General features: G+C 39.4%; 1 protein-coding gene across 11 annotated transcripts; it reads right to left on the bottom strand.

Moving 5' to 3' along the window:
• Positions 1 to 37,365: 37,365 nt before the first annotated feature.
• Positions 37,366 to 124,634, bottom strand: ZMYM2 (zinc finger MYM-type containing 2). 11 transcript variants are annotated; one of them, XM_068670997.1, is made up of 26 exons: positions 124,342 to 124,625; positions 123,347 to 123,405; positions 104,752 to 104,873; positions 102,964 to 103,465; positions 102,606 to 102,699; positions 96,597 to 96,882; positions 92,792 to 92,957; positions 91,774 to 91,986; positions 79,969 to 80,119; positions 79,071 to 79,186; positions 73,153 to 73,269; positions 72,631 to 72,781; positions 61,169 to 61,341; positions 55,173 to 55,338; positions 54,169 to 54,203; positions 52,329 to 52,458; positions 52,056 to 52,171; positions 51,037 to 51,208; positions 49,788 to 49,895; positions 48,867 to 48,961; positions 47,538 to 47,706; positions 46,454 to 46,605; positions 42,126 to 42,240; positions 40,806 to 41,057; positions 40,305 to 40,425; positions 37,366 to 38,368 (listed from the first exon to the last, which is right to left on the bottom strand). In XM_068670997.1, the coding sequence occupies exons 4-26, from the start codon at positions 103,453 to 103,455 to the stop codon at positions 38,176 to 38,178; spliced, it is 3,783 nt and encodes a 1,260-aa protein (XP_068527098.1). In that variant the 5' UTR covers positions 103,456 to 103,465; positions 104,752 to 104,873; positions 123,347 to 123,405; positions 124,342 to 124,625; the 3' UTR covers positions 37,366 to 38,175. The 11 variants fall into 11 exon arrangements, 9 of the variants coding, with proteins under 9 accessions (XP_068527098.1, XP_068527088.1, XP_068527074.1 ...); XM_068670987.1 differs by having other exon boundaries at positions 102,606 to 103,465; positions 104,782 to 104,873; positions 124,342 to 124,631; XM_068670973.1 differs by having other exon boundaries at positions 102,606 to 103,462; positions 104,782 to 104,873; positions 124,342 to 124,631.
• Between the last annotated feature and the right edge of the window lie 638 nt (positions 124,635 to 125,272).

Genomic DNA, 125,272 nt, shown 5'->3' with positions numbered 1-125,272 from the left:
ACTATAAATGCACAGTGGATTTTAGTGTCCTTACTACGTAAGGGGTAGTAGTGTCCTTACTACATAAGGATACCCACCATGTTTGAGATTTGCCCCTTGTAGGCAAAGTTCACAGTTTAGCACACAGGAGTGTAACTCAATTTGGTACCGAAAACATATGATGTACTTGAGTCCAGGTCCAAGTTTCCAAAAAGTTTGGTTTGTGAAGAGCAGCAATGTGGGCTACATTAAGTGACCCTTGTAGAAATGTTAAAATTAGCATAGGGGTTTTGTAAAGATTACTTTCATGTGCATCATTTATATAGTTTCTGTTTCTGTTAGTCCAGTCTAGTGTATTTTTGATGCCTCCTGTGCTCAGGCACTGTGTTTGCTCTACCTGATGCATCCATATGGTAAAGCAGATTTATCCCCGTCTTTGAAGAATGGGCAAAGGTGAAACAAACTGACAAGACTCTAATATAGATAGTTCTAAGATAATGCCTAGCAGTGGGAAGAAGCCAAGGAAGAATGTGAATGAAGTGATAATAGTGATATGAGCTGCATGGGTAAAGAGAACTTCCTTGTCCCTGACCAAGAGCACTTTTTCCTACAAATATACGTGGCCAGAATATGTTGCATTCTTTTTATTTAGATGCAGATTTCACTGCAAAGTTCCATGACCATGCAGTCTGAAGGACGGGCAGAGTACTCCCGAAAGAGCCGAGAGCCCCAGCTGGTACAGAGCGTGGCTGTGCACTGGGCTCTCCCTCCCTTGGGAGGCAGCCACGCTGCCTTCACGGGGCAGCCAGGCTCCTAAAGAACTGCTGGCAGAAGCACGAAGCATGAATGTTGCTGCTTTTAACCTCCCAAGGCCTGTGTGATGGTGGGGATATTGTTTGCTCCTGGGGCTGCCTTGCCACATTGAGCAAGGCGGCTTGATGAGAACTTGTGGAGGAATAACCAAAAACACCTTTGTTTGTAGGAACAAAAATCTCTATTTGGAAATGGCAAAAAAAAAAAACAACCAACCAACCAACTCCCCTCCAAAAACAAAACACAGAAATAACCACAGAAATTTAATGTTCCCACTGAGCCTCCCAGAGTTTAAAAATGAAGTAACATTGTGCAATTCTCTACCTCCATGCAGGGTTTTATAACAAAGACGTGAAAATCTCTTCAGAAATATCTGTCCTTATTGTCCCTCAGCGGCATCTGTGTGAAACGATGTAGATTCAGTCTGCTTCCAAAGCCCCGAATTTGACCCGAGTCCAATTTGGGCTGTGTTCTCACCTCTGGTGCATCAGTCCTGATGCTAACTACAAGATTCAATCAAGGTGAAAGCCGCACAACAGTACAGTTTCTTCCCCAAAACTGTGGCTGGGCAAAGCAAAGCTTGTGGCAATGAGTGGAGGAGGTGTGTTGGGGGCAGCTCTCCAACCTTCTCCTGTGACCCTGCACCGTACAGCTGTGCTGGAAGCCAAATGAGGAGTGGCATTTTTGGCAACTGGATGTGTCTCAGGTCTAACCATCTTTGTGTCTATTTTCAGTTGACGATGAAATAAGCAGATGTTTATCCAAAATTATGAAACTGAAGAGAAGCCCTTCTCATAGAGATCTTCTAGGAAGAATTCACTATTCCTGAAGAGTCCTAGTCCAGGAAAACAGAGTGTTTGAGGAAGTGCACATTTTAGAGCTTACAGGTATGTGCAAGAATTTACTGTGCCAGAATTACTGGTAATTTAAAGTTCTGCTACTGCATTAGTAGAGCACTTGGTTTGCACCACCTGCCCTTCATTGTGTAAGTGTGGTGGTTGGTTGTTGTTTTGTTCCTTCATAGAAAGGAATTAGTGATAGATAGCAACAAAATGCTGCCTGTCATAGTAGTTACCTCCCTTTTTCTCAAAGTAGCTGATCTGCATATCTCTGTGTCACTACTGGTAGTATAAGGTCTACCAGAACTTTTTTCAGGATCAAGAAGAGGGTCTTCAATGAGAGGAACTTTTGCCATACCCCATTTTCAAGGGTGACACTCAGGTCTTATGACAATAGCTACAATTGTTGAGGCACCTGGTGCTGCAGAGAGCAGGGACAAGTACATTAACACCAAAATCATGAGATCATGCACAGCTGCAGAGGAGAAAAATAAAATAAAATACCTGCAATTCTTCATCCTTAGTCCTATTTATTTGTACTGTGAAAGCATGATAAAACAAATAAAAATGTCCAGGCTTTTGCTGTTCTGCGTAATGTGAGACATGGCTTTTTAAAGAGTTCCTGTACTATTTAGAGACCATTTCTAAAAATACAAAGTGCTTAACAAATTCCTGTTCTCTATTCTGTGGTACAGATTTCTCCTGTGTTTACACAAGATCCACCATAGCCAGTGAGTAGCTGGTGGGAAAGTGAAATAAAAACCTTATTTTCCACACTAAAATATGTCTTGTATTTCTGTACTCCTAAATTGAGAACTGAACAGGAGGAGAAAGCAGTTAGCAGCCAGTGTATGTTCTCACTTCCAATTTGGCAAGATGAAACTTTCTAAAGACTTTGGCTGTAAGGAATGTTGTGGTCTTCTGAGCAGATATTAAGGGATAAATATGGTTGGGTTATCCAGCCCCACAGGGGAACCTACTGTTTGCTTTGCATGGCTTATCCAGTGCGGTCTGTTATGAAAATTCAGCACAAAATGCAGAAGTAAGCAGCTGAGAATGGTTTGCCTAAGCAAACTTGTTCTTGTTTGAATTAGTCACAGATAATCTGAGAAAGCAGCTTCTTCATTATGAGCAGTGGAAGATGAGGGAAGGCAAAATCACAGAGTAGAGTAGTCACATTTCTTCCTAGTTCTTTGTTAAGGGGAGTTTTATGCTGAATATAAATACATTGTACCAGGTCTCTAAAACAGAGGTAGTTTTCATACCCCCATTCACCATCCCTCCTTTCTGTCTCTCTGCTCTCTAGCAGGGATTTATTTTTTTTTTCTTTTTTCTTCAATCATGAAGTTCCTTCTGTCTTTCAGACTGCCTGTACCCGCTGTAGGGCCTGGTACGTATCTTTAAACAGTCCTGTGACTGAGATTGGAATACAGTAAAAACAACAAAATCAGACAATGGAATGAGCCGTAAGGACTGACAGCATCAGTTAAAGTTATTTAAATTAACCACGGTTTAGTGTGGCTGAAGTTTTGTCACAAATACCTATCACAATGCTGAGCGTGATTTGTCCTAATGTACATATAGCCGTGAAGCAATACTCAGCACTGTCACAGTTAGCAGAATTGCTTGTGTGTGGTTTGTTCAAACAGAACAGTGATTATTTTGTAAACCAAACCATCTATTTTCTTGACAAGACGGGCAACACTGGCATGACCTGGACAGGATGGAGAAAATCCTGCAGCAAACCCAGCCTGGCTGGGATACCAGAAACACGCACCACTAACTGTCCTGCTTCACAGCGTCCTGGAGTCTTACTAACTCTCTGCTCCACGTAGTAAAGCTCAATGCTTTGAGAGAGAAATTCTTGGCCAAGAGTCTACCAAATGATCCCTGCATTACATTTGCCTGCTCACACGGACTGGCCCTGCCAGCAGTGCCAGGCAAACATCAGGGATCTGCCCTAAGGCCACGGGCTGCCTGTCACTTCCCTGCTATGGAAACCCAAATGTCCAGAGGTCCCAGTTAGCACAGGATCCTCTGCAGTGTGCTGCAACCACAGCTTCTGGCCACAGCATGACCAACATTTCTTCAAAGGAAAAATACCTGAGCAGTCCACAGAATGCTAGCAATTTCCTAGAGTTTTGGACTTCTGGGGCTGAAGAGTAACAAACAAGATTGCTGCCCACCAATCACACTGCTTTTATTAAGTAGCATCTAAAACATACCTTGTTTGTCATTTATATGTGTATAGGACAAATAAAATACCCAGCATATCTTTCCAAGCCTGTAAAACTTCAGGTACCGATATGGCAATTCCTGTAGTGTGTTTGAATAAATTCGTTTTGAACCCAGAAAAACCTTTGTGCAGTTCACTCAGCTCACTAGATGAGTTCTCTTTCATTTGGAGCATAAGTGTCGGGATGATGTGAGAGAGAAATTCTTGGCCAAGAGTCTACCAAATGATCCCTGCATTACATTTGCCTGCTCACACGGACTGGCCCTGCCAGCAGTGCCAGGCAAACATCAGGGATCTGCCCTAAGGCCACGGGCTGCCTGTCACTTCCCTGCTATGGAAACCCAAATGTCCAGAGGTCCCAGTTAGCACAGGATCCTCTGCAGTGTGCTGCAACCACAGCTTCTGGCCACAGCATGACCAACATTTCTTCAAAGGAAAAATACCTGAGCAGTCCACAGAATGCTAGCAATTTCCTAGAGTTTTGGACTTCTGGGGCTGAAGAGTAACAAACAAGATTGCTGCCCACCAATCACACTGCTTTTATTAAGTAGCATCTAAAACATACCTTGTTTGTCATTTATATGTGTATAGGACAAATAAAATACCCAGCATATCTTTCCAAGCCTGTAAAACTTCAGGTACCGATATGGCAATTCCTGTAGTGTGTTTGAATAAATTCGTTTTGAACCCAGAAAAACCTTTGTGCAGTTCACTCAGCTCACTAGATGAGTTCTCTTTCATTTGGAGCATAAGTGTCGGGATGATGTGAGAGGAGGCAAGCTGGAGACAAAACCAGTTGTGAGAAGACAGTAGAGACAAGCTCCAGGCATATTTTAGGGCTAAAGATCTAGCGCTGAAACCACTCAATGGCCATTTGGGATTTTTTCACCTTCCAGCACAGACCACCCATTACTTTTTAAAAGCTTCTTTCTCTTACAGAAAGTTTCTAATCAACAGAAAAAAAAAAAAAAAAGCTTTCAGGAGAGGACTGTGGCCACTTCTGTTGGCTTAGTCTGTGAAAGAGGAGCTCATCACTGCAAGATGTAAGTTGTAACTACAGCCAGTTAACATTCAGAATTTGTATTTCATAAGAAAGCCTGAGATTTCAAATCAAGAAGCAATATGTTTTCATATATGTTTGTGAATGAAACTCTAAGAAATTCTCTCTAGAGAAGAAGAAATGATCTCTTTTGGTATTAGGGAAAAATTCAGATGATCGTTTTGGAAGCAAAGCATGATTCCGGAATTCATCTCTCTTCTTTTTTTTTTTTTTTCTTTTTTCTTTTTTCTTTTTTTCTTTTTTCCCTGTTTTGTATTATTTTAAGGTTATTTTGCAACATGTGAAGGGTAACTGTACCTCATGTAGTGTCAAGCCAAACAAAGCAGAGGTGGTGATGACGGGGTGATTTCTGAGCTCTTCCCTGAAGGCACCTCAATTCCATCTATAGTTATTTTAGACACCTAGTTGTTTTGAATCTTATTCCTTCATCCTTGAGTTCAAAACTTTCATATCCAGAATACTGTAGAGCCATCTCCATAGAGGATACAGATGGGATAATAATCCCATTGCTGCTGAATAAACTGGAGAGAAGATGGACTGCTCGTCATCCATGTGTAATGGGAAAGCCTAAATGTATTTGCTTAGGTGTGAAAATCTGTTACAAATAAAGCCATGACCCAACTTTCTAACAGTTTTGTGTACCCCTCTGAATTCCTTTTCCCTACGGCTGCTATAGCAAGTCATGCATGACACTGAAATGTGCATTACAAGTTTTTTGGTGTATAGGAGAAGTGCAGTGATCTGCATGTAATGTGGGTAGCTGTCTTTATTTTCAGCTGAAAGAATTCTCTCAGTTGCAACAACGTAAATCCAGTATAACTCCATCACACTGGTGAAACACAGATAAGACTTCCTTTGTGTTTAAATGACTGCCATGGACAAGATCAATTGCAGAAAGAATAGTTCTTTTTAAAGAAAGATCTGCAAGTTTAGTACATAATGGGCCAAATTAATCTCTGCTGTAAGTACACTCATTGGTGTTGCAGCAGGAATGAATTTAGCTCAAAGCAACTTTACAATAACTCATATATAACCATGCACAACTAGAAGTGTAATCACTTTGAACAAACTCAGCATTGTCTGGAGCATAGTTGGTCTGCTGAACCTCTGAGGCTAGGGACTGGCCATTGTGTGTTGAGTTTGTTTAGACAGTACCATTTTTGTTCAATTGGCTACGTCTGTGGTATTTTAGTGACAGCAGAAATGTTCACCTTCACTACAGAGTGACATTATAGCTGCTGGACAGGATTTTTTTTTTTTTTCTAGAACATGTATGCTGTAAGTCATTTGTACACTTTGAAAGAAAATTATAACCAAATATAGAGAAACAGTGTGTTTGTTTCACCAGTTCTAAAATGTATGACTCTTTGAGTTACATCCTTAATTCAGAAGGGGTTGACATATTCTTATAGAATAGCCTTCAAAAGTGATAAAAGCAGCTGAAGAGAGTGAAGACTGAAACAAATCAGAATGTAAAAAACCAGAATGTATTAATTCAGCTTTAGAGAAGATAATGTAACATTTTTTCTCTGGTTTCAGGCTTGATTTCTGTGTAGTTTTCAGTTCCAAATGCTGTGTTATAAGTGATACAGCCACTGCTATACCCACGGAGTTCCTCAGCCTTCAGCAATGTGGCTCTTTTAGAGATCACCAGCTGTACAGACCCCATCAGAGGAACACATGGGCTGTGCATGTTAGGCCATCAGTATCAGTGTCAGAAATCTCCAAGGATGGCAATCCCACAAGCTATATCCTCTGTTTTTCTAAATGTCCACCATGAGCATCCCAAACTGCAACCTCTGGCTGTTGCCACTTTTTTACACCATCTGCCACGAGCAAGAAACATCAGACTCTGTTGTGTTTTTAACTTCCTTCCAAGTGTGTTAGGCTCCTGTTACATTCTCATTTAACCTTCTATTTGCCAGATAAGCCCATCTCCCACAATATCCCCTTGGGGCTCCAGGCCCCCGGCCATCCTGACTGACCCTTGCTGGATCCTCTCCAGCTTCTCCACATCCCTCTTGAACTGAAACTGGACACACTACCCCAGGTGAGGCCTCACAGGCGCTGAGTCAAACCAAGCAAGTTGCCCTCATTTTCCTCCTTGAGAGGATGACTCCCAGGACTGCCACGGTGTGACAGTGAGCAGTCAGAGAGGTACGCAGCTAGCTGGGCAGGAGTGAGGTTTCTGATCTGCAGGTAAGTTTGCAATAGCTCTTTTAAAAACTTCAGCAACAAGAAGAGATCAAACAGAGTTGAACAAAGAAGGGAGTAAACTGAAAGCATTTTGAAATGTATTTTGGAAGAACTAGGCAAGAAATTCTCCTGTGCAAGGTGAAGTTAGGATTTTGTTGTGTTTTTTGTTTGTTTGTTCATTTAATCTTTGGTATGACCAGATCTGAAGATATTTGACCTATTCCTAGCAAGAATCTTTGCAGTTAGAAGAATATCTTCTACATTGTATAACATCTATTTTCTTGCTTTGTCTACCAAATGTCCTGTGTCTCCTGTTGGGTTTATTAGCTCTGTGGTGGTCAAACGCCCAGCTGTCACCTCATCAGATACAGAGATCCAGATCTGGCTGGTGATGTGAGGTCAGGTCCAGCCCTGACAATTTTGTTGTTGTATTGATGGGGTGGGGTGGGAACAGAGGAGGTGGATGAGGAAGTTTCATCAGGACAAAAGTGATTTCCCTTTTTTCTTAGTTGGCCACTGTCGGAGGAATAAGGGCACGCTTATCACTCAGGATATTTATAGAGTTTCCTACAAGAAGATGGTTTATAAATAACTACAGATCTCAGGGCAACTTTCAATTTCTTTATGGAATAGAGGCCTTAGCAGAGAGTAGGAAAGTTTAGTTTTACTGAGAGTATAAAAAGCTGCTGCTTGTGATGCTTACAATTAGAGCTCCAGCCAGTGTCTGTGGTTCAGAAGAGCTGTCCAGGCAACTCACTTATGCTCTCCCCCCTGCTTTTTTTTTTTTTGTTGTTGTTGTTATTATTGACTTTCCAGCACTCCAAGGCAATCTTACAGAATCATAGAATCACAGAATCGCTTAGGTCTGAGTAGACCTCTAAGATCATCAAGACCAACCATTAACCTAGCACTACCAAGTCTATCACTAAACCATGCCTCTAAGCACCACATCTACACATCTTCTGAATCCCTCCAGGGATGGTGACTCAACCACTTCCCTGGGCGGCCTGTTCCAATGCCTCACAACTCTTTCAGTGAATAAATGCTTCCTAATACCCAACCTGAACCTCCCCTGGCACAACTTGAGGCCATTCCCTCTGGTCCTATCACCGGTTACCTGTGAGCAGAGGCCGACCCCCAGCTCCCCACAGCTTCCTTTCAAGTAGCTGCAGGTCTCCCCTGAGCCTCCTCTTCCCCAGCCCAAACCCCCCCAGCTCCCTCAGCCGCTCCTCACAGGCCTTGTGCTCCAGGCCCTTCACCAGCTCCGTAGCCCTGCTCTGGACATGCTCCAGGGCCTCGATGTCCTTCTTGTGCTGAGGGGCCCAAAGTTGAACACAGCACTCAAGATGCGGCCTCACCAGAGCCGAGTACAGGGGGACGATCACCTCCCTGCTCCTGCTGGCCACACCATTTCTGATACCAGCCAGGCTGCCATTGTCCTTCTTGGCCACCTGAGCACACAGCTGGCGCACATTCAGTTGGCCAGCAACCAATACCCCAAGATCCCTTTCTGCCGGGCAGCTTTCCAGCCACTCTTCCCCCACCCTATAGTGCAGCACCAGGATTTTCATGCCCCAAGTGCCCCCGGCACTTAGCCCTTTTCATCATCATACAGTTGGCCTTGGCCCATCAGTCCAGCCCGTCCAGATCCCTTTGTAAGCCTTCCTGTACCCAAGCAGACCAACATTCCTGCCCAACCTGATGTTGTCTGTGACAATCTTGCTCATCCTTGCAACATCAGGCAGTATTGCCTTGCAATTTTCAGCCCCTGCTTGCAGCGAGGCTCATGGCCCCACTGACCTGACCTGTTTTAGATGAACTGCCTCCAGCCTGTGACACATCTGCAGCTTGGCAGACTTCCTCCCATACGGCTGCTGTGACAGCCTGGAGTTCAGGCAGGAATTAAAGTGCTGATGATTCTTGGGAGCTTGGCTGGGTGATGGGGTTGCTAAAGAGCACTGGTATTTTGGGGACACTCTCTTCAATGGAAAGGACCCTGCTGGCAGGGACGGAGGCAACATGCCATTAGAGCCTGGGGCACTGGTCTTCGTGACTGTGATCCTGGCAGCCATGGGAGTCAGGGTTAGTTGGTCTTTCACCTCTGGAAGTGGAAGAGCCTTCTGGAGACTGTGTCGACTCTTTTGTCTTGGTCTTATCTCTGGGTGCTGGCATTAGCAGTCTAGGCAGTGAGGTCATTGGGAAAGCACAAAGGCCTCACTGCCAGTATCAGAGCTCCTCAGGATCTCTGGACAGCAAGAAATCTCTTGATTGGATTCCTCAGTGGATTTCTTTCTACCTAACTTGAAATCACAGTGACAGATGTGACAATTTGGGTGATAAAGCACTGGAACAGGCTGCCCAAAGAAGATATGGAGTCTCCTTCTTTGGAGATATTCAGAACCTGCCTGGATGTCATCCTGTGTAACATGCTCTTGAGCAGGGGGGTTGGACTAAATGATCTCTGGAGGCCCCTTCCAACCTCAACCATTCTGTGATTCTGTGATTTGGGGATAACTTCTTATGAGTTTACCTGTCATCTCCTTGAGGCTATCACACATTTCCAGAAGAATTTCCAAGCTACAATTGTGCTTCATCTGACACTTCATCTCGAAGATGTTTATCAGTTCCAGCCCAACACAGACAAGAGACAGTCCATACCCTTCATTTCCAAACATTTTTTGCTTACTAAATGCTACCATCCTGTTGGTCACTCATGGTCATCATCTTGATGTCATTTCCTACGGATGTCTCTTCACACATTCTTACAGCTAGGCTCTGTCTACACCATGGGATATTCAATGACTGCTTAGAGTCTTTCATGTATTTCTAATGCATGAGCTGTGTGGAGTGGCAGTGCATTAGTGCTGATTCTCAGGTCTTTCTGTGCCACCATGTAGGATACTGTTAATGGTACTTCCCCTTTCCTCAGAGTCTGCTTGAATGTTGTGCCTGCAGCTGACACTGTTGAGCCATGTCAGCTCCTGGCACCAGCCAGCCCATGTCCCCTGCAGGCCTGGGCACCTCCCCAGGCACTGTCAGATGGTGTGTAGAGCAGATTAACCAGCTGGAGAAGACAGAACCAAATCCCAAGAGTATCTCACCAGGGATGGTCTTCTCAGGACCTCGGGGCCCAGCAGCAGGAGGTACCTAAGCTTCAGAAAGGACTCTGGAAATCACTACCTGTGCCAGATGCTGGTGCCTGTATGTCACGAACATTGTACCTACCTGACAGGCAGGAGAACAGTGCCAATTCCTGGGGCTTGCTCACATAGGCAGGTTGGCAGCATTAACCCTGTAAAAGAGGTTAAGCAACCTCTTCCACAGACTTCATTTTTTTAAGGAGTTTATAGGATAATAAGGAATTACAGGCTCTGGTGAAAGTCAGTGTTAATTTGTGCTTATGAATCATCTACAGTTGAAATCCCTGTTTTTAAATCTGCTCATCGACACCTAAAAACTGTTTACTTACAAAATTCAGAGACCAGTTTCACTTAGGATCAGGTACTACTCAGAATTTTCCTGAAAATAACCCTAATGTGAATGTGCCTATATATTGATTTAGCTTAACTCTGTTATGAAACTTCCCTTTGCTTAATTCTAAGCAGATTCGTAAGTGATTTCTTGAGACAGACTTAAAAGATAGCTTAAAAGATAACAGTCTTTAAAGAAACAAAGTTGGAAGGTACATGGGTTTGCTGTAAAGTTGGTCATGAAAAATTAAACAGGCTCATGCAAATTAAATATCTCACAGATAAATACACATGAAGAGAGCCAGACATAGAAATCTGCCTAGTTCTGGGAAAAGTTCCAAGGACAAACAGAGAGTCCTGCCCATTATTTATCATTTTTTTATTATTATTATATATTTTTTTCTGATAGGTTGGCTACTGTCACCTAGAAATGACAGGCTGAAAGTGTATTTTCCCTTCTTCACAGTTCAGAAATATACATACTTTTTTCCTTTTATGAACAGTTCTATCAACCTCTTGGTCCTTGGTTTGACTCTTATTGTGGTTCTGGACCCCAGATTATTCATTTTAATGCTCTCAGGCATCTCTGCACTGTGCTGCAGTCAACAGCATTGACATATCTGCACACATTGGAATCTGCTCACTTCAGGATGCTTATCTGCCTGTGGCAGAAGCCCAGTTGCATGGAGACAGTCTCTGGTTTTGTTTTCTGCTGACCGTATAATGGGTCTTTCTGCATCTTCCCCCCAGAGCAGCCATCTGTGGAGTGGGTCAGCTGAGATCTTCCTGCCTCCCTGGAGCAAAAAGGGGCTGCTCGCAGAATATATCCAAGCTTGACTTATAAACATTTTGTCCTAGAAAAATAACAAATTAATATCTGTGATATGCAAAGGGAACTTGGTTGTGCTTACAGCTACTGGCCAAGAAAGATAACTTTTGGCTACAGGGAGTCCCAGCTGGGCTCCTTACAAGGAACTTTCCTCCTCAGCATTGCAGAGACTTTTGTTGTGCATTGTCACCAGCACCTCCACTGTCTGGCTGCTCTTTTGTCCAACAGTGGTCAAACAAAACTTTAGGCCTCTGCTTTTCAGGCTAAGATGCATAATATTTACATGTAAGCAACTAACATAAAATTCTGTCTACTGGTGTAAAAGCTGGATGGTCCTTAAGTAGACACCAGACATGGATAACCCTGATGAGTAAGGAGTTAAGTCCAAAATGTAGTGTAGTTACTAAGCAACTATTTTCCCTTCTGTATACAACACGGTGTTATCATTACAGTGCTCAGAGATAGGCATGACTGACACAGTGAAGTGGGCCCAGGAGGCGTAATCAGCTTCATGTCCCGTACCCCTGCAAGCTCGGCTGGTTTGTTTCGAAGAATAATTGCAAAGGGCAGGTCACCAAGCCTGAAAAGCACATACTGAGTTTTCAAAACACAAGTGATCTGTCAGCTTGACTGAACATTTTTCTGTATCTCTGAATTTATGTCAGAAAGGTGAGGAATTGCAAACCACATATGTCAGCCCAGCGTCTCTGAGGTGGGCTAGCTGGCTGGACTAAACTTTTATAAAAGTGACCTCCTGCCAAGACTGATTTACAGAGCAGGCAAGCTTTGGCACTCACTGCCCTTCTTGTGTAGTGGCTTACTTTTGTACTGACTCTTCTCCAAAATGTTCCCCCAGCATTTTAGAGCATACTCTTTTTGTTCACTGTTGGTCCAACAGCCAGGAAACCTCAAGTCTCTTAGCGGTGCCTTTGCATTAACCTTGAGAAAGTCCTGCAAGCTCCCAGTACCTCCCTTTCTCCACCTCCAAAAGGGGTACCCAACTTTCACCTGCTTTAAGAAGTGCTTTCACTTCTGCAGGTGAGAAGCTTTAAGTTGTACAGATATACTGTCAGTCACTGGAAGGAAGTTATGTTTTCAAGAACAGGCTATACTGATTTGTACAAACAATACACAATGATAGTTAAAATTCAGCAACCATGATTTAGAAGTTTGTGTACAATAGCCAAACTACGAGTGTTCCAGAAAACAACCTATTTAAAATTATTTATTTATAATTATAACACTGTTTATTCTGTATATCATTTTGTTCTTTACTACAGCTCTAAAAATCCCTGCCCTGTCTCAATAGCTTCACTAACTACCTAAGGACATTTCAAACCATCCCATACAGTTCCATGACATTTACCATGGTCTTCTTTCATCTGAATTATGTGCCACCAAAGCCCTAAAACACAAGGCAGCATAATTTTAGAGGGAAGCCCCAAAATGAGGAGGAATTTGAAGACCTGCCTCTGGTGATGGGGCTTCAGTGTTACATGGCAAGCTCTGATGCATGACTGATGGGGATGTAAACAGTGTCACATGAGGAAACGATCTGAGAGAGGTAAACCCTGTACATCTCCAGGCTCTTTTTTGTCTGTCATGAGAAGGCAACTGCACTGTGTTCACTGGTTTTACATGCACTGGACAACAACAAGAAACTTCCCAAATTTTGAGACATTACATTTTGTGGGATCCTTCAAGCAGCGATTTTATGTTTGAGGAAGCACAGTGTTAGTGGCTAAACCCAAATGCAATGTCTTCACAACACTGGGACAGATAACAGAGGCTGGAGGAGCTTAGAGTCTTGTCTCAGGAGGCAGCAACTGAAAGTATATTGTGGGATTTCTGCTGCACTAATTAGACAACCATTTTTATAATGCCAAGTAGATCTCAGGAAGTGAAGAGCATGTTTTGGAGTAGGCCTAGATGTGAACTAGACCTTGGCCTGGCGGTGGAGAGGAGCCTCTATGCTGTGGACGTGACTCCCTCCAGCTTGCAGGACGGAAATGGTGCCTGGCTCTTCATCTTCCCGTCCTGCGCTGATGTTTACACACTCAAAGCCACCGTCACAAGAGGCAACTTGCTGACAGGGCTAGTGATGGGGTCAAGCACAGACAGTGCACCAGCACTCAGTCCTTCACCCTTTCTCCTCTGGTACGCCAGCACTTGAGATCCCAGCTGGAAGTACTCAGGACTAGTGTGGAGGCAACAGGGTGTCTCTGATCTGTTGAAGAAGAGGATTTCAGCATTATCAAACTGATGTTTTCCAAAGACAGTAACTTTCATCTGTTACACAAAACTTGAGGTAAAATGGTTAATACAAAGAAAGAAATGCTTTTCAGTGTATTGTTAGGGAACTAATTTGGCATTGGATTCGGGTGACAAAAAAATCACATTTCCCTTGATGCTGTGCCACACAGAGGGGATTGGAGATGATTTCTGCTAGAATAGTCTTGCTGTAGATGCCACACAGGTATGACATTGGTGTGTTTCAGCTACACATCAATGTTAAAAATAAAATATGATAATATAAAGAGATTCTGGGAGATGCAAGGACTGATGATGCAAAGACTGAGAGATGCAAAGATTATCACAGATGCAATAATGACAGATGCAAAGACAGAGCCAATGACAAATTGAATGTCAGCACATGATGTTGGGAAGTTATGCTGTGGTTACTGCCCAGAAGAGAATATGCTGCTTTCAGTTTTATTTTGAGAGAAAGGGAAAAAAAATCTCATTGAGATAAATATAGGATGGATGCTGTAACATTTTGTCATTTCCTTACCTGAATCTCATTTAAAATTACTGTTTTACTGACATCACCATCATGCAGGCTGTGAAATATATGTTTAAATCTGATAGAGGCAGTGCAGGCAATGTAATTAGAGAATTTAGCTCAGGCTGCCTGTAGTATTTTGAACTGATTTACTTATGCATCAACACCACCATCTTTTTGTGACTTATCTAACACAGGATATTTACTTCCAGGAAGATACTAAGATGCTCTAAGATGGAACAAGTTACTCCAAAGGCACCTGCTGCTGGCCAGAGCTGAGCCAGTAAGTGATGTTGTTTGCACCTCTGTGAAATCAGATTGAGGAAAGGGGGAAAACCAATGCTGTGCTACAGCAGCTGGGAGAGCGAGGAGTGAGAAGCAGCCCTGCAGCACCCAAGGGGAGTGCAGCAGGAGGGCAGGAGGTGCTCCAGGCAGGCAGCACAAGTTCCCCTGCGGCCCGTGGAGAGGCCCCTGGTGGAGCAGGCTGTCCCCCTGCAGCCCATGGGTCCCACATGGAGCAGATCTCCACGCTGCAGCCCCCCCATGGGTGGAGGAGCCCCCGCTGGAGCAGGTGGATGTGGCCTGGAGGAGGCTGCGGCCCATGGAGAGCCCCTGCAGGAGCAGGCCCCGGGCCGGAGCTGCAGCCCGTGGAGAGGAGCCCACGCAGGAGCAGGGGGGCTGGGGGGAGCTGCCCCCACCCGTGGGGGACCCGTGCTGGAGCAGTTTGCTCCTGGGGGATGGACCCCGTGGGACGGAGCCGTGTGGGAGCAGTTCCTGAAGAGCTGCAGCCTGTGGGCATCCCCCGCAGGCTCAGTTCGGGAAGGAACGGCATCCATGGGAGGGACCCCACGGGGAGCAGGGGCAGAGAGGGACCCTGAGGGAGCGGCGGGGACGAAGCGCCAGGGACTGACCGCAGCCCCCATTGCCCCAAATTTAATTCTGAAAGGGCTTTGGCTTTCCTAACTTGATCCCTCTGGCTTTCCTAACTTGACCCCTGGCCGTTCAGACAGTTTCTGCATCTCTCCCAGGCTATCTGTACTTGCTTCCACTCTCTGTAGGCTACAGAAAATGGGCCTGTTTAAATAGGAAATAACTTACAGCTTAATGGTTTGATATAGAAGTCTCGAAACCTTTTCTTCCATTTTTATAAGCCTGGGCTCAAACCTAAAAGTGACATCCTAAAAGAATGAAACTCCTTTTAATATACAGCCAGAAGATGCTTTTCCACGCTCTGACTTCCACTACTATAGACACTGTTCTGATGCTTTGTATTTATTCATATCACTAGTTAAAAAAAAAATGATTCTTAATTTTGGAAGTGCCTACCTGCTGGAGAACTGAACAAGCCTTCCTCTGGTGGGAAAATAAGACAGTTCTGTCTGGTTTGATCCTACCTGACTATTTTGTATGCACATACTAGAAGTGTGTGTTGTTCATATTTTCAGACCTCAGAAATACGGTTATGAATTTTTTCAGTTTCTGTATGCCTGTATTCCCACATGGACTGCTTATGCTGCTGCTTTTCTCAGAAAATGGCAAGGAAAAACAATAGTCTTTTTCCTGGAAGTTTTTGTGCGCTCTGCTCCTCCCTTCCCCACATTGCTGATAACCCCTGCTGTGACTTCTGAAGGGCTCACTCAGCAGTCCAAGGGTACTTAATGGTAAAGCCTGGAGCAGCTCACCAAATGCAAAGACTGTCTGGATTAGGGAATGGAAATTCCCTTTCTAGATGGCCCAGCTATGATAGACAAAACAAGTGCTGCACAGTTGGTCCATCCCATCAATGCAAGCTCATCCAGTAGGCAATGGGGTGACAGTGGTGTCTCCGGGCAGTGATTAACTCTGTAATCCTCATGTGTTTTTCTCCTGGGAATATTTTCCATGGAGAAAGTCTGGTCTCTGCAGAGACAACCAAGGCAGCTACCTTAGATAGGTAGTCTTAGGCAGAGTGAATCCTACACATGATTACTTAGCTGGATCAGAGAATAAATGAAGGTATTCAGCTGTGTCCCATGGAGACAAAGTACTCCTCCATGTCCCAGTGGGATCGCCACACTCGTGTCTAGTGTTGGACTTTGCCATTAAACACCATGACCCTGGGAGGGATAGACTCAATCCAGCCAACTCGGGTTGAGTCCTGTTGTCCATCCTGTGGTTTCTGGGACCTGGAACAAATTAAGGCACATGAAAAATCAAGGAAAGACTGTCTGCAATGAGGAAGACAGGTGCAGAAACAAGAACAGTTGTCTCTGCTGACATAAATTATCACAGTGTCATACAATCATAGAATGGTTTGGATAGGAAGCGACCTTTTAAGATTATCTAGTCCAAACCCCCTGCCACAGGCAGGGACTTCTTTCATGAGACCAGGTTGCTCAAAGCCACATCCAACCTGGCCTTAAACACTTTCAGGGATGGGGCATCCACAACTTCAGGAGGAGGGGGCTCAGACCAGGGGCTGAGTAGGTTGCTTCAAGTCTGTGGCTGTGCATCTTTCCATGGGGAAAGACCTCTGACTTCTCAGTGCCTGACAAACTCTTTTTCTCCCATGTTTTATCCTGGTGAGTGCTTTTGTAAAAGCAGGGCAGAGGTGGGCAGGGAAGTCCTGGGGTTGGTGAGCCACAGGCAGGAAATTACCTTGCTTCCAGCACAAGGGTGTGGGATCTCAGCATCCTACAGGAGAAATAAAATGCTTTTCTAAGGTCAAATTTGTGTAACTAGAAAATTCACTTTTCTGATGTGCTTGTTTGCTTACAGTGACCCCTGTTTTAGTGCTTTGTTTTTTCACAAGTTTTTATGAAAAGGTGTTCTTCCTGCCATTTAAGCTGTTGATAAAGATTTTGTTAATTGCTGTTCTACAAATGTCAAGGTTGAAAAGACACTGAGGTCATGTAATGTCCACACCCAACATAAGCAAAACAGAGCTAACAGGAGAGATCTAGCTGGATGTGGAAACCATGGCCACCTTACAGACATACTTGTGAAGTTACCTATGGAAAAATGAGAGGTTTTTCTCTAAGAACAGCCAAGAAAATGCCAGTGTTAAATAACCAAGCCAGGCTCTACTGGTTTCCTAGGGAGGATCTGGGTATGTGAACTTCCGAATCCTGTGATTCTACTCACATGAAAAACATAACCCTGGAGAAGGTAGCAAGGATAAATAGCCAGGTGTCCTCTGACATTTCTCTTCCTGCAGCTTCAGAGGGCAACATCCTGCCTGGAACATTAATTCTTCTGGACAGTCTGAAGAAAGACAATGCACTGTGCTCATTACCTGGTGAAGAACAAACTGCTGCTGTGATCTGAATGAATTCTGAGTTGCTCAGGGATGTTTTTCTGTTGCTGACAAGTGGTCCTTCTAATGTTGTGCTGCAGTCCCAGCCTAAATCTTTTCCAGCATGCTTTTCCTTGACTGATCTTCCCTTTAGCAGACAGTCCTTTTTAACTTTGCATATTAAAACATAAAAAAATCCATGCTGATCATTTAGATGACGCACTATATTGCAATGTTCTAGCATTATTGTGTTAGTTCAGCAGTAAATCATGCAGCTCCAGGACATGGGAAATTTTGGACATGATTTCTGATAACACCCAGTGGCATTTCTTTCTTGTTGACCTTAATTTCCCTTTCCTTCCAGCAAAGCTGTGTGAAAGGGTTTCTGATCCAATGGCCACCTTTTGAACTCCTGTTACTTTCATCAGTAAAAGAAGACAGAAACCGAGCGAGCAGAGAAAGTACTGTGGCCACAGCAGTCAGCAGCTGCCTTCATCATTTCACCTGTGCTTTTTGCAGTGCCTTGTCCTGTTCCTTAAGCACAGAGCAGTTCGTTGGGCTCTTGCCAGATATTCAGGGACTGAAATAATGGTAGAAAAGGGTTCAAATCAAGAAAAAGTCTGTCTGACAAAGCAAATGATGCATAGCTGATGTGTGAATCTTACTTCCTTGCTGCAGTCACCCGGCTGGTGTCAGAACTACAGAAAAAATGGCTTTCTGACATACAGCCAAGTCTACGTCCATCTTCTCCAGTATTTAATTTATTATAAATTAAATTTAATATATATTTATATATAAATAATTATATATATTTATATATATATAAAAAATATATATTTAATATAAATTTCTGTTTCCCCATGGACATTAGCAACTCCCTGTCTCCGTGGAAGATAGTTTTTGCCTTGGGCTACAGAGGTTTCATATGCTAACCAAAGAGGTGATATAGTGATTTCTCTGTGAATTTTGGCACAAGTGAATTCTAATGAGATGCAAACTTTGTAAACATGTACTGTAACATATAGAGATAATTTGATTCTAATCAAATAACTTGAGTCTAATCAACATCAGAGACATCCTTTACCAAGAAATTAAGGGAGATCTTCCACATATATAAAAAAAAAAATAAGAATGATTTTATGGTTGAGGAACCAGAAAAAAAAAACTAAGACACAGCTTTATATTCCAACTCTGCTGCAGATTTCCTATCCAACCTGGGCTGAGCCATTCACTCTCTGCTTGTGGTTTGGAAATATGCAGTTTCTTTCCTTCCTTCCTTCCTTCCTTCCTTCCTTCCTTCCTTCCTTCCTTCCTTCCTTCCTTCCTTCCTTCCTTCCTTCCTTCCTTCCTTCCTTCCTTCCTTCCTTCCTTCCTTCCTTCCTTCCTTCCTTCCCTTCTTCCTTCCCTCCTTCCTTCCCTCCTTCCTTCCCTCCTTCCTTCCTCCCTCCCTCCCTTCCTTCCTTCCTTCCTTCCTTCCTTCCTTCCTTCCTTCCTTCCTTCCTTCCTTCCTTCCTTCCTTCCTTCCTTCCTTCCTTCCTTCCTTCCTTCCTTCCTTATCCTTTTGTAAGCCTTGAACATGACTGGACATGGGTGCAGCTGTGTTACTCGTAGTTACTTTGTCACCCTTACGCTTCATTTGAAGAGGAAGAGGTGCTGCAGAATGCCCAATTATACACTTGTTTAATTTGTTTTATTTATAACTCTTCACCAGTCCTGGAACAGAGTGATTCAGCAGCAGCATGCAGGCAATCTCTTTTTCTGAAGTTGTCAACCCATGCACCACGTCCAAAGGAGCGTGCCTGCTGCACTAAAAAGTTCTTAGTTTCAAGGGGAAGTCATGCTTCACCAACTTAATCTTCTGCGATGACATGACTGGCCTGGTAGGTGAGAGGAGAACAGTAGATATTGTCTGGGCTGCCACAGCTTTTAATACATGATGAGCAGTGGCTTAGTAACTACATCCGCCAGTTCTCTCAGGACCTGTGGGTGGATCTCATCGGGTCCCATGCACTTGTGCACATTGAGGTTCCTCAGCTGGTCATCCTGCTCAAGAAAGTTGAAGAATCAGAGTTGCCATGCAGCCTGGAGGGCAGCATGACAGCCTGTTTTGGGTTGGCAGAAGGCACCAGAAAGCCCAGCAGTACCTTCGTGCTTCTGACAGGGACTTACAAGCAATTTAAAAGGCCACTCAGAGAGATTGTGTCTCCAGTTTTAGGATCAAACAAGCTTACCTGGCTGCTGGCAGCTTAAGTGGCTGCTTCCCCCTGATAGTCTCAGTACACCCTGCCTGGATTTACTGCCCTGTCCTGGCTCTGTGAGTTAAACTAGATAAAGAATTAACTCAATTACTCATATATAGCAGAATATATTCAACAGGTCAACTCTAGGATCTGGAGCGACCAGGGATGTCTGCACAGGCTGGCTCCTAGGTCATAGAGGTCCCTGTTGTCCCTTCAGGTGCAACACCTCTTGATTGTCTTGAGCACTAGAAATATTTTGTGATATTTTTACCTAGAAGATTGGATGGAGAGTTGTTGATGTGTCAAAATGGATGGTATTAAGTTCAGAGTTTTTCTACATCTTGGCATGAACCAAAGTCTTAAGAAATGATAATAAAGCAAGAAATAAAAGTAATTTTAGAACAGAATTGCACTTGAACTTCTCGTATTTACATTTTTTAATAACACATCATGAATTCATTAAATATTTAATTAATATTTTTTCTTAATGACAAATTTTAATTTCCACTTGAGTTGAGAGAAGGAGGTGGATACTGGCTGCACATGAGAGTCATAAAGAGTACTGAATCCTCTTCCCCTGAAAAGATGCTTGTTCTAACTGAAACAGGCTGGAAATGCAATTACTTTAACTTCAGTTTTTCCTAGTTGCCTAAAAAGATCACATTGTACTTGCTTAAACAAAGCATTTAAAAATGCAGTTGTCATCCATTCTATTCCTCCTGTAGCTGGACACTTTGTTGTTTTATAATAAACGGTGACATTTGTTCATATCATGTGATTAAAAAGGATTCATCACACATTAGAGCCCATAATCGCAGCCTATAGTCTCATTTTAACATTTCTCACCGGCATATCCTACTTGACCCCGCTTACTGCAGCACTTCTATTATGCTGTCTAAAAGGACAAGAGGATTGAACAGAAACAAAAATGCAGGGGTGAAAATTGCTTTCACACTCACAGCTATGTGTTCAGTTCTGTTATAGCTCTAGATGAATAGAAGAAATCTGGAGTCTGGCCAACACCGCTTGATAGAAATCTCCATCTTCCAAAAAAAATGTCCTGATGCATTTAAAATAAATTGGAACAGCTAGAACAGTGAGCAAGAACCTTCTTTCACAGAAATACAGGACATCACTCAAGACAACCTGATTTAACACGATACCAGCTTCATACTTCATGCACTAACACTACTTTGTGGTGTTTTGTGTTTGTGTTTTTTGTTTTTTTTTCTTGGCATGCTGGCAATATATGATGAGGATTAATATCAAAAGGTTGAAGGATAGTGATTAGATAGGTTTATGATAGGTAGTGCAGTGTTGGCATATTCCTTACGAAATAAATCAAGTTATAACAGAGCAAAAGTATTTTATTCCAAAAAATTTGTGGTTGAAATTTGTTGCAGACTGCTTGCTGATAACACCATGTAAATAGCTTTCATGTTTCTAATGAGTGACAAAGCCAGCCCAAAATCTTGCTTTTCTGTTTCTTTCCCTTTCTCTTACTTTAAAGAGCTCTGCATATAAAAATGATGTGAAATTATAAGGTAGCGAGGCACTGCCTGAAGCTGAGCCAAAGAAGAGCACACTGTGCTTGAGCTGAGCAGCGGGTGGGAGGGAGGACATCCCTTCCAGCCCACAGGGATTGGGCACTTGGTGGTGCAGTGCCAGGGTAAGCTTGTCTTGTGTTTTGACCCTGGGCCAGGATTTGGTCTGGACCTTATTTTATTTAGCAGTTTAAGTAGTGCTGTGGAGAGCAGCAGGGCCAAATGAAAGCTCTTGGGCTGGTGCTTGGTGTCGTTGGGGTGAGGCTGGAAACATCCCTGTGCTTGTAACCCTGCTCCTGGGCCCCACACACATCCACCTGCACACTTCTAAGTTACACCCATAGCTAATCCATTTTACCTCATCTCCTAAACCAAATCTTCTCCAGCTTTGCTGAAACCCAGGTGTGGAATGAGGGGAGGTTTCCACCCAGTAGCAGCCCTTCCCTTCTGGGGGAAACAAACAGACAAACAAACAAAAACACATACACAAAAGCAATATGACTAAAGCAACCTGTTTCTCCATTTTAAAGCTCTCTTCCACAGTGCATATACCTCTTCTTTTGGTTTGTCATTGTCTTCTCAGAGACAATCTGTTCCAGTACACTCTTCTGTTCACAAAATAGCCTTAAGAAATATCTTCCCATGTCTCAGCTGTTCTATCTCCCCAGTACTCAACGGGCTATTGTGCATGTCATTAAATGAAGCTGATAAAACACTCTGAAGAGCTGCAGTGGTATATGTATATTCTAAGAGAAATCATTACGGTAGTGTTAGTACTATATGAAAGCTGAAACAAATCTGTGAACTACAGCATCAGTTACAATTCTTTAGAATAAACAATAAAGATATTAAGTGTCAGAAATAGTTGACTACTTAGAACATAGTTCTGTAAAAACTTTATTCAGGAACAATGCACCCCAACAAAGATGAAGTTGGGCTTGCATGGATGAACAACGTGCTCCTGGCCAAACTCAGAAAAGGGAGGCTGATAGAGGGTAGAAGCAAGGACAGACAGCCTGGGAGGGATACAGAGAAATTGTCCAAGCAGCCAGGGATCACATTAGGAAAGCCAAAGCCCATTTAGAATTAAATTTGGTCAGGGCAGATTGTGCTTGACAAATCTGCTATGATGAAGTTACGGCATTGGTGGATAGGGGAAGATCAACTGATATCATCTACTTGGACATGTGCAAAGCATTTGAATTTGTCATGCATGACATCCTTGTATCTAAACTGGAGAACCACATGAACCTCACAAAGCTGATGATCTTTTAGGTCCCTTCCAACCCAAAGCACTCTGTGTGTGATTCTGTGTGATCTTTCTTCTTCCAGTGTGACGTCCTGATCTTCATCAAGATCTTCTTGATGATGTCCTGTCTTTTCATATATTTCATGGTCTTGTTGCATCTCAGCTGTCCTCCTAGCTGGGTTCAGCCCTGTGGACACCAGTCTGCTGCTGTCCCTTCCTGTTTGCAGTCTTGCTGTACATCTCTAACGTGTGAACGGGGTCCAGTATGGAAACTGGTGTGACCGTTCCTGCAGCTGTTTGAGGCTATCTTCCCACAGGATGGGAGTATCCAGACCAGACCCTTTTGCTGGCTCCCACAGTCTTCCATTTCTTCCAGAATCCCCTGCATGATGGTGTTACTTTGACATTAAACCAGGATCTGCTCAGCAAAAAATAGTAGTTAAATAGCCAAATAACTATTTCAAGCAGTTTCTAAGCACGTATGTAGTGGTAGCATCCTACTACACTACCTCCTACCTCCTCATACTCTGTAGCAGCTGGGTGAGGAAGGGAAATTTCATCACTTGCTTTCCAGCTGTGGGTTTGCCCACAGCCAGCTCAGGGCTCCCAAGTGCATGCAGGCTATGAAAATACCCAGATGTAATATGGCTATTAACATGAAAATATTCCTCTAACAGCTCTCTGCCATAGCTTCTTGATTTTTGACGGGTCAGGATATTGCACCTTTACATCCAGAAAATTAGAGAATGTAAAAGACCCTGAGAGTTATTTGGGTTACTAATAGTATGTGGGATGTGATTTACCTCGTGCAAGTTTAGATGAGATTAAATTCGTGTTGCCTTAGAGGCAATGGTGGGAATCAGTCACGTGCAATGTGATTCTCCAGTTTTGCTTTATGTCACACTGGGATTTCCATGAAGAGTTGTGCCCTAAAGCTGCCTGTACTTGTACTGAATGTGGAGGTACCAAGGGGAGTTGTTCTAACAGGAAAACCTGCAATGATGTTTTTGTGTATCTTCAGGTCAAGGAAAATGTCTGTAGTCCCTGTATCTGACCACAGGACGCATGGAGCACATGAGGCAGAAAACAGTCTGGAGTTAGAGACGCTTTATAACCTCCTCCCATATAATTTTATTTTTTTTTTCTGGAAAGACCCAATTATGCTGGCTGTGGGGCTCAGAGCAGAAATGACCAAAGACACCGAACACCACACAGCTCCAGGAGGGATCCCAGCAGCAGGCATGTCATTTTTATTGTGATAAAGCTTCTTTTTCTTGATGAAAAGCATTCCCCAACAAGGCTTACTCTCCATAAAACATAGAAGGAAACATGGATAAGGCCTCTGTTGGCCTGCAAATGTTACCTGCTGTCAGCCCCAGGGCTGTGGACGTCCTTGGCATGGCTGGCTTAGGCCAGTGCTTTCTCTCAGCAAGAATCCAATAGCTTTCTATGTGAAGGAGGATGTGGTGACCTTGTGCACAGCTCATCCTGACTCACCTCCAAACATTTCCTAAAACTGCCACAAAAAACTGCAGCTGCATCTAAACCCAAGGAGTGTGATCTTCACTTACATGTGGCACGTGGCCCTCCTGCGTACATAGTGAATCATAGAATCATAGAATATCCTGAGTTGGAAGGGACCCTTAAGGATCATCAAGTCCAACTCTTGACACCGCACAGGTCTACCCAAGTTCAGACCATGTGACTAAGTGCACAGTCCAATCTCTTCTTAAATTCAGACAGGCTCGGTGCAGTGACCACTTCCCTGGGGAGCCTGTTCCAGTGTGCAACCACTCTCTCTGTGAAGAACCCCCTCCTGATGTCAAGCCTAAACTTCCCCTGCCTCAGCTTAACCCCGTTCCCGCGGGTCCTGTCGCTGGTGTTAATGGAGAAAAGGTCTCCTGCCTCTCGACACCCCCTTACGAGGAAGTTGTAGACTGCGATGAGGTCTCCCCTCAGCCTCCTCTTCTCCAGGCTGAACAGGCCCAGTGCCCTCAGCCGTTCCTCGTACGTCTTCCCCTCCAGGCCTTTCACCATCTTCGTAGCCCTCCTCTGGACACTCTCCAACAGTTTCATGTCCTTTTTATACTGTGGTGCCCAGAACTGCACACAGTACTCGAGGTGAGGCCGCACCAGCGCAGAGTAGAGCGGGACAATCACCTCCCTCGACCTACTAGCGATGCCCTGCTTGATGCACCCCAGGACACGGTTGGCCCTCCTGGCTGCCAGGGCACACTGCCGGCTCATATTCAACTTGCTGTCTACCACGACCCCCAGATCCCTCTCTTCTAGGCTGCTCTCCAGTGTCTCATCACCCAGTCTGTATGTGAAGCCAGGGTTTCCCCGTCCCAGGTGCAGGACCCGGCACTTGCTCTTATTGAACTTCCTGCGGTTGGTGATCGCCCAGCTCTCCAACCTATCCAGATCCCTCTGCAAGGCCTTTCCACCCTCATTCGAGTCCACAACTCCTCCAAGTTTGGTGTCATCAGCAAACTTGCTCAAAATGCCTTCTATTCCTACATCCAGATCGTTTATAAAAATATTGAAAAGTACCGGCCCTAAAATGGAGCCTTGAGGGACCCCACTGGTGACCGCCCGCCAGCCTGACGCAGCCCCATTCACCATAACCCTTTGGGCCCTGCCCGTTAGCCAATTGCTCACCCATCGTATGATGTTTTTATTTAGCTGTATGGTGGACATTTTGTCCAGTAGGATCGTATGGGAAACCGTGTCAAAAGCCTTGCTGAAGTCCAAAAAAATCACATCAGCTGGTTTCCCTTGGTCCACCATACGGTCCACCATAGTGCCTGGTCTTCACTGCAGTGCTCTGCTATACATGCTGCATGGTCCTCAGCGTGGTGCTCCTGCATACGTGGTGCATGGTCTTCAGTGCTGAGCTCCTGTGTGCATGGTGCGAGGTCTTCAGCACGATGCTGCTCACAAAGCAGGAGTCAGGAGAAGCGCAGGTCCTTTCACTGGAGGTGGGACAGGAGGACCCTGTGAGACTGCAGCCTTTCTCCTCTCAGACCCAGCCACCTCTCCCCAGCTGCCAGGTCACAGAGCTGTCTCCTAACACCTCTCCTTCCATACTGAGAGAATCAGATGTTAAATCATCGCTGTCTGGGGCAGCACTCCTCCAGGCCTTGTACCCATACACCCAGGGTTACATCTCCTCTCTGTCAGCCAAAGGGCCACAGGACCCCTCTATTGTCCTGGGAGAGTAAATCCCATCTGTCATCGTACCCTCAGGGAGGACCCATCACTGATGGTGTCTCTTGCACTGCCCTGAGCATCCAGGAGCCCAGAGGACTGTTCTTGTTGCATACTTGATGGTTGTGACTGGGCTGGATTTAAACCAGCACATCCCAAAGTTGCCAGGAAGGCAGTGGCTGATTTGATAGCCTTTCACTTCAAGAAAGACATCAAGGCCCTGGAACGTGTCCAGAGAAGGGCTATAAAGATGGTGAAGGGCCTGGAGCACAAGGCCTGTGAGGAGCAGCCACGTGAACTGGGGTTGTTGTGTCTGGGGAAGAAGAAGCTCAGAGAAGACCTCATTGCTCTCTACAATGACCTGAAAGGAAAATGTAGGGAGCTGGGGGTCAGCCTCTTCTCACAGGTAACTAATGATAGGACTAGAGGGAAAGGCCTCACGTTGCACCAGGGGAGGTTCAGGTTGGCAATGAGGAGACATTTCTGCTCAGAAAGAGCAGCCAGGCACTGGGACGGGTTGCCCAGGGAGGTGGTGGAGTCACTGTCCCTGGGGGTGTTCAAGGAGAGGTTGGACGTGGTACTTGGGGACATGGCTTAGTGGGTGACAGTGGTGGTAGGGGATGGTTGGACCAGATGATATTAGAGGGCTTTTCCAACCTTAATGATTCTATGATTGTATGCTTCTGTGACATCTATATCTTGCTTCCTCTTCCAAGAGCAGAAGATACCCTGAGGCAGCATTGGATCCGTTTTGCTGGCCAAGATGTCACAACCACAGCAGTGGCATTTTGCAGCAGGCAGCCCCCCAACGATGAATTAGAGCCAGCAAGAAAATGAGACTGCACAGAAGTCTGCTTTCCTCCATCTTTTCAGTCTTCAAGTACCATCTGTGGGTGGAAATCAAAAGACATCCCAGTCTGCCTGGCTGAAGAGAGTTTTGTGTGTGTGTTTTTGTTTTGTTTTGTTTTGTTTTGTTTTTCCTCAGACATGTTAAGATAAGCTTCCCTGCAGATGTTGATGTCTACCACAGACTTGATGCCTACTGGGCACTCACACTAGCAGTTGGCCAGTGTGTTCAGCATGTCCCAGAAATGGCGTGGTGTTCTTGTTTCTGTCATCCCAAAGTTTCACATGGCTGTGGTGCTCTCCTGAGGGGAACAAGGAGGACGGACTGTCCTAAAGACACCTGTGGGGATATTTTTGTCCTCCCCAGGAGGTGTCATCCTGGCTGGGCAGATGGCTAGATGCCATCTGGTTGTGTATGGAGTGAGTGAGATTGGCTCTGCAGGCACATTTGGGCTGGAAGGGTGGAAACATCTGCATTGAGGGGCTTGGGAGGTGTGGGTCTGCTGTTCTGCTCTGTGGCCTCACTTCATTTATCCCTGGTCTATCAAATAATGAAAAAATAATGTGCACTGTGAAATTTCTTCTGACTGGTTTTTAACTGTACATTTTTGTTTGAATGTTTCTGGTTAGCATTGGCTCTTTCTGCTTCGCTGTAGCACATCTTTCCCAGGTATGTAGCACATATTCCCCAAACCCAGCGGTAAGAGCACACTATTTACCATACAGCAGAAGCAAGCCAATGCTTCAGTCATGCCAGCTTGGGGCTGTTTAGACACATAGCACACTGTGATGGAAGCTCAGGAAAAAAAAAGAGAATTGAAACTAGATTACTGTTTTCCATATCATTCTTTAAAAAAAAAAAAAAGGAATTATGAAAATCCTTTTGCTTGTTAACAGTAATGTGTAATTAATGTGTTTCATTTCACCCTAACACGAAACCCTGTGAAACCCACATTGCTAATGTGCCTGATTTTTCACAGAGTTAACAGAAATGTGGTTACATCAACCTTTCATTGTATGTGGTGTCAGTTATGCACGGCACTCTTTGTTATGCATTGACTGCGCTCTCGCACACGTGATCATCTCAGAAACCCCGCACAATGGCATAAAAAGGCTCTCTTCTTGTCAGCAACACCAAATTTGGAGAAAAAAAAAAAAAAGAAAGAAAGAAAGAAAAAGATTTCAAATGATTACATCCTGTTGCAAGAGGACGTATTTTAGTAGAAATAGCTCTGATGTATCGTTTATCTTTGCTTGCCATTAATACAACAATAATTTATGGGCTGACATCATCAGGTACTATTTAAGGAACTGATTTTGATCACCTATTTTAAAATAAATTAATCACCAATTACCACACACTTCTGTAATTCTAAAATTTTTCCAATCTGCTCTTGATCGTACTTTTTTGCCCCATTGGGAAGTGTGCAATAGCTGCACTGTGGTCTGCCTTCACTTATGTATTTATATGTACATGAGTTGTTTTGCCCAGCACTGCTAGTGAGAATTCTGTTTAGCCAGAAACCTTTTTACAGCACCTACAAGACTGAACAGTTGAAAATTATATTGAAAATGAGTACAAGTAATGGATTAGGGTAATATATAAGGTACTTGCCTGCAGACACGTATTGTTCCTTCCATGAGGATGACCACTGAACTACTTCTGACCCAAACCATGTGGAAGTCAAACCTGGCAGGTATTACAGCAATATACAGTAAATGGAGTTAATGATCCCATTTACAGGAAAAAAAAAAAAAATCTAACTAATTTAAGTCTTATTGTAATTGAGAAATGTAATCACTGTAACATGTCCACTGATCTGTGTCCAAAGCTCCCTGAAACCAATGTCACCACTTTCATTTCCTGCAGCCACTGCTGGATCAGGCCCTACTAGCGGCAGGTAGTACAGCAGCTATGAGATGAGATTTTTGCAAAGGTTAAAATGCAAGTAGCATTTTTGTGTTAAGGAAATATTGCTTGATACTCGGGAAAAATAGCAGGAAAATGCTTAGTATTGAATTAACATGTCCTGTTAAAAGAAGTTATTTGTGTCCAGTGTCTTACATGTGCTCAGAGATCACTAATGAATGTAACCCCAGTGGGAGACACTGCTTGTACAGCGATTTCCTTTGTGCCTTTTGCTGGATTCATGTATGCAGTCATCACAAGCTCTTCTTGTAACTAGCAAATGATCAGCGTTGTGGCAAGAACAGACCTCTATTTCCTCTGTCTTGCAAATAATCCCTGCCTTGCCCAATAAGCAAAGGCAATTTGAGGAATTTGTACTGCTGTTCAAGCAAAAGCTCCCTGCTTCTCCCTTGTGAAATGTTTTCTTTTGCCAGGTTTCCACCACTTGTGTCACACATTTGGTAATCTGCAAAAGGGACCTGTTCCATATTCCCAATGTTCATAGCCATTACTATCAGGGGATTTTTTGTGCCGTCTTTTTTAATCAGACAGAGAAACAGATCTTTTACAGAGTCCAGTGACTTGTTATAGCCTGCACTGTGTCATGATACCAATTTATGAAACCATTAAAGCTGTTTCAAAGGCGTTCGCTACTGTGCGAAGTTACCTTCCTGAAACAACAGCTTGGCTCCATTGATTCCTCTAGCAACTGTTCAACAAAGTGATTGTCATGAACTAGAAATGTTGTGCTATAAAAGCTCACCTTCAAAATCTCTCCAAAGAAAAAGCTCTGCAAGGCAGTCCAAGTTTTTGGAAGATTCCTGACATTTTCCTTGGTACCTGCATTTTCTGTAAGGTGCAGTTTGGGCACCCAAGTGCTGATTTCCCATGGAACTTGAGAATCAAATAAAAATAGATTTTAGCAGAGCTTCAAACAAACCAGCTTACATCTAATTCCCTATCCCTCACATCACATCACAGAATGCTGGAGGTGGGAAGGCACCTCTGGGTCCAGCTGGTGCCAGCTCTGCTCAAGCAGGGACACCCAGAACAGGCTGCCCAGGACCACGTCCAGGTGGCTTTTGGAGATCCCCAAGGAGGAGACCCCCACAGCCTCTCTGGGCAGCCTGTGCCAGCGTTCGCATGCACCTCTATAGTCTACCAGGAACACCACAGCAGGGAAAGTTTATGTTGGAGATTTTAAAGATCAAAACAGGAGTTTTGGTGTGATACCAATCCACCATAAACCCTGCAAGATCTGTAGTGAGGTGAGTCTCCTGGTGGATGCTTCCACCACATGAACGCTGCAGGCAGGTTACAGCAGTCACACTGCAGCACCAGTGTGATATTAGACACCTTTTGCTCATAGTTTTTTTTCATCATCTGGTCACTTTTGCTTGGATCTTTAAATCCTAGCAGACATCCTCTTCTATTTCTATGAAATGTTACACACACTGAAAAATGTTTCTACAAAAACAAAAGACAAAACGACAAAAAACACACAAACAACTGAGTACATCCATCTCTCTCTCTTTTTTTTTTTTCTTTTTCCCACATATGTAATTTCATAACTTGTTCTAGTTTTGTAGGGAGGAGGTCTGTATTAGGAGAAAACATACATAGCTGATACTACCACATCTTCTGAAACATATATTCTAAAAATGTGAAAACATTTTTATGTTCTGCAGCAGAACTGCCCCACTGCTTTGCTCCTCGTGACTGAGCAACTTCAGCAGGTCAACTGAATTTCTCCATTAGTGAGAAGGAAAGGAGAGACAGGAGCAGCCAAACACAAGAGTGAACACAGGAGTGGGCTGGAGATGCTTTTCCCAGGAACAGCACCTCCATTGCCACCAGTACCTCCAGGCCTTACTCAGACCAAATGCATCCCACACCAGTACACCTCTGTCCTGCAGTGGCCATGGGCACATTGCTGGGACCAGGAAACCTTTTTCCTCCTGGTAATTCATCTCAGACGACAGTAGTATGAGGCAGCTCCCCGCTAACTCAGGAACCTCCTTCCTTGTGTTGGGAACTGCTGTGCCTCTGGGAAGGCAGGGCATAACACAGCCCATAGGTGGTCTTATTTCTCTGAGGCTTTTTTGCTCACCTGTTTCTCCCTGTACTGCAGCCATCTGTCCCAGGGTGCTGCTGAAGGAACAGGAGGAGCTAGGATACTTCCTTAAATATACAGGTGAGAGAATTCACGTTCTAATATTTGAAAAAAATAATATATATATATATAAAAAACTATAAACCGTTCTTGTGATTGCTCTCAAAAATACAAGTCTTGCTCTCAAAAAATAAGTCTTACCTGGGAGACTTAGCACTGCTCCCGCCCTGAGATCACAGTGGGTTTATGTGGACAAACAACATGCTGTGAAGGGGTGGCTCTTTTCATGTTAACTTTTAATTCCTTTGCTTGACGCTTTATATTGACATCCCATTATTCACTTCCTCGCTTCTGAGCTTAACCAGTCTGAATATTTTAGCCCTTCTCCCATAAAAATCATTTTTACATCGTTGCTAGGCTTCCCTTCCCCAGAAAGGTCAATGATTGCACCATAGATTCTGGTCCCTTGTTAAACTCTTGACCACATTGTTACTAAGGAATTTTATAGGATCCTCTTTTATTTTGGCAAAGTACCAAAACCTAACTAACCCAAGCTGTTCCTCATGGTTCAGGGGATTTAGCTGATGTGAAGAGTTAGCTTGCTGCTCTGTACCTCCTCTCCAGGGACTTTCCTTTATGGGATTCTCCAGTCAAGCTGGAGGAGAAATCACATTATTTTGCCATGATGATGACACAAACAAGAATGTCCTTCTTGGGGAGTTAGCAGACATTGTTTTTTTTTTTAAATGAATGTTGGACCTTGTCCTTGTGGATGAGGTGAGATTTTAGAATAAAAAACACTTATTGCCTGAGGGTCAGAGGAAATAATGGCTGCAGTGCAACATGGTCACTTCTCCAGGTGAACATACATACACATACATTAACAGACAGTGCAATCTATAGATATTTCTCTGAAGTATATCACTTCAAGAACATTGTCTATAGAAACTATTCAAGATATAAGAAGAAAATGTGTATGAACAAGTCTGTACATTGCAAGACACCTGGGTTTTTGTCCTCCAACAAACCTGAAGGACACACTCATAGAGAATTTATTTATTTTTTAGCTGCCTCAGCTGATGCTAAGCCCATCAAATAACGCTCTTCCTCCTGCTCTCTTTTAAAACTTTTTTTAAACAACTTTCACCTTCCGCTTTAAACTTAATAAATAAATAAATAAAATAAGGCTTTATTTTTTAAGTTAATGGAAATCAGACTGTAGATCTTTAGGTATCTATTCTTTTGATTACTATCATTGATTTGTTATGTACTAGCATGGATTTCCTTTCTGGCATTAGAGAAAAATCAAATAGAAGATGTTTTCAGATGTAATGAAGAGGGAAGTCTTTCCGGAATTCTTTTTGTCCAGGTTGATCATTTGGCAGTGGTGGTGGGTACCTTTGTTTGCCACGGTGATACAGCTTTGTCCTGAGCTGAAAAACTTCCTTTTAGCTTCAAGTAGGGTATTCCAACAATTCTTAATTAAAGACTAGAAATGCAAATACTACATTTACATCACCTGCATAATGTATGCTGAAAACAGAAAACACCATCTTGATGACAGTTGGAAGCATATTGCTTACTCAGCAAACATAACAAGAAATAAAATACGTCTTTTTTTTTTTTTTTTAAACCACAAAAGCACTTTTAGTGATTTGTCACAAAAGAAACATCAGCAGTTTAAATTATACAGATGACAAGGATGTTCCTGTTCATTTCTAAGACAGAACATGGGGGTTTAATATTTTATGAAACAAAATTTTAGTGCAATAGCAAAATAGAGGACTTAAAACTATCTAGGCACAGGCTTTCAAGACTTACCTGTACATGACACAACCAATAATGCCCTGAGCACTTCCCTCCCCTGTGACTGAACCAGGAGAACTTATAAAAAACGAAAAAGGGAAAACAAATGCTAACAAACCTAACCTCTCCTTGTACCTGGCAAAAGACCCATTCTTGAGGACCTCTTCTGAGAGAAACCAAACCAGCCTGCTTGTGCTGGGGAAACGGCAGGTCAGAATGAGCCACCAATTCATCATTTGCTTATTTTCCTCAAAGTAGTAAGGCAACAGCTGAAAAATGGAGGCAGTTCAATGCAAGGTCTTGTTCTCTGCAGACCTCTTTAACACGAACCGCTGGCTCCTCTTCCTGGCACACCTGGGCCTTGTTGTCAATAGCTTTCACTTCCTGCACAACCTGCACGCACCGCTAAAGGAGATTCATTTTCAGCATTTGCCCTCCAGTCACATTGCCATTTTCATAGTTTTGGGCCAAGATGGGTACAACCAGTAAAGACTTCAGCTTGGCACTCAGTTCTGGGAAGCTCTCAGCACTGATGTGACCGGCTTTGATAGTGCAAAACTGGATGGCAGGCAGGAGCAGGCCTCATCCAGGGCCACGTGCCACTGCTCCAAAAATCTCCACGCCACGGGGAAAGCAAAACTCAGGTCCTGTCCAAGTCCCACTTACACTCACATCCACAAAGCCTGAGAGTACACAAATCGCTTGAATTAGAAATGAAAGTTCAGATCCACCTTTTGTTTTCTTTCTGTATTTGTTTTTAGTTTGCAGAAATTTGCTTCCAGGACTGCCACTGGTTTGCCTGGATAATGCCGTGGTCCATGAGGGGAGCAGAGTCTGGGCTGCTTTTCCTAGCTGTGACAAACATGAGGACCACCTCAGCCAGCTCGCACATCTGCCAGCAGCAGAGGAAACCCAACTGATGCTGTCCTTAAGGGCTGATTCCAAGGACTCAACTTTCTTTACAGATTTTCTCAAAAGAAAAAAAAAATAAAGAGGCTAGAGATAGAAAAATATTTAACACTTAAAGTTTTGTGACTCCTTGCTGGTACCTGGTACACCATACAGTGATTTAACAGCATCCTTCCCTGCTTAAATTATGCAGAAGCAAATATGCCATGACTGCTATATCAATGGCTTTACTCTATGAAAACAAATGATTCTTAGCTGACAAAATACAAAAATTTTCCAGTTGTATTAAATTAATGCATTTGGAAACACCAAGATACTGATATCCTGAAAACAGAATTTTTTATGAAAAATGCTTTTAATTATCTACCTCGTTTCCATGCCCAGTAACAGCATAGAGCAGTAGCTGGGCGAAATACTTTGAGACAGGCTATGCAGCAAGTTTGAATAGGGATGGAAGCCTGGAAGGGACTGTGGGAACACAAATTAAGCTTACACTCCTAAATCCTGTAATCTGTTCAACACGGATACAACCAATCTTTTCTGTCCCTTCTCTGCATTTGCTCACTCCTCTCACCCACCAACACCAGCTTCTCCAGCCACCGCCACATAGCCCTGAAGATGCTCACCACACAAACGTCTCACTCAAATCCTTACTGGTATTCTGCCTGTCAGAATTGGCTTGGGGATGGTGAGGACTTTTGTAAAGCTAACAAGAGGTGATATTATGCCTTACTGAAGAATAAGGAAGAAGTGGAATTATCATTACAGCTCTCTCTCCGGCCATGGCCTAATTCGGGGCCACCCACAGCAAGCTGGGGCCCTGCCAAGGCAGCGCCACTCTCCCAAGGCTGCCAGCTCCGGATGGAGCGGTGCAAAAAACAGACACACAACCCCACATCATCTTTTTATGCCTGTGAGATGCTTGCTGTGCTTGTGGATGTCCAAAGAGACAGGCAATTACCACTACAAACGCTAGCATGAGCCTAGATGTTGAAGCACTTGCCCCATTACATTGTGGTTTCAAGCACCTGTGCTGTGGCTCATGTTCTAGGGCTTTCAGATTTCAACATTTCAAATTAAAAAGCTGCTACAGGAAAGATTTCTGACTTGACAAATCCCCAAGGCCACAGGTAGAGTACAGTCTATGCTGTTGGCCATGATCAGGCTCTTCAGGAGACACAATCAAACCCTATGGCTTCGATCAAGCCCTAAACGGAGGGTAAGTCAAACTTCAAGGTAAATTTCAAAACATTTCCAAAACATCATTAGCATTTGTTGTTGTAACCCAGACAGTCTTGTTTCACTTATGAGGGTCTCATACTATTTTAAATCTTGGTAACTCCTTGCCTTTAAAATATTCTGAATTTCAGTTTCACTGAAAGTCCTGGTGCCCTCGGTGCAAGAGGAAGTTGGAAAGCTCCCACTCAGCTTAGTCCAGGCCATACTCCCTTCTACTTGTAATGGAAAGAAAATACTTAATTGCCCTTCCTAACAGCAACAGACCAAAATGGGAAAGTGAGTATTAGAACAAGAAGGAACTTTTATACACCCTCCCCCAAAAGAACAAAGTCTGCTGAAATGGCAATACGGTGTGCATGCCCATTACCACTCCCATCTTTTCTCTTCTATCCCAAAGACATTTCTGCCAGATTTCAGGGCTGCCAGCTTTGTTGGCCACCTCACCTATTTTACACAGCCTCTCATTAGACAAAGTCGTAGATAATAAGAAAACAAATTTTGTTACATTGTAGATTCACACAGTGGCATTTTAAAGGCAAATAACATTGTACACTTTAAAATTACTCCACAATAACCACCTTTTTTCAGTAATTTATGCTTAGTTCAGTAATTACAAAAATACCTAGGCTGCGTTTTTCTCATACTCCCAAAATTACTGCACAATTATACACAGAAAAAATGTGACTGACAAAGCAAATTACTTTTCTGAAGATTGCATGAGTTTTTCAGTTTTTCATAATGAGGCTTATTTTCTATGTAATTTGCTTACAATTGCCTTCTCATTTTCCCAGTATCTTGAGGCTACAACTTCACCGATGAATTGTTCAAGACGAGATCTCCAGCTGAGAAGTAGAGCACTTCCCACATGCACTTTGCAGGTGAGCTGTGCCAGAGCTTACAGAGATGGCCAGAATATCCAGGTTACCACTTCACAATTCCTTCTCAAGGGGGAAAGAGAGGGCAGATGCATATCGTTAGGTTGGGAGCTCTGTGTAGGACAGAGCATTGCACATTTTGCTGTACAACAATCATTACCACTCAAATTTAGGAAAAGCACGTTTACATTGAGCCTTGATGCAATCTTGACCACAGTACCTCAGAAGTTTACAATGTTTGGCCTTGACACACTAAACCCATGAAAAACATTATGGTTGACGATGGAATAGCTCCATCTTCTGGAATAAAACTTACTTTTTTGTCAAACCTTTTTGTTTCTGATGTGGATCTGTACATAAAGTTATTTCAAATCCTAAGTTTAATATTTTTACTGATGAAAGGTGAATCCTGTGTAGTAAATGTGATGAATTCAGGATAATATGATTTCTGATAAAATTAAAGAGAGCATTCATTATTTTCTAATGACATTGAAAATGTACATGCATTGTTCAGTATACCATGTTACAAACCAACCTTATTATTTAATAGGCATAATCTGATTTTGATAATACCAATTCAGATTCTGTTTGAGACCAACACTCAGCATACACACACTTTAGTCCTGATTCAGGGTACTTCAGTTTCGTGATAAAAGCCTGTAGTTTTACAAAAGTGTGTTTGCAGTTAAATACTTGTCTGAAACTCAGTGAGACTGAAGCCCATGCTGAAGTAACTGAAGTCTGAAACTATACAGAAGGGTGATTCTTATTACCATTTTTCAAAGCATTTGAATGAATGTTTTAAAGAAATATTTCATGTTAAGCACAACACATTTTAGGTAGGTAAATAGCAGTGAAGGCTTAAAATTTAACACATAGTCAAGTCAGGTGTTCAACCAGAGTGTCCAGAATAAAACTACGGTTACAATTCCCAATTTCATCTTTCATATATCATGGACAAATTGTATTGCTGTTGCTTGAAAAACAAACAAAACAACAAAACACTATTAGGGAACTAGAGCACTGAAGCTATAAATTACCTACTGGGTGTTGCTGTGTATTATTTCTTGATTTCACGGGAAGGATAGAGCCACAAGAAAAAATATGAAAAAAATATATAAATATATACACTACATCTACTTTTGAAATAGTGATATCTAAAGTTAATATGTAATCATGGACACACAAGAATAGCAGAAATTTAAATAAACTTGCTTACCAAAACAAAGCAACTGAAGCTTTATTTCTCTATATAGAAAGATGAGTCCTTATGTGCATTCTTTTAATCTAAGGAAAATGAAAAAGCCATGCAGCCCTTGCAAGAAATGAGTCCTAAGGTGGTGTATATATATACGTACATACACACACAACGTTTCCCCTTTAACAGATGATTCCTCTCAACATATTTCAAGTCACTTAAGAAAGCAAAAGTCATGACTATTACTTTATAGTAGAATATTCTACTACAATTTTTTCAGTACAATAGCAAAATCATTGTATCAGCCACCATATTGCTCACATCAGTTAAACAAGAGCAAGGAACAAAACTTGAGCAGATAAACATGTATCTGGAAATCAGACTCCTTATGCAAAATACGCACAATGAAAAGATATAGAACACATGAAAGGAGTTTTCTTCAAAAAAATTATCTTTCACCTTTCTGCAACATCATGTGTCATATGGCTTTTGAATGGAGGCATTAGTTAAAAGAACTTTCCCACCCATAGTCAAGTATTCACTGTATTTAAGTACAGCAATGCAAGGACAAACAAGTTCAAATTTAGTAAACTGTATTACTTTATGTAATACAGCATTAAAATTCCTTTCTCTAAGGCTACAAAGACAGATTTACAGTAATATGAGGTACCAGCATTTATGGCAGGAAAAGTAATGGAAAAGAATTATACAGCATTGTCATCAGACATTTTTTTTTTTTAATCTTTCCCTTTTCTTTGTTTTTGCTTTTTTTGCTTTTTTTTTTTATTTAAACAAAATACATGTCTTGATGATCACATGCTTTAAGCTTATGCTCATTTATTTATTTATTTATATATATATATATATATTATTTGTAGGGGCAATTGAGAGAGAGTCACAAATAAGGAAAGGACACTAAGGTTTTAATAAGGGCAACAAAAAAAATGTTTTCACCAGAATAGATTCACATTACAGTACACCAATATTGACAGCATTCTCTTTTGTCTATTTTTGGTACATAAGATGGAATCTCTCTACATAACCTCATAAGGCTTCAGTAACTAAAAAGTAAAAAACCTATTAGTTTACAATTTATTTAAAAATTCCGAAAGACACAGCAAGTTCTAAACTTTAGTAGTGCTACCCATACACAACCATCCGGTTTAAGAACCCAGTAAAAGAGTGTCCTTTCAAGGGAGCTTGCAACAGCAGAGTTGTGCAATATGGATGTCTCTTACTACAAGAAAAAAAAATTACACATGGCACATTCTCATTCATATTTTTGCAATGTAAAAAGTTACAAACATACCTAATCAAATAAATAATAATAAAAAAAAAAGAATCTGAAATGTGTTTGTTATGTGTCCTAAAATCACTACGCAGAATAATGGAAACTTTCACTCACAGATTATTTACATGGTAATACCCAGGTGAGGGTACACACTGCTACAAAACTCATAAAACAAAGGGTAAACTTGAAATGTTCTCCATAATAAAGGTCTAGCAGCATGACTATATCTAATGCTGTTTGTTTTCGTGAATGTTTTTGGAAGTTTGTTTTAATCAATGTCCTCATCCAGTTCATAATTGTCTTTTTCATAAATATCTTTTACTAAAAGAACCCGTACAAGCATATTTTCCAAAGTGTTGCGGTCCAGTGAGGTGGAAGTGTACCAGATAGGACTATCCGAGGAGACAGAGCATTCTGGTTGCAAATAGAACATGTCCGTCCTCTGATTCAAATTCTGTGGGCTACAAGGTGGAAAACAAGGGGAGTTAGAATAACAGTTTCACAGAATGTATCAATACATTAGTATTTCTGACATTGTGTGAACGAAATCCTATGTGTATTTAGGCAAGTTATGAAATGAAGATTAATGTGGAAAAATACTAAAATTCCTTCTATTTTACTCAGAGGGTTGGTTACTAAGCCTTAAAATCCCTTAACACTTGACCTGATATATTTTGGAGTTCACATACATGCTTAATCCAACTCAGATACACCCTCTAAACCACTAGGAAATTCTAACGTTTTGTTCTTTTAAGCAAGTCTTCAAAAATAATTTTAAATCCTGCATATACAAGTGCTCATTCATGCTTCATAAATGGATGCCCCACTTCTACAGGCATTCAAGACCAGGCTGGATGGGGACTTGACCAACCTGATCTAGTGGGTGGCATCCCTGTCTATGGCAGGGGGTTGGACTTAGATGATCTTTAAGGCTTCCTACTTCTCCTTCCCACTTTTTGGAAAAGCCAGCATTTTTATAGGAACAAGCAATGGTATATTGTGCACAACTGTGAATGAGAGTATCCCTCAGGTATCAGTTGCAATTGTCAACTGTTTGGCAAGTATATTTCAACCACAGTTTGGCAAATATATTTCAAAAAGCTGACATTACCTTAAATTTTGCAATATTTCACATACAATAGATTTTAAAGTGTTAAATATGTTAATTACATGATTTCATCAAAGATGCAAAGTACATGTTGTTAGAATTGGAACCAAGAAAAGCAGTCTGCTGCTCTAGACGGCAGTGGTGACCAGTATCTCAATATCTGCAAGACAGTGGGACCCTAAACAATGTTCCAAATGGACGTATGTGAGTTCTTTTTCACAAACTTGAGAGTTTTCTACAGAAAAGTGATTTGATCCCCACTAACCCACTACTAGAAGTTGAGTATCAGGTTTTTGTTTTTGTTTTTTTTAAAAAAAAACAAAAAAACAAAAAACAAAAAACAAACACGTTTAACAGTGTAATAATACACCCTCTTCAGATCATGACAGTAGATAGAGGAAAGGTGAAAAAACCAACGATCCACCTCACAACACTCACAACTGAATTAATGAAAAATGAGGTGCTTGCATTAACAGACAACCACAAGTTTCTCTTTATAACATCATATACTTTACTTATGTCTACATCTTTCTTCAGTTTTAAGACTAAAACATTGTTTCCTAACACATCAAGTGTTATATTTCCTTTGATCTACTGTGTTCTTTTTCTTCTCCTGTATCACTTGCCTATTCCACTTACAGTTACATAAAAACTCTACTAAAATCCATTGCTGTGGTGGCTGGTCCAATTAATGAAAAACATTTTCCATGAAATCCTGTTTTCAAACACTTCCAAAACATTCAGCTACTATTTTTTTATTTTTTTTTAATTTTCCATATTTCTTTTAATGTATTAATTTCTGAGTGGACTGGAAGGAAACAAGCTATTTCTAAATAATGGGTCACTGTCAGTAATATTTTTTCTTCTACAAAAATACTTTAACTTACTTTAAGGCACCTCAGAAGTATCTACATTTCAAATTCCTGATGACTTAACATGAAGCAAATCTATTGTCTTGACCAGCTTCTTACTGAAGAGACACTGACCTCACAAACACCCTCAGCAGCAAAACCTACCAGATTCCTTGTTGAATCTGCAGAGATGCTTGATGTTGCTTGGCTAAGAAGACAATCATATTATCATTCCCAGATGGAGCCCTTAACAACCAATACTGAAGTACTCCACTGCTCTTTTGCAGGTATTGTCTGTTTACAGGAGTGGAAATTTCCATGCCTTCATTTCATATTTTTTAGAAGAATTCAATTCATTTATTTTGCTTGAGCATATTTCATCATCAAAAAGTATCCCTTTTCTATCAGGTCTACTCTGTATTACCATTTCATACATACCTTTTAGACAAATAGCACTCAAACATTTTCACAGGGCACCTAGCTGGATCAGACGTGTTTTCAATTTGTTCAAATATTGGTTCGTCGTCTTCATGTTTCCTTTTTCCAGTAGTAATTTTATCTTTAAGAAGAAAACAAAGAACATCTAAGCCATAACTTGAGGTTATTGCACATTTTTCAATAAAACCCACCAGGTACTGCAATTCAATCACCAGAGCTATGTATATCTGCACACTGGAAATGCAACCCATAGCCACAACAATGTCCCAGAGGTAGCATGTAGACCAGTGAGCTGAAAGGCATCATTTACTGCAGATTATTACTGTAGTCTCCACAGACAACACACTCCCATTGAAGATCCAGGAGCCAAGAGCTGCTAAACTCTATGCAATGGCAGACCTCTGGCTCCTGGCAAGGTGCCCAGATGTCCCTCAGATGAGTGAAACGTGGATGCAATACTTATATACTCCTACAATACTTATTCTGAAACTGTCATAGTACCTTCACTATCAGCTCTGCATAGGGAAGACACTTGATATCGAAGACAAGCTTTGCTTTCCATTGTTAAAGGATTTTTCTTCCACTGTCTGAAAACAGTGCCAAAAGAAAGTCTTAAGTGCTGCTCCACTGTTTTCAGACCAAAATACTTGGTGTTAAAGTAGAACAGTGTATTCAGAAGAGCAACTGGTGAATGTGATCCTAGCTGTTTAATCCTCCATAGATAATCTTCTTCAACTCGAGAGAATATCGACCCTTCAGGAAAAAAAATTATTAGAGAAAATGGATTAGCCCATAAACTGTCCAGATGTAAAAGAATAAAGTTCTTGCTTGATGTAAAATTTAATAAAATGCTCATGAGAGAAGCCTCTCATATTTCATTATACACCCAAGCCCACAAAAACCACCCAGTAAGCACACAAGCACCCATTGTTTCAGGAAGAGACAGTCAATAAGGAATATAAGTATATGCAATCTTATACAGAATACATTTCTTTAATTATTTCAACAGTATTTCTTACATGTGACTCCCTCACGTTATCATATAAAAGCAGATGTTCAAGGGGCTAATCTTAGTCCCTTCCAAAAAACATATTTTTTAGTTTTCTGTATTCTGCTCACACAAGGTTTCTGCATAGCTGCACCTTCATTCTTATTGCTCATGGATATCTCACTTGGAAATTACTTCCAGGGCATATGTTTGCATAGGGAGGGCCAGAAACAGAGCCCTCCAAATCTATACAGAAAAAGAAGACATGTCAAGTAGAGAGAGGAAAGGGGCTGGTAAGGAGGAGCCCTCACTCACAAGAAGATTGTGGCAGAGATAGAAGAATGGATTCTGCAGTTTAGCACCAAAATTGATCTGCCGGGAAAATTTTCCTAGAATACCACACTTCTGTTTCCTCCATGAACCAACAATCTTCCTGAGCAAAAGGCTCAAAACTGAGAGTTCTCCCAGTCTAGTTAAGCCTTAATATATAGCTCATTAGCCCAGTGCCCACCTGCCTGTTTCCCATTTGAGAACTCACTTGGGCAAAAATAAATCCAGCTCATATAAAAAGTCGAAAACAAGCTGCTTTTTCTGTTTTCTCTCTCCTGAAGATGGATAGCCAATTTAAAATTAACAGGTGGTGGCAAAATCAACTCTTGCAACATGGATTACCAAGAAAAAAGATAAGAATTACAGGTACAGTCTTAACTGAAATCTTAGATGAAATCTTGGTGATTTTTAATCAATGCACAGAATGTTTCTATGTAACTACATGCTTAAGAAAACAGAGCTATTAAGAGAGAAAAAACATACATGACCAAAAAGAAAATTACCATCTGGAAGTATGCTTGGTTGCCAACTTCTAAGGATTTTACTCAATTCCTGTTCAAACGTCTGGTAGACTGGATCAATAAATATGTTGTCTTTTCGATTACTTCCATATAAATACTACAGAGAAGAGAGTAACAGACAATATTTACAATGTCAGATTAGACCAAATCCTGTGCACTACAGGGTTATTTGTCAGTACAATATTTGCACTCTTAAAAAAAAAAAGTATCTGAAAATAAAACGAAAACCTACTAAATACTGGAAAAGTTTTAAACTCCAGTGCAACATACATTGTAAATTTTTAACTAGATATGAATCATAGATTAATTACAACTCTAACATTTTTCTCTAAAATGTTTTTGTATCCAACATTGTATCAGTGAATGGTGAGTCACTGAGTCACTGAAAAAATAATAATAATAATTTATCTTTTCCTCCAGCTATGTCTTCAAAGAAGAAACACATTTAGCAAGAAACTGCCATTTTATTCATGAAATCTGGTCAACCACAAAAGTATCTCCAACACAGACATCAGAGAAAAAAAAAAAAATCAGCAGTGCAAGAAAAATGATAGGTTGATGCAAGGCACCTGCCTATTCTGCTGTCTATCTTCACCCTCCTGACCTTACAAACAGAAACTCTTTTTGAACCTTTACCAAGAACTCATGGCTGAAGGCTATGCTAGTGTTTGACGTTATCCTCTCTGGAGACATTTCTAAGAAATAGAGGATTGGATTCTTAAAATTTCCACTCCAGTGTTATCTTTGTGTGAACAAGCCTGTTAGTGAACACAATAAACGTGACAGACAAAAAACGTACTCAGTTCTGGCAATGGCATCTATTTCTGTACACATACTTGAGATAATATTAAACAGCACTCATTTTTATTAAACAGTTCAGCATATCTTGATTTGCTTATCTTTGCACTTTACTTTTATAATAAGGAAAAATGAATTAACACACTTCTTAGAAGCTTCCAGCACATCTTCCTCCAGGTAGATATTCTTCAAAGTACAATATTCCCCAAAATGTGATTGTTTCTATACACATTGGTTTTGATTTTATAATGCAGTTCCAAAGCAGACAGTACTGCTTACTATAAGCATCACAGGGTTTGCTCCTCTCTCCCTTGAACGTTTTTCCTCCATGAGTTTCCCTTTTCTCTGTATTAAACACTCCCATAGGTCTCTATCAAACACTGGCAGCAATACTGAAATCAGAGCAAAAACTCATTTGAAACCAACTCCCACACAAACCCAGTGACAGTTCAACTAAAAACATTTCTGTTTTCTGATTCAGAATATGTTTGGCTAAACCCTGACGTCCCCTGTAAAAATCAGTGAGACCATTAATGCTGCAGAGTCTACGCAATAACGCCACATTAGGGTCTTCTCTGCTACACAACTACCAAATACACATCATCACACCTTCATTTCTATACCATAGTGCTGTGCTCTGCTACGCTGCAAGCTCTGGAGGGGACACGATTAGCATTAGCAGCTTCCAAGTGAGATGGTGGTAGGGTGATGGTTGGAACAGATGATCTTGAAGGTCTTTTCCAACCTTAGTGGTTCTATGAGCTCTAAGGAAACCAGAGCCACCAGGAAGGCACTATGGGGCATGCTGCTTTCTGCAATGGAAAACAGCCTGAATTACAGCCCAAAGCACATTCAAATACCTGCTTAGCAATATCAGCCTGAATTTTGCCCAAACTATCCCATTATTAGACTTACTATTAGATTATGGACTCTTGTTTCACTAGCATTTTGCTGAGAGTATGCAGACATAGATTTATTAAGGGGTGGAGGAAAAGGTGACCAACTGAACTGGCTTTAATTCCACCTCTCCCAGTGCACCAAGATCACTTTTTATGCAAAGATATCCCTGGAAGTCTTTAAAAGACGTTTAGATGTAGAGCTTAGGGATATGGTTTAGTGGGGACTGTTAGCGTTAGGTCAGAGGTTGGACTCGATGATCTTGAGGTCTCTTCCAACCTAGAAATTCTGTAATTCTGTGATCTGCTGCAAATACCACATTCTTCCCCTCAGTGCCACACGTGCAAAAAAACATCTTACACTGGGCAAAGAATGAGGGCCATGATGCAGCAGGAGTGCAAGGCAGGCTAACACCTTTTCCACAGGACTCCTTTCTGCTAGATAGATGCCCACCCCATCATGTGACAACCTTTACTTTGAAGTGTTGTATTTTTCAAGAACGGTACTTCAAAGATGCCAAAACCTCACTGAACCAATTCTGGCCAGAAGCAGAACAACTTCAGCTGCAAATGAACCAGAACTGAGAAAATGTACTGGTTTGATTCAAGGACTAGTACACTGTGACAGATTTTTCAAGTGCTTCCTTTAAGAAAATAAATAAATAAATTACACAGTCAGAAAGACAGCTGAAGACTTGAAGGACTCCTCAGCACTTCCACTGTGCTACAACCATGCCACTGCCAAGAGGAAAAGCTCCAGCCTGAGCCAGTGCCTCACCATAGTGAGTTTGGTAACTTTGATGGAGGAGGAGAGTGCTCTATTTCTGACTCACGTCTTCCCCATTCTCTTTCTTTGATGTATTACTCCAAGTTAGTAAACTGTTGCTGGTCTCTGGCATAATTTTATCCTTATCTGGCATCATTTAATGTTCTGAGCCCCTTCTGAGTTAAACAGAGCCAGTAACTTTTACACAGTAACAGGCAATTTATCCAGTCTTTCAGGGGTACCCATAAGGGGGTTGTCAGGTGGAAAGAAGGGGTAAGGACATACCAGAAGGCAATGTGTTTTGTGGTAACTACACTGTGTTTAGAGTACTACTAACTTGTTTAAACCTCTTTCTTCAAAAGTGGTTTAAACCATACATACAATTTGCATTTGTATTGGCACAATTGGGCCAGACAATGAAATGGGGCTGTTAACACCACCTATATTAAATACTGGATGCTAAATATAAGCAATAATTGCATAGTCGTATGAGTACTAGTTGTTCCTTTAATGTTTCTGCATTGTACATGTGTTAGAGCTCCTGATATTTGTATTGTACAACACAAGCAACTGGTTCTGATGAGCTAAAAAAAAAAAAACTTATTCTACGTATAATTAGCTTTCACAATAGGCAAAATAAACATTGTCAATGGCACAAAGACAAATTGAAAAAGAGAAAAGCTATTAGTCAAGTTCCATTTTATAAACACATCGCTCCTCTATGTTTATCAGCTCAATATGAGTATTTTCTATTCAACAGAAAGATACAGAGAGACAGTAGATCATGCAAGTGCAGTGGCAGAAAGCTAGCTGAATTTGAAACATGCTTTGTAGCAATATTGACTAAAATGCCAATGAAGGATCACTTCTGAAATTTCAACCATGAGGGAACGATATCAACTAACTCTTTAATTTTGTATATGGAAAAGTTACTGGAAGCACTAGTTCTTTTAAAAGATTTTGATTAAAATATTTGATTGAAAGATTTGTTGAATATTTGTTATTCAAGTACTTTGCTTTAAATGTAAAAAAGTTTAAACAGGATGACAAAGTTTGTGAACATCTTGCTTTCTACATCATATGCATTTTTATTGCTTTTTTAAATTAAATGAAATCTTCTGTGTTCTCAGCTCTGAACATGGTTTATTTTATCTATGATTTGACTTATATACCAAAAAAATAAGACATTCTCTGCTTAAAAGATAAGCTGTGGAATAGTTTTCTTTTCCATATCTAGTGATGTGTTATTGCCTTCACATAAAATACATCTAAACTGACTCCCTTTTTCTTTGAAATATGATGTAATTGCAATTTGGGGGTGGAAGGCAAAAAATACAGCACAGTTTCTTGCATTCCAGAAAAGAAAACTGCCTGCCCCCATCTTCAAAATTCAGTAAATTAGGCTCTCCCAGAACAACACTTCAAATAGCTTGTTTCCACTATCTGCTAAGTAACTGAATTAGTAAAACCTTTACAGTTCATTCCTAAATTTCATTCTTCTTTTACATTAAGCCATCTTTAGCAGTCAAATGAAGCACAGCATTTGGAAAAATTATGTCATTTTAGATTGCAAATTCCTTGCTTCACCCCAGCAAAAAGCTTAAAATTATAATATACCAGCTTACATTTGAGTTTTCTGCATGGGTCTGCAAACTCATTTTCTATACAGACAGCTTTCTATAATGTGATATATACGGCAGCCTCTCTGTGTTCCAGATCATAGCCATTATATTAAGAATAGCTCCTAGCCTCTTCTCAGCCAATAAATCCACATTATCTCCATTCTCCCACTGAAATGGATTAGAGTGAAATCAACAGCTCCATTTCCCATCTCTACAGCCTCTACTAACCTCCTGAATCCCAAGACACAGATAATAGATGCTGTCAGGTGCATAGTTCTCTCCATTTGGCCTTCGAATTTCATTGACAAAATGTGCCAACCCATAGTTTAACTCAGCTGAAGTATGTGATAATAGATCTTCCTTTAATTTCACAGACTTTGCTGTAAAATAAAGAAAAAACGCTACATTATACAACAGTATTATTACATGCTTGGGGTGGGATGGGGTATTTTTGGACTGAAGGGGGGAAAACTGGCTTGTTGTCCTCTACACTAGCCAATGAATGAGTCTGGATGTAACAAGTAGTTCAAGTGTTAGGTCTATATTGAAATAGGCAAGGCTACTAGAGTAAAGTCTAATTAACTAAGTGCAGCATCACCCACTGAAGAATTTACAGTCATGCACAGCTGAGGATGACACAGAAGCAGAAGTAGCCCAAGATGCTGAAGTGAACACAGTATTGTAGAGGGAGACCTTCAGGGGAAATGACAGTTTCCAAAGATCCAACAGCATAACACAACAGTGCTAAGATGCATGTGGGAACTGAAGAACAGCAAGAGTACCAGCAGTCCCTCTTTCTCCCCTCAATGTAAATAAATGTCCATACAGCAGAGCTTTGCAGAAAGAGAAGCAGCGCTCCACAGGAGTGAAGGCCACACCATGTCAGAACTCCAAAGCCTTGTAATGCCAGCCTCTGTTGAAGATCTCTTCATCCTACAAAAAGTAGGATGCCCCCCCCTTGCAACTCAGAAGAAGCACAGAAAAGGTACAAACTCTAAGGCGAGTTAGAATACAAGGAAAATCAGGATGCAAACAAAAAATCTAAATGGTCACAAAGAAAAGGTGAAAGGTTTTAGAAAGGTTCTGTCCCAGCTTGCACTAGAAGTGTAAGTCACAGAACATTGAGCCAAGTAGGGAAAATTTCTTTACTAAAAAGAGTGTGGCAACTCTGCGGTAAAATAATCCCAGTTATTGTAGGAACATTAGGGACATGTGAAAATTTCTAATAATAATTCCAGCTGAAAATCAGACATTATCAGCAGTTCTCACTACCACATTAAAATCTGGATGCCAGATTTTTGGAAATACTTACTTGATTTCAGTTCCTCTAATTCTGGCAGCTCTTCGTTTAAGTGCCGAGACTTCACCCAGTGCTTCCACGCGTTTACACCATATGCATATTTAAATGGAAAACTACACTCTGAGTTTTCAGAGCTATCATCATGAGACTGGTACTCTGACACCGCTTTCCTCTTCACTCCCTGCCATTGGAACAAAGTAGTTAATGCTACTAATAGCTTCCAACAGGAATAACAGAAGCTGGGCAGAATAAGCAAGCTGCAGGCCAAATTATAAACTAAAGGTTCAGTATAAAGGAACATACGTTTCCTTCAGCTAGAGCCAGCAGGTAGTTTCTGTGTTGAATATACTTCTAAGAGGAGTGTTTACTTAAGCTGACAGTCATTTCTAATTCACCTTTCAAACTGATTTCTAAAACAGACAAAAGATTTTTGATAATGGATTTGCTGCATTGGTTATATCATATTAAGCAACAAACATAAGGCACCCAATAATTCAGTGTGTTTTTAGGATTTCATTTTGTCAATGCATAGGATGTTAAAGATGCTATCAATCCATCAGGTCAACTTTTAGGCTTAGCTGAACTCATCAATGGGAAAGCCAACATGGGCCCAAAATTAAAGCATGCCTAGCAGTTAAAGCAATATACCATTAGTACAGACAGATACCATTAGTACAGACTCCAAATTTAAAACCAGATCCACTCATTCTTAGTAAGTTTTATTATCAGCTTTGTGCCAGGCATCAGAAACTCTATTGCCTGTTAATTTCCTTCTAAATAAAAGAATAGGGCTAATTTGTTTGCAATGTCTGAACTAGGATTTTAACTGAAAATAAAATCTAGGAAAATTACAAGCAAATAAAAAAGTAACTTCTTTTAACCATTTTATACAGTAGGTGCTATTGTCTCGGTATAAGCCATGGTAATGCCAACATTCTTCTATTTGACTATCAAATTAAATCATGAGAGTTTTGTTTAAATTCAAGGCAAAAAACCATTATTGAGAATACAGTAAGCATATAATACAACAGGTGAAGCTCTAACTATATCCACAGATCTATCAATGTGAATCCTTTATAGCAAAATTTAGAAAGCAATTCTAAATTCTTTACAGCAGAATATAGAAACTGCACCCCTATTAAATCTAACAGTTAACTGTAACAGTCGAGGACTAAAATAAAATGCTTACTTTAAGTATCAATTTACATCAAAAAGATAGGGTACTACATACCCTAGGTACATATGCAGTAAGAGCCTATGAGCAGTATGAAAATTGAAAAAATCACGGCATATTTTTGCCCACTAAAATTTTGTGCCTTTTTAATAGCATTATATGATTACCTTCTTTTTTGAGCGAGGCCTTGGCTGTTCCTCATATTCTTCCCCAAAAACGGGAGGCAGTAAAAATTCATTTTCTGTATCAAGCTCTTCAGTTGCTGAAAATATATTAACAGAAACTTAATTTTTAACTCCTTTTGGATAATACTGGTTTGAAAAGACAATGAACTACATCAGCATGCATTAACATATGGGGTCTACAAAAGGCCACATGAAACATGAACAAGGACAGGGTTTTACTAAGAAGGAATAAGCCTATTCTTACTTTAAAGGTAAGGCAAAACTACCAAAATGGTTTTTCTAAATAAATTGCAAAGTACACAATGCTGAACATTTTCAAAAACTATCTCACATCACTATGACAGCATTTCTTCTTATTCTGGTCTTTCACACAATTTTTCCTGCCTAGGCAGTCTTTGGTATTAAGAAGTTTAAGTTATGGTGAAAATGAGCAACTATGAATGGAAAAATACAAATTAACTTAATACAAGCACTATGTTCATTGACTGCTGTCTTTTGTATTCATGTTTTGTATTTTATATAGCTACTCTATGTGATTAAAAATGCATCAAGAATGTCAGTTCTTTCAGAGAAAAAGTTCTTTCAGAGACTGGTTTTAGTCTATATTTACAAGGTGGAGGCCTAGCTTGTGACGGATGATACTATAATACAGGTATACAGATAAAAATGCATTACAATAAAATACTATTTATTTAACAATTCTGGGTTAGGATGAAGGTCTATTACATCAGGCAACACAGCAGAATGAGAGAACATACAAATAGACTCAGCGGTGTAAGTTCCAAATTTATTTACTTTACTGAAGATGGTTCATCTCTCATGCAACTATCAAACAATGACTTCATTTGAAACAATGTTCTTCTGAAAATTTCACAATATATATTAAAATTACATTAAAAATACCTCTTGGAAAGTCTATTTCAATATCAAGGTCTCGTTCATATGGAACATCTGGCAAGCTTCTCTGTGCCTCTGTTTCTGAGTTTAGTAGATTTGACTCAACTATCATACCTGTAAATAAAATAAACAAAGAAAAAAAAACAAACAAACACATTTTAACTAATGTGCATTAGTCAAAACTGGACAGGTTTAGACTGTTATAACCTGATTGGTTCTAAAACTGCATTTCTGCTCATCACAATATCCTAGATTTTGTTGGTTTGGAGATCTCAGATTTATGTCTTCAATCTGATTTCCTTTAAACAGGAAAGATACTTATGATCCCATCTGTCCCTCTTCATTAAGATGAGTCTCAGTGTATAGAATACCAGATACTGGGGAATCTGGATCATATCAACCAATCACAGAACACAGATAGGCTTGAAATATGTAACTACTTTTCTACACACTTTGGCCAGCAAACAAAACAGACTTTCAAGTCTGTGAAAGATATCCTTCAAAAGCAAACGAGGAAGGGAGGCTGAGAGAAACAAAAGCTTGACACAGAAGTGCTGCCTGGTGCTGATGTGTTACTATCTTCAGAGAGATGATACTTGCATGTGAGGATCAATCAAGAGCCAAAGCATCATTAGGTAATCTGGTTTTGTTGACCACAGTTCCACCTCTGAAATGTATGTTTCTCTAAGTTTTAGCAGCCCCCTGCTTCCACACACACAACGTAAAACATGCCTAGTAAAGTATTACCACAAAGAGAATGGGCCCCTGCTGTATCCCACCATGTTCAGAGGCAGCTGTTCACACCCATGTGAGGTGTGAACCTCAAAGACACAGCTATGGAGAACACTTCCCCTAAAGCTTTGACTTGAGCGTGTCTGGAAGGAAGAGTGGTCTGGTTATGACTTGTTTTGAGTTACACTCAGAAGAAAACCTGTGAGTGCAAACATAGATGACTGCTTGCTATCAGCCCGGATGCTGGTATAAGCAAAGAGAACGTTTATATTTTTAAAGACAAAGGTAAGACAAATGACTTTGCCCACCAAAGTCATGCAAGAGACTTCAGAAAGTTTTTTGTACTTTAAATGTATAAATTGTTCTAAAGTATTTAAATAATTAAGATTTCAATTTAATATAAGAACTCAACAATAGCACCGTTGCAGTGAAAGAATATTCCCCTATCATCAAAAAAAAACCTCCTCTTCATTTATATATACCCCATCACTCCAAAGAGTCAAATACATGGTAACTAACTCACTGGCCATGTCAGGAACTTCTGGTTTTCCATCATGTTCAGGCAACATCCCCGACAAAGTCATTAGCTCAGATTCCAGAGGATTTGAGGGCACTTTTCCCCTCAGCTCTTCTATTGCTGCAAGGATTTTCTCTGTGCTATCCAGAGTAGTGGGCAAGAAAACTGGAACTGGCACCTGTGTAGACAGGAAGGAAGAGATGATTAGAAAAAAATTTCCCGCAACAAAGCAACAGCAGCAACCAGCACAGGAACGCCAACTCTACACCCTTCTAGAAGACCGAATTAAAGTGGATTAGAAAAATATCACTTCAGTGTGGGTTAAAAAAAAAATTGCTGACAGGTTAAAAAAATGAATACAAATGATTCAGAATGGAAGGGCGAACAGGAAAGGACACAAAAGTAGATACAACCAACTATAGTGTGTCAAAATCCGAACAGAAGGAATTTTGGAGCTCTACACCTTATTCTGACTGTAACTTCAGACTAACTGTTTGGACAAATCAACATCCTCTTTTCGTGACTTGTTTGTGAAAGATGGAATTTCAGGAATTCCTTTTTTTTTTTTTAATCACTGTTTGGATGAGATTTGGTACATAAATGATAACAAATTTAACTTAGAGTTATTTTCTTTTCCCAGTACAAGATTCTTTTTTTTTGTTTGTTTTCTTTCTTGCTTATCCTGCTCTGCCATCCCTCCCTAACGCAATCTTTCAGTTTCTCTATCACAAACAACAACAAATCTAGTTGTTTAATGGTTATTCAGCAAACAAAAACATCACTCGGAATTGTTTCTAAAATGTTCAGCAGTGCAAGATTTTTACACAAGCAGGCAGATGGGTCCTAAAGAACAATCAGGAAATTACATGCCACTTGCCAGATTTCTGATCCCAATTCAATAAATAGCGCAGCAATATCCTGCAGTCATTTAGATGGAGCAGAATGATAACAGTCAGCAGTACAAAGTGGTCCCTTGCATGCATGTGAATGGATGCCAATTTAAACATAAAGCTGGTCTGACTTACCGGAACAGGAACTGTTGTAGGAACAGGAACATTTTGACTATACATGTTCATAGGCACCGGAACATAGACAGGTACAGGAATAGGCACTGGGACATACTCTTTTTTCCAATCATCTTCTATTAAAAGAAAAAAGAAAAAGGCAAACACTGCCAGGTACTTAAATATATTTTACACCTGCAGGTTAGGGAAAAAAATCAAAATATTTGCCATATGTTCCAAGAGAGTAACATTTTTAAAAAAGCCTGTAACAAAGAAAAGAGGTTCAAGAGTTACCTGTCTGACAAGATTTTGTCTGCATATGAGGTTTACAGTATGTGGCTTTCGTCATTGTCAAAGGTTTGCAAAGAACTGCCTTGTTCTTCATTTCTCTGTTAGGAGTTGGAGAAGGTGGTGGCGCTGAGCCCTACAGGCAAGCAAATACAAGAAAACATATTGAAGTCAACGTAGTGCAACAACACAACGTTTTTTGATGGAATCTATCAGTTGATGCTTTCCATGCACAAGATACTGAAGAGAAAGCTCAAGCACACAACAGCATTAATTATTATTCTTTAACTGTGTGTTATTCTGCATTTGTAGTAATGAGCTGCCACTAAAATGGATGTAACACGGCAGTGTTTTGCTCATTCTGGGCTAGCACTTCAACTTTTTTTTCTTTCTTGTATACATGGAAGTAAAATGTAAGCTATTTTATAACATTAAAATAATTTTAGCTCTTAAAAATAATTCAAAATGAATAGCAAAACTATTTTTTGGCACAAGGTCTGATTTTCTTGAAGTATGCTATAATCCAAAAGTCACTTTAAAAATGAGCATTTCTAGATAAAACATTATCTCTAAACAATTTTAATACTTAAAGTATAAACTTTGAGCTCCCCCTGCTGGCTCTATAATAGCATCAACAAATACTTGGGCATATCACAATGCTCAAATTGCATTCTCGCAGTCAACAAGAAAAAAAAAATCTTGCTCCAAATGTTTTTTTTTGTCCCCTGGCACCTGTTTTAGAACCTGATTTAAGAAACAGAGACTGTCACTTTTACTTGGTCATATGTTGTAAGACTAGCCCCACGTGTTCTTTTAAATATGGAAAGAATGTAAAATCATAACAGGCAGAACACCTTCTAAAATGTAAAAAATAATTGTATCACATTTATTTATTATTATCATAGCTTTTATATGATCTTTTAAAAAGTTATAGACCATATTAATATATTTGGAAGCTATTAAACATAAAATACCAGATGTTTTTAATGTGATGGTTTAGCTTGCTAGTATTTCCAGTTACCCAAGTTCCAGTTAACTATTCCAATTATTATTACCTAGGTATTCAGTTATTTTCTATGTTTTTCATTAATGTGTTTTATAATGCCATCAAAGTACTTTCACTTAAAACTAAGAATTGCCTTACAGAACCATATTTTCATTAAGTTACTTCTTTCACAGAAAAGTGAGAACTTGTGACAAAGCAAAACCACGTTTCAAATCAAATACACTAAGTTCAATGAAAAAAAAAATATTATTAATAATGGTATTTGTGACTAGTTGACAAAAAGTGATAAACTCAAAGTAAAGGCTACTGCTCCGCTCATGATGTCCACCCTCACAGACAGCAATCCTGCAAAAGGTGGTGCTTCCATACTCTACCACTGGTAGCGAAGTCAGTCAGACCCTGTGTACCAATTATTCTACTCTTAGCACTTAGAATTTAAGAACTGATGCTTTGTTTTCAGCCCTTCAAAGCTGAAATACAACCTTAATATTCTAACTGATTGAGGAAATACTCTTCCCATTCTGTACTCATTAATATACCTAATTAGTCTAAACACAAAAAAATAAGACATACTTATGGAGTAACTACACTTTCATGCAGCACAGATGTGAAATAAAAGGTTTCAATGTCAGAAGACATTGAAAAGATAAAATACGAATATTTAAAAGTTAGTTTCAACTACTGATGTGACAAAGACTAAAAAATAACCACAAATTTAGATTGGTGTCATTCAAAGATACTAGTTTGCGGTATTTTTAACAGTATCATCTTTAGCCACCAGGATCTCACATTTTAAATGCCTCCAATTAGGTTATATGTATGTTAAAAATATGTACTTACTGTTATTTTTGTTCGAGGAGTTTGACAGCCCTGATCTAAAAAATGCAAAAAAACATTTTTAGATATTTTCCCCCTTTTTCATTATCATAACAGATTTCAGTAAGCAACGCAGACAACACGTATCATCAGGGTGATGTCAAATTAACAGCACTGCTTAGCGCTGTACCACAGGTGAGAACTGTACTCAACTCTGCTTCATCACAAACACCGCCCAACTCTGGCATCAAACCTTACACAAAGCCAAAAGCCAAATCAGTCTGCTGCAGTCAGATGTGACTACGACCTCATTCATAAAAGTATATATTGAAAAGTTCAAATATGAAAATGGCCATACAAAGAAGCTGTGTTGGTATAGTTACATTAATTGAAAAGGTGATTCACTTGCATGCTGATGTGCAATTTAGATCACTATAAACCATGTGAACATGCATTCTGCCCCTATCAGAAAACATATAAGGTACCTATTGCCAACAGGGGGAAAAAAACAAAAGCAGTGCATTGCTCACATCTGCATACTTCTCATTTTCTTTGAGTTTCCGTCTCATTTGTTTCCTTTTAATTCAATTTCTTCATTTCCTTTTAATTCTGAGTGCATTTATCTGGTCTCTTTGACCAAAACATGTTTTGAAAAGAAATGCTTCCACAGAGCCAGTAACAAAACACTGGAGCACAATGAAAGAGGAAGCCACTTTCTATCCCCGTAAAGGCAAAACACTAAAATTATGCTTAACCTAAAAAGATTTAGTTTTTGAAAAAAAGTGATTGCAAAAGCATTTGATTAGCTGATAATGTTTCAGCTCTCAAAAGAGCATTAAAATACAGAGTTAAGATTAAAAAAAATACCTAGCAACTCAATAAATTATGCATCTGGTGATAAAATAAAAAAGGGCAGTCTCTAACACAAGCAAGTTTATTACAACAAATAAATAATTCAAGCAGCTTTGAATTTTTCACTTAAAAGCAGCATTTTGTTTGCCATTTAGCAAGGGTAAGGCAGCACGTACCGTATTGTAAGTTCTCAGGTCCTTTTTGGGTTGCCAGATTTGGTTCATTTTGTTGACAGTAGAAACGGAGCAAACAGTGCTGATCACAGAAGTGTTTCATTTCTCCACGCCACTGCACCTTCTCTTTGAGATTTCCTTGAGACTTACAACAGTCACATCGCGCAGCCTTAATGCAAAGAAAGATTGTGACATTTTAAATAAGCCTTGGAAAAAAATTACTTCTACATTTTAAAAGGTTACATTTTTGAAAGTACTGAAAAATCGTTACTGCTACACAGTTAAGTCTCACTCATGTAGGCTCTATATTTATACAACCCTCTAACCCACATTTATACACATATTAGTCACTTTACTTTCAAGTGTTTGCTGAGGGTTAATACCCAGAATTAATATAATTAACACGCTGTGTTTCAATTAAACTCTAAGTCCTTTAAAATTGCTCGTTTTTGCACGTTCAGAAAAAAAAAATCCAACAATTTTCATTAATTCCACTAAAATCTTCTGCAAACAAGAGCAAAAAGCAACACTCCCTAATGACTTGCTTGAACCCAGGACAAGTAGGATACTTCCCTCCCCTCCCACCCCCCCCAGTTTGGTGTGTTATTTTTTCTTTTTCCTTCTGTTTGTGACTTAAAGAAAACAAAATCACTTCTCTAGGTGTCAGATCATGGCCCTTTGGTGTAGATAACTTTTCTATTTTCATTATTGTGGTAGTTTGACAAAAATTTTAGATTCCGATTATTAATTAGTTCCTTCAAATTTCTCCTCTCACTATGATTTAAAAGCAGCAAAACTAGCTCTCAACCTAAAGAGAATTCCAGTTAGCACACAACTTGAAACTCAAGGCTTCGTTATTCACCAGACTACAGGATAACTTCATGAGGCACCACTAATAAAGACATTTTTCTACTAAATTGGTTCCACAGAATTTAATCAGCCGTGCTATAAAATATTATCTGAAGAGTACTAGCCCCAGCTTCAGATCTTTAGTAAGCGAAGAATTGTTTGCAATGTTGTTCCCCTTAATATTTTTTTGTAATCTTCATCCCAAAGTGGTCTTTAAAAATAAGCCAAAAAATAAAAAATAAAAAACAATTTATGGATGCTTAGGAATCTCAAATAACTCAATCTAATAGTATAGCCTGAGGAGGAGGAGGGAAATTATGATAGTGTGCAACATAAAACATTAATATACAAAACCATACACAACACTGCAGTTATGCACAAGGCTCTGATGGCTGAATAAAATGGTCCAACTGTAGTTCTTACAATTCCAAAAAACATATCAAAAGGCCAATTAGTTCAAATGTAAAAGGTAATTAAATGTTAAGTCCCTTCACCGTACTTGACCAGTCCAGCACCATTCTCTGGCAGTGCAGGAAATTCAGCTTTTAGCTGTAATTTTCAAATATTCAGAATGATATACTGAGAGAGTTGATTCTAACAGTATAACCAGCTTTAAGTATAAATACATATACATGTATTTCCTTTAAATAAACATGTTTCAACCTGCCTGGGAGCAATTAAGGCAAAGAAAGCAATTAAAGGTGCCACGGAAAGGGCAGGTACTTCCCTTCCCTGGTGCAGGTGCCAGCAGTAGTGCTCATGCACCTGCCTGGCACACAAGCAAGGGCAGGGGCATTGCAGCATTACCCCCCCATCCCTTCCTTTTGCTTACATTTGTCACTTTGACTTTCTGCTGATGATGGCCCACAATTCATTTTGCAACATAAATGTTCTCAGAGGGACAAAAGAGCAAGTAAATTGCATTCTTGTAAGTGAGTGGGGAAGCAGACGAAGCATGGAGTGTTGTCAAAATAGTCTAGGTGTTACCGGTTTAGGGAAACTGTGAATTCACAACTTCAGTGCAAATGCATCTTTACAAAACCACCAAAAGGCTGAAATACCAGTAGGAAAAAATAAAATACAATTGTGTAATTCACTCTAATTTTAAATCTCAAGCCCCTCTAACAATGGTCATTAAGAACGACAGCTGACCCCCACACAGAAAAGCCCACCTACTCTCACCTACTGCACGCAGCTTGGCTACCAAAGTGCCATTTTCTTCTGTTTTCTCTGTCCTTCAAAGCAAGAAGGTGCTAAATCTTGTAAAAAGCAGCAACTACAGTCTTCCTGCTATTAATTGCTTTCTCCCTCTATTTTCTGCTCTTTCATTTAAGCCTTTGAATAAGTGAATTAATGCCTCCCCTGGATTGCTACTATGGTATTTAGCTGAAAAAAAAAAAAAATCAGTTTCCTCAGACATGGTAAGCCACCACTCCTTAGCAAACCCAATATTCCTCTGTATGGCTGTTTCAGTTCTCATCTCTGCATTTATTACATTAATTCTAAATATTTCCATAACCATACCCGCAGTCAATTCTATAAACCTTCCCATGCACTGAAGCTTCCTACGACCTGCTTACTCTCCCACTTCCCTGACCATGAAATTAGTGAAAGGAAAAACCAGAAATCATGATTTTCTGCTTCTTCCTTCCTTCCCATTTGTTTTCATTTAAGATACTGGAACTACTCATGAACTGAATCACCAAAATCCTTGCCTTTGAGTCTGTTCAAACACTGTATGTCTAAAAGATCTACCTATACCCTTAGTGCTCCATTTGCACCTAACTCCTTTTCCACTCATGACTGCTTTTTGGTCCAATTCCTTCCCCAGGTCTGACTTCAACATGCTCAAATTGCTAGCACCCACCTAAAAATGTATCAATCAATTCTGTTTGCCCCAAAGTTGGTTTGAAATATAAGTTTCCACATGTGGGGCCTTCTATTTACATTTTTACTCCTCCATTGACCTGTTCCCAATGTTCTCCAAAGATCTGGGCTGACGTTAATTTGGCCTTATCTTGGCTGTCTATTCCAAGCTACTTTGTTTCCATCTGCAAAAGTAGAAAGCAAGAGATGTTTCCAGAGAGTGCCTGATTATACAAGGGTAACTGCTTAAAATTGAGATGTTTAACTATACAATGGCTAAATTTGGACAAGATAAATTTCAGAAGGGTGTCTTGCTGCCTTTACCATCTAGATTAATGTTGGATCCATCATCTCAAATTTTACCATGCCTGACAATCATTGTTATTTGCTTATGCCTCAGACTACAGCTCCTCACCTCCAACTTCGTTTTGGCTGTAGACATCTGACCTCCACTGAATACACAATTATTACCATACATGTTCAATCCAATCACTATTCCACTGCAGGCTGGAATGACCTATATTTGCACTTGAGCTGTGGTATTTTCGGCAATGCTTCACAATGTATATTTTAAGAAACCAATTTCTGTACTGTTCTCAAAACTGTATAATCTTTGTCGAGATACTTTCAGTTCGCTAGTATGAGAAACATCAAATGATTGAAACTGTCATCAAACAGGCTACTAAAATATTTATATTGAAATCTGAAAAATGACTGTGAAATTATGATGCAAACCACAGCATGCAATTAAAGTTTACGAGGAGGAGCTCTAATAACATAGGGAGCTAGCCTCAAGACACCAACTTTTTTGCTTCTCTTCTTAGAAGTGCATTGGACACCATACTACAAAAACGTCCTCAGAACTTAGCACCAACTAATTTCAGCTGTCATTCACCAGATGATGATGACTGAACTACTCTTTCACATTTCAATCCCTTGCATTAGGTTTGAGGAATACTTCTAGATAAGCCTGATGTGCTTCTACATCTGCTATCTTTTCCTAGCTTTCCATAAAGAGAACTTTTGTGTTCAGCTAAACCCTCCCATAAATACTTAATTATTTTTTAAATGTTAAGATGTTTTCCAGATAAAACTACATGAGAAAAATGTGTCCATAAAAGAAAGTAGACAAAGAAATGGAGACAAACATTTGTTTAATGAGCACAATGCTGATGTTAAAACATTACTAAGTTATTACTACTTATTTCTCTTTATGTATACATTTAATTGAAACTCCAAAATAACACTGGACATTACATAAATGAGACAACGCTCAAACATATGTATCTATTCTTTCAAGAAGCTAACAGACAAAACAAGAAATGAAATACAAATCAAGGGAAGGGGCCCATATCTGTTCTGTCTCTCCGTATTTTGATCATCACCTATTTATGACTAGGTAAGAATGTTCACTAACAATGTGCTACCAAACCTAGAATACCTGGAATGACTTTTATAAAGAGGGGGAAGTTACCAGCAAGAAAGTAAAGGAAAAAAAAAAGTCAATTTTAACAAAATACACATACCCCAAACCTAACCTAGTACTTGTCTTCTCTATGTAGTAAATCCCAAACTCCTATAACCAGAACTTTAAAAAACACCAGCTTCTTTAACCTGAACTTTAGGCAAAGGCTTTAAGAAGTATTTGGAAAAAAATGACAATCAACAATTCAACATCATCTAACACTAGTTCCACAAGGACAAGATTCAGCAAGTAAAAATACCTAACGGTTCAGTGTCATCAGAAGTATCAAAAGTCACTAGTTGCCAGTAAGTCTGCTTGAATTACTTTTTCATGGCATCATATCTTATTTTCCCATTCCACAGTATCAACGCCATTTCTTAAGCAGACTTAATGTGCTAATTCAGTTATTGCTTTATCCCACGGATCAGAAGGATAAACTGAAGTCAGAGTTTTCAAGTGTTTCCCAAATCTAAATCATAGTACAAACTTCCACAGAAGTTTATTATATGATACCAGTTTGGTACACTCATCCCCAGACTGTTATTTGCTGAATCATCAAGAGGTTTCTAAAGCACACCAAAGCTTTATTGAATTCTCTATTAGGAGGCATTTTTTAATAAGGGATAAACTTCATCCCATACCTGAAGTTTTAAGGCATATTGATATAATATAATTGTATGAAATAATATTTTAAGTCTAAGAACTTTGCAGCCAAACTTCATCACCCTATTATCACAAGAGACATAAGAAACTGATACTGGTCTTCAGTAGTTTTCTTTCAGAAAATTCTAAAAGGACCCTATGTACATTATTCAAAATAAAGACAGTGTTGGGCTGTAACACTTCTGGAAACAGCCATTCCAAAATATTAGATATTTCTTCAGGTCTTTTATGGTAGGTAGATCATCTTGAATTACAGGACTTTGATCTAGCCCTCTAGCATTTCAAGCTTTTTATTGCCTTCCAGGCTCTGAACAGAGTTTTGGTAAGGTGACGAATTTTGTATTGTCTTTTTTTTGCAATTGCATCCACAAGTATAGTCCTTGTTTTGCTATTATCAGTGTAGCTTTCCAGGATGTTCACAGAGACCAAATATTTTATCCGTGGTACTAATCGCAGGTTAAACCCAGTCCAATTTCACCTTTACTTCTTTCAAAAAAATGAAAGCAAAAAAAAAAACTCTTAACGTGAACTCTTTGCTGGTTGTGCTTCACAAGGTAGTTAAGCTTCCAGAGATTTAGAAACAGATGCCATCACATTTGATTTAAACTTTTATTAGACATCCATTTGGTCTTGCTTTTCCCTTTGGCATCCTTTCCATTGGGAAATAATCAACAGTGAAAGCCTCTGCAGTTCAAACTGTGGGAGAAGGGAAAAGGCAAAAAAGGAGGCAAAAGCAGGAAAAGGATAAACTCGGCCAACCTAGTTTATCATCAGTAAACTTAAAGTATCATCCAGCTGCTAACTAACAGTGTTTTCAACATTCTGAATACATATGTAAGTAATTTTGACAAGAAAAATATAGTATCAATTGGGAGGGGGGAATTAGAATTGTAAAGTAACAAATACATAGTAGGTTGTTTTTTTTTCCTGTGACTCAAGATTGCTTTGCCAAATGAATTAATAAATCAGATCATAGAAATGCTGCTCTATGTTCTAAGAAAAATTCAAATGATGTAATTAATACGTTTGCTTTTCGTGTAGCAAATGCTTTGCTGAAGTAAGCCATATTTGCTGCACAGTCCTTGAGATATCCTCACATGTGCATTTTTGTTTTGTTAAACTCTGGAGCTCTTGTCAAAAATTCTGAGTTACTTGCCTTGTAGTACCAGTCCTGAAATTTTTTACAGCACTCTTCACTGCAGAAATCTCTCACTACACCATCAAGTTCCTTAGTTGCTCCCTTTTTGCACAGCTGCGAGCAGTAATTACAAGTAACACATCTCAGTCCTAACCGTCTTGCAAAGTCTTGTTTATATAGCAGCTTGCAGCCTGGAAACAGATTTTAAATATTAGGAACAAAGTAATTTTTACAGAGAGATATCACAATTAAGAGTTAAATATTGAAAACTAAATGAATACAACAACAGCTAACAATCGGGGCTTCAGACAAATTCAGGTTGCACAATACACTATATTTCAAGACATTTTTACCTGAATACCTTTCCTTCACAACCCTATGGTTTATGTGGTGTCTGCATCTCTCTCAAAACACTATGCTTAAATCTATACTTATCAAATCCCTGAATAAACAGACAAAAAAAATGCATAATTTGTTTTTCATATAGACCCCTGCAGAAGCATTGACTTGGAATTACATATCCTCAGAATGCTAGATAGCCAGATAATGACAAGCAGAAATTGTAAGCCAGGCAGCGCTGTTCTCTAAAACAATAGCTATCTTAAAGGATCAACCTACTTCTATTACTACTTTCATTCATTTAAGTACAACAAACCACTTAGACAACTCTTTCATTTTTAAGAACACTAATAGGTACAAGATCTAAGAACTGAAGAGTTCTTAAAAAAAAAAAAAAAAAAAAAGAAACAACTAAAAAGTAAGCAATGAAGCGAGCAGTTCTGAGAATGATTATGCAATGATAGGAGCTTACATATGAAATTTGTGTAAGATCTCTATCTTAGATCTGTATCATATTTTTTTCCCATTCACATAAGGTGGGTTATTTTTTAAATTGTATTCGCTATGCAGTCATAACACCAAGGTCATCATAATGAGAGCTATATTCTTCAATAATCTGATCTTCCCTCAAGCAAATTAGAGAAGATATTCTAACGCATTAAATGCATTAAAAAATGAATACTCTAACTATTACATCGGCTATTTTGAGAATATAATGTATTTAAACTATCTCAAATCCGGTGTCTATTCAAGCTGATGCCTAAATCATATTCCATACATCTTTATAATTGTGCTAATTTTATAGAAAAGAACAGTATGAGTAGATGAAGCGACTGTCCATATAAAACACTGAAGAGACAAGATAACATCTACACAGACTATTAATCTAAGATACTGCAGCTGTTTTTATGATTTCCCAAACACCACAGTAGCACCAAGACCTGAACTCAAGTCTTCCTAGTACTTGCCCTGCTTGGGTATATTGCCTAGTACGTGCAGACTTCGGTACTTCTGGTAAGTTAGGAAACTCAGTATGCAATATATACTTCCTCTGGAATACACAATATGGAAATAATATAATTGTAATAGACCCAGTAATTTCAATTAACTGTCTTGTGCTGTTGTCTATTAGGGAAGAATTTGGCATTCTGAATTTCAGTTAAACAGACTCTAATTTTAAAAACCACTAAAAGCACACAAATACAAGTGGAAGCTGCAGCAGACAGCATCTTCCAAAAACAAAAGGTTATTAAGAAATTTTAACTTGCAACATTACAAGTTCTGCTAAGAAATTAAATTTCCTAACAATGTCAAAACAATACAATTACAGGATATCATACAAATGAAATACATGTAGGTAATAACTGCTTTTAACTTTTTTTTTCTTTTAGTCTTATCTTTCTGATTCTTTAACAACAGAATAAAGAAAATTACTAATACAAAGCACAGAGTGCAAAAGGTAAGGGCCAAATGAAGCAAACGTCCTTGGAGTGCAACTAATTTGGATGCAAAATACATTGCTCTGGAGGAAGTAATAATCCTGAAGGTACCAGTGCGTGCAAGCTTCAAAGTACTGGTTAAAGCACTGAAAATTTCTTGCCAGTATTTTTTCTGATGGACGTATTTCTCATTATTGTATGTGGCCTTGGATTCTTTTGACTTCTTCACAGTTCCAGAGACAGGTCAGCACCACAACATGTCCTCCTCTTGAGCTGTGCCTTAGAAGAACCATTCATTGCTGTGTCCATCTTTTAAGACCAAAGCTAGTAAAAGTAGTCTATCACCAATCAGGTAAGCTAAGTGGCTAAATAGCCTACTAAATAAACTGTTAAAATTTACATTTTTCTTGGCTGATAAAAGAGTAAAACTGAAGAAGATACTGCTGTTACATAAAAAAATCAAATAAGAAGTTTTCCATTCTACAGTCAAACATCTCCCACATCTCTGTGACTCACAGAAAATAATGAGCAGTGAAAAATAAGCAGGGAGAGAAAAAGTCCAAAATTCAGAATCCAGCCCTTGAGAGCAAGTGCCTGAAAAACGTATTTGTTTGTATTTTATAAATCACTGACTGCAGAACTTCTTGCTGAAGGATGCCTCTACAGAGGATTCAGAATCCATCTTCATAAAACTTCAGATGTTGATAGAAGACTGTTATATCCCTGAAGACTTTTATAATGGAAATACAGGTTTTTCTTTCTGCATCATCATGAGAAAAAATCTTCAGAAATAGATGTCTGATGCTTTTTGATGCTTTTTTTTTTTTTTTTTTCTTTTGGTAATGTCTTCATAATATGTAACATAATCCACTTGACCAGGGAACCTTTGATTGCTTCAAGATCGTGTTTCAGACAAAAGGAAACAGAATGCCTTTTTATAGGGCTATAAATACTTTTTACAGGATATAGTTTAATTAGGTCCTTGGTACTGTGTACATACCTAGGATATACCTTTATGGTAAGAAGTTATGGTTTTGATTGGAATGGTAAGACTTTAAAGCACAGAGAAAGGTGTTCACCTTTGGCAAACATATTGAGTTCATTCAAATAACTTGGTCTTCACAGTACACAATGCAAATCCCAAATCAACAAAGCAGTAGCTCCCTTGCTAATTTTGTGGATGTGACCAAGAAGTGGGCTCTAACCGACAGAACAATGTAGGTGAGTAATACAAAAAGCGCTGGTTGTCTATCATTCCAATATCAACACTAGAAACCTAAGGGCTTGGCCAACGTATCCGCCCTACAGATTTGGGCTTCATGAATAAGTATTGTCTGAGACCAACAGCTGTCAGCCCTGTAATTTTGAATGAAGATACAAAAGTAATTTCTAAACTCTTCAGAATTTTTGCTATTACAACACATATACAAGCTAAAGTATGACCAGATAGAAGCCTCTACTGTTTTAAGTGATTCTAAGAGATTAGCTGCTGGTCAATCAAAAGAAAATTGTACATGTAGATCATTTGGTTCCAGCTACACAGGTAACTGAATATATTCTTTAGTGAGGTTTTAACACAGGACCACCCTGTGAGTCCATTACCTCAAAGGATCACTAAGAAGCATTTTAAGATGAGATCTCTCCAATGCAAAATTTGAACCAGGCAAAAAAGAAGTTGCTAATATCTGCTAAATCAACTTAACACATCCTAAACTAGGCTATTGAAATTCTGGCTTCCAAACAAAATCCATCCCAAAACTCATTCCTTCTTGCAACCAAAGGCCTTCCCACATCAACTAGAAAGAGAATAAGCCTCTGAACACATGCAACACAGGCTTACTGACAGGATGACACAGAAGCAGTTCCTCCAAACCTTCACTTCAAACAAGCTAAAGGTCAAGAGTTTCCTTTCTCTCAGCAGCCTCTAGAACTGCCAGATCCAGCCCTGCAGAGCTATCCATGACAGAAAACATGTTTCACTCGATGTCTGTGAACTAATGCAAGCAAGCTACCAAGAACCCGGTCCTATTCTACCAGCAGCACCTACCCGAATTGCTAGAAGTTCAGTACACTCACACATGCAAAAAGCCACGAAAAAGAAATGCTGAACTAGAAACACTTCCTGAGTCATTGCCAGTTTCTTATTATCACAGACAATAACATCTTTTATACAACACAATTATTCCATCCTAAAAGCAATTATTTTTTTTAATTGCTGAAAGGCTGTATTTATTAGATTATCTTTCTCCTTCTTCAAGCTACATACCCAGACTCACTGTTCTCTCATCTTGTAGTAACTTCAACAGTTATTTGTAACAACTTCATCTAGAGAAGAATAGCGACAGGCCTTTAACATCACAAACCTGTAATATCAATAGGTCTGCAACATCACAAGCAAGGTCTTGATGAATTCTGGAATTATGTTCCAATTCACATCATTCTGCTGTCATCTTCTGTTCTCTCTGTATTGATTCAAATACAATAGCCACCTTTTCCATACCCTTGCTCCTACCATTCTCTCTGTCTATGGCTTCACAATAAACATCACTATCCTTACAAAACCAGATGCAAAGCATCCAGTGTTGAGTCCTGGTTGGATTACCTTTAAAGTAGATCCCATTTTCTCTGTGTAATAGGGAGGTCGTTTATCTCACTTCCTTCCTTGTCTTCTGCTGAGGAATCTTTTATTACTTTACTATGCCGATTCAACTCATCTTCTTACACATCCTAAGTTTATCCTGATAAAAATTTCAGATCTCTAGGTACTAGCTCTTTCCCTTCTCTCCTCTTACCTACCCACAATCCAGTTACCCAGTTCCTTCTTGTTCTTATTCTCCAGTTGATTATTATCTCGGGTTAATAAGAAGCATCTTTATAAACTTTCTTCCTGTTGTGACCATAATTTTAGCACCTTAAGTTATCACCCCTTATCTGCAACAGCCAACACAGTCTTTGCATAAAGAACTGGTTAAAACCTCTTCAAAGACATAGAAGGGGAATTAACACTGAAAAAAGCAAATTTAATGAAGACTGCTGTAGTCAACCAATGGCTAGGGTTTCAGGTTTCACTTCTATATTCTTTGCCATTTTAGAAATTATATGATCTAAAAATTTCAGACTCAGCACAACTTGTACTCAAAATTCAAATGGCTGTAACAGTATCAGTGTTTTCCCTCTGAAGAGCGATAGAAGATTACAGAATCATAGATGTTGGAAAAGACCTCCAAGATCACCTGGTCCAACCACCCCTTATAGTGGGTTTACATGGCAAAGTTTTGGTAGCAGGGAGACATAGGGGTGGCTTCTGTGAGAAGAATATAGAAGCTGCCCCATGTTAGATAAGAGCCCTGCTGCTGGCCAGAGCTGAGCCAATAAGCAATGTTGTTTGCAACTCTGGGAGAGCAGATTTAAAAAAGGAAAAAAAAACAAAAAAAAACAAAAAAAAAAACAACAACCTGCTGCTACACAGCAGCTGGGAGAGTGAGAGGAGAGACAGCCTTGCAGGCGCCAAGGTCAGTGAAGAAGGAAGGGGAGAGGTGCTCCAGATGCTGGAGCAGCAGTTCCCCTGCGGCCCGTGGAGAGGCCCCTGGTGGAGCAGGCTGTCCCCCTGCAGCCCATGGGTCCCACATGGAGCAGATCTCCATGCTGCAGCCCCCCCATGGGTGGAGGAGCCCCCGGTGGAGCAGGTGGATGTGGCCTGGAGGAGGCTGCGGCCCATGGAGAGCCCCCGCAGGAGCAGGCCCCGGGCCGGAGCTGCAGCCCGTGGAGAGGAGCCCACGCAGGAGCAGGGGGTCTGGGGGGAGCTGCCCCCACCCGTGGGGGACCCGTGCTGGAGCAGTTTGCTCCTGGGGGATGGACCCCGTGGGACGGAGCCGTGTGGGAGCAGTTCCTGAAGAGCTGCAGCCTGTGGGCAGCCCCCGCAGGCTCAGTTCGGGAAGGACGGCATCCATGGGAGGGACCCCACGGGGAGCAGGGGCAGAGAGGGACCCTGAGGGAGCGGCGGGGACGAAGCGCCAGGGACTGACCGCAGCCCCCATTGCCCTGCACCGCTTGGAGGGAGTGGATGGAAGAGGGTGGACGGGGGGAAGGCGTTTTTGGTTTCTTCTCTTTGTTTCTCACTTCTCTAGCTTGTTGGTAATAGGCAATAAATCTTAGTATCTCCCTACTCTGTTACAGTAATTGTTGAGCAATCTCCCTGTCCTTATCTCAACCCTTGAGCCCTTTGTGTTGTATTTTCTCCCCCTTTTCCTTTGAGGAGGGGGAGTGAGAGAGCAGCTGTGGTGCAACTCAGCTGTCCACCTGAGTAAAACCACCACACCCCCCTACCACCAACATCACCCTAAACCATGTCCAAGATAAACATACTAATCTCCTCCTCAACATATCTCTAGCATTCAACATTTTTGACTATAAGAATGCTGTCAGAACAATCAAAATCCACAGCAATATGTTAAAATTGTCAAGTCTTTCCAGAAGCTATGCATACAGCCAAGCACTAATTGGAAACTACATCTACACAACCAGACTCTCCCACTTGTGGCATACCACAAGAAACAAGCCTTCAGCTTTTCTGCATGCATTTGTCTAGAATGTGCAGATCTGCTTTCCTTCAACACAGCCAAGAGCCTTTACCTGCTGCTTCTGCAGTGAGAGCACTTCTTAAATATTTCATAAGGGACTTCTCTGATTTCAATATGCTGTCTTTCCTATCTTAACTCTTTTTTTTTATTATTATTATTTCAATCAGCTGAATAGTATCTTAGAGCTTTTACAATAAAATCTGTAATAGTTGTCTGCAAATTAAAGATATAATACCAGATGACTAAATAAGACAACATGGCCTCAACAACCACACTGTGCCCATCAGAGCTCTTTAACAAAAGCTGCCATGACTCAATGAGGGACGTTCCATTACAACTTATGTCCATAAACGTCAAAGCACATTGTATTCTTTCAGTGTAACTCAGGCACTACAAAATTCCTCTGAAGATGGCTTCCACTTTTCTATTAACCTGATTTGTTGGAAAGAAACATTTTCCCTCATTAACAACACGATTTGTACAATTGCAAAAGGGGATTTTTGTGCATCATACATTTTACAGCATTTAAGACGTTAAGCTTTTCATTTTTTCCATTTTGCCATGATATTCCAATTCATCACTGAAGAAATCCTCAAAAGCAAGCTACAAGGAAACCAATATTTCAGGTTCGCATTTATCTTAGAGGGGTACATTGTACATTGCCAAAGGAAGCAGCCAAAAGTAAAAGCAAACTAACGTGGCTGGCTAAAGATGAAAAGGCACCACACTGAGCACAAGTTATTTTGGTATGGTAGGACACTGTCAGAGCTGCAGAGAGGGAGATAACAGCTCTATGAAGCACAAACCTGAGAGCTTGCAAAAGAAAATTTTTATTATACAAAGTAGTTAACTGTGATATAAAATTTTACATATGCTAAATAAATATCACTTTTTTTTCTGTCACTACAATCTATACTACTCAGCAGTGCTTGATAACTTTATGAGGTCCTATTGCCAAATAGCATGCAATTAGGAAGTCAAAATTTTGTCATAAAAACGTGTGCTTTACTACCACCTGAAGTATTTTCTATACATTAGTCCAAATTCCATACATTGTACTTTTTAAGAGGTGTATCTATATCTCTAAAATAGATAGCTGATAACGTAAACTATTAAAAAAAATCCTTTAAAATAGTTTCTGTATGTTTAAGAATTAAAGCAAACATCAGCAATGAAAGGGGCACAAGCAGGCTTGACCCACCTAAGGTATGATGTTCTGCTGTGCAAGAGCATCATATCAACTGCTCCTCAGTGCAGCTCCCCACCTACTGGGGAAGCCCAGTAACTCTAAGCAAGTCTCCATGATGTTTCATATCACTTAACATTTTGGAAATCCAACTGTTAATGTTTCCAGCAATAACAGGAATCTCTGTAATTTCAGGTTAATTTCTAAATTGGTGGTGAAACATTTGACTGTAAGCACTTGTAAGTAGTTTAAAACACTTGTGTTTAGGCTGTTCCCAGTATCTACAATGTTTTCTTATAAATCTAAAAATCAGCTAAGCATTTAACAGTATACTTTATCTAACGATCTACTGTCCAGAAATGATTGAAAATATGTCAATCTACAATACGCAATGCTTTAACTAAATACTTATCTTTCCTAGACATACTAAGATTGAAATTCATGTAGTTTCCTAAATTCTTTTTCTACTTGTCAGCTCTATAATATTTCAAAAGGGGTTAGATTCTACTTAGATGAAATATCAGAACTGTTTAAATTTAATTTACAGCATCTTGTAGTTAGACCCACATTTCTAGAAGCATGTAAGCATCCTGTCAAGATCATAATATAGTTGCTGCTTTCATAGTTGAATTTTCTGTATTATCCATTTGAAAGGAACTTCCAAGTTACTCCCAAGTATCAAATAACTGAGTTACTCCACAGCTTACTGACCTTCTTCCAAGAAGCAGACTACTGCAGCATATGAATTGTTACTAAAATTCACACTACAAAATCATTACAATGCCTGTATTATTTAAATTATAGCACTTACTTCTATTGGGAAAGATTAATTATATGCCAAATGAAGAAAAAAAGTGATGGAGGTATTATTCTAAAACAGTTCCATTGCTGGATTCCCAAAGACTGACTACTTTTGTACATGAGACATGAAAAATCCCAGACTCAGGATCTCAGGAATAGCAGCTTGCACAGCCTATCCTCAGTTGTCACTCATGTGACTACATATACCTAAAATTTCACAAGCAACTCTGACTATCTTGTTTTAGCATACATGACATACATTTTATTTAATTTAGATACTGGTATTTTGGTATGCCTCCCTAGTCATAAAATGCCAGCACAGTATAATTTCCTAAGTCTCAGCACCAGAGGGACAGATGAACTAGTCAGTTCAGGTTGCTCATCCTCCACATAGGATCTGAGTTTTGGACAAAAACAGAAAAAGCATACTGTATCCCATTAAATAATTAATAGCCAGCTTTAGCATGAATCATTTCTAATTATACATTATTGCAACAGAAATTTCAGCTGTTCACTGCACATATTTTCAAATAGCTCAATAGACATACTAAGAAACAGAGTTGGAATGAAACTCCACAGAAATACTAATCCCAGAGAATTCAATGTGGGTGTCAGGGTTTGTCAATTTTATATGTGTTTTTAGAAGTGCGTGCATGTATAAAAAAAAATCGAAACAACAAAAAAAAACTCAGGTCTGAAAAATGTGAGCAGAAGAATGATGGCATCTTCATTACTCCAACTAGGTAAGCGTAAGTAGTCAAGGGGTATTTGTGGTTGATCTTATATATGTTATCCATAAGTTTCCTTAAAGATGAACAAATAAGCATTCTTTCTGAAATTTTAATACCTGTTTAATTTCTACTGATTTTTACTCAGGAGCCTTCATTTATAAATAGACACCTGAAATTTGCCCATATTTTCCACAAAGAGTTTTATTTCTTCCAGAAATGACAGTATCTTTTGTAACTTAGCACCTCTGGTATTACTTCTCAAATCATAATATATTGTCTCCTGGTGAAGAAAAACTACATCCTCACCAAAATGGTCTATGTTAGTAGAATTTCTTGAAGAACAGTTTGCAATATCAGAACCAGCATGACCTCCATATCAAATTAGTTTCTTCCTACATCTACTAGCTTTTCTACTTTATAAACAGTTGGGCAGGTATTTCTGCAAAAAGGCTATGAGATCAAAGAAAAATTAGGGTTGTTTGGGTGCCTGGAAAGTGGGGAAGAGGAATTTATCACCTCTGATGATGGAACCTTTCATTTGTTTACCTCCACTCAGTCCAGCTATAGACCTTGACCCCTTTCACCCACATCATGTTCCCACTTTTAACTCCTGGATTCCAAAATTTCTAGAGTAATCTGTAACAATTGTTATTTCTCCTTTAAAAAAAACAGGACCTAGGATCTGTTTCTACAGAGCTTCTGTGCAGATCAGCAAGTCATTTTCATCAGGTAACACAGATTATTTTTTTTTTCATATGCATCACAAAGCAGGCCTAACCTTCTGCTAGCAGATGTGTGCCATACTTATTCAAGCTACATCTTATTTAATGGTGCTTTTCACTACCGTGTCTCTGTTATTCAGTGGTTCAGATCATCACACTAAGACCATAAAATTCATTTTAACAGTAAAATTTGATGTATTCACCCTCACAAAGATCACCTCTGCTCTCAAACTGGAATTCCAACACGTGCAAGCTTGGGACCCACACTAAGACTTTTAGCAATGAATTTCCCCCACTCAGTAACTGTATTCATGCAGGAAAGAGTATCTCCTTTCCTTCCTCAAATTTTCCAATAGGAATTACAAATCCCCTCATTCCAAGCCTCCTCATGAAGAATTGTCTCTGTAATGTAATATGGTATAGTTTACATTATGAATCTTACTGATTTCATTGTGACAGCAGCCAGGATTTGAAATGAGGAAGTCCAAAGTATCCACAGTAATACCAGCATACACTGCAATCTCCAGGCTCAAAGAAGTTTGCTCTTGTCTTTGAACGTATTCTGTGGAATTGTTTATTCACAGAAACAGTATCTAGCTAGATGTTACTGAGTGTTGCAATATACTGTAAAAACACTCCACCTATCACTTCGCAGTCCAGAACACAAGAAAGTAATGATGGTGGAAAAATCTACGCCACCACACTCCATTCATCAGAAACAAGAAATTCCAAAGTCCAGAGCTACAAAGGAATATTGTGGAAGGAAGGATGCCTCCAGCCACACACTCCACTCCTCTTCAAGCTAACAGGACCCTGATTCAAGTAAATTGGTACATTTGCTGTTTAATCTGCTTGAAAGCAGATTTAACATTTATCAAATGATAGTGAAAGCATTATCATATGAACTAATAAAGAAAAAATACATATGTATACTCAGTACATCCCCCAAATATAGGTCATCCAAACTGGTAGTTAAACTTCTAAGACTGGGATTAAATATCAGTTATCAAAGGATAGCTCACCAGAAGTGGAAGACAAGACCGTACTTTTCTGTTTCTATTAAGATGTTCAATATTTTAATGCAACTTAAAAGAATATTATGCCAATATACCACTTTGCATAGCTTGTTGGTTTTTTTTTGTTTTGTTTTGAAAATTCTAATCATTGATCAGGAAAATTACAATGACTTTAAGCAACATATATCAACAGGCATCACTGGAGCTATTCCTTGAATGACCTTTTTAAGCTAAAATAGAAAGAATTTCCATTGTTGTATTAAATTTTGAAAATACTAATCAAACAGAAAGCTTGGTATTCCTCAATGCAGGTAGTGTAGGAATAGGCTTAGCTACATATATTTTTTATTTTTTTAAAAAAGAAGAAAATATGTAAAAAATTTGTGCATATGCATACACGTGTATGTATTTACACACACACATTGAAGAGAGATGTCCAGTTCTCCTAACCTGAAGTAAGTGGTCAAAAACTCAACAGAAGACCAGAAAAGCAACTCTGATGAATTAACAGGCATATGCATTAATGATGAAGAAACTTGTGTTTCAGCATCAAATACAACAGAATGAATGGGTACCTTAAGCTTTAACATGAAATATGAACACAGTATGTCAGCTGCAGTAAAACTACAATGACCAAGACCTCAGAAAAAACAAACACATACATACCTTCACTACAAAACGGTCTTTTGATGCCAGAGAAATTCACCGTCTCATGCAGCGTTTTTTCCTCTTGACAGTATTCACAGTATGTAACTATGCAGTGCAGTTTCTTATAATCATCAGAACATGCTCTGCTGCAGAACTGATACACTTTGTTCTAAATGCAAAATTGCAAAGCATCATGAAGAGGGTTAACATTAAGTTTTAACATCTGGGAATTGCAACTTTAAATAATAGTTTGCCTTTAGGACAAAACTGTTACATGCCATGTAAATAGATGAGCAAGCACACAATTAAAGTATGACTTCTGCTGCTAAAAACAAGTAACTCTTTCTCAGGCTCATAGTGAGCCCTACAAATATGCAGACAAAAAGTCAGCATTTCATATGAAAATGCAAAATATGAAAATATGCCAATTGACTTATCCAGAAAAATTATATTGCAGTTATAGGTTTAAACTTTTGTAAACACTTAACCATTCTAAAAATAGTGGGGGAAAAACAAAACAAAACAAACAAAAAAACTTACCTCCCATTCTAGTACTTCTGGCTTTGAACAAAAAGAACTTTTGCAATAATTGCATTTCAACTGAATATCAGTGGGAGACACAAACTGACCATTTGTTGAAGACTGCACACTGAGAGTCTGAAAAACAAAAATATATACATATACATCACAAAAAAAATAGTTACTTTTAAAATGTGGGTTTTTTTCATTTAACCCACATTGTTTGAAAATCTAGGAGTTTCTAAATAAAAGTCAGCAGCATTTCTAGGCAAAAGCACAGCAGGTTAGTCTCTTCCCTTGACATCTTAGATTCTCCAGTCTTGAAACTTCACCCTCTCTTTCTCAGTATTTCTTTTATCTTACCTTTCTAACGTCTGCCATTTGAGACAATAATGTATAAATAGAAAAAAAAGTCTCCCAAAATTGAACACCTGTTAATCACAAAGATGTATTTTCAGAAAACTATAATTCACAGCTTGCCTTATTTTGGTCACAGAATTTCAAACAAAGACCTACAAAAAATATTTTCAAATCCAAACCTGACCAAAACAGATTATCATCATCTTACCTAATCACATCACTTCAAAATACAAATACTAAAGTAAAAGGCCTTCAGCAATAATTTGAGTAAATGCAGGGTTTAAGATTAAGAAAAAAACTAGCTAACAGTCCTAGCTGGCCTCAATCATTGTGGCTGGAAGATGCAACCATTTAAATACCTAAGCCCTAAACAAAGGTTTTCAGATCAAGAAAAATAATATAGATTTCATGCAGGAATGAGAATTTAATTCTCTAACTGAATAATTCACTTAATGTGTTTCTGCAGCAATCAATAGAACACAATTTTATTGCACTTGCAGTCTTCCAGTAGGTTTTTTATAAATCTCCAAGACAATCTTTTGCATATCCTTAGATCAACCAACTACTGGCATATTACCCATGCAACTTTCAAGACAAGGTCTGAATAAGTAGTGATCACGGATGCCCAAAGAACCCAGAATATAAATTTCTTATATCCATCTTCTCTGCAAGCTTTGCAACAAGACATATTTTTAGAGACATTCTCTTCACATGAGATGAAGAGGTAGTAACAAATCTATATTAGTGAAAATATAAAATATTTCTGTTACAAGGTACTTTGCTTCAGGCTGCTGTGTTACTAAATCTTCATCTATACTAAAAAAATAAATTGTGTTAAGACTGGTTATTGATGTAAACCTTCACATAAGCAGGCCAATACTGCTGAGTGTTAGCCTGCAGAGCCAACAGTATTGGTTTATGCAGATGCACAACATCTGCAAACCGATGCAGAAGTAAAGTAGTCATACACATTTCCCAATCATGGCCAGAACCCTGGAACCAAACAGCAGAAAACACGTCACATTTATCCCAATGGTCCATTATCCTATAACAGCTTTAAGTCTGATGCCTACATACTGCATTTACCGGTTTTATCCCTCTATATCCTGCAAACCTCTCTGCTGTTGAGAGAGATTTACTAGATTTTGGCTGCTCTAAATAGGTTGCTGAAGACTTGTACTAACATAGGAGCCACAAAGGCATTTTGACATCAAAAGTCCAACCTCTGTATTTCTCCGTTTGTAGGTTTCCCCAAAAAGCAAACACCATTCTCAACACATGCTGCCATATGGATTATGAAATTGCAATGAAAGCCCTAGAAGCTCTAGCTGAAAACAAAGGGAAATCAATAAGCAAGTACACCCATCACACCAGTTTAGATACGAAGGAAATATTTAAGAACTAGCAGTTGTGACAACCTGTAGCACACTAAAGATAAAGGGAAGAATGAAGATGAAATATATCAAGCGCTCACAAAAAGAATAGCAACTGTATTTTTCCATGTCTATAGTTGCAATTAAACGTAGTACTGCAAAACCCTATCTAGAGGGTTACAGCATAAAATACTGGGTTTTGCTGTTTTCTGATGTATGGCACTTTCAACTTCTTTTCCCTTTTGCTGTGGTAGAAATGTAGGCCCTACCAAGTCTAGGAGACTGGTAACTGAAGAAAAACAAAAGCTGAAGATAAGAGAAAATGGAATTTTAGACTGTTAAAAATTCAAACTTGTTTTAAAGAATATTTACATCTAATTATAGATAAAAGCTAGCTATGTCATTAAGCATTACTGCTTCTAAAACAAAATCAGGTTTGTTGTTTGTTGTTTTTTTAATCATAAACTTCTATAATCAAACATTTTCTACATAAATCAGTAAAGAACTGAATTCACATTACTGGTAGCTATAAAACAAGCAAAAAATAGCTGTTAAACCAAGAGTTAATCACAACATGATTTAGTTGCCTTCTTAAAGTTCCCATTATGCTGCAATTAAAGGCTGCTTCTGCATAGTATTTTAATGAGTCAAGATGTCATGCATGTAGCATCATCCTGTCTTGCCTCTAAATTACAAAATGCTTAGAATAGAGAATATCTTTAGGAATTATCTGGAAGCATTCTTACACGAAAGAATTGATAAGATCACAAATTTGTTAAAGTCTTTCACAGATCACCTTGAACATCAAGGATTTATTGATGTTATGCTTTACTAAAGATATATTTGAGATCATGTGTGCGCGTATGTGCACATATGCACATACATCCTTAAATGGAATCTTAAATTCAATCCCCAAATAGTTATCTTTAATTTGGCTTTTCTTGAGTCTGAACAACAAGAGCATGGAAAGTGCCAAGCAAGATTAAATATCATTATAAAGCCGTTTTCAGGCTTCAATGCAACCACCACAAACTGCTCTAAGCTATCAAATTACAACTGAACGATAGACAAACACAGCTCAGAACTCTTCTGAGCAGACCAGTGCAGAAGCACAGATTCTGGCCTGCCCCTGTCATTACCTGCAGCAATAAGTGACAGAGGTGATATCCTTGCTCATAGCAATACAAAATCAAATTGTGGAAACATTTCTGTGTGTAAAGGTGTAATAGGCAGCCAAACATTTTCCTTTTACTAGTTCAGGAAAAAGAATTTTGTAAGAATTAAATTGTTCTTTGTTAATATGAAGAAGAAGCAAATATATATGAGGCAGGCACCCATATGGACTGTATAGACACCCATATGGCATCATATGAACTGTGCCACGGGGAAAGTTAGGGGCAATAAATTAAATAGGGAGGGAACTACACATTCCCCTTGCCCTCACAACACACAGAACTTCAACCACCGCACGGAACCCTCAAATATTTGTTATTATGATCAGATCTGAAACATTATTTCTCTAAAAAGCATGCCAAGCATCCCCCACATGCTTCCCATTTCAGAGAGACAGAGAGTGAGACAGAGATGTAAGGAATCTGAGAAAGAACACTTACAGACATCATAATGACGGTAAGGGAGAGATCAACACAACCATGGAAAAACAGAGAGTAACCTGCTAAAAAATGTACTTTTAATTCTTACACATACTGGTTCTGAAACTCTTCAGATATATCCATTAATTGAAAAATAAAAGCTTTAACAATAGTATATTGTTACTGAGAACTTTGTATAGACTTGTGGTTTGGCAAGATAGCTTGCGTTTTAAGACATTTATACTTGTACTTTTGCTAACTTGGGTAAGACACTTGTACCACAGCCTCCATGTTCACAAGAAATAAATTAGCAGTTTTATTTTTCCTGAAGAGACAAGTTCAGCACAAGATCTTTAACTGACCCAGTAAAGTTACTGACAGCAAAACTGGATTTAAACAATACAGTTTTGGAGCAGTTCTGTACTTGAATCTCCAATAACATCTTCCAACATGAGCATGAAAGAAGACAAGATACAGTCCCACTACTCTAATACCAACTACCAAACAGCAATCACATTGGCCAGGCTATTTTCCCTTTTTTTACCCTCTTTATTACAGGGATGAATGCTCTTGCAAGTTGTTTGCACAACGAGGAATACAGATATAGATATAAGTTGCACAACAAGTACCTCTGTTGAATCTCCCAAGCGTTTGAATAGATTAAAGCAACAATTATCTAGAAACATAAGGTTATGCATAAGGTAAAACAACAACCAACCCTAAAATACTGCAACCAAATTAGGGATTTAAACATTCCAACCCATCTGTAAACCAAAAGGAAGCTTTTGCAGAAGGGAGACACAGAGCTCAAACAGCAATTATTCCGCTGTGAGAAAGGCAACTTCTAACAAAGAAAAAAGTACAGGAAAAACAGGCACAGTAAGAGAAAGGGATGAATACAATGCCAGAAAAAGTACAAGAAAAAATATCTTCATTAGTAAAAAGTGAAAAACGTGGAGAATCATGATAAAGCAGTTTTTGTTGTTGCTGTTGTTTTGTTTTGTTTTCATTTTTTCAAAAAGATCATTGCAGAAAGCATTCCAATGTGACTAAATGGAATAAATTGTGATCTCAATTTAGGTCCAGTTCCTATGTGTCACTCAGGTATAAGCCCCCCCCACGGGAACACAGAGTCCAAAGCACACATTGCAGTATACTGTCCTCTCCATCTAAATACTAAACAAACAGAAGAAGCAGTTCTTATATTACCAACTTTTATCTAATGGTGAATATAATTTTATTCTTCTATACAGTGAACACATGAAAACCATCAAAAATCAGAATCGAACAGAGAAGATTAACCAAGCAACCACCTAGCTGTCCTTGGTGCTGCTGAGGACTCACAGATTGTATGCTACAACTTTGAGGAGAGACTTCCACATCTTACTGAAACTATAAAAAAAAGTATTAGCCAGGTCTCAATAAGACCAAGAACCCACAAAGGCATCACTGATCTGCTATTATATTCAACAGTGTTGCTAAATATTGATTTATCTGCGAATCCAAGAAGGCCCAGGTTGTACTTGTCATTCACTACCTTTATTTTTCTGCCTCAAATAGCAGAAAGTTTTCATTTTGAGCACTCTTGGGGCTGCAATCAATTGTAAGACCATGTAGAATGAAGTGGATGCTGAATGAGTTTGCAAGAAATCCAACAGATTTGTCATTACCTACTAACAATCCACATCTATTTTGTTAATCAGTTCCATTTAGATCGCACTGACAGACATCTACTAAGTTGGTTAGGACGAAAGCATAAGAACAGGGCAACATGTTGGAGGTCCCATCCAGGGAATGTTAAGGAAGCAATTAAGAGACTGATTTGATTTGCAGTAAACTTAAAAGTTTCATGACAAATGGGTTAACCCTACACGGGTGTAACTGCTTCCTCACATGGTGTTGAACAATTATCAATCAAACAGCACACATTTGGGGAAGCTCTTTTTACATACACAAATTGAAACAGTGTCTTTGAAACATTCTATGATCATCTAGACATTAATCACTACAACTCATTTTGCAAATGCTTTAACTAAGTCATATTAAAAAGATGACATTTTTTAAAAGCGTATCAGCCTCTTACAGCGTGCCTACAATTAGGCTTGCAACAATCCAATTTCTGGACGTAATTTAAACAGCTGGTTTCATCCATAAAATTTGCAATGACTTAGAATATAACTTTCCATTTCAGAGAGTCACTATTCCCCATGTCACAAACCTTTTTTCAGCACAATATCCAACATGAGAATGTTGTTACTGTATTTAGCATAAAAGAGATGAAAATTGATGGTTATCAATGCACAGCAGCAAAACTTATCTCCATATAGAGGCTGGCATGGGAAAAATAAGATGAGTAGTGGTATTGCTTTGGGTTCACTTACAGCATCAAGGAGAAATGGGTTATTATTATCCTGTAAGTTTAAGATAGTAACTAGTGTTATTATTATGAAACAGCACTTTCAAAAGAAATGGTTACAAGCCAGAAGCATCTGCTATGTTAATCGTTAAGTCATAAGCACGTACATAAAAGCAAGATTGCTTAATACGCAAATATTTAACACAAAGACAGGTACACAGATATTTAGGGAGGAAAATATTTAACACAACAGCTAACCTGAAATTTAGCTACACAACTGGAACTGCAAAAGTTGTACAGTTTTCCATCAGGCATTGTGGCTTGATACTGAGGTAAAGAGTTTCGTTTACAAAAGTGGCAAATAATTTCCATACCTAAAAGAAAAACGTAGTTTACAAATAAAATAAGTATAAAATAGTAACACAAAAAATACTGGGTTACAGGTCAGCTTTTCAATGTAAAAAGCTAATTTTTTTCTGTTTTCCAGCCAGCTTCAGTAAGTCACATAAAACAAAAGAAATTGCTTTTTTTTTTTTTAATTCTGCCATTAAAGCTAAGCACTGCATGTGAAACGGCAACTTCTACAACATTCAGTAGAGCATTTTCATCTTAAGTTTGATGAATTAAGATCTATGTCTGCTTTGCATAGTGAAGAACATAAGTTTTGAATTGATTTACTCATTCCTTTCACCCAGATTAAACAGTTTACCTAGAGAATGTTTCTATACGGTATAACTACGTCTATCCTTCTGCAAAAGAAAAAAATTATCAATTATTGTTTGAGGAGATAAAATGGGGTGGCACAAAGACAATAAAATATTATTTCACATGTGTGGAAGTTGCATTGCCATTCTGTGGCAGAGAGCACTTTATGTTGCAACATTTTTTTCCCCCCTCCGGAGACCTTAAGACAGATGAACTGTTTCAGAAATCAAGCAAAAATACTCGTGGGGAAAATGACCCCTCATGGATCCATCTACTAATGTTCAATATAAGATAATCTTTTCGAAATCTACATTTAAAAACCTATTAAGACTCTAAAACTCTGCAGAGATTCATTCTAAAACAAGTTAACCCACCCCCACTGTTCAATCTTGGAAAAAAAAATCAGGTCTACTCTTATCAGTGACGAAAATCCAACATCCTTGTCACTTACTTTGTGATTTTGGATATTTTGATTTTTGTGTGTTCATGCATGCAGTTGAGCAGTATGGCTCCATATATCCATTAGGTCCTATGCACTGAGTCATGTCAAAAAACCTGCACTGAGCTCTGCAGCCAGTACAAGATGTTAATTTGCCATATTTCTAAAACATAAAACAAAGCAAAACAATGCATTAGTTAAAACCATGTTCGGCTTTTGTTTTTAAATTAGAGTATAACAAACAGAAACTTATTTATTTCTGCAGTTCTCTCCCCCATCAGAACCTTCCTATACTGTCATTTTCTCAAGCGTAGTCAGCACTTGTTTCTCCCTCCTGGGACCTGGCTAAAACTACATTTCTGTGTAAAACCAAAAATAAATAAATATTTTAAAACTACCCATCACCTACAAACTGTGACAAGAGTATATGACAAGTTCTGCTGAGTTGGAGGGCTTGAAACGATGTTGTTTCTCTCTCCTTCATGGTTATATGGACAATGGTTTTATGACAAGAAATGGGAGTTTGGCATGAGGAAGGATAAATAATGGTGCTAAACTTGGAAGAAACAAAGTTGCACTCTGCCCCAAATAACATCCTTAATGTTATCACGTATGAGTTAGTTGCAGCACTTTCTTGGTAACAGCACTATTTGGAGAACTTCTCTAGCTTCTAAAGTCTTCTAGTTCTAGTCTACCAGGCAGGGGAAATACGCTGCAGAGTTCCTATACTCCTCATTTGAGCCAGTGAGGAACCACGACTCCCATTAACCTGAAAACAGACTCAGTTCTGACATCTCTCAACACAGCAGTCAGTCAGTCAACAGTGTCCCACAAAACAGAATAATTGTTATATAAAAAGCATGGAGAAGTTGCACTGAGCAGAAATACCAGTGACGAAGTGAGTAGACAAAAATTAGTAGTTTTGACCTGCCACATCTATTATTTACCTAACAGTGAAGTATGTAGCCTATGCACCATAAAGCCAGTTTCAGTAAAAATGTCGAAACATCTTCCCTGGCCACAGAAATTTATAAAGGCTTTGATAGCAATCACAATAATTCTCAAATTTGAACAATCACGAGTCTCAGATCAGACAATCTCTTCTTATTGGGTATTAGAAAATACCCTTCTGACACTCTGGCATGAAAGATTTCTTCCTGCCTTCTGTTCAGGAATGATTTTGGCATTGCCTCTCCTCTTTTTTTTTTCAAGGTTTAAGGGGAAAAGAAATGCAAGGAATCTTTCACATCTGCTCCACCTTGATCGAAGTAACAGAAGCTTAAGTGGCTATCTTTAGTCTTCCCACCTCTACTTACATTTGAGAACTAGCTAAACCCAGTCTCGTGAACACAGAAGACACTTAGGGTAGCATAAGATGACATCTTCCCTATATTAAAAATGCATACATGTAAGCATACAAGCTTATGCCACAGATTGGGTGTAGCATCTTGCATAGACTAGCAAATTTTCAAGATACCTCAACAACTTCAAAATTTGCACAACACTTTGATGAAATCTTTGCTGTGGATTTCCTCCAAAAAGGAATCTGTGCCAAGCTAGCAAGCTTCTACCTAGATAAAAATATTTTATATGGGTCCAGGATCCTTCTTTCCCATTTTTTCTTCTTTAAAAATGTTCCCCAGTACCTGCTAATCAATCCTCCTAATGAGCCACAATATTGGAAAAAAATCACACTAGGTACCAAGAGCTAAATGCACTAAATGCAACCATTGTACTGTTCTATGAGCTGCAGCTATTCCACCAATATTCACTCATCTCCTCTGGCATGCTGAGAAGACAGAAGTAGAAAATTGAGAATCCTTCAAGTTATACCATATATATAGGAGATCACACTTTACATAAGACTTCTCTTGAAAAAAGTTCAATGAACAACAACCATCAAAAAATCTGCACACACATATAGCCTTGGTACCTCTAGAACAAAACGAAATATAAATCTAGAAGCACTGGTACAAATATGCTGACATAGCTTAACGAAGAGCATTAAGGAATATGATCAAAAAACAACATACAGGCAGGTGGAGCTCTCACAAGTTCTTGGTCTGAAATAAAAATCAAAGCCATAACAACTTTATATCAAGATTAAAATATAATATATTATAAAAGAATTTATAGTAAGCTGAACAGAGTGTAACTGGACACGATTCACTGTATCAAAGTACTTCATGTTTGGACAAAACCCCTTGGAAGTAGAAAAAGCGTTTGCTAACCAACATCTCAATACATCAGAATTTAACTGGTATCAAGGAAGGCTCATGCACATGAAGTACAGTGCACTACCACGTCCATTATTTCTGAATTTCAAACATCCTTGTAATACTGGAGTTGTTTACTGATTTGACACTAGATCTTCCAGATGCTTGTTGTTTTTAAGTCTCTTTTACTATCTGTTAAAGCTACCAAATCTAGATCCGAAGTATCAATTTGCTTATAAATATTCCAAAATTAGAAGGGCAGGGTTTTTTACCTTTTTTTTTTTTTTGTATCTGCTGAGTATCCATAGAACCTTAAACTATGCTAGCAGTACAAAGACCATGAGTTTCACCAAAAGAAAAAATCAAGAATGCAGAAGATTCTCTCACGATTATTGTTACAGCACTTAAGAGAATTTAAGCATTTCTGTATTACTAGCAATTTCAACATATGTTGTTACAGGAGTGAAGAGGGGACAGCTGTGAAGGAAAAAATAAAACTTAAAAGGCTCCAAACCTCTTCAAATTTATCGCTCCCAAGGACTCGTCATCGTGTCCTTCAAGCTGAACTTTCGGTGTATTCTTTTCAGCATTCCTCAAACTTCTAAATTTGAATATTAAAACCATTCAAAAACTAAAGAGTACAACACTGCTATAAAAGAAATTAAAGCAATGATAAAATACCTGAAAGTACTAATCAATCACCATTATACAGCTGCATTGCACTTTTTTTTTTTAGTAGTCCAGCAGAAACACTTTCCCCATTGACAATATCAACAGGCATCCTTGCATTGTCCCATGTTTTTAGACAGCCATAATGCAAAACAAGAACTTTCTCCTGTTCTCAAGTGTGAAAAGTCAAGATGAGACTCTCCCCACAGTTTTGTACTCTCACATTCATTTCAATAGAATCACAGAATGGCTTGGGTTAGAAGGGACCTCAAAGATCACCCAGTTCCAACCCCCCTGCCATGGGCAGGGACACCTCCCACCAGACCAGGTTGCTCAGAGCCTCATCTAACTTGGTCTTGAACACCTCCAGAGATGGGGCATCCACAGCTTCTCTGAGCAACCTGAGCCAGTGCCTTACTAACCTCTGAGTGAAGAATTCTTCCTATCCTCTAATCTAAATCTCCCCTCTTTTGGTTTAAAACCATTCCCCCTCATCCTCTCATCATCTGACAGACATAGTTTGTCTTCCATCTCTAAGAATTTGTAGTATTAATTTTAACCCATAGAAAAAGTAAAATTTGAGAATCCTTTCTCTGGAAGTATTCTTGAAGCTGGACTAAAGCAAACAGAAGCTTCATGGAAACTAAGTAGAACTACGTTAACGTATTGGGTAGAAGAGCAATCACGAGGCATGGATTTATGGCCTGGATGCAAGACAAATTATGGTAACGACAGATCCACAGAACCAAGAATGGTATGAGGGTCACTACGACTCAGCAGTTGTCTTGTCCAAGATGAGAACTACAGGAAGTCATATGAAGTTCAACAGAACAATAGTAAAACAAACAGAAGGAGGTTGTTCTTCACCTAACAAGGTCAGCAGAACTTCTTACTGAAGAGCGTCATGGATGTTAACACTGTATATGAACACTGTACATGTGTTAACTGCAGAAGCACTCAGATTCATTTTAAAATAAGTGAATGGAAAGTTATTCAAGTTTCAAGTGATCCCTCGATCTAAAATCAGAAGTAAAAAAAAAAAAACAAAAAAACATTTAGGACAAAGTATCATAAATATACCCATCCTGTTCTTACTGTTCCCTGTATGCCCACCTACATACACTGCAGGCATTGCAATTCCTACTCTGAACCAGTAGTTGTTTTCATTCTCTTACTACGTAAGATTTTTCTTTTTAGTTCAACTTGAACATTTTAACTCTTCAAAAGGAAAAATGTGTTCAGAAAAAAGGAAATGAAGAAAAATGTAAAGCTGTGTCGATGCTGTTAATGTGTCATGGTCATGAGACAAAAAAACTTTACTGGTAGAAAGAAAAATGAAACAAGGAATACCAAAATCTTCATTATTGACTAAGAGGGAAGGAAACACAAAATACAAGACTTCATGATTTTATTTTGAACATCATTGCTTCATTCCTCATTCCAGAAACACAGCATCATGAACGGACCTCCAAAGATCAAGTCCAACCTGAATCTCCAGCATGAAGTCCAAAGCAAAAGTGGAAGCCTGAACATTCTTGTCTTCTTCCACTTGATTCCAAAATCACTCACTCTTTCATGACATTTTTAAACCCTATAACAGGCTTAATCCTATAAATCAGATCTACTTCTCATGGTAAGTAACTAATAATAGAAATACAATAAAATACTTCAATTCTTAGGAGTCATTAATTCAGTATACATTTCAAGTCTTCATTCTGTCCGCTAGGATAGTATTAAACTCCAACTGACAACTACAAAAATGGCTATCAAGACACAAGACAAAACAGTAGAATTAGATATATTCCAGAAATAATGGTACTGTGGCAACAGAAATCCAAATTCCTAGAAATAAGAGAAAATTCATTTGGAGGCTTTCTGAGGAATTTGCTCGTGTCATTATTAGCAAAGGTGTCTACTGAAGGGATGATGAAAGCTGAAGTCTGGAGCTCTTCTTGTACATACCATAACTAAGAATAAAGATCAAGCCCAAAAACAAGTATCAGACCAATACTACAAATTCATGGTAGTTCAGAAATAATGTTCACTTCTGTTTGCAAACTATAACTTATTATGGTCTCCTTTCTTGAACCTTCCAGTTGCAGGAATATCTTAATAAAGCTATTAGTGCCTAAGATCTGGGTACCTGCATTACTAGCTTTTGTTCGCCACTGAGAAGAGCAGCATGGCCTCTTTCATGTTCCTTCAAAAGGATGACAGACATATCTGCAGCCTAAGAGCATTCTTGCTACAATCTCTCCCATGCAAAGACCAGTTGATTAAGAACATGAGACCAGCTGATTGCTACAATGCTATACAGCAGCCCAAAGATCTGTTTAGAGCTGGAGGAAGTCCCTTGCAATTCAACTTATAGAGTCCACATAAGAGACCTGTACATACTTCTCAATCCAGGCAAAAGTTTCTCTCCACTATCTTTACAGAGTAACAGTTTAGAATTAGAAATATGATAAAAATAGGGAAAACTTCCAGAAAATATTCAGTGACAGACACACAGACAACCTTTGTTCAAATAGAAAGTAAATGAGAAAGAAAATGGAAAATTTCTGGAAGTAGAAAAGCAGAGATATTCACTACATGGAATTCTACAATAACGGAGATGCACTAGAAAGGCAATCAAGCAAGCAGCAGCTGAACTGCTTCAGATTTATTTGAAAGAAGGATGGTCCAGATGGATCCAGAAGCAACACACGTCTAAGAAAAGAACCAGATGTCAGCAGAATCTGTAACAGTAAAGAAAGAAGAAACCGTATTATTTATTGAGCCTTCTGAAATACCACACCCATACCGTCTCTAACCCAAAGAATAAACTCTTCCCTCCTCCAACTTAAGGTTAAGATTAGTGACACGTCAAAAGCATTTGCCCATGTCTTAAGAGCAAAGGCTCTTAAGTAGTTGCTTTTGTGGTTCTTGAACACCAAGTAATTGGCGTTTCAGCTGAACTACACAAACAACCAAATCATTAACACGTCCACTAACTTTCCTCTGGCATCTCCAACTTCCAGTGCTCCCTCTACTTGCCAGTTTCATTCCTACTCCCCAGACATTTATCTTCATGAATTTAAGGAAGGAAGAGATTAAGAATCCCTTCTTCCCTTACCTCATAAAGGTTACTCTATCTATATGAAACCTCTTCCTTCAGTTTCATATTTATTCCGTTTCATGTTTATTTTGCCTTTTCTTTTTTCCCCTCTACCTCCAATCATTCGAGGTGCAGCAGTGCACTGACGTGGTTACATCTATGTCAACTCCAATACCTACTCATATCCCCTCCTTGCTTCCTCTTCATAACCACTTCCTGTGCTCCCATACAGATTACACCTCACAATTATGCCTTAAGTATTTTTTCTTCAGAAGTACATGGCTGTTTTAACATTTCTGATGAACCTACCTCATTCTATCTACTAAAATAGGAGTGAGACAGAATGGGAATATCCCTAACAGTTACTACTAACAACTCTGGTGCTTCAGTAGCCTGGTTATATAGTTGTAAGGGTTTGTTTATTTTTTTAATTGGAGAGCAACAGGTTCTACATGTGGGGAAAAAAAAAAAAAGAAAAAAAAAAAACATTTAAAGCAGAAATGGTTATTAAATGGTTCCAGAAACTCAAGTAAATAAGATTTACTTATTTCTAGAGGGATTTGGCTTGCATCTGAGACACAAGAAACTGGAGGTATAAATATTAAGAGGCTTCAAAGAGAAACCTCACCCCATACAGATCAAGAACGAAAGGAAGTGGACTGTCTTCATTGGTAAAGATTTATTTCATCTAGACCATGAGAGATAAATGGAAATAGCTAGATGCTACTTCTTAGTCTGGTACTAAGACATAGTACGTGAAGACAGACAGAAGTAGTTTACTACATGAGGAAGAAGTTCTGTTATCAAATCACAGTTCAGTTGAACTGGCTGAAACCTCAACATGGTCTCTTTGGAGAGACCAGAAATAAAAATTTAAATTGAAATATTAGAAATACTGACTTTTTTTTTTTTTGAAGAGGCTGCTCAGACCTCACAGTTGCTGCTTTTATCAGCTGTGTTTATTGAAACACAGACACTTGCAAAGAGTTTAAAAAGCAGTAACTACTGCAGGAAGCAGGAGATTTCATAGCTAACTGTACTACCAAAAAAAAAAAAAAAAGAAAATAGGACAGATTCATCTTAATAACAAGAGCACAGGGAAAGAACAGACACTGCATGGGACAAGTTAAAAACCCTGAACACTTCCACTGAAGCATCATGCAATAAGACATTCTAGCACAGCATTCTGTATAAATTCATACTAGTAGATAAGATACTTCTTGTGAGAGTAAATCCAAGCTCTATATAAATAGTAACCCTAAATTGCAGAACTGACATGCATGTCATCGTATACAACAAAGGTTCCTAAACCTCTGCATCCAGGTAAAGACACAATTTCACAAAAGAAATTGCTAAGCAAGGAGTAGAATGTGAAACATCACATTTGAGTCACAGCTGCCTATGTTGGGCTTTTTCTATTGCCTGTCTGTGAGCAAAGAGCTTGTAGGGATGGCATAGCCTTGTTAGTCTTAAAGGACATTCAAGGAGTCTTCATCTAATCCAGGAAGACAACCCAATGGCCTTTTTCATAGAATCATTAGAATCACAGAATTATTAAAGTCGGAAGAAACCTCCAAGATCATCTGGTCCAACCATCCCCCTACGACCAACATCACCCACTAAACCATGTCCCCAAGCACCACGTCCAACCTTTCCTTGAACGCCCCCAGGGACAGTGATGCCACCACTTTTTTTTTTTTTTTTTTTTTTTTTTAAAAGTGCAGAAGGAAAATTAACACTAGATGAAAAGACACTGCAGCATCCTCTCCAACCAGGAAAATACCCATTTGATTTGCATTCACCTGGTATTCAACTTCATTCCAAAACTATTAAGAAATCATGAAGGGGAAGGAGCTCTAGCCGTTTCTTTTTTGACAGCAGATGAAGACCATTGCTTTTAAGAAGAACCCGAAGGAATCAAGGTCAAGGACATTCTAGCAATTATTTTGTTGAGGAATCAAAAAAGACAAAAAAGGTGAAGCATAAAAAAAAAATTCAACTAGTAAAGTGTTAAACATGTTTCATGCCAGAATCAAGAAAACTGTGGACTGATCAGGCCAGTAAGCAAAACAGTTCAAAGACTTATCTATAGAAGAAGATGCAACCAGACTCAGCCTTATCTTAGTTGAAGAGCTGAAAATTAAAACTTATGGCTGGTAGCACAAGTCAAGTCACAGACTTCACTTGATCCTTCAAACAAGGTTGTCAGGAATGTACCCAGCTCGTTGTACCCAACCAGGGTACAACAAACATCGTAACTGCCTTGAAAAGGAAATGGGCTTATTTTGTGGATATGGAAAATATCCAATAGTAAGTGCAGCAAAAACTTTGAAATGATGGTTGTAGCTGCTTTGGATAATATCTTCATGGCAGGCATACATGGGGTTTCTTTCAATTTGTTGCATATATACTGTATTTTTATGTGTAAATTCTCATTTTAATTATGAGATGCCTACACAAAGAAATCAAAATATTCTAGGATTTCCAAAATTACACAGGCAATATGGTATCTGACAAAGACATGACTACCTAATTCACCTCTAGAGTTGTGTTTTCTTTACTTCTTTTGTTCAGCATCATTCTTCAAGTCCTTCTTGCCCCCCTAGATGTGAAGAGTTCGAACTGCAGTGCAATAGGTAAAGAATTTACAATCTAGAAGTAGTAGTCACCTTCAGGTTTAAAAATACCTGCTTCTTGTACGAATTTTCTTCTGATCTTTTTATCTGAACTGTCACAATGACTTCAGTTTTGGAGGAAGGTTTTAACGTTATTTTCTCATTATTTTTTAAGAGCTTCATTTGCACTTAGCTGTCTTGATGAATGGCTGTTGTACTATCAGGATAACTAATTTTTTTCTTCAGAGGCTACGCCTATGTAGTTTTTTTCTTAAATTCTAACAATTTATTAGTCTATTTATCTTTCATAAGTTTCTTTTACTATGACAAATTTAAGCTCTGTAATTGTATCAGTTGTAGATAAGAAAGAACAACCATTAGGAAAGCAGAACACAGGACATAATATTCAGGATCATTTGTCTCAGTTTTAAAGCAGGTTCTGAAAATAGTCCATAGAAAGCTATGTGCATCCATCACTTTCAAGTGTGACTTAGGCACTTCAGAAGACCTACTCCCCATGCACTCCCATATCCCATAACACTTGCTTATTTCCCTGCCTCCCACCAACGCAGTCTAGAGCAGAGGAAAGAAACCCTTCATCAACAGTGGATTATTTGCACTCGGTGGCCATTCCAAGAGCCACAGTAATTTTTTATTGTGCACAATTTTCATTTCTCATTCCAGGAAGAAAAAATGTCCATGATAAGTTAATGAAAATTAATTGTTCAAATCAGTGTAATATTTATTTAAAAAATATGGATGAAGTATATAGATAGGTACAAGTAATAAAAATCAGTTTTCATTTATTACTTACTACTACAAATGTATAGTGATAAGCTTATGACATTTACAAAATAAACTGCTTAATACAAAGCTCGTACCAGTAAGACCTATTTATTTTACAATTTTTTGTAAGAAAACATTTGCTAAAACTGTTATGTCACACATGGTAATCAGTTGCACAACACAACGTTGTAATCAAATGACACATCAACTTCTCCTGTATTATTGGCTCCAGTGTGTTTATTTCAGCATGTAAAGTCTCCCGTATTGTCTCCTTCACTAGTTCTCCTTTAACAGCCATATCTGAATCAAAGATTTCCAAGAAAACATTGTTACTACTGAATAAAGCAACCTGTGATTTACCAATTGTTGCCTAATGATTTACCAGTGACATTTTCCAAAGTCTAAACTTCTTTTCAAAAATAGAATTCCTTGAATATGTTCAGTTCAAAAACCTTAATGAAAATGCAAGTTCAAATCTAAATAAATCTTGCTAGACAACTAGTTACTCTGAAATAGTTGTACCCTGAGCAACTTTGACACCTACAACAACATACACTAAAAAAGCTCCTAATTTTATAGTTCTCTTAATATCAAAAATACTCCCAAAACCCACAGAACTCCAGGAACATTTGCAATCTGCCGGCTATGAATTACATTTAATCACCAGTCCAAACTAGATGCCCATGAGCACTAGAGTTAAGCTTCTCACAGCCTATTACAGTTCCCCAGTACCAAATATTTCCAAAAAACTTGTTTGAATAAAAACTGCAAACTGCTATCAGAACTGAATACACCAAAACAATGCATGTTTCTCAATTTGAAAAGTTCTCTTAAGGATCCGCACAATAATGTACAACATCCACTTACTATTTATGAAGATTTCCTGGTACTGCAAACTGCTCCTCCTCCCCAAATCAAACTAGCATATACAACTTGCTACCCATACCTTTCTCAAGTACATATCTAAACACAAAATACAGAAATATCTAAACAAATAGCGTACAGTCTGTAATGAGTTAAGTACAGATTTATCATTCAACCTCTCAAAATTCCACGTTCATTTCTTAATTCCATATGCAGTGCATGTTATACTGGTTGTGTGGGAATGTCTCAAGTTCAAAGTTAATCTCATGCCTTTTTGTTTCTTCGAGAGACAGTATTCAACGTTTCTTCAAGTCTTGCCATGGCTTCTGGGTATGCCTATGTTTTTAGTATCTTGGAAACCTATCCTGTCCCTTTTGGTTTCGCTGTGACAAAAGAACAACGCTTAAGTTACGTTTTCAGTTATGCTATTTACATATGCACGTTTCCAGAATTGCTCTTTGCACATTGCATATACACAAGAACAGCCAACCCCAAAAGTAGCAAAACTGAATGTTCAAAGAGAAAAAACAAACAATGTTAACATTAAGCAACTTATATAAACATTCAGTGCTGGGCTCATTGATTTCTCAAAAATGGAAAGAGATGAAGGAAGAACCCAAAGCAATATTCAGCACATTCAGCACCGGGGCCACTCACATATTCAAGTTAATTAAAAAAAAAAAAAAAAGAAATTCCTTGCTAGTAAAATAGCGATTTTGCATTTCATAACACTATCCCTGAAAACTCAAAGCAATGTGGACCAAACAGTAAAACTAACAAAATCCCCGAATTGCTCATTTCCCAAAACATTTAACATTTCACAACTATGAAATTGTTATCATAGCATAAATAGTGTGATTAATGTTTAAACCTTCCAACCAGCATTAGGAATGAACGGTACTATGTAAAGTGCATCACTACTCACCATCAGATTCTTGATTTGAAACCATTTTGAACCACAACAAGTATTAATATCTTAACAATTTTAAGAATAAATAAAACCCAAACCAAGTAAAGAAAACAAAAACACAAAATTTAAGACATGAAAGAATAAAAGTAGCTATCATTTTCAAAATCATATGCTGTACAGTGAAGAGACATAGTACAGGTACATAGGCAACGTGTAAGCATATTCTCACAGCAATGTCCAACCTACACATCCTGTATATGTTTGGATGTTTTAATCGTGTAAAAGTGAGCTTCTAAATCAAAAAAAGTTATCACTTATGAACCAGTAAGCTTGTGTGTCAGCCTTGCTTTTACCATACTCCTAAATGATGTACCCATTACAAATGATGCATCCATTAGAAAAAAATAAATTATTAACAGAAATGTTAATTGCAATGATATTTGGTTCATAACCAATAAGTATTGTTATTACAGTAACAACAAAAAAAACAGTAGTAAAAGGCCCATTTGGGTTAGTTTGCCCACACTTGCATTAATGCCATATTTTTAGAAGTCTTTGTTACTTAAGTCTTCTAATAAAGAATAAAACCACATTATGAGTAAGAGGATAAATTTAAAGAGTATTAATGCTTATTTAATTTATAGATTAAGAAATAATTACCTGCTTGTATTCACCAACGCAGTTCTGACAGCAGAATCTCTTCTGCTGACCATCAATAGTAAGAATATTGTTTCCAGCTCCTTTACTGGGTAAATACTCCCCACAATGCTCACAGCAATTCATTATTAAACCATTTGCCATCCTGTATCTATTGAAGCAGTGGTCACTGCACAGCTTATGAGTCATATTTTTAAAGCTAACTTCATGACGAATCTGAAAAATAAGAATAAAAGTATTCCATCACCACAAAAATACCAACTTGCCTGACTACTAGAGAAGTCAAAAATCTTGCATTCAAACACAAAACTATATAAAAAACACCACCGATTTTACTAGCTGAGTAATTCAAGGACAAATCATGTAGTATAGAAGTTTCTTCTGTTTCCAAAGTTATAAGCAAAATCTTGGACCCATTTGTTCTTGCAGCCTAGAAGCCAAGATCACAGGGAAGGATGTAATAATTGGGTACTAGAACAGAAGGTCAATTTATGCAACTGTACAAAATAAACATGCAAAGACTGTCCAGACACACACGTACCAAAAAATGTGTACGTTAGCCTGAACTATAGTGTCCCCATTAATGGCATCAAGAGGAAATACACTAATGAGAACTTAGAATGAAGTATATGGTATGCATCTCAAAATGTTGGTGTAATATTTCAAAATATACAGTAAAAACTAATTCTGTAAATTGTGACTTTTTAATGTTAATTCTTCTGCTTGGGAGATCCATGTTATAATTACAAGAAGCAATGCTCAACAAAATTCTTGACAGTAGCTACAAAAATATCAGCAAAGGCACTTTCTTAGAAGTCTAATAAAGTCAACAAGAGTAATTTTTCTCTCTTGTTTCTTTATTTGCTCTTCATATATATTAAGCCTATCTCAGTGTACATAAAATGCTGAATCATTTTAAATTTCCTTTTTTTTTCAGTTCTCTTAGAATATTTATAAACCAAGATTATTCTGACTATTTTCATTACGGAGAACAAGATGGAAAAAACAAAATCAAGCAGACCTCAGTTAGTTTACCACAGATAGTGCATCTTGATTTATTCAAAGCTCCTTTTGAGGGATTCTGTTTATCTTCATAGAATGATAGACACGATGTACTGCAAAACTCCTGGAAAGACTCACTTGAATCAACTTGAGCAACAATGGTACCTTTCATTGTTGTTATATCTCTGAAATAGAAAAAAACATCTAGAGTGTATGTGTATAATTATATATTTAAACAAGAACACTTTACAGCTTGTAACATGCATTCTTCCTTTAAATGCTTGTATTTCATATTTCAAAACAGCTTTGTGGGTGTAGAATTGTTAGTCACATGTCAAACACTAAGTTTAATAAATTTTTCTATGACTAACGTCAGCACTCCAAATACAATGTTTCCTGCATAAAAACATATTCCCCTCCACCCCCCACCTGGTGTTATTTTTTTTTATTATTATTTTTTAATTACATCATTCTAGAACTACGTAACTAATGCATCATTGAGCTTGCCACAACTGGTACTTAATCTTAAACCAAAAATGAATATGGTGAATTTAAACTAGCTCTTTGGCAACTTCACACAAAAGCTGTTCTTAAATTTCATACAAGAAATTCAGAGCTACATGTAATAGAGAAGGTTGTTTTCTCGTATTTAGAAATGTAATCAAAATTATTAGAACTACACCACTATAAACCCTAGTTTTATCACTATTTTAAATGTTAACACCATTAAAGTCCCAAAGCACCTTAACAGTTAACATAGTTGCCCACGAAGCTGCACCAACCTAATGCATAAAACCAGACAAGTAACAACCAATAAAATTAATTAGAAGTAGAGCAAATCCTCTTCTTTTTCCACTAAAGTGGAAACTTTAACTTTCCTGATCAAACTTTCTAAACTTCTCTGATCTTCAACTGAGTGCTGCACACAGAGCAAACTGAAGATAGCTACCACCACATTCATCAGTCAGCCCTTGGATTCAGGTCTTCCAAATTTGTAAGACCATCTCACTGGTGGTTTCACTCAATCCCAAACTATCATAGGCCGTAAATTAAAAGCAGGAGAAGAAACAGAAGTCTCCCTGTCTGCCTATTACGTAAATAAATAGTCAGCATCCAGGAAGTGCTATTAGACAGAATAAATAAAAAACTGATTGGGCAACTCTAGCTCTTCACTGATATTATGATCGATCATCAGCTAGAAAAGACATCTCCCAGACACTCATACATAGGAGCTCTGAAACTAGGATGAGTGGGAAAGTGCTGTATGGTCCCTAGACAGGAGGAAATTCTTATGGTGGTGAGGCCCTGGCACAGGCTGCCCAGAGAAGCTGTGGATGCCCCATCCCTGGAAGTGTTCAAGGCCAGGCTGGATGGGGCTTTGGGCAGCCTGGTCTGGTGGGAGGTGTCCCTGCCCATGGCAGGGGATTGGGACTGGGTGATCTTTAAGGTCCCTTCCAAACGAAATCATTTGATGACTCTACAAAAATAAACTTGTACCACCCCTGTATATTATTAACATTTGCAAGCCTGTCTCCCATCAAAGGAAAGTCAGCAGATTTTGGCTTGCCTTTTGGCAAGATAGAAGGGATTTAGGCTTGGGACTGCTATCATTTCTGATCTGCAAAACAAAGCCAGAGCTCCTGCCCTGAGCAGCTTACAGTTTCTGGCTGGATTCCATAAGGACTTACAAACACTTGTAATTTTCAAAGCGTAGGAGTCTGAGGTCAAAAAGAAGTAACAAAGTCAATAAAATTTGAGTTTTATAAACACTAAGGAGAATGCCAGGCATTTCTTACACTTTTCTTCTTACTAACATTCCTATGCTATTTATCTAGTTTCAAAAGGGTTTATTTCTATAGAGTGTTATTTTAAAAAAGATTTACAATAAAAAATGTAGAAGCTTTATTCCTGATGAGGGTGTGTATCTATATATCTATTTTTTCTTCAAGTCATCTTAAGCTTCACCTTTTCCACTTACTCTACACATTTGAAGATAAAATTGAGCATTACCTCTGAAAGTCACCTGTGACATATCAACTACTATCATTGCTCCAGTCTACATTCCACATCTCCTACATTTTGCTAGAGTTGCCATATTCTTTCACTAAACTGCAATCTGACAATACCATTGCTGCATTAGTAGGAAAGGAATGCAAACACAAATTCAGAACAGAGTACCTGGTTTGCTACAATGGGGTAGCAAAAACTCAGCAATAAAGCAAAAAAGCTGGATAATATTGGCCTTCATAATAAAGCCACACTAGTGAGGAACCATTTAGTTCATGTTCCATCTTCCATCTAAGTGTGACTGAATGAGCAGCTGAATGCTAATGGAAGAGTGAAGATCAACATCACCTCAAAAACAGTCTGAAGATGACTTCACAGATGTTCTCTAGAAATCAAACACTATACAAACTATTTTATAAGCAACGAAGCTAGAAATACTTTCTCATCATTTTCATTTGTATGTATCCACTTAAAACTCACTGGCAAGTACATCCAAAGACACAGTTATAAGAAAAGCATTGATTTATCCATAAGCTTTCAAGATTTCAGTCAGGAAAAAAAAAAAATATTAATCTTCATCTTCACATATGATACAGCTAGTGGAGCATTTACCATGCCAGATCACTTCTAATAAAAAGAAACAGGCATACAAACTGATAGAAAGAATACAGAGTGCTCTTAACTAGCACTACAGAGGTAAAGGGTTGAGAGAATTTGAGGTTTTATGTATGTTTAAGAAGAGCTAACATGTTAGATTTGAAATATTTACAGTGTACCAAGGTAAGAAAATGCAGGATATAAATACTTCCTATAGTTTAATTTTACTGAGTCTCAAGAGAAAGACAAAAAAGAGAGATCTGGATACAAGCCATTCATCCACCTCATTGCATATTAATGTAAAACTTTTACTAGCTTTAATCTGTGATTAAGCAGAAATAATCCTCTCCAAAACATGTATTAATAAAGGCAGTCCTTAGTGCAAGATATTTTTTTTTGGTTCAGTAAGAATTCATCATTTAATTAGTGTCAGTGCAGGGTGTACTAGACTGAGGGACTTTTCTGGAAAAAAAAAAAAAAAACACAACACACAAACAGTCCAAATACCTCAGTTATCAGTATGCCGAAAAAAACAAGATAGCATAGCTAGTTTGTACACCTAACACTACAAGAATGATATCATGGAAGGTACTTCTTTGGCAATTTTAAGTTTTGGAAATAATGAAAAATTGCAAGTCAAACCTACCCAGTAATTTAGAGTAAGCCTCTTAAAAGTATGCTTATTACTCTTCTACTATCTGCTCAAGTTATTTTCAACTTCCAGTGTTGCCATAGTTGCACCTATTCTATGGGACAAGCCCAAAGCACCTCTTCCCTACAGACTACCAACAGTGGAAGAACTCCACTGAGCTCCAGCTGCTTTCAGTTCCTACCCCATTTTCGATGTCTTGGTTTTATATCTTTTGCTATCAAAATGAAAGCTTTTTATTTTAACATAAGGTCCACTTTTTAAATGAAAAATACTGTATCTAAGGAATCTATCTTGGCATGGTATACAACTTGTCTTAAAAAAAGATCTGCAATTTTTAGATTTTACCTTTCATAGAAAATCTGCCCTACTCTGAACTCAAACACTGATAGACTTGTTTTGTTACAGCGTACACAGTGAATTCATTTCCAAACATTAAACTGACACTATATAAAGCACTTGAATAGACAGATTTTATATCATTAATAGAGCAATTCTCATAAATGCATGAGAATCTCAAGTATTACTGGATTTAGCTGCTAATATGAAACAAAATAAAAAAATCCCTTACTTTCTGCACATAACACAAAGTTTCTTTGGAGTGGGTTTGTGTGAGAATGATGAGAGGCAGGTAGTAGAACAAAAAAGGTGAGCTGATCCTTTCCGCTGATACGCAGTCTGTCCCTTTTGTAAAGGCTTTTTGCAGTTTGCACATGTGACTTTAACCTGTTTAGAAGGCTGCTGCTGAGCAGAAGGCTGGAAAATCTGTTTAGGAAGTGATGCTACTGGTGACAAAGAATCCACACCTGGTTGCTTCTGATTCCTAGGGAATGAAGCTGACTGGGATATCCAAGAATCTTCAGGTAAAAAAAAAAAAAAAAAAAGGTTAAGTGAACATACATGTATATTACATAGAGAGAGAATAATATCCATAGATTTTTTTCGTATTGGAACTGACAACAGAAGATAAACAGTATTTTAAAATTTGAAGTTTAAAATAAAATGCACTTTCATTGTACCACTCTCCACTGTTGCAGAAAACTTCAGAACACCCATTAAGTCTCAGGATGGTCCCCCATTCTACACCTTGAAGCAGGTTTTGCAGACCTCAATTCACTTGCACTGTGTTTGCAAACTGGTAATTGTATCTCCAGACAAACAAAACTGTAATTACCAACTGCAATTAAAAAGAGAGACCAACAGAGAACATGGAATTTCAAAACCAACGTTTGAGATACAAACTTCTCAAATGTATCTATAAAACCATGAAATGTTATGAATTTCATTAGTTATTTTGTACTAAAGCAAGCTTTTAGCAACTGATGTGTTTAGCCTCAGGTATAAGTCCTAGATTTGGGGTTCCCCCCGACTTGTCTTTTAGTCTTGTCTCCAGACAAGAGAACTGTACTGCAAAGCCAAGCAGAGTGGGTCCACATCTGGGATCTGCATCTACGTCAGTGGTTATTGCAGGAATTTGTTTTTAACCTTTTCAACGCAGTGAGTACCGCTTAATCTACAAGATGGCATAGTCATGACTGTTTCACGTCTTCCTCAGAAGAAACCAATACACCTAAAAAGTAAGTCTCCATTACGTTCGTAATTCCATGTCCTTGTGCTCCAGACCTGATTAGCCCTCTACTTGCATTTTTGTACAATAGACTACTATAGAACCATGCCACTTTTAGCCAATCTTTTATGGCATAACATTTTGCAGAACAACTTGTATAACAAGAACTTAAGTAAAATTTGCTATTGAAAAAGCAATGCATCTAGAAATATCACATGCGTCTGTTAAATTACATGTTCAATAATCTGGTTTGGACCAGAAAATACAGTTCTAATGAAAAAGAAAACAAACAATACAGCCCTTCAATAAAATCGAATTTCTAGGCTTTTTGTTGGAAATGTAAACTTTCATTTTAAATAACTACCACCACAATTCAGGAACTTTTAGCTTCTGAAGGATGCCAAGAGTGATATATTATGTAAGAATGAAAGAAAACCTGAATAGAAACTTCTCTCCACTACAACAAACCATTTCACACATTTCCAAAAGCATATATCAGCTATCCCAAGTACCATCAAAGCACTTGGGACTTACCTTTCAAGCCTGTTACTCCAAACATTTACAATAATATTTCACTACTGCATACTGTTTCACCTCATAGCTACAACTGTATTTGGTAGTAGTTGTGCTACTGTTTTTAAGCTTTAAGCTTTTTTAAGTTTACACTGAATTTACCGTAAATAAATGTAGATAAATAAAAAGTCTGAAGCCTTTAATGTCCTACTGCAGCAACTACTTTAATGTCCTACTTCAGTATGTTCCTGCACTGCTATTAAACTAGTAACGACAATGAAATAACAAAAATTATTTCAAATCCTACAACTTCAGACAACAAAACCTTAACCTACAGACTCTAGTAACCGCCCATAGCTTGTAATTAAGGGACATTATCTCAGTCCGTAATCATTCATTAAACTATATGAGAAGGTGTCTTCTATTTTTTTGAAGTATTTTTTTCACAAAGGGTTTTATTAAAGTTATTTTATTGCATAGCTTTAAAAAAATTGTGACAAACTTTCAAGATCTCGTTACAGCAACAGATATTCTTCAACAAGTGGAAGATCACTTCCCAGCGTAACTTTGCAGCTGTCAAGGCTGTCCTATTTCTCAGACATGTAATACAAGTTGGAAATCAACTTGTTGCAATGCTTGAGGGTAAAGAGAAGGGGCTACAACAAAGAAGTGGGGAGAAGAGGGAACAGAAAGAGAACAAAACACATTCCTCTTTAAACCATTAAACATGTTTACTTTTTAAAGCACAAGTCTTTACACTGACTATCTAAGTTATGCTAGCACAGTGCTCAAGGTAAAATTCACCTGAGTGCGCTCTTCAAATTTTTCTATACTGTTACGTGAACTACCTCAGACAGCTGATTATATCCTGACAGCACCTTAATACCTCACAATATTTTCAGATCCTCCTCATAGAAAGAGGTTTCAGGTGGGAGCACATAGTTTGTGTCTCCTCTATCAGGAACACGTAGCATATGCTGTAAAATTACATGTGCTTGTAGTTCCAGTAAGCACTCAACTTCCACGCACCAAAACATAAGCTTGCTAGGCCCATTTGGGTTTGAAACTTTTAATCATGATTTCCTAGTACCTCTTTAAGATGATTTTACTTATTATCTTACCCTTCAAAAGGCCTCCCCTAGTTGACATCTTGTTGCATTCCTCCTTCCACAAACATGTCACAAGAACAGGTATCTTATTGCTTTCTCTTTTCTTACTTTCACTTTTTCCATATCACTCCTTCATACGTAACATTTTTGTCTTGTGACTTTTCCTCATGTTTCATTTTAACCACATTTCCTCCTCCACTTTGCATGCTCTACAAAAGACCTCTAAAATATGTCTTTCATGTCCTTGAACTGAGAAGTGTCACACTTCCTTAGCTGATTCCTGATCAGTTTCCATGCCCCATTGCCCTTATGTCTTCATCCTTCAGGTTTCTATCTGCAGCTCTCTCCTCTAATGGTCACGTTTATGAGACCGTACAGTTTCATGTTCAATTTCTTAACTATAATGGCTGTTCAGGGTGTTCCCATTCTTCTTCATTTGTTCCTGCTCTAAATTGCAATAAAATTACTCCTTACCCTCACTCACACCCAATACGTTTATCTGTAGAGCCATCTTGAAACAAAAAAGGCTCAATGAAATGCCTTTAATTTTTTATTTATTTATTTATTTTAGAAAGCAGAAGAAACTCTATCACCACAACTTGGGGCAGGGGTGAAGGGGAAAGTGGTTATAAAGCTTTGTAGAGGAATGCAGCTCTTGAAACATACTCAACTACCTCTGCACTGGTTCAGATAAGGACGATTCTAAACTGCAGCCCTCAACTTGCTGTGTTGGTTCTGTTTCTGGAGCAGTTTTGATGCACAAAAACAAAGTTCTGTTTCTCTGAATGGAATCCAAATTTCATCCTAAAAGCATATGAAATATATACTATAGCCTTTACTGGGGACATTAGGATCCAAATTAACGTGTGGGACACAAAGTTCTCTGTTATTTACCTACCTCTTCCCACATAGTGGAGGCACTTAGCTCAGGGAAACAGACTAACACTAACCCAGAAGAAATCTTCCAAACAACCTGTAGTGCATTTGTCACCACATACAGTGTTTTTTTGAGGAGCCTCATTAGCAACAAATTTGATCTACTATTTTTCTAGTATGTAGATGTCACATGTCCTTGTTCCTTTGCTAATAAGGATCAGGAAAAATAGTGCTCTTGGTTTTCATCTTCAAGACTTCAAATCCTCCATACAGGAAGCAAACAAAATCACAGTATCATGGAATGGCTGAGGTTGGAAGAGACCTCAGGAGCCCATCTAGTCCAACCCCTGCCCAGGCAGGGACACCCAGAGCAGGCTGCCCAGGCCCACGTCCAGGCGGCTTTTGGAGCTCCCCAAGGAGGAGACCCCACAGCCTCTCTGGGCAGCCTGTGCCAGGGCTCCGTCACCCGCCCAGCACAGCAGTGCTGCCTGGTGCTCAGAGGGAGCCTCCTGGGTGCCCGGCTGTGCCCATGGCCTCCTGTCCTGGCACTGGGCACCACTAAGCAGAGCCTGGCTCCGGCCTCTCTGCACCCTCCTGTCAGGGATTTGCACACATTGATACTTCTGCTGACAAGCACACGCTCAGTCCCTAAAAGAAAAGAAGGCAACTTCTGGGAAAAAAAAATAAAATTGAAATACGTATCTTGAAAATCTTTCCTGTACATGTCTGTAAGTACGTAAAAACTGTAAATGATCCAAACCTACCATTTTCCAGGCTTTTTCTTGAATAAAAGCCATTCCCACTATAGCTGTCTTCCCTCTTCTCTCCTCCTTTTTTTCCATGTTCCTGGTCATTTTTCTCATTTCTCTCCCGCGTTGCATTTTTCTCCTTCCTTTTTACCTGTGCCAGCCCTTCCTTTCCAGTTTCCTTTTGAGCCTACTGCTCTTTATAAATATTCACATACAGAGACCACAGGCATAAGAAATAAAATCCTGCATTTACACACCTTGAAATAAATCACTCCTACCCTTTCTCAGGAAAAGTACATGCTTATTTTCTTAATAAGTACTTTCCCTAAAAAAAAAAAGGGGGGGGGGGAACAGGACACTATTTTAAGGTAACAAAAACTACAAAAACTTTAAGTTTTCATCCACAACTACTTGACCATCTGCTGTGTCATAATAATCATACCCCATGTCTGAGGAATCAACTATCAATAGTAAGAGTATTAGTTTTCAAAGATGAATTTTTAAGTTACTCAGTGAGACATCCAAACTACAAAACTTTCCCAAATTTCGTCTCCAAAAGTCAAATCTTGAAGTTAGTTTTAAGATGAATACAACAAAAAGAACACAATGTAACATCTGATTTAAAGGATTAGTTTCAATACTGGCATTTCCATAGTACAACACAGAAGATATTAACACTTTTGCAAAAGTGTATTTGGTGATTTATCACCAAACTGAAGATCTATATGATTTAAATATTTCTTGAAAAGCATATTAATTCACAATTTCTTAACTTGCTAATAAGTGCCTCTTGCATCTGGATTCTAATTGTTTTAAATTTTCCTTTTAAGATGACCCTGACTAGTCTGAAGCCGAATCTTTTGCAGAAGTGGTAATTCTCCTTCCTCACTCCCACTTCTAGCCCAATGGGCCAGCGGAGTATCAGTATACAAACGTGAAAGATTTTAAGTTAAAAGCTTAAATGTGCAAGCTTAAGTTCTATAGAATAGCAATTCAATAAAACAACTTACAACTGCCCCATGTTATTTTTTTTATCAAAACCTGTTTACTCGCTAAAACAAGAGACAATATACTGTAATTTACAGAGATACAGAACAAAACCAGCCGACTCATAAACGTAATTAATAGCGTATAAAACAAATGCATATTACTACAGGTGACAAAATAGCAATTATGATGTGCATATAACTTATTGGAGAAATATGAAAGACTACAAGATTTTTCCCATTTTGTTAAGCACTGTAAAAAATGAGAACTGCTCAGTATGCAATGAATTATGACAGTTAACTACTTTTGACTTAACATCAGACTTTCAAATTTGTTTTTTTGCATGTCAAATTATATTCAGATGGCACAACAACAGATCAGTAAAATAAATCTTATTTAAATAATTTTGATGCATTATACTAGTTATAGAACCACACAAAAAAGTGTAGAAGTTCTATAGATACACTTACCTTTTTTGTGTGAATTAAAGGACACTGAAGTCATAAAGAAAACTTTGCTCTTTAAATATTTACATCTCAAGACATCTAAAAGCATCACTACCTGCTAAACTGGGATACTGTACCTACGCAACATATCATGTTATCAAGCATGTTTTATTCTAGAGTCACAGATAAGGCTGTCATAGGGATGAAGAGAACCAAGATCTTTCACAAGAATTAAAGTAAAACTAAAGATCAACTGCCAAAAAAAAAATAAAGAATAAAACATTCTATTATGTATTTTCAGATTTTAAGGAAATAATGAGAATTGTAACTTACCAGGATTATGATGAGTCACAGATTCTCCATTTTGAAATACATCTCCAGCCACACTCATTCTACCAGGATTGAAAGGTCCTACACCAGTCTTGGTCTGTGAAGTTAAAGATGGGGTGTATGTTTGCATATTAACACCAAAATTACTTGACTGCAGTCCGTTAGAAACATCTCCCAAGTTGGCATTCTGCAGTGATGTTACATGTGTAATCATTAAGTTCATGTCACGCCCTTCAGTATTTTCTAAATGACCATCACTCACAGAGCTCATAGCACGTGTTTCTAATGTGGTAACATTAGCAATCTGAATTTCAGAGTCTGGTTCTGTGGTTATACCACTACCACCTATTCCTGAATTTACCTTACTTCTTGAAAAACTGGAAGCTGAGAAATCCATATCGTTGGTTCTATTTTTACACTCTGGAAGTCTTCGCTCATTAAAACTGGAAGCATTCTTCTCTTGTCCTTGATTTGTTTCAATATCTTCTTCATCATCAATAATAATAGTTTCACTTATGCTCCCCTTTTGTGAATTTAAGTCTTTTGGAGGAGGAAGCATTTTGCAATCTTCCCCTTGAAGTTCATCATTTTTGGATGATGTAAACGCAGTGTTCCTTTGTTCTGTTATCAGTGATGTAGAATTTTGAGGAGGTTGTATAGGTTCAATAAAAACTACATCATCATCATCTTCTATAGGCGAGTTTTGGAATTTACTAGGTCTAGAAACTAAAGAACTAGGTGGACCTCCAAATGTATTTCCTACATTTGCAAGGCCAGCTGCCATGGCGGTATTCCCTAGTAGACCAGGAGTATGTTCAGACAGTTCTAATCCTCCCAGAGAACTTGTGTCCATTCCAGATCTGCTGTTTGAGGAAAAACAAAACAAGACAAAACATACCCAGCTTCAGAGTAAGATATAACTTTCCAGTAACAGTTAAAAAAAAAAAATACAAAAAAAAAAAAACTACAGCATTAATAGTTTCAGCTTTTACTTTGTTTTCTTCCTATATGGGATCACACAAATGAAAAAAAAAGTTTATCTTAAGATACTCTTTGGAGTATCTTAACTTTCTAATCCTGTACTAGCAAGAGATACTGCCATTCCTAAGATTTTGCACTAATAGCTACACACTGTTATGTTTAACAGAAAATGCGCACACACGTCAGAAACTGAGTTTTTGTTGGTATTTATTATAAAATCTTCATTTCTCGGTCCCTCTCTTGAGGGACTCCTTCCACCCACACATACACACAGTGATCCCGTAACACTGTTTTTGCTAGACTGCAAAAACAAGATCAAGATCTAGACAAGCAGAAAGAAAATTTAAATTCCTATTAAATTTCATTGCTATTAGAAATGTTACAAAGTTACAACATTAACAGATTTATACAATAAAAGACTGAAGCCAGATCAACACAAAACAAGTGCCTAGCCAATAAAAAGAAAAAAAAAAAAGCAGAAGCAAAATCATTTTGCGTATTAACAACTTTGAAAATCAACTGATGTTTCCCCACCACCATACACCCAAGCTCCTTACATGGCCTCAGCGTAAGGGGCAGAAAATGAAAAGAGATATGGAACTGCTGCACACAATGAGAATAGACACATTACTGAGGGTGCACAGCAACTACTCCTTTCTAGCCACTATCAGAGGTGGCTCATCTGAGGTCCTAACTTACTACCTCAAGTTCCACTGCAGCTTTCAACAGCTTTTATCTCCTTTCTCTCTAACAGCAAGCAATGTTTCTTCAGGCTCCCTCCCAAAGCTACTTTGCTCATGGGTTTCTGTTTGCATGTAGGGATCGTTCAGTCTGGGGAATCTCCTGTTTATAATTGTCTATTTTACTATGAATTCAAAACTGATAAAAGGCAGCCTGGATATTTAATTTCTGTACCTGTAACTCCAACTAAGTGTTAAAAGAATTAAAATCTCTGTAAAAAACATGTTTATACCAAAGTGATCTTGATATATATGAGAAACACAAAAATAACATGACAGAGCATGTCTGAGAGTATACACTAATGCATGATATCACTGAGCTTTTGTGAGAAGCTAGACGTAGCTTTCCATGATTTTTTTTTTTATAAATCCTTTATAAAAGGAAGGCATATAGAGGAAGTTGAAATATCCCACTCATCAATACTTACCCATCCAGAAATCCACTGCAATCTCTTTACCTTAGTAAGTTGCTCCAAGACCTTTTATTTCCTTTCTTGTAAGGAACCTGCACTTCTTGTATCAACTTGCTGCCTTCTGCAAAAGCAGTTTTCTGAAATAGGGTTGAAACAAATATTAGATACCTCAAACAGTTTCTGCATCTCAGACCTCTTGTAGTGAGCTCTGATTCATTGATGAACTCTGTTCATTAAGCTGCATTTGCAGTTTAAGTTCAAACCTGACTTTTAGCACTGTTGTTCCATGCCAATAGAGAATGTTAGTCTAGACAAATATTGCCATGAGCAAAGCAGCAACAGGACTGTTTATTCTACATTTTCTAATCTATGGCACTACATTTCCAGAATCTTTTGTTTGATGCTTTATAGGTACATGAAAAAAGTACAACGTCTCTTAAGAAACAGACAGACATGGCTCCAATTACATAATCAAACACTGGAATTAAAAAGTGTATCTGTAAAAGAACATAAAAAGAAATAAATGGTTCAAGTAAACCAAACTATTGACAAAAGAACTGATAAAGTTTCTTTGCTTTTTATGGTGTCAACCTTCCCAGTGCCTGTAGCAGAATATACAACATTAAAATTCAGACATGGCAAAGGGAAAATTACAGAACGCATACTGCAAATCAATCTTACAATGCAATACAAACCCTACATTGCTAATCATTTTCAAATTGTATATACGCACTGCAGTAATACTGAGCACAAGTTCAGGCATCCATAGCTTATATTAACACATATGCCCATTTACAAGGGACTGAAAATGTTCATAGCTCAAGTCTGAATTTATTCCTCAGGTTTTGCAACAGTCATTAGGTTTACCAAGCTTGGCAGCATTTTTACAATGCAGTATCAACTTAGTATACTGTTTGAGAACTGCCCTTAAAATCCCCAGAAAGCAAAGAGGCCTGAGGGAACAAAGCACAAAAATTCTTCTAAGCATGTATAGCATTATTCAAGCCCTCGTGTCCATTAACTGAAGCTGGCAAAGCAGAATCCAAACAGCAAAGCTGTGAACCAGATTAATCCTAGAAGAGCGGCAACCACCTTTTAATTCCTTCATATGTTAACCTTACAGCCAAATGCCATTATGTAAGAGCATCTGAACTGTAATAAAGGTAACATTCAATTGCAATGAAGAGTTTTCTTACAAAGAAAAATTATCAATGCAGTTGGCTTGTACCTCCCTGGAAATCCGTCAGTTACACTGAAGATTAATTTAATCCAATATTCTCTTTTACCTATCATTTTTTTCCCTCTAGGGCTGAATAATTCAAAAGTTAGATTTCCCTACATCTAAGCTTTTGCTGAAAAGCATGTATTCAGTTCATTGACTCTTTAAGTTTCCCAGTTTTATTTCATATATTTTCTTTCTCAACAAGGAGAAAAGCCTATCAAGCATATAAAGCTTTCAATAAAGTTTTACATATACCTGAACAGATGGGAGCAAAGAGGAAATGAGAATATGCCAAGACAACACCTCAGGTCTGACTCAAACCTTTGCTATTCCAGTAAATAGCAAAGTAAAGATGCTCAGTAAAAAGGTAGATTTGCACATAATATACCGCAAAGGTAAGCCCACGTATTATAACATAGCCTGAAAGGTATCTTTTTGCCTAAACATACTTGTTTTTTCCACACAGGCTCTTTAAAGGGTTTTGTGACCTGTACTATTACGTATGACATAAAAGAAAGAAAAACTTATGAGCTTAATCGTTTGTGGACAGTAATACCTGCATGTATTTCCTCACAAATATCAGCTTCTAACTCTGCAAGACTCAGGAAAAAAAATCAAAAAAAGTTTTAAAAAACTTGGAAAGTGAGATAGCTAGTGCTCTAAAAATGCCAATATTGAGGAGAAACTCAGAGACTACACAGGCAATGTTGTGGTCAATTATTTCTAAATAAAAAATACCAAAAAAGTAATATTCTACCTGGTGAGAAGTATAGGCTTAGAATGGGAAAATAGGAAAAACTCCACACTCTGTAACTTGTTAAGCATCTCCCACTGCTACCATAGAAGCATGATTGCTAAAAACCTCTAAGATTCATTAGAGTGATGACTGGATGAACTGTTAAGACTCTATAGAGAAGGATAAAAAATAAAAACAAAAAAAATAAGTAACAGAGAGCCTGGTGAGGCCTAGTCTGCAGGCAGTGTGCGGTCAATTCTGCTGTGCCATGAGCTCAAGGCTTCGTGGCAGTGCACAGGCACCACGACTATAGCTGGATAGGAACGTGGGCATTACCAACATACACCAGCCCTTCCTGAGCCAGGCTTTGCATGTCCTCCTTTTAAATTAGGTTACATCACTCACGTATAGAAGTGTTCATGCTGAAATAAATTACAGTCCCATGGCTACATTCAAGACTTAATTGCTGAAGAAATAAAAGGCAAAATTTGGGCATTTCTTCAGAAAGAAGTGACAGATACGACAGCTTTTAAGACAGCCAGCCAGGCAATGCTTCATAAGCCAAGTCTTAATTCCACAGTTGAATAATAAAATAGTTTTAAATTTATTAGAAATTGAAGAATTTTTGGAATGGGAGGAGGGTATACCTAAAAGTGATTAACTAACCAAAATCTGGAGTTTAAAAGCCTTTACTGGGTGGCATTGATAACAGCTGGGATGCAGGTGACAGGTATGGAAGAACACAGCCATGGTTATGCAGCCCTCGATCAAAGTCAGAGCAATCAAAATTAATCGCTGAAACCCCACCAAACCAACATCAAAGCACTTGAAACAGACACCCAAACCAAGACCAGCATGTGCAAGTGCTTCCATATAGAAGGCTAGAAGCCTAGAAAGGTAAAAGAGGAAGTTTTTCCTTTCTAGGCTTCTAAACTTTGTAAAGGAAAAGAGAGCACATAACTAAGAGATCTTCAACACTGAATGGATGAATCAAATCCTAGGGGTAGCGCTATACCAGGGTACAAACACCACAGGAACAACAACAGAATGACTCATTTGCCCCCACGAAGGAATACCACTTTCTGTTAGGAAAACCACAGGATCTTAACTAAATTATTTACCTCAACAGGTGCTGTGCTAACATTTACATTCTACACCCAAAATAGAAGAAACAGTGTATTAATGCCATAATATCAATCACTTCCACTTGACGGCACGTGTGAGATAAGAGGCACAAGAAAGACTGCAAAAGCCAGACGTGAAGTGAACGGAAAAATTCAAGCACTGTTGTGTAGACTATGGGAAAAGGGCAGACAAAAACCAGAAATGGGGATGCAATGCTGCCAACTGCAACCAGCTAGGAGACCAACAAAAGGAAAAACAACACGTGGTAATTCTGAGCCATGCAACATGGTCAAGATGCAATTATTGGAACAGCACATTTAAACTCCCAAGGGAATGAAAAAATAATGTTACTTCACTGCTTGTCTTCAAAAGGAAGAACAACCTAGAGTATGAGGAACCCAGTAGAGGGAAATGAAATGGAGCAGCTAGAAGAACAAAAAGCTTTTTGACAGCATGAAGGCTATTTAAGAACTCACCATATTAAGCATACAATCAATCTAAAATGACCCCCAAAACCATAAGGACTACTACCAAAAAGTCCCTGAGATAAGAAGATGCTGTAGTTGTACTAGGGGGAAGTCTCACACAATTGTCCAATTCGTTACCTTGTGCTAGGCATGGCTTAAGACAAGCCACTGAGCTATGTCAGAGCAAAGGTTTGCCTAACACACCTCTTCTTGTACAACAGTACAGTTTTCCAAAACAGAAAGAGTACCCAAGAAACCTGAACCACAGCAGAAAACACAGAATAAGGTGTTAGCACTGATGTTCATGAAGGAAAAGATCAGGGAAGACCACATCAAAGCTCTCTTTCTAGGGGTCAAGTCAGACGAAAGACATCCTATCAAAGTGCTACCAGAAGAGACTTTCAGAACAAATCACTAAGGCCGCATGACATTCACTTACGACTTCCAAAGACAGTCGGCAATTTTGTATTTATTTATCTGCAAGCAATTACTTAAACAGAAGGCGATAATTACCCAGATAATTACAGATTACAATCCTATATCCATCACTAGACAGATTGATGGAAACTACGGCTGAATAAATACACTAAGGAAAAAATATAATGAAGGGGGAAAGAATTAACAGGGATTTTGCAAGAGGAAGTTAACATCTCACAGGACTACTGTAGAGGTCTTCTACAGGGTTCACATGCTCATTGACCAAGCCTAATTAAACCAGTATACAGCACTCAAGATTTCCAAAGACATTCAAACATTTCTCATTGAAGACTGCAGTAGAAATTATCCATAATTAGATTCAAGATAGGGTCCTCACGAGGATTTGCAATTATTTGAAGAGAAAGAAGTATTATGTATCACTTGCTGTTATCTCAATAAAGAGGAGTTATTAATGGGATCCCAATATAAAATAATACAGGTCAACATTCATAAATCAACCATAAGAGATGGAGACTACCACAGGGACGTTTTCCTAATTGTGCAAAATTATTCACAGGATCTGAAAGCAGAAGAGTATCACAGTGCTGAACGATCAGACAGTGTGATAGGCAAAATTCACTTGTGATAAAAATATGACAGTGAACAGGGAGAAAAGGGTAACACCACACACAGTGATTCCTCTGAATTAGAAGTCAAAGATCCACTCCTTCAAACCAAATCTACTCAACCACCAATGACCAAAGAGGAAAAACCAAGTATGTTCAGACTTTCTAAACAAAGAATCAACAATACAGATATCTGTATTGAGATATCTGTCGCTGTAAGGAAGATGCTGGTGAACTATGGTTGGGGGTGGGAGGTTTTTGTTGTTGTTGTTTTTGTTTTGTTTTTTAATTATGAGATTTTCAGGTCACCCCTTTTCAGAGAAATAGAAAAACAGGTGAGATGCTGAAGAGTTTATACTAAAGAAGAGTTTTCTCTTTGGAAGACACAAACAAAGGAAGATAACTCAGGAAAAAAAAATTAAAAAAACATGGAGAAGATCGAGAGCTACACCCAGTGTCTCATAACACACAAACAAAAAGACACCCTGTGAAATAATTATATAGATTTAATAATCTGTTGTGCAGGAAACATTTTTTTCCCCTCAACTGTGAGAACTGCCATCATAATGATGGAGGCCAGAAGCGCAACCAGTTAAAATAAGGATTGGGCAAAGCTGGAAATAAATACACTGATGACCATCAAACACAGTAGTTGAAAGACAACTACAGAAGTACTTAGCCAGGCAGATACTGAAAATCAGGAGAACTCACCTGCAGAAAAACTGTGCTGTAACTGCCAAGTTTCTATCCCTAGACATTGCTGCTGTAACCAGATTACCAAACTGTCTACTACCCTAGCACAGTAATTACTTTAACATAGTAGAGGAGCAATTCATTATTAGATCATTATTAGATGTACAGGAGATGTCACTAGCCCTCATGGAAGTCTTAACCACTTAACCACATCTGAATTTTGACCTATGGCTGTTAGGTTGACTTCAGTTTGAATGGAGGGGGGATAAAAAAAAAAAAAAAATAAAATCAATATTTAAGCAAAATAAGGAGCTACAAGACTAATCTGAACACATCTCAACACTCTGTGACACTGTATGGTTCTACTGATTAATTCCTCACCTTGGTGCTTGTTTGACCATAACTTCATTTGAATTCCTCAACTCAACTACTTCCTGGAGTTCATACCCTTCCTTCCAACCACAACACCACAGAAATTCATTTTTCATTACCACTTGACTTTTTGTAAGTTTAATTATCAAAACCTCAGCCTGTTGTGAGGACTGACTGCATACAGCTACGAGGAAGCTGTTTCACTAGCTTAGCAGGATGCTCTAACTTCTTGCTGTAACTCAGGACCACTACATCCCCTACGCAAACAGGTGCAACCTACACCCCATGGTACAAACTATCATCTGACCAAGTGTGTGCCAACAATCACCCCCAAAACAAAGTAAAAATCATTTCTAAGTGGCTGTTTTACTCAGCAACCAAGATAGTCTGGCCCAACTATACCCAGACAGGAAGACTGAAAGCACTAGAAGAGCAGCAATAATCCAATATACTTTAAAGGGTTGCAATTTAAACCAGCTGTAGGCTAAATCTGAATGCTGCTACTGCAAACCCGTCTCAATTTATGCAGTGAATAAAATACAGCGTGTATGTACAGCCAGCTACCTATGTGAGCAGAAACCCGCGTTGGGGAGGGTTGAAGGGCCCTTCTGAGTCATCGGATATAGAGCTCCGTTACCGCAGACGACCACAATAAGATCATTTCTGTGGAACAGCCTTACTATAAACATTCAGCATTTTTGTGTTTTCTCCTTACATCCTTCCTGAGGGCTATCTAGCCAACAGTCCTAGCATATTAAGCAAAGATATGCTTCATACACAGTGGCCCTGAGTTACTGTCAACTTTTACAGGTTTGACCTTACCAAAAACTGTAACATTACTGAAGGTCCACAGGCTCATTTCATGATGCTACCACACTCATAACCAGACAAAAGCTGATCCGGCTAACAAAGACTTTCCTCCTAAAGTCCTTTCCAGCCACATCAGTTCCCAAAAACAAATTCTCTGCACACCACCACTAGCAGCTGTGCCAGACTGTAACAAGGTTGGTCAAGGCCACTTCAGCGGATAGGATAGGGAGAGGAAATTGAAAGCCACAACTGCATGACTCTGACAGCAAACACAACCCATACTGAGTGAAACACGCTTGCTCCGAAATGCACATGCCATTTGACAATTGAGTGAATACTAAATTAAAACATGTGTATCTACTGATAGCAATCAGTAGGGTACTGGAAATCTGTAAGTAAGCCTAACATACTACGCCGAGGCCACAATGACAACTATTTAATTAGTCAACCAGCTTCACACACAAATCAGGCTACTGAGTTCAACATACTTGCGTACTTTGAGCTAAACTAAAGTGCAAATATACCTAACACCAAAGCAAAACAAGGTCTTTCTTAAAATATTATTCAAGTTGGTTATAAAGATTAACCAAGAGTCCGAACAACATGTTACAGTAACCCATCAATGTGTTCACGTTGCAGTTTCTCAACCACAGGTAAGAATTTTCAGGGACAGGATACTCAGTTTTGACAGATTGTATTTACAAGCCTACAGTCCAAGTATCATCATTACAAAAGCCTAAGATCTCATTTCTTCAGCCTAAAGATGGTATTTCAGAAGAATTTATTTTCCAGTAGGTTTAGAGCTGCCTCAAGTTCAATTTTTTCTTACAGATCTGAAAATTTGAGGAAAACTTACTGAAATTCATTATATAACATCCAAAATGTGTTTGTTACACGCTTCAAAAAATTGAGGAGAAAAGCATATGCATGCGGAGACCTGCATTCCAGCAGAGACAGCAACTAAAAACAGTAAGATGGCAAGAGTTATGCAGTGAAAGAAACATTTTGAAGCAGCTGAATCAGTAAGTTGTTTCTCTTCAGAGGAGAAAGTATTTAAACACAAACTAAAGCTTACTGAGAAGTGACAGGTAGGGACATGCAAACTTCAGTACCTCCTGAATATCTTAACTGTACTGCAGCCATCAACGTCAAGTGTGAATGCTGATATCTGGTTTCCATCTGACACTTCCAGGAACATCTGAATACCTTTATTTAACACAACCTCTTCCCTTGGTCTTACTAATCAACCAGTGCTGAGAATTGCTCCCTCGTATGGATGAACAGCATCAAAATTCTGGATCAATCTCAAACTTGATCCTATTCAACATCAATCTTGAATGGAAGAGTATCCACACCAAGCACCTTGCATTTTCAATATTACTCACAGGGGAGTAAGCAGCACTTGGCATAGCTATTCATGGCAAATCAAAATCATACTGTTGACAGTGTAGAAGTTTTAGGACAGCCATACTGACACGTATCCCACACACACTCAACATATTTCATACCTGTTTAATCCTGAAAAGGTGCTGATCAGCAAGAACCCAGTACTGCTTCTAGCCTTAAAAGCCATGATGTGTAATGTGGCAGACAAATTCTCTCTCTCTACTAAAGCAGCAACATGTTACGTGAGGATATATGTTGTTATAAATGGAATAGAAAGGTGAAACAAGACAAAGAACCCAAGAACCCACAAAAGGAGGTATGTCTAAATGCTTATCTGTTACTTACATCGAAATACGTATCTCTTTCCAAGAAAGTCAGTAACACTAGACCACAGCAACAGACTTGAAAGCTGACCTAAGTCAAAGGGAACGTTACAGTAACAGAAGAGAAACACTAAAGATATGGAAATAGCAAAAGGACAAGCACAGTGCACACACCAAAGAAGAGTAGAAGTGTACCATGTCAACTGACACAAATTAATTTTAAAAGTACACATAATCTAGTTGGGTAAAACACATACTCAATGCCTAGATCAGAAACAGACCTCAGATTAATAAAATTATTTAGATGCCTAGACTAGGACATGGAATATAGGCTACTGATTACTAAGGATCAGTGGGTCACAGCACTCATTTCAAAACTAAGCCTCACACGTGCTCCACAGGTACCAATAAAGATGATTAATCCAGATTTTAAATGTCATGTCCCTGTATTTTACTAGCATTCAAAAAAATAAATTGAGTTGGTAACACACAAAGTGTATAATCCCTTTAACACACCATTTAATTATTACAGGTTTGAGGAAGCAGAGTGGGAAGTACTTGGGTAACATTATGTAATATTCGGGTAACAGAGTCGTTACAGCAAATGCTACAGATTTAAATGTAATACAGATACTAATGAGAAAAGGCTCCAAGTAATAATCTATTTCAATATATTTCATACAAAGTATAGTCTCCCTCCAGCCTCTTCTTCCTTAGGGTGAGCAAACCAAGTGATTTCAGACACTCCTCATACGTCTTGTCCTCCAGACCCTTCATCATCTTTGTAGCCCTCCTTTGGGCGCTCTCTAGTAGTTTTAGGTCCTTCTTACACTGTGGTGCCCAAAACCGTACATAGTACTTGAGGTGAGGCTCGAGTAGAGACTGCTCTCATCCCCCAATCCGTATATATAGCTAGGGCTGCTCCTTCCTAGGTGCGGAGTCTGGCTCTTGTTCCTGTTTAAACTTCCTATTGTTGGTGATTGCCCAGCCCTCTAATTTGTCGAGATCTCTCTGCAAGGCCTCTCTACCCTTGAGGGAATCAACAGCTCCTCCCAGTTTAGTGTTGTCCACAAACTTGCTTAGTATGCACTCGAGTCCCGCATCCAAGTCATTTATAGAAACACTGAAGTTGGCCAAGTTCGTAACATTAAAAAGAATTGGGGGTACAATCAGTCATGTATAAACCACTGAAATCTGAAAAAACAACCAGGGACGGGAAACAGGAAAAGAAATCTCAGCTGTGGAAGGGTGAGATCTAGTAGATTACTGTATCCTGTAGAACTACGCGTTCAGAAACAGACCGATTTAATAGAGCAATGTTAATTCTCATAACAAGTTAACCTTCCCTGTATTTTTTTTTAATTTAGTACATTTAAGGTGATTTTAATAAGTTTTTAAACCATGCTTCACACATTTACGTTATCGATTTTATCTTACCAGCATCATTTTTTGTTATAAAAAAAAAATTAATGTCCAATATAACTTACTATAAAGCCCCGCTTATCAGTTGAGAGCATTTTTTGTCTCTAAATGATATCGGACTTCGCTTAAACGCTTCAAGTTTAATAGAATCATAGAACAGCAGATTTCAAAAGGAGATGATGGATATCACCTTTGCAAATTCACTCCAGCTCAGAAGGGTGTCAAATTAGAAACAAGACCCACATCTGAAGTTAAGTCAGGTTTTGAGGGTTATATCCAACGTAGTCTGGAGTATCTACAGAGATTTCCCAACCTGTCTGGACACTCTCTTCTAGTGCTGTCATCTTAGCTATTCACAACTTCCTGGTTGCAGCCTGTACCCATTACCGGCCATCCTACCAGCGTGTATCTAGCTTCATCTTTACACTTTCCCACTAGCTATCTGCAGACAGTTACATGTCCCTCTAGCCTTCTCTTCTTACGGCTCAATACACCCCATCCCTCTTGGCCCCCGTTTGTTACATGCTCCAACTCCAAGCACATTCCGGTGGCCCTCCGCTGGACTCAGCTCAATATCTCACTACCTTTATCATACTACAGTCAACCCCAAACTTGACCGAACACTCTAGATGTCGTCTCAAGTATCAAACCGCGTGGAACAATCATGATCCTCAACCTGCTGGCTATAGCCTTGCTTCATTCAGCCCAATATGCTGTTTTTGTTCATCCCTGCCAGAGCACATTACTCATGTTCAACTTAGTGTCCATCATGACTCCCAGCTCCTTCTCTGCAAGCTGCTTCCTCTTAGTTTTTCTTTTTTTCCCTTTTTATAATTATTTTAAAACTAGCATGCAATCTACACTTATATATGTATTGCCCATGATACAAATAACTCTGGACGGATAACTGATAAACATCATATCTTATGGCACGCCCAGTTTTTCAGAGCCTGGGCTCACAAACATTTTTACTACAGCTTTTAAAATCCATTTTTATTTTTGTATGTGCTCAGGATGAAAAAGTGCCATTCAATATAGCTTATAAATGAAAAAGAAGTTTACAGATAACCTATTTTCCTCTTGTCTTTTGCAAAAAGATCAACTAGCAATCTTGAACAGATTTTTTTCATCTGAGAAATACCCAAGTTCAACTAATAACCTACTGTTTTGTGGCTGGGTATGGACAAGCCTCTTCAACACATTACCTTCAATGATTAGCATTCAACATATCTAAGCAATTCAGAAAAAGGAAAAACTGAATTTGAGGTTATATGAATACTACACTAAATATAGCAAAGAAACCCACTATGGACAAAGCGCCAAATAAGCCAGTGTTTCAAAAGAAAGAAAATCTTAACATTATGCAAGATTAAAAAAGAAACAGGAGGAAAAAAGTAGTTCAAGTTTGATGCAGAGGTAAGGTTGATTGGAAATGGGATCCAAGGCAAGAATGGATATGGTGAGCATGGCTAGCATGGTAAGTTTTTCACAGCTGCACTCCCTGACTGCTTGTAAATTACATTATGCAGTCAAGACTCCAGTATATTGGGCACAAAAATTCAACTGGTTTTAAGAAGTTGAATGTAGCCTTATTTTTAACAACAACAAAATGCATACTATATTTGCCATGGTTGCTGTTCCACAACAAAGAAACATATCCAGAACAGGACAAGAAACACATCCAGATTAGGACAGGACTGCTGTGATCTTGGCTTCCAACTCCTCTCTCCCACTTTCTCGCCTTCTTGCTCTTGTACTAGGTAATCACAGGTCCCAGCAGTCAGTCACTTACGGGGACTAAAGCGATAGAAAGCTGGAAAACTCAAAACAGAATGAAACCCAACAACTGCACAGCTCCCCTTCAGAAGAAACTTCACTGTGAGCTGAACTGATTCCCCAGAAGAGACAGAAAAGGCCGCTGTTGGTAAAACTGAAGAGGACAACAGCCCTAAATTTGGGTGGCTTACAGAGTCATGCAAACAAGCAATGTATGTCTATTTGAATGAACCCAATTAAAAAATAATAAAATACTGGTTCTAAACCAGTATTTTGTCTTTTGAGTCCAAACCTGTAACTTGAATAAAGACCTGCATAACGTATATTCAAAGTCTCATATAAAAAAAAAAAAAAAAAAAAAAAAAAACCTTTGCTAATGGAGAGCTTTACAAGTCCTCTTTAAACTTTTGCCTAAGCAGGATAAAGCGGTGCCTCTATCAGTTATTCCAACTCTCCATTATCCTAGATGCTGAAAGGCTACCTACCCACTGTTCCCCAAGTTTGTGTTGCTTAGCCAATAACCAGCCCTCAGGAATGGGGGCTTTAACACAGAGGGCAGGAAAAGCACCCAATTATCTCATACGCTCTTGGGTGCGCAGTCTGGCTCAGACCAGGATTAAGTCACACCCTAACCTATCCTCTCCTAACTGAGAAAAAGACTGAATTTCTAAAATCTGTTAATACAAAGCGTATCTTCCACTCCTCCCTAAGTCATTCTTGTAGGTCTTCTCCGAACTCTCCAATTCTTTTTAATTATTAAAAAATGCTGGACTTCACTCAGATCATAATTGCAGTCCTACACACAATATTAGGCAGACCATCTCAGTGTTTCTATTTGTTAATTCTTTGGATAGAAGTGTACATAGTGCTAGCCAAACACAGTGACAATGGCAATAATTTCAAAATATATCCAACATTTGCATCTGATAAATTAAAAAAAAATAAAAATCAAAAAACACCTTTGTTGTACTCTCCATTTTCTGTCATTTCCAAATAGCATTTTGTCTTTTTTGTATGTATTGCAGGGAACCTCTTACCTGGACTTTCTAGATAACATTTGGCTTCTTTAATGAAGAACTATCTACCAGAATAAAACGTTACCTTCTGTATTAAATAAATAAATAAATAAATAGAACTAACCACCGTGAACACAGATGTATCGGCTAATAATTCAGGAGATGTCTGATAAATTCTTCCGCCTTAATAGCAGCTCATATACAGGCTGACATATCAATTCTTGGTGAAATAAAATTGTGCCATGGTTTCAGGTATCACAGAACACTCTAGGTCTTCCTTCCCTAGCTACAAAAGAAAAGGAAGGAAAAAAGACACTGATACCACACCCATATATTACAGCTCATATCACGGGTTCCTAGGAGCCAAAGTTACAGACCCCGTTATGCCAGCCACTGTACAAACACAGAATAGGAATGTCTGTTCAAAGAGCAAACAACCTAAACATAAGGGACAACAGATGGAGAGAGACAAAAAAGAGAATCCAAGGAAAGAGCACCACCATAAACAACAGTTTGAATTAGCTCTTGTTCCAAGGATGGAGCGTTTGGGTCCCAGGGTAATGGGAAAGGTGCTGGCTTGGTTTTTTTTAGTAGGCTTTGTTTGTTGAAGTTTGCTTCCTCTGCATTACTAGATTGCACCTGCTTTAAATGATGCACACAGCGAACCTCCCTGAGCATGAGGAGTATCACAGGAGAATGGACAAAGGTGTTCAACTGCCTCTGGTGTCACTGTCTGGAAAGCCCTTAAAAAAAAATCTCTTTAACAACAAAAAAATATACATATAATACTGGTAATACTTTTCACAGCTAACCCCCAACTTTAAATTAAAGGCTGGTAACCTGTTACTTTTACATCCATAAACTGTAAGGTGCAAAAAGATCCGACAGTCAAAGCCAAGGACTACGGAATCGCTCTTGAGGATTCTGAATCTAGATCAACAGATCGGGATCATTTTTACTCAAACTGTAAGAAAAAGTGTTACTATAAGATACAGGAGATCAAAAACGAGGTATGAGATGTGTTAATGGATCATATAACTAAATAAATAACCATTTACGTGTTTATTAGCAATTAAGATAGAGCACATTATCTGTTCGAAGAACAGTGTGCTCTGGGTCTAAAACAATAGCTAGATCACGGGCTTAAACCAGAGGTCCCGTGACAACACAGCCCACAAGTGACAGACAGCCCAGAGAGCTTTCCTTCTGGGGAGGAAGGATTGGCTTTGCGATAGCAGCCCGAGCTAAAGGTCAAACATCCACAAAGGGATGTCAGCGGCACACACCGCGATACAGCGGGTAGGAAAAGCAGCAAGTCTGGAAGAGAGAGATTGGAAAACCCTCCACAGAGAGATGACAGCTGACTTCGTGAATGAGATTAGCGAGATAACTTTTAGAGGAATTGGGTGTTGTACTAGGGGCAAACACCGAACCGGAGAGGTCTTACAGAGATGCAAAGAAAAGGAACTCAGAAAGAAGAAAGATCTTCACTGAGTCTAAATTTTATTTTATTTTTTGGGGGGTGGGCATACTTGCTTCACGAGTGGACTTTTGTCTAGAGCAAAAGTCCAAAAACAAAACAGGTCCATATTTCTAGTGACCGAGGCCCAATGGGATTAAATCAGAAAATCTTGTGTATATTGCTATTATATGGATTATACCCAATTTGACTTTCTTCTTCCAATGCTATAACAACAAAAGAAATGAGGAAACTATAGAAAGCTGAATGAGCTCTTCCATAACGCCACTGTTCTCTCTCCAGTAGAGGACAATGACCTACTATATTGCCACCCCCCAAGAGTTAGATTGGTGAGATACAGTGCAAATATCTGATCAGTTATCATCAAGTAATCATCAATATCTAATTAGTTCTCCAATTAATTAACAGCTCATGTAAACAAGTGAGTATCAGTATTTTACACCCTTTCCAAAAAGGTGGAATTAAGATGACTTCCTGCTCAGCACTTGTCAGTAAGTGTTAAAGCTAACAGTTCAGGGCTATGTTTCGATAGCTTTGTACAGTATGAGGTACACAAATTTAGGCATTATGCATTTTAGTAGCGACAATAACCCAAACAAAAGGATTCTGATAACTCTTCTAGGAGTTAAAAGATAGAGTTTATGAACCTTAACACGGTTAACTACAGACTGCCTAATTCATTTATTTATTTTAGGTAAAGCATTAACATTTTATGTGTTAAGTATTCCAGAGATCCAGAACTATCCATTCTGCCCAACAGCAATGCATGCTTATGTAATCTCATCTCAGAAAAAGCTTAAAATCCACGATCCTCGTGTGTTACTGATGCTCAGTGTGGTTGGGGAGAGCACCAGTAATGTCCTAGTGCATTTCAAGACTCTACTCCATCTACTCTATTCAAAGAGTTGAGCACTTGCCTCTGAGTCCCCTACCCCAGCACTGATCCCAACACCCCCATCAGATTATGCTCCCGAGGCCAACAGCAGCAGTGGAAAATGAAGTTATGGTGAAAGGTTGCTCCAAAAAGCTTGGAGGAAGATGGAGTGCTCATGCATTAGCAGACACAGAAAGCATTAACGCCCTTCAGACAGTAATTGCAAAAACACGCTGGTGGCAACCATGTCACCAGAGGCTCCCGTTTGACCACAACACTGAATAATCTCTGTTCATTTTGAGTTCATTGTCTGTATTATAACCACTGACTGAAATAACAACTGTTTTCTTACTCTAGTGTGCTATCAGAACAGAACTTGAATCACTGACGTGCCCGATTCATGAAATACTTCAGGGGAAGACTTCCTGAATGGACAGGAATGGGTTATGACCTAACCCATCCGTAAAAGACAGGCACCAACCCCTACACAACTGCTGATGTTCTCATCCAGACAGATGTGCAATCTTTTTTTGTGTGTGTGTATCAATCTTACCAGAGTCCAGTGGCATAGAATTACACAGAACAATTAAGGCTTTTGTCTTAAAATTGATGATTTCTGGAAACTTAGGAAAGACAGAAGTCTTAAACTGCCAAAACAACGTAAGCACAAATATGTGGAGTTTCAAGCCAAGCAGCCCACGTGGTTAGTTAACTAAGGGGACATGCCAGGGAACTTCATTTCAGAAGTCTCACACTTCTCTCTTCTATCCAAAAATTTTCTCACAAGTACCAAACACTGACAAGGTCACTAATCCTGCTCCAAAATGAAGAACTTTAATACTAGCAACTAAATTGAGTAGATCGTTTTACCAGGGTCTGCAGTAATACAACAAAGGGTAATTGTTTTAACCTAAAGCAGGTTAGATTAGACACAAGGAAGAAATTCTTCACTATGAGGGTGAAACCTCACCCAAACCATCCTGTGATTCACATACCAAGTTAACGCCTACTGCCAGCCATATCCTCCAGCAGCACGTAGGGTAAGCTGCAAGTATGGAAGAAAAGTTTCTTCTGAACTCTACCCTCTCAGAAACCCAGTTATTTTCCTGAAGCACTCACCCTGTAAGATTAAATCATAGAAACAAAGTTCAAAGAAGTTGAAAAAAGCGCTTCTAACTGCAGAGATAAACCCAACAGTTTCAGCAGACAACAACATTCCTACTGCATACAGGGTTTTAACAACCTCATGAGACAATCATTCATTACCTTCAACTTCTCAGAAGGGATAGCTTACTTCTCAAGTTCCCAAACTTTCAATCTCAATCTCTTTCTACAGATAGGTAGAGTTTATTATTATTTGTGATGTACATGCCTCCTAGAATAACAAAACAGTTCTCCATGAACAATGGATTTTCCATCAGTAATAATACTTTATATAAATTATTCACAGAACTCCTCATTTTGCTTTTGTTGCTGAGTGTACTGACTAGTTGTGAACTCCAATACACACAGATGGAACTTCAGTAATACTTTACTTACTCCTTGAAACAAAAACGAAAGCTCCTGTAACAGTTCAAGGCTGTTCATGGTGTTGCTGGACAAAAACACAAAGAAAGCCAGCAAAAGTCTCTGAGTTTGTATCAGCTTTGGTCCCACATCCCTCTGCATACTTGAACAAGCTCCACAGAAGACAGTAAACTTGCTTTCATTTTTTCACTGGCCTTTGTACATTCTTGCCAATGCAAATCCCTCTTAGCATATTATTTCAGAGTAAGCAAGAGTAGAATGGAATTATATTTAGGGTCCAAGAGGGTCAGTAACAATCCACAGCAAATTTAGTAGATACTCTAATTAAGACAGTCTGTTATTAAATTCAAAAAATAAGTGATTTGGTCTAACTATGTCTCATCATCACCTTCATTTCACAAATTATGGCTGAGGAGCCTGGAGTGCTCATGCAGCAGCAGGCACTGAATACACTCCCATCACACAACAGCCTGGCCTATCCATGCCATAGGACACACTGCTTTCCTCCAGCCTCCTAACAGAGAGAAGTCTGTACCACCACCACCACAGTTGGTGGAGAACAATGTGCCATCTAGTAGGATGCTTTCGTGCAAGACGTTCGTGTAATTCACAAGCCAGATGGCAACTACTCATTGAGGTTTGCTGAATCTTCGCTATACAGCTGTTCTTGGCAGTGTTCTCATCTTTTCATAGGCAGCCACACAAAGCTGCAATATTTTTTTCATACCAGCTCCAGCACAAACCTTTTCCGCTCCCTTCCAACACAACAGTCTCCCTCCTTCCAAAGCATTACTTGCCTGGATCACTCTTAGAAGTTACTTTTTTAACATGAAGAAACATCAGAAAAAGCAGAACAGCTGTTAGACTGGAATGTATAACGAATCAGAAGTAAAATTAGATGGTAGCCTTCCTCCCAAGGCATGGTGAAAATGAAAGAGCTACAATTAAAATTATACAGCAGTAAGTCAAGGTTTAGAACAGACCGCTTTATTAATGATAACAAACCATACAAACTCCTAAGAGTCTTTCACAAAGTTGTTAGTTTTAGAAGCTCAGAATGAATTCAGATCTCATGCCTTCCTCTTTAGCAGTGGCATTTCTGCAGAGAACCATGTATTCCTTCTACATGTACGCCATCAAAAGTACCAAAGTGGCAACCTATGTAAATCTGGGCAATCTACTACCTAGAATGGTAAGGGGAAAATAACAAGAAGACTTCAAGATACAAGCGGTGGAGAGGACCTGAATTCCTCCCATGCCCAACTCAAGAACCTAGAGCACAAGACACACGCTCCCTTTTTGTTTTGTTCTCTGTGCTGCACGTTATCAACCAGACCTCCCAAGGCAAGGCTACGCTTTTTGCAGTGGCCTCTAGCGGCGAGAGCCTGCAGACAACAGTCGCATCCAAACTCATGAGCTCCTAAAACGTGCATCTGTACACGCCAGGTTACTTTCTCCTTCACTGTGCTACTTCGCAATTTCAGAATCACCGTTTTCCACAGTATACAGTAAAAAATGATATTAAAAGCATATAAACTAGAGTCAAATTACACTGATCTTACATAGAAGGTTTGGTAACGAGCCTCCCATTAGGTGGCCTATCACCCAGCAGAGAACACAGTCTGCTTTGAAAATCCCAGAGATACAGCACCAAAACCGGTCATTATTAAGAAGCTGAGGGTTTTTTCCCTAGTGACCTTTAGATTTTTGGGGAAGGGGCAAAGCAGATGGTTCAGGAGCACTGCCAAGGCACACAAAACACCAAAAGCACCCAACGAAATCACCCAAGCAAATGCAGAGGCGTTAAGACCCAACCTGACCGCACAAAGACCAGACGCCGGTGCACGCTCCGCAAACTGCTGGCTTATCTCAAAACCTCCCGTACCTCTCCTTATCTTCGAGACGCGCAGCACGCGGGCTTGGAGGAAGAGGAAGCAAATAAAGATGGCCAAAGGCGCCTCGTTACGGATTCCCATTCTCGCTTTGAGACTCTAGAGGGCACCCGAAATATGCCCTCCCCCTCCCTCCGGAGCCGGGTAAGGCGAGCGGCGGCAGCAGCCCGTCGTCTGCTTGCCGGAGTTGGTATTGCAGGAGCGATGTCTGCAGCAGCAGCAGCGCCCACCCCGAGGAGGAGCCGCCTCACAGCCATTACCGGGGCTTCGCCCCAGGGCAGCAGCTGCTGGACCCAGGAATTTCCCCACCCCAGCCCCTTCCTTTTTACCCCCGGAGGAGAAGGAAGGAAGGAAGGAAGGAAGGAGGAAGGAAGAAGGAAGGAAGGAAGGGGGGGTCAAGCCCTCGGTGAGCAGGTCTAGCCGATAGATACATAAATAGCACTCACAATGGAGCTCCCTCTCCTCCTCGCTCTCTTGCCAAGGCTGCACCAAACCGGGCTGGAGCCTAAGGGAAAGACACGGGGTTAACACGGGGCACCGAGCAGCGCCCCCAGGCAGCGTCTCCTCAGCCCGAGCAGGGCAGCAGGTTATCTCCCGCATCCCTTTCGACCCCAAACCCAACACACCGAGACACAGAGGGGACGGGGGGAGGGGGGGGACCCTTCCTACACCCCCCACCCCTGCGAGCCGGGCCCCACCCGGGGCTCAGCAGCGGCGGGGGCTCCCCGGGGCGAGCGTGGGGACGAGGAATCAGCCCCCAGGAGCCGATAACTTGGCCGAGGCGGCCCCGAAGCGGCCCCCCCGAGGCGTGTGTGGGGTGGTCCGGGACCGGGGGGGGTCCTACAACCCCACGGGGGTTTGCCCCCGGTGCGGGCTCTGCCCCCCTGCAGTCGGCCGGCAGCACCGCCGCCTCCTGTCCGCCATTAGAGGGACCCAGCCGAACAATACGGGAGGAGCCGCGCCGGGCACGGGGGAGGGAGGCACCCGGGGGGGCTGGGGGGGAAGGAAATTTGGGGAGGGGGCTGCAGCGGTGGCGGTGGTGAGGGAGGGAGGGGGGCACGGCAAGGCAGCGGGGCACACAACAGCCGGCGGCCACCGGGGGGAGGGAGTTAAAATAGGAGGCGCTAACCCAGACCCGGCCCTTCCCCCAAATACCCCCAAACCCCCCCCGACCCCACAGCGCTGCCCCCGGGCTCCCCCCGCCGCCCGCCCCCGGGCTGGACCCGCGGGGCTCCCCCCCCTCCTCCCACCGCCGCCGCTGCCGCCGCCACCCCGGGAGCGGTGGCACCGACGACGCCACCGCGGGGCACTTGGCCCGGGGAAGCTGCGAGGCACGGCGGCGGCGGAGCCCCCCCCACCCCCCCAGCCCTCACCCAGCCCCCCGGGGCTCAGCGGGCACCCCAAAACCCACAGCACCCCCCACACCTCAACCCGCACGCACTCTGCGCTACTCCTCCGGCGTCTCAACTCTAACTCGGTCCAGTCCCGGGCTCAGCGCAGCTGCTAACGGAGGGGAGGAGGAACCGGGCCGAGCCCGCCTCTTCCACCCCGGCATTGGCTCGCCCCGAGGGCGGGCGCTGGCGCTGGGAGAGCGGAGTGGGCGGCGGGGCCGCCCGTCAGGGCTGCCCGCAGCCGGTTGCCCCCGCGGGCTGCCAATCTTTGCCGCTGGCCGTGCCTCGAGTGCTTCCCACTCCGCTCCATCAGGCTTCAGGAGCCCGACTCGGTGCTCACCGGCCGGGCTGAGCCGCCCCCCCTTCCCCCTCCTTATCGCCCTTCCCCGCCGCCGTCTGACAGCGGCACCTCGCACAAGTTGGCCGCCCCTTCCCACACCCGTCCCCGCATCGCGCCCGCTCCCTGCGGGCTCCACAGCCCCCGGGCACGGGCTCAGCTTCCCCGTGAAAAGGGGGGGATTTTGGGGGGCTGGCGGGGCTCGCCTCCTGCCTCCCCCAACCCATCCCCAAGAAGATACCGCCCCCCGGTGGTGCTGCGAGCCCGGGGCCAGCTCCATGAGTGGAGGAGGGACGGAGGGTGGATAATGGAAGCTGCTCCCCTAGGGGACAGCCAGGTTGTGCCCGAAGCCCCGGGGAAGGAACCTGCCCCCGGGCAGCCGCAGCCTTGCCCCACCGAGCAGCGCCGCCCCGGCTGCGGGCACCCTCCTGCCCCGTGGGGGAGGGAGCCGTGTCAGCAGCCGACATGGCTCCTGGAGGAGCTGCTGCTGCTGTTGGTAGTGGTGGTGGTGGTGGTGGTGGTGGTAGCAGTGGTGGCGTCCTCCATTTTGTCGGCAGCCGCTGCGGGGAGCTGGGGACCAATTCAAACCAAGGGGAGGCGCAGCGGGGCGTCCGTTTGGGGCGCCCCTGCACGGCTCCCGGAGG

The sequence above is a fragment of the Anas acuta genome, chromosome 1 (assembly GCF_963932015.1).
Source record: "Anas acuta chromosome 1, bAnaAcu1.1, whole genome shotgun sequence".
Taxonomy (NCBI): Eukaryota; Metazoa; Chordata; class Aves; order Anseriformes; family Anatidae; genus Anas; species Anas acuta.
The sequence above is the reverse complement of the archived record's forward strand: the minus strand, read 5'-3'. Positions and strand labels throughout refer to the sequence as shown.

Bases quoted from the DNA above. Each gene is read 5' to 3' on its own strand.
- ZMYM2 (XM_068670987.1), bottom strand. From the start codon at position 103,455: ATGGACACAAGTTCTCTGGGAGGATTAGAACTGTCTGAACATACTCCT. The intron at 73,270-79,070 runs GTTAGCTGTTGT...TTTGTTTTTCAG, and splicing joins GTTGTGTAGCTAAATTTCAG to ACTCTCAGTGTGCAGTCTTC. The intron at 47,707-48,866 runs GTAATCATATAA...TTCCAATGGCAG, and splicing joins GGCCTCGCTCAAAAAAGAAG to GGAGTGAAGAGGAAAGCGGT.